This window comes from Ictalurus punctatus, chromosome 13 (assembly GCF_001660625.3).
Source record: "Ictalurus punctatus breed USDA103 chromosome 13, Coco_2.0, whole genome shotgun sequence".
NCBI lineage: Eukaryota > Metazoa > Chordata > Actinopteri > Siluriformes > Ictaluridae > Ictalurus > Ictalurus punctatus.
In genome coordinates this window covers 13,115,968-13,250,000 of record NC_030428.2, presented here as the reverse complement: position 1 = coordinate 13,250,000, position 134,033 = coordinate 13,115,968, and the positions used below count along the sequence as shown (strand labels likewise).

The 134,033-nt window shown below is 39.6% G+C and overlaps 8 protein-coding genes across 20 annotated transcripts; 5 read left to right on the top strand and 3 right to left on the bottom strand.

Moving 5' to 3' along the window:
• The first annotated feature begins 388 nt into the window (after positions 1 to 388).
• LOC128634446 (regulator of G-protein signaling 9) lies at positions 389 to 2,484 on the top strand. The gene is made up of 2 exons (XM_053684997.1): positions 389 to 821; positions 922 to 2,484. Exons 1-2 carry the CDS (start codon positions 448 to 450, stop codon positions 1,076 to 1,078), a joined length of 531 nt encoding a protein of 176 aa, XP_053540972.1. The 5' UTR covers positions 389 to 447; the 3' UTR covers positions 1,079 to 2,484.
• Positions 2,485 to 2,607: 123 nt separating this feature from the next.
• On the top strand, positions 2,608 to 29,127 carry mrtfab (myocardin related transcription factor Ab). Of its 6 annotated transcripts, XM_047159399.2 has the most exons (18): positions 2,608 to 2,745; positions 6,082 to 6,281; positions 20,379 to 20,444; positions 22,190 to 22,245; positions 22,388 to 22,463; positions 22,822 to 22,968; positions 23,110 to 23,270; positions 23,405 to 23,521; positions 23,651 to 23,904; positions 24,030 to 24,210; positions 24,288 to 24,653; positions 24,849 to 25,532; positions 26,027 to 26,230; positions 26,316 to 26,432; positions 26,620 to 26,763; positions 26,904 to 26,990; positions 27,124 to 27,184; positions 27,694 to 29,127. In XM_047159399.2, the coding sequence occupies exons 2-18, from the start codon at positions 6,158 to 6,160 to the stop codon at positions 28,224 to 28,226; spliced, it is 3,378 nt and encodes a 1,125-aa protein (XP_047015355.1). In that variant the 5' UTR covers positions 2,608 to 2,745; positions 6,082 to 6,157; the 3' UTR covers positions 28,227 to 29,127. The 6 variants fall into 6 exon arrangements, with proteins under 6 accessions (XP_047015355.1, XP_047015357.1, XP_047015358.1 ...); XM_047159401.2 differs by lacking the exons at positions 2,608 to 2,745; positions 6,082 to 6,281 and adding an exon at positions 7,298 to 7,483; XM_047159402.2 differs by lacking the exons at positions 2,608 to 2,745; positions 6,082 to 6,281 and adding an exon at positions 7,515 to 8,075.
• A 3,938-nt stretch (positions 29,128 to 33,065) lies between these two features.
• Positions 33,066 to 52,631, bottom strand: shisa8b (shisa family member 8b). The gene is made up of 4 exons (XM_017483741.3): positions 51,421 to 52,631; positions 44,039 to 44,160; positions 35,258 to 35,374; positions 33,066 to 33,877 (listed from the first exon to the last, which is right to left on the bottom strand). Exons 1-4 carry the CDS (start codon positions 51,972 to 51,974, stop codon positions 33,402 to 33,404), a joined length of 1,269 nt encoding a protein of 422 aa, XP_017339230.1. The 5' UTR covers positions 51,975 to 52,631; the 3' UTR covers positions 33,066 to 33,401.
• A 16,547-nt stretch (positions 52,632 to 69,178) lies between these two features.
• On the bottom strand, positions 69,179 to 73,767 carry desi1b (desumoylating isopeptidase 1b). The gene is made up of 6 exons (XM_017483744.3): positions 73,177 to 73,767; positions 73,041 to 73,062; positions 72,825 to 72,894; positions 72,572 to 72,681; positions 72,292 to 72,414; positions 69,179 to 72,127 (listed from the first exon to the last, which is right to left on the bottom strand). The coding sequence occupies exons 1-6, from the start codon at positions 73,259 to 73,261 to the stop codon at positions 72,034 to 72,036; spliced, it is 504 nt and encodes a 167-aa protein (XP_017339233.1). The 5' UTR covers positions 73,262 to 73,767; the 3' UTR covers positions 69,179 to 72,033.
• A 96-nt stretch (positions 73,768 to 73,863) lies between these two features.
• On the top strand, positions 73,864 to 80,514 carry xrcc6 (X-ray repair complementing defective repair in Chinese hamster cells 6). The gene is made up of 12 exons (XM_017483743.3): positions 73,864 to 74,060; positions 74,202 to 74,314; positions 74,414 to 74,555; positions 74,629 to 74,880; positions 74,968 to 75,154; positions 77,945 to 78,131; positions 78,230 to 78,398; positions 78,518 to 78,679; positions 78,808 to 78,937; positions 79,050 to 79,150; positions 79,833 to 79,949; positions 80,055 to 80,514. The coding sequence occupies exons 1-12, from the start codon at positions 73,991 to 73,993 to the stop codon at positions 80,252 to 80,254; spliced, it is 1,830 nt and encodes a 609-aa protein (XP_017339232.2). The 5' UTR covers positions 73,864 to 73,990; the 3' UTR covers positions 80,255 to 80,514.
• A 1,443-nt stretch (positions 80,515 to 81,957) lies between these two features.
• On the top strand, positions 81,958 to 87,178 carry josd1 (Josephin domain containing 1). 3 transcript variants are annotated; one of them, XM_017482560.3, is made up of 5 exons: positions 81,958 to 82,128; positions 83,847 to 84,530; positions 84,810 to 84,938; positions 85,029 to 85,223; positions 85,567 to 85,705. In XM_017482560.3, the coding sequence occupies exons 2-5, from the start codon at positions 84,244 to 84,246 to the stop codon at positions 85,583 to 85,585; spliced, it is 630 nt and encodes a 209-aa protein (XP_017338049.1). In that variant the 5' UTR covers positions 81,958 to 82,128; positions 83,847 to 84,243; the 3' UTR covers positions 85,586 to 85,705.
• A 3,905-nt stretch (positions 87,179 to 91,083) lies between these two features.
• Positions 91,084 to 99,724, top strand: cbx7b (chromobox homolog 7b). Its single transcript, XM_017483654.3, has 6 exons — positions 91,084 to 91,430; positions 92,220 to 92,263; positions 92,421 to 92,486; positions 92,600 to 92,666; positions 92,774 to 93,062; positions 93,768 to 99,724. Exons 1-6 carry the CDS (start codon positions 91,362 to 91,364, stop codon positions 93,965 to 93,967), a joined length of 735 nt encoding a protein of 244 aa, XP_017339143.1. The 5' UTR covers positions 91,084 to 91,361; the 3' UTR covers positions 93,968 to 99,724.
• A 340-nt stretch (positions 99,725 to 100,064) lies between these two features.
• Positions 100,065 to 129,755, bottom strand: ep300a (E1A binding protein p300 a). Of its 6 annotated transcripts, none has more exons than XM_017483647.3 (31): positions 129,313 to 129,755; positions 126,425 to 127,053; positions 125,596 to 125,772; positions 124,972 to 125,269; positions 120,158 to 120,277; positions 119,758 to 119,964; positions 119,487 to 119,592; positions 119,226 to 119,360; positions 118,791 to 118,908; positions 118,497 to 118,671; positions 118,243 to 118,332; positions 118,058 to 118,137; positions 116,826 to 116,978; positions 116,026 to 116,454; positions 115,653 to 115,874; positions 115,397 to 115,562; positions 115,102 to 115,220; positions 114,634 to 114,873; positions 113,862 to 113,950; positions 106,194 to 106,304; positions 105,931 to 105,987; positions 105,624 to 105,701; positions 105,459 to 105,526; positions 105,195 to 105,345; positions 104,829 to 104,975; positions 104,534 to 104,647; positions 104,251 to 104,416; positions 103,986 to 104,153; positions 103,749 to 103,910; positions 103,395 to 103,676; positions 100,065 to 103,210 (listed from the first exon to the last, which is right to left on the bottom strand). In XM_017483647.3, the coding sequence occupies exons 1-31, from the start codon at positions 129,404 to 129,406 to the stop codon at positions 100,418 to 100,420; spliced, it is 7,944 nt and encodes a 2,647-aa protein (XP_017339136.1). In that variant the 5' UTR covers positions 129,407 to 129,755; the 3' UTR covers positions 100,065 to 100,417. The 6 variants fall into 6 exon arrangements, with proteins under 6 accessions (XP_017339136.1, XP_017339141.1, XP_017339139.1 ...); XM_017483652.3 differs by having other exon boundaries at positions 106,194 to 106,274; XM_017483650.3 differs by having other exon boundaries at positions 118,243 to 118,320.
• Between the last annotated feature and the right edge of the window lie 4,278 nt (positions 129,756 to 134,033).

Here is a 134,033-nt window from a genome sequence, read left to right as displayed (position 1 = left end):
AATTGAAGTACCATTAAGAGTACTATCATAATAGTAATTATTATTATTAGATAATGTATCAAATAGGTAATAGGAGTTAAATTTTAATGTGTATTTATGTACATACCCATGCATATCTATCCATGTCCATATTTTATTAAATAAAACTGGGATTTTAGTATATTCAGGAAAGAGTAACATCATATTTCTTATGCCATTGAACATACAACATTTGATGGTAAATCAATAACTGGTCTATATGTATTGCTTCTCTTTTTTCAAAGTATGTTGTACTATATAAGGAGAAATACAAAACCAATTGTACAAAAGTGGCATATATTATGTATTTCGATTTGTTCTACAAGGTTTAACTATATTTGGCTTTGGCTATTTAAACTTTGTACCTTCTGTGCATTTCAGTTGTGTCGGTACACAGCACCTGTGCCACACTTGGCTGTGTATGCAGGCATGTGCGAGTCCCAGTCCACTGCCTCTCCAGGACTTATGACCCTGCCCAACAGTGCTGTGTGTCCTTCCCCAATAAGTGTGGCCATTGACAGCACCCCAGCCTCAGAGAGGAGATTTGATGGTGGGGCACCTGCCTCATCTCACTTCCCATCTATCACTGAAAGCACAGAGGCATCCGTGTCACAGGAGAGTCAGCCTCTTGCGTCCAAGTCTCGTGTAGCCCTGTCACTCAGCAGAATCCTTCGGCGAGGATGCAATGCCCCATCCATGTTCGCCAGTCTCTCACCAAAATGTGCTGTGACAGCAGGGGGAGGAAGAGTACAACCACTTGGAGTGGACCAACTTGCACAGCCCCAGCCGAAGAGGATTGCGAAGTTAGTAAGACCCAACAAATAAGACACACAGAATTCACATCTATGAAATAAGACATTTTGGCCTGGTAGTTAATCTTATCATCCCATGCCATTGGTACAGTTTTTTCCAGATCAAAGTTGACATCCCCCCTGAATGCCGCATCTACCCCATTGACTCAGAAGATGAGGAGGAGGAGAGCCCTGGTGCAGCACAAGGGGCAGTCAAAGAAATCATATGCCCTTGGGAAACTGTCACCAAACATGAAGGTGCAGGGTAGAGAGATACATACCACACAGAGGAAATGACAGACGTGCAGAAAGATGCGCATATGTAACACAGTGATCATCGTTTCCACCTAGGCATGCTCTGAAAGGAGGTGTTTGAAGTAACAACATGTCAAACATGTCTGTATTTCTGATAGCTTTTAGGTAGTGCCTACATGTTCTAGTAGCTGGTGGAAAAGTGCTTATAACATGGTTGTGGGATTTTATATTTGTATCTGCTTGTTCTGTTTGTTGGTATGACAAGTCGAGGCCTTATTTTAGAAGAGTTTTCTTTTAGCAAAATTGTCATCAAGTTGTTCAGTATTGCAAAGGTTTTGTACTTGTTTATTATTTTATATTTATCAAAGATGCATTCACATACACCGATTTAAGAAATTGTCAATATTTTCATAGTTTCACTTAGTATATCTAGGAAGACAGCACATAGGAAAGGTACTGTCTGAATGTATTACCTTTAAAGAGTTTACAGTTCACTACAGAATGTGAATGTGGTCATTGTTCATATTTAATTTGTGTAAGTGCCTAAATAAAATATTCCAAAAAAATGTAATTGTCTGCTGCAAATATGATTAAACTTGTACAAATGAGAAATTCAGTGCATGAACCAGGTGAGTCCATTTTGGATCCCATAAAATAACAAATATGTTCTGGAGTGGAGCCCTGCAATGGGATGGCACCTCATCCAGGGGTCCCCTGCCTTGTGCCCCGAGTCCCCTGGGATAGGCTTCAGGCTCCCCGTGACCCTGTGTAGGATAAGCCGTAAAGAAAATAGATGGATGGATGGCTGGATGGATGTTCTGAGTGGCGGCATAGTGTGTAACACTGCTGCTTCACAGTGTGAGTGTGTATAAATAAAGGTGTGTATCTTGCAAACGACTAGTGTCCCATCCAGGGTGTGTCCCCACCTCACACTCAGTGTCCCTGAGATAGGCTCCATATCCACTGAAACCCTGACCAGAATAAAGTGAAGAATAAAGGAAGTCAGAGCAGGGAAAACAGATGAAAAGGGAAAGCAGGGAAAACTAAAATGTATTTGATATAGGGTCCAGGCCCAGGTTTGGATAACGTGTTCCTTAAAATAACTGAAGGCCATGTCCTGCTCTTGTTGTTATTACAGTACCAGCAGATGGCGCACAAGGAGAAGATGAGAAGAACTGGGCGAGTCCACAAAACAGCTGTAAGAAGTCATGCAGCACCTCATTTAGTGTCTTAAGTTTGTTTTGTCAGTGTACCATACAAATAGGCTACATCTCATCACAGTTACATATTTGTTATGTAACTGGTATACTTTAGTACTGTTGCTTTTCCCCCTTGCTTTTTCCCCCAACCAAATCACAGCTAACGTCACAAATATAGATTAGCTCAAACATCTCCATGTGGATTCATAATACTGTCAGTTATATAATGCAAAACCTTAAGTGCGCTCATCATTTAAAAAAAAGAAGAAGAAAATGAATAATAATCTAAAAATACATTTGACGTAATTTCATACTGACTCGATTGTGGTCACCCGGAAGTAGTGGGAGTTCACACTGCGGAGGCGCTTTAGTCAGGGTCGCTGAGCAGCATAGCTTCATGCTAACCATGACGGCACAAGTTTGGGAATAAATGAAGCGTTTCAAAATCCAGCTAGTTACTTCGTTTAGATCCTCGCAACCCGGTAAGTTGTTTAGAAATAGCGGACAAAGTTACAGGCGTTACTTTGAACTGCAGGGGAAAGTATGCTGTTAGTTGAGTAATGAGTAGTTAGCAGTGAGCTAGCCCGCTGTGACTGGAGTAGTGCTGCGGTGTTTGCGGGTTGTTGTAGTGAAGTGCACGTCGCTTATTCGTTGCATTACAACGCTAGTCTAAGTGTTAGAACCAACTGTCCCAGCTTTAGCGTTGACCGTCATCTGTTTCGTGTGTATAATGTGCGAGTTGTGAATGTGTTGGCGTTGTTAAAAAGATGTTTATGTTCTTGCCATTTACACTTCCTGCCATTTCGCCGTGCAATTTCGACAATTATTGTAAGACGCTAGTTAACTCTGGTGTTACTATGCGTCAGTTCAAATGAATTCCCATTCTTACAGAGCACACATTTTCACATCCATACTGGTATCTGATTAGTTATACATCTGATAAAACGTAAGGTATTTGTGCCATTATATATTAGCACAGGACACACCTACTTACAACACATGCTCCAGCTTTCTGCCTGCTGTCTAGCTAGAGAGGAACATGAGAGAAATAATAAGTAGGACAACAACTACTGCACTACACAAATGCTGTGCAGTACAATTCTGACATGAAATTGGGTTTTCCCACATCAGATAAGATTATATGAGCAGATTCGGCTGTCTTTTGTCTTTTTATTTCCCGAGCCAGCATATTTCTCGTCCACATCCGGTTTCAGTCAGGAAGATGATTCAAGTAACATTATACTTCTTTCACCTGGTGCTTTCAGTGCTATTCATTTATGATGGTAATAAATTTGAACTTACTAGACAGTCACTATATTTATAATGCTGTGTGTGTTTGCAGTAGACATTACAGAGATGATTTATGAACAGATGGCCACATTTTCATCTGCTGCACATTTAAGAGCTTAAATTAATGGATAACTGGATATGGATAACATATTACATATTAAACATGACCGTCTCAAATAAACGACCATGTGAGCGGAACTGTTATCCTTAAAGTTTATAGATCTACCACATGGACATACTACTAATTAACACTAATTACAATCTTGGATACTAGTTGCACTGCTACCTATTTGACAGGTTAAGCTGGTACCTGATGTGCTCTCAGGGGAAGAAAAGAGACATATTTTGTTTCAGCAGCCTGCTAGGTGGAAGCATTTGTCCCAGGCTTCGTGGTTAGAGGTGAACTTTTCAGACAGGTATTGACTTGCACAATGAGGAATGTGTTCTTCCCCTTTATATTGTAATAGGAGTTCGTGCTACATGTCTAAACACTTCCTCCACATGAGGCTCATGTAAACTCCAGAAAGTGCATAGATGCAGCGCCTTGAATAGGTTTTAATAGATTTTTGCAATGATTTCGCAATTAAGTAACTCCTCTTATACATGAGCAAGAAAGAAACTCTGTAGGTGTACGCATTATAATCATGTTCATCGATGGTGTGCCAAGATGCATAAATAAATGTGTCGACAAGTCAAGCGACCAAATACAGACACAAACAGATTTCCGATTATTATTTCATTTTATTTCCACACAAATGTAAACAGTTTATAGCTACATTTTATGTGTGTACTCATGTTAGTAATATTTTACTGTGGTCTCGATTTGCCTGTTGTGTATGGAAGCAGATTTATATCGCTCAGTTCCACAAATAAGTCATACTGAATGCATTTGTCATTGCAAAGCTCATGATGGGTGGAAACATGTTGAGTAGGTCATGAAGAACATATCCTTGTAGTCACTATGATCTGGTTTATATAGGCTTAAAAAAACAACCAGATTCTGCATTTGGGTCAGCTATTAATTCAATCTGTGGTTGACTTCACAGAGAACATCAGTCTATACGACTTATATTTGGAAGCAGAACAGAACAGGGGAAATGTGTTTTTCTCTTTAAAGTGGATCAAGAATGAACACATTGCACAACATTGATAATTCACATAGAATTCTCAATAGACAAGGTAGCATTTTATATGCAAAGGCTGTAGTATGTGTTTATTAAAGTGTTGTTACAGATGGACAAGATTATGTGAGTATTTATCTGGGTAGTGTCATTCCATGCTGATGTCAGACTGTGAACTTTAGAGATCCTTCCAGCGTATTAAGGTTGTTTCCTGAACCTGTTTCAGGGTTATTTCTTAATTATGTTTTTAAATGTTTTGGGTTGATATATTTTTAAATGGTTGATGTGTTATTGAAACCACATTCTGACTTTTCAGCAACATTCAAACTTTTCAGCGTTTGATAAGAACTTGCTCAGGAATTAGTACAGACAATTTAGAAAGAATAGCCAGAGATATAGGTTTTTAAGATTAAAGAGTGTTTGTGTCTAATTTGGGAATGCTGTGTATGGAGGCATCTACCTGCTGTACTAGTTGAGATGTCGCATTCCTCTACATCAAGTTTAGGATGTGTGTGTGTGTGTGTGTGTGTGTGTGTGTGTGTGTGTGTGTGTGTGTGTGTGTAATTCAAAACATGGGGGAATAGCTAATGTATGACACACTTGAAGAAAGCCTTGCTATGATTTTGGTTTCTAAATGTGATTTCTGGTAGCAGTTGATTCTTTCTTGTTAAACTATTACCCGTAGGGCATTCGTTTGCTACGTTAAATTCTGTCATTGAGAGGTCTTTGAGAACGTTCTCAACATGTTGCCAGTTTACCATTTGAAGTGACACTTAAATATGTGGGGGTTTTTTTGTTTTACTGTAATTCCAAAGCATTGTTGGTTACACTAATTGTTTTTGGTTATGCTAGCCATTTTTTATCCTTCTCTGACCTTGTCAGCAGTGTAAACTGTGCACAGATTCTGTTCTGAGAATTACAATATAAATAAAAATCTGCATTTGTAGTTCTCAGATGTAGAGGTGATTGTTGAACAAGACAGTTTTTTTTTTTTCTTTTCTTTAAAAAACTGCTGGAGGACTCAAGTTTTCTAGCTGATGTTATTTGGGGTGTGCGTGTTCTTAAAGTTGTTATTAGTATTGCACAAGTAGGACTGCACACTTATGAGGCATGCCTGAGCCTGCCATATGTCTCCCTATTTCATTGTGAGTTTTCTGCAACAGTACAGTCCATCATAGTTATTGTTCATATTAATCCCTTTATATCATCTTAACTTGATTGATACACATGCTCTTTCATTTCATCCAAATGTGAAAACATATTTGCAGTATTTGGGTGTGAATTGCACTTTATACTGAAATTCTGCTGTTTCCATTAAAGTTTCCTTCAGCGCCATTTCAAAATGTTCTTAAAAACAGGTTAATTGAATCCCCAGTAATGATTATCCTCTGTTTACATTTTTTCAAGGTGTGTTTGTTGTCCCTTATCCATCACGCTGGCAGCGCAGGAGATCCGGGCTGGGAGGGAGCTGAGTGCCGGTAGGATGGTGTCTGCCTCAGCCTCAGGCACTACTCCCAGCCCTCAAAGCGAGGCCGTGACCAGTGAGCTGCAGGAGCTTACGCTTCAGACCGGCCCCACTCTACTGCCTTTGAGCGAGAGGAAGAATGGTGAGTCGATAGCACTCAGATAATGCTACTTTCAGTAAGTTTAGCTCTCTGTCTATTCTCATTTTTTCTGCAGAGTACTTATGATTATGTTTTCAAAACTGATTACTGTGTCCTTTATTATATTGTTTTTACAGTACTGCAGATGATAGTGAAGTTTACCTCTGGAGAAATGCATTTACTGATATTCTGTGTTGTTATCACCTTCTTCTGCAGCATTGTGGAAGTTGCAACGCTTCTGAGAATGAATTACAGTGACAGGGTTTTGCCTCCCGGTTTGGGGCATGTCCAATCTCACAGCTCCTGGCCTTTAGCCACCACTCCTTTTTCTTTCACACTTTTACCCTAGAGCTGTACTTCTACTGAGAGCTGTCTCATAGTTGGAGACATGTTATAGCAGGGCCCCTTTCATGTCTCTCACCCCAAAGACACTCTGGTATTAGACTTGCTAACTGGGGCTTTTGTCCATTATTATCTAAATGCTTTATAGAAGTAATTGCTACCTTTATCTTTCTCATGCAATACTTTGCATTGCTGCTGAATAAAGTATAAACAGGTATTGCAGTTAGCGTGTCTGAAAGATGCTCATGCAATCATGTATTAGCACATTGTAGAACTAAATCTGAATAGGAGCTCCAGGAAGTGTTGAAAGCATGGGGGCGTGGGTGTATGAGAGGACCAAAACAGGATATTTTTCCTAAGTACAAAATTGCGTAATCTTGTGCCAAGACACAAGCAGTCTGTGAGTCTGTGAGGAGGTAGCACTTTAGGGGTCATAGGTGGTCTGGAATACTATTATGTTTTGAGTCTGACACAAGGCAGAGGGCTAATGTCAACATTAGTCTAAAGTCCCTTCCCAAGAAATGGGGGAAAACTTTTCAGAGTTGCTAGTTTAAAAAAGAATCAGAAGGAATAAGGTAGCTAGTAAACTTGCACTGACACACACCCACTTGAGCTGGGCGTGCACACACATGCCAACTCACGAGAGACGGGATGCAGTCAAAGGGAAGGTGAGATGTATATAGATAGGTTCTACAAATTTTTGTAAAGCCACTGGATTTTATTTTTTCCAACACACGCCACGTTTTTTTGCTTCATTCATTCTTTATTTCATTCTTCATTTGTTTCATTGGTTATTTATTCTACTCAGCTGATCTACAGATGGATTGTTGAACTTGGCAAGTGATTTCATTTTCTATGTTCAGGTAACGTATTGCCATAAATGCAGGTACACTCCTTATTCATGTTGTGGAGTTGAGTTTACAGAAGGAGGCTGTAATTTATAACTTGACCGTTATTAAAGTGTTATTGTTGTCCAACAAGCATGCTGTTGTCCAGGCTTTATTGCCCTGTTTGTGTTGAGCTTTCCCAAGACTGCTCTGACTAGAAGCCATTTAAAGCATTTTGTTCAGAATGACAAAATCAGAATGCATGGAAAAACAACACAGTAGGGAAATGGAAATAATTAGATGTTAAACTACACTAAACAGAAGTGTGGTGATTATTTGTAGATCACATTAGATTATATGCATTCACCAAGTGGTCAGTTGTGCATAAATAAAATGTATGCATACTCGAAGAACTTTTTTAATCTGCTTGTTCATGATGCAGTCTGAGCACTCTAAATAAAACTGTATGATGCTGTACCCAAAGTCGTTCCAGCTGGAAGGGGCGGGGTGTGGAATAAGTCCTTCTCTGCTTCTCTCTCTCTCTAAACCAGCTGTCTGCTCTTGGGGGACTGGGAGTGGAGCTCAAAGCCGAGAGCAAAAAAAATCAGTGCATACACCCGTTATTAGAGTAAGTCTGACCTGTGGAAAAAAAGCACAAACATGCAAGGAGTTTTTGGCCTGATGTGTGAAATCAGCAGACACTGGCACTAAGCTTACATCAGAACTGTTTTGGTAATAGAGTTACCCTTGCAGGTCTCTCCTCCTGCATTTAACCGAAGTTAAATAATGCTTATTAATAATGCCTATGTTTGCAGATGTCTTCATAGGACTCGGAAAATCCAGTTTGTCACCCAGGATCAAATAATGTCGTGGTGTCATAAGGTTCATGGGAGCTTTCTCTAGCTTCAATTATATTTATCCAGAGTGCTCTTAAGCACTTCCCTCATAATATCAGTACCAGTAACTGGTGCCCATAACTGTCAGTTATTATGTTGCCCCAGTATTGATTTACAAATGCATTATAACAGAGATCAGACAGTTACTATATTATGAGTCCATCTAACATTTTAAGATGGCACTGTGGCTGGTGCAGCAGATAGTGTTCCTTCATCAGTGGATATGTTAGGAGAACATGACAGCTGGCATCACATACTTACACAGACAAGATTGAGCCTGTTACATCTAATAACTAGGACAGTATTCATCTTTTATGAGCAGTGTTGTTATTATAATTCACATTTATTGCTTTTTATTTCCATTTGAAATTAGAAGGCTTCACTTAGGAGGTGTTACTAATTTTATTGTTGTTTTTTTTTATATTAGTTTTGTTTTTATTTAGACTTAGAATGAATAAATACACATTATATGCACACGTTGACTTGTTCAGGGTGTCCTCACTGACAATATCTGCAGCATTTATCAGTACACCAAAATCAAAATTTTGTGTTGAAGGTTGCTGTTAACTTTTGGGAAGCTGGCACTTCTGGTGGGTAACGTTTCTTTTTCCTCATATAAAGTATCCGTGATATGAAACATTGCCATCTAATGGCACTAAATTAGTTAAATTTGTTAATTTTGAGCATTTGAGAAATGTTAAAAAAAAAAAAAAAAAAAAAAAATGTGATTGCAAAATTGCATTCAGATGTTTGTAATTGTTTAGTTATAGTTTTTAACCTACTTTTTTTTTCTCTTCATTTTTCTGCATAATTTGTATTTCATTTTCACATGTATACTATAGGGTCCCCAAAGGTTTCCATACATAGGGGAAATAAACACTTTTTACAGCAAATTGTCTTTCACAATCTTTCATACTTGGTTTATGTTATCTTATATTTAAAAACATCCAGTGATCAGGGCCGATTTTATCCTGTCAATCAAAAGAGGGCAGAAAAACACATCGATTTCGTGCTGTGTGTAAAGATGTCTCTTGTGTGGAATGATGACAAAACTCCAGTTTGTAATCTCTGCACCACTAACATTTTACACTGGACGCTGCAGCAGTGAGGCGGTGTCGAGTGCAGTTTAAGACACCCCCCCCCACCCCCCACCCCCCCGCTGCTTGTGCTGAATTAAAGCGCCAGTACACCGTTGAGAGATTTAAATGAAGATGAGTTGACAAAAAGGTAATATATATTGCACAGAAAAATATATTTGTAGAGTAGTATGTTTCATACGCAGTTAATTTAAATGAGTTAATATCATCACAAAAAAAATTTTTTATATTAGGCCTACATATCAGTTTGGTGTCAGTGATGAAGTAGAAATGCTTTTGTTTGTGGTGAGTGAATGTGAGACTAACAGGAGGTTTTTTAGAATTCAGTCAATGACTACGTTTACATGGACAGCAGTAATCTAATTATTGACCTTACTCTGAATAAGATAATGTGATTAAGGTGTTTACATGAGTCGCTTTTAGAATACTCCTATCATGTACTCGTTTTACGTTATAGAACATAGTTCGATTAACAGCACGTCATTACGCCACGCCGTCCGACGTCCCTCCATAATTTCACATATGGACATACAGTTTGTCTTCGTTATGGTACCGTATACAATTTTGGGTGTTTTATTGAATTTTTTTTATAAACGCTTCAAGTGCGGTTAATTATTTGTCCTGCTGTACGTGCAAATAGACAACTCCATGAATCCGTGGGCTGTGTCCCAAACCGCGTACTTACCGTCTATATAGTTGCCGAGATGCATGTATTTCTCCTACTACAGGCCTATAGTAGGAAAGTATGCGATTTGGGATGCAGTCGTGCTCTCTTTTTTTTTTTTTTTTTTTTTTGCCGTAAAATGGTTGAGCACTGCCGTGTGTGATCGTGTCCTGTCGCAAAATTCGGTGAAAACTCTCACACGACGTTAATAGTGTGATTAAGGTGTTTACATGTCTGTAATACATGTTGATAATGCGACTAAAACAGGAGTACTCCACATGTCTTAATTCGATTTGTGTTTACTTCGAGTATGACCTTAATCAGATTAAGGTAATTAAAAATTGCTGTTTACATGGTAGTTTCTTAATCAGAGTATTGTCTTAATCGGGTTAATAGGGGATTATTGTTGTCCATGTAAACACACTGACTGTTAATATGAATTAATAACATTCAGTAAGTTAAGAAATCTTGCTTTAATCTTCAGAATTTAGTTTGTGTTAGTGTTAATTTGAGTAATGTGTTTTCAGTTTTCTTTTACTGTGAAACAGCTTGTTGAAATGGAGAGATTTTATTTGCGTTTCCTTCAGAATTGTGGAATTAATTATTATTAATTTAAAAGAAGGCATATAAGGCAGAACTATTGCTATCGGCTGATATCACTCTGAATAATCAATTATCGGTATCGGCTGAGAAATTTAGTATCGGTGCATCTCTAATATTTATATTTTCATATATAAGATGCTTTAAGATGTCTTTTGACAAAAGAAGAGCGTATTGAAATCGTTCTCATGGTTGAATCGGGAAGCTGTGGCAGGGTTGCGTTGGACATGCAATTACATTCATAATACGAGGTGTGTTAACATGAGTTTATCATGAGTTGGAGAAATGGCAGTTGGTATTTTTGTAAATAAAGTTACATTTTGCTAAAACGTTTTAATTTTCACTATGTATGGAGACTTTGGGGACACCCTTGTGTATATATATGAACTTTAGATATTGTTTTTAAAAATGCAAACACCAGTGAGCCATGACGTTAAATCTGCTTACCAGTTGAAGTGAATAGCATTGATGATCTTGTTACAATGGCACATGTCAAGAGGTGAGATATATTAGGTGAACAGTCAGTTCTCAAAGTCAGGGTATTGAAAGCAGGAAAAATGGGCAAGCATAAGGATCTGAGCGACTATGACAAGGGCCAAATTGTGATGTTTAGACGACTGGGATAGAGCGTCTCCAAAATGGCAGGTCTTGTGGGGTGTTCCCAGTATGCAGTGGTTAGTACCTACTGGCGACAGGGTTATGGGCGTCCAAGGCTCAATGATGCACGTGGGGAGCAAAGGCTGACCTGTCTGGTCCCATCCCACAGAAGAGCTACTGTAGTGCAAATTCCTGAAAAAGTTAATACTGGTTAAGGTTTTTCTAGAAAGGTGTCGGAACACAGCTCTTTCTGTGTATGGGGTTTCACAGCCACAGACCGGTCAGAGTGCCCATGCTGACTCCTGTCTACTGCCTGCAACGGAAGAAGTAGGCCTGGTCTGAAGAATTTCATTTTCTTTTACATCATGTGGATGGCTGGGTACATGTGCATCGCTTACCTGGGGAAGAGATGGTGCCAGGATGCACTGTGGGAAAAAGGCAAGCTGGCGGAGGAGGTGTGATGTTCTGGGCAATGTTCTGCTGGGAAACCTTGGGTCCTGGCATTCATGTGGATGTTACTTTGGCACATACCCCCTACCTAAACATTGTTGCAGACCAAGTACTATACACCCCTTCATAGCAACAGTATTCCCTAATGGCAGTGGCCACTCTCAGCAGGATAATGCGCCCTGCCACACTGCAAAAAATGTTCAGGAATGGTTTGAGGTACATGACAGATTTCAAGGTGTTGAATTGTCCTCCAAATTCCCCAGATCTCAATCCCATCAAGCATTTGTGGGATGTGTCAGACAAACAAGTCTGATTCATGGAGGCCCCACCTCGCAACTTACAGGACTTAAAGGATTTGCTTTGTTATTGTGCCAGCTACCACAACACACTTTCTGACTTACGGAGTTCATGCCTCGATGGGTCTGAGCTGTACCGATGCACAATGGGACATACACAATATTAGGAAGGTGGTTTTAATGTAATATCCATGCCTCAATGGGTCTGAGCTGTTTTGGTGCACAAGGAGACATACACAATATTAGGCAGGTGTTAATGTTATGGCTGATTGGTGTATATATTATTTTATCATTTTGGTTAGCAGTTGCATATAGTAAGTTCAGATATAAGTTGAAGGATTATATCCAGGTGGCCATGAGTGCTCTGCTTTATTTTAAAACCATTTAGGTTGAAAGTTCAGAGGCAAATTTCCAAGAATCTCAGAGTATATGTTTCCAAGAATATACATGTCATCGATCTTAGTTGTATATGTAAAAATATTGGAATAAGTGCAATTCAGTTGTCCTTTTCCCCCCTCTTTTTCTCTGGAAACGGTACATTAATGAGGCATTACATTGTAAACACAGAGAACCATGAATGTGTGTCGTTTTGGGAGAGATTGTTGTAAGGAGATGGCAGCAGGCTGTCTGCACTTTTTCTGAGCTACTCTGTGGTTTTCTGTGTTATGTAACTCTGTGTGATGGACTCCAGCTCTGGCATGCTTACACAAACTCAAAATGGAGTGGGATGGATGGAGTGGGAAGGCGAGAGAGCAGAATGAAAGATAGCAGACCTTTCTTATCTATACTGACAAGATGAGACACATAAACGTGCATGAATGCAGTTCAGCCTCATCACACAATGTCTATCCAAAATGACATTGATTGTAAAATGATGCAAAATGGCTGAATGTCTTCCTGACCCAAAAAAAAAAAAATCATGCATATGTGTTGCATCATGGCATTGACTTGTTTGATTTCTATTTTGGTTTGGTGAACTGAAGCCAATGGAACAGTCATATCCCTCAGCTATAGAAAGGATTTTATTGCCCAGATCTCACGTTTTTCAACAAGTGCAGGAGTACAGACTGTGAAGCTGAGAAACTTTAACATTAACCGTGGTGATGCAAACAACTCTGAATATATTGGACTAGATAGATGTATTTAAAATTGATGAGTAATGCAGTTGTACTCTGATAGTGTCCTGGTTATCCCTAGTGTGTTGCCTTAGAGTTTAGACTCAGTTAAGCTGTATGTGCCTGCATATAGAAAGATGGAAAACTGCTCCTATATGTTGATTGGATCTTCTTTTTTCCCCCCATTTACCTAATGGCTAATTCAGCTTTGATTTATGTGCTAAAACAAAGTGCATTATGTATACTGAGCAGACTACCAAACCTGACCATTGTACTGGGATGTTGGAGACTGTTTATCAGTAGTAAACAATGAGAAGGGCAATCTGTTATGCAGTCATCGTCTACTTATTCAATGCTGATAAAGAATCTTGTATTGCTCTCCTCATGTATATGTGCCCAGCAGGGATTTCTGTCTTTAAACAAGCAGGTTTTTAAGAAAAGACTAGAACACAAAATTCTCTCTGTGCTGTGGACTATTTTGGTTTTGTAGCCCAGAAACCAAGACTCGCATTAAATTGCAAGTCAAGTGCACTGGGTTCAGATTAAAATATTTCATGTTGTTCTGTCTAAAATCGAGCCTCAATCTGAACTTTGTCTGAAAACCTAATTTTCTGAATACAACCAGCTCCTTACAGTGCCTCATATTACCCCTTGAATGCATGCCGATCATATTTCATTACCCTGCTTTTCTTTGTACCTTTCTTTGTCCTTCCACACTCCTAGTAAAGAAGGACACGTTTAATCTACACGTTTGTCATCTGTTCCCATTCTCTTTTGTTGTAAAGTGCTCCTTTATATAATTTGTGGTTTGTCAACTTTGTTATTAACATATTAATGCTCTAAACTGTGGAGCTCGAAACATTTAAGATCACTTCTAATGGTGGTGAAAATAAATAAGGGAAAATCATGAATATCTTCTAGTTCGGCATATTGTGAAGAACAGTTGTGTCTGGTTCAGAAATGCTATTCTCTCTTTAACAGTTTCAAACATTGCCGTTCTGCCCCCAGTCCATACAATACAAACGAATCTGCAGAGACAGCACATTTTTTATTTCTCATGGCTGTTGTGGTATTACTATGAACACATTTCAAAAACATAGCTAAATGTTGTGGTGTTCCTGGCTATGAGAATGGCAAATATATTTTTATATATGTTGCCAGATACTCCATCAGAAGGTATAGGGTGATGTTTGGATCATATTGTGGTTCAAACATCGATATGTTGATAAGATTCTATTTTTTCATCTTCCAGTGTTTTTCCACTGTACAAATTGAGCCAAATTGTAAGTGGCAGTGGAGTATAGCTTATTTCACATGTGGCCAGCCAATCAGAACAGCACGGGGGGGAAGATACCTTTTAATTGTAATGGATAGTGAGAGGTTGGAAAATGGTCATGTAAAAAAATGAATAACAACTCCATTTAGTACATAAAACCACAAAAACTTGACAAGTGGTTTTCTGGACAAAGAATATAAAAGAGGAAACTTGAACAATAGAGGCTCTTTAACAATAATGTGAATATTGAACAGAGAAGTTGAATAAGGGAGATGAGAATCAACACCCCAATAGCAGGAGTCATGGACTATGTAAACTATTTTCTTTCTAGGCCCTTTAACTGGTGAACTTTTGAAGCAACCGAGTTCAGGAAATTGTGTATTTGTAATGTGATGTGCGGTTAAAGCTCTGTGTTAGAGGGGTTGATGAACTCCCTTTCCTTCCTCAGTACAAGACAGCATGGCCAGGAAAATAGGGAGGAATGTTTAGAAGAATATACCGTGTAGAGTGGAAGTTACTGATTTATGTGTTCTGAGTTACATTCAACGTTCAATGCACTTAAATACCCAATCAAGACAGAGCAGAGTCTCCTCAGTACAGTACTGTTTAAACCCTGTTACAAAGCTCAAAACAAGGTTTGAGGTCACTAACACTTATTCAGCAGCTTTTCAGTATTAGTAATGTAGTGGCTGTTAAAGCTTTGGCCAATGTGCGAACATCCGTTTTGTGTTATTCTAAGAGCCATTGTCAAAGTGACATTAATGTCTGTCTGCTTACATATTAATATGCTACCACTGACTATTAAACTTGCAACGTTATAAAACAATATATCAGTAATGAGTCTTTCAGCCCAAATATTGCATTACTCATAATAAACAGTAAGGTTTTTTTTCTTTACTGTCTGTCTTTTCGTTGTTCTTTGGGTAGCTGTGAACCTGTGACACTAGTAGACTTTGTTTCCTACTTCTTGCTGTGTTTGTACAAGGTGGTGTGTCAGTGCTTGTGAGCAGCTGTGGGCTGGTGTGAGCTCATTCTCAACATCTTAAAGGATAGGCAGCATTTGAGTATGTGTCACTGTTCATTAGCATTGGGACAAACTGTAAACATATGTTCCAGATGTTCAGTAAAGCTGATCTAGAGTCAGGGCTGGTATGTATAAAGCTGCACAGAGTAAAAAAAAATGTTTTATATACAAACAAAATCTTAGAAATCAGGGTGCTAACTCCTATACTTAGGTAGTTTATACAAACATGTTAAGCCCTAAAAGTAGTCTCAAATTGGTAGGTATTTTGGGGTGCTTTAAAGAATCAGAAGCAAAAGGTGGCAGCATAGAGACAGAAAAGTCAGGTGCCTACAGTCTCCTGTGCATGAAAATATGTACTACAATTTATTGATGATGCAGAGCTTATAAAGTCATACTGGGTCACAATGTAACTACTTTTTTAACTGCATATTTGACTGGTAATCACATATCTCCAACAACATTGTAAGAAACAAGTCAGTGCTTTTCTGAGTTATGTCAACCATTTCAGATGCACATCATCTTGTTAGGCTGCTCTGTTCTTTTGGTCTGGGCTGTAATACAGCATTGTGCAGCATGTAGATTTCAAATATGGATTAACGTCCATTTCTTAGCTGATTACTCCCATTTACTCACACTAACCACATAACATTCAGTATCAGCCTTAAGCTATTTTATAAAACTTGTATGTATAACCCAATTTTACTTAAAGATTTAACTAAGAATCTTTTGGACTGAAGAGACTTTTATATAGTCTATTTTTATATAGTCTATAAATTAGACTATCTATTTACTATTTATTATAAGAACAATCCTCAGAAGGTTCACACGTACAGCTTCCAGTGCTCAAACTGGGAGTTGATAAACCAGTTGCTAAAACACTCCTTTGAGGAGGAAATCTACTGTGGAAGAGCCTGTTCAATAAAAATTTAACCCGGAAGTTGTGAGTTTTTTAAATGCATACTATCAGTGGAGTGATGCACTATGAATGCACTATGAAGGACTGCTTTTCATGAGACAGACGTTCTTAATTTCAGTTCAGCTTTGACTGGAAAGCTCCATTTTCTTGGAAAATGGTCTTCACAATATGAAGAAGTGCTACTGTATGATGATGAGAAATGAGTATCTACACTTTTAAATAAGTCTGCCATGTCTATCAGCTGTGTCTTTTGTGTATTTTTTATTTTTTTTTATTCTGCATATGTTGCATGTGTAAATGCATGTCAGCCTAATTGTGAGTGCCTTAGTGTAGGAATATCTGTAAGTAATTCTATCCAGTGGTTGCACAGGTGATACTAAGCTGAATATAGAGCCTTTTGGCCAGCTGGCCATACTATTTAAAACTGGGAGAGGACCCAAGGGGTGGGGGGTGAAATTTGCAGTAGCTACACAGAAGTTTGAGAATACACATGGATGCCCAGAAACTCCTGCACCTTGTCCCATGGCAAGAGTACAAAGGTCATAGGAGATTCCCATTCTCTCACCGACCTTATTCCTGTCATTCACTATCAATTTGTAATGAAACAAAGAGCTTCTATTTTACTGTACAGTGCAACATAATGAGAAAAGTTTGATCTCAGCCTGTGAGCACCTCTTGAAATATGAACTATGAACAGCCCATTAATATCTTGGTGTTGGAAGAGGACTGCTTGATCTTTTTTTAACCCCTTCTATAGGTTAGCAGAGGGTTTTTTTTTTTTTACCACTAATATAATAATATGCAGGATATGACTACATAAAGGCCATTACTAGTTTTGATAAAAGTCCTTGTTTTTGTGTGCATAATATACGAGTTGTGCATTTAGATTGGGTTGGTGTAATTTGATATCAGCAAGAGACTGCAAGTTGTAATGAGTGAACGAGTAGCAACAGCTGAGGTGGACAGTGCAGTCACTGACTCTCAGTAATCTCTTCCTCTGACTGTCTGTGTGTGTGTTGGGAGAGAGCAAATGGTGCACTGAGAGCAGGTTTTTCTTGCTGGTAGCATGTCCCTGTCCTCTTTGCTGCATCTCACTTTTTTTGCTTGGTTCTCTGGATGTACTTCATGGGTAGAGGCTCTGTGTTAGGTCTGGAGATTTGTCATTTGCCCCTGCTACAAGAAAAGAGGAAAATCAGAGGAGAAGGAGAAGCAGAGGCGAGTGGTCATTTTGACTAGACAGAAGTGGAACTTGTGTGCTATTCATAGTGTGAACTACTTAATCGTGGAGTTGAAAAAATAAATCTGCTCTTGTTTGGAACAAATATAGTTATTAAGGGGAACTTCCCTTCTGTAAGCCACTGCAAATGTGATTTTTCACACCTGAGGAAAACAGCTGTGATATTGGTTTCTGATTCCTGCTTTCTTAGTCTCCATTCTAAATTGAGACCATAGCAGGATCAGTATCGCCAATGCTGGATTCAGTCATGCTGGATACTCACCATTGCTTCCACTTTGATACAACCTCTTTTGAGGATGAACCATACAGAACTGATCAAGATGAACAGCCTCTGAGGCTGGACTATGACAGACATGCCTATCATAGCCTTAAAGAAGGTAGGCCCATTCTTTCACTTTTCATTTGAACATTAACATGCAGTAGAACTAGACAGGGGTTGTACAATTCTGTTTTCCATTTCGACACATTAAATAACTATTTTATTACATTAATGCCTATATATTGGTTTAGCAGATGAGGTCTAGTGTAAAATCTTAAAGTTGAGCTCAAGCCACTGATGTTCACTCTGAGTATGAAGCCAAGAGTTAGAGCTGGCTTGACCTAGGTGTTGTGCCTGTTCAGGTTGCCCTGTTTGGTGGTGAGAGCGTTGTTTAATTGAGCTCACCAAATGGCAGACTTAGTGATTAACCCAGTTGGCTGCTCAGGGTTTGGGCTCTTGAATATTTTCTTCTGTAGGCTCTTAAAGGCTCCTAAAGTTAGTTGCAGTTACATTTATATATCGATTTTCTTGACACTCAAAACGCTTTACATAGTATGTGGGGAATGTCCTCAACCACCACTAGTGTGTAGCATCCACCTGGATAATGCGATGGCAGCCATAGTGCGCCAGAACGCCCACCACACACCAGCTATTAGTGGAGAGGAAAGAGTGATGTAGCCAATTCAGAGATGGGGATTATTAGGGGGCCATGATAGAGAAGGGCCAATGTGGGAATTTCGCCAGGACATCGGGGTTAATGACCTCGGTTTAATGTCTCGTCCGAAAGACGGTGCTGTTTTTACAGTATAGTGTCCCTGTCACTAGGCCCCACACAGACCACAGGGTGAGCACCCCCTGCTGGCATCTCTAATACCACTTCCAGCAGCAACCTTAGTTTTCCCCTGGAGGTCTCCCATCCAGGTACTGACCAGGCTCAACCCTGCTTAGTTTCAGTGGGAAACAAAGCGAGAGCTGCAGGGAGATATGGTTCTGACCAGAGATATTGAAGCAGGGCACTGTCTGGTCACTGGTAACTCTATTCTTATCAATTCCCTCCTTTATTGTAAGAGAGAGAGCGGATGTAATAAGGTGTCTGATTCACAGTAACAGTCCCAGTGAGGTCTGGGCTGCTGGGGGTTGTGTTTCTTTAGTGGTGCAATTGGTATTGAAATAGTGGTGGTAGGAGGAGGGGTTTGGGTTTTCAAAGGCTGCTGTTAAAGTGAAAATGAGAAGAATTTAGATGACTCAAAATAGCATTGGAACGAACAAAAGCATTCACAAGGGAGAGTGGAAAATAGATGTGAGGGCACGATTTGTGTTTTGTGAGGGCAGTCAGTTGTGCTGCACGCTGTTTGGTGTGTTTTGGCCTTCAACCGTTGTGTGGCACAGGGGTGTACAGTTCAGAGAGTGAATGGCACTGTTGCTCAATAAAGCATTAAACCCCATGATACAGTGTCTATGAAGGTCAGAACAGCTGATCAGTAAACACAGCAACTGCATAACCATGATGATGTCATTGCATTGGGATGACAGGTGTGTCTGCCATATATTCCACCAATGATTTCAGCCTTTCCAGAAAAAGATGAAATTATTTGTTATTTAATTATTTGGCTATTTTATTTATTTATTTATTTATTGATTTATTTATTTATTGTATAACAAATTGAAAACAACAATCATTACATTCTAGATACATGAAGGTCAGTATAGGAGAATGTCTTACCACAGCTTTTAAGCACTGGCATAACTCAGTAAAAAAAAAATGTGATTTACTTTTGCTTTCTGTAAGGTTTTTTGGTATCCATGTACAAGCTGCTGCAACTGAGAAGTTGTGTTTGGAACACATAACCACAAACCTCTTCCCATCTGACAATTTATACATATTTAAAGCATGAAATGGGTGGAATGGGCAAGGAGAGTTGCACCTGCACAGATCGTTCTAGATCGAAAGGTCGATTGGCTCATTATCCGTTTTATTGGGGAGAAAAAGACTGCTGTTTTTGAGTGACGATAAATGCTTTACAAAATGTGTAAACGTCACTGGACATCGTGTCAATGTAATATCATGTAGAGATGATTAATATATCACACAAGCATAATTGTTAGTGTTCAAAACAGGGTAAGTGTCACAGGTCTTAATTCCTTCTTTGTACTTTTGTTGAGCAATTTTGCTCTCACTTGTTACAGTGCTCCATATGTTCCTGTTTTTGACCCTGATTCTCCTCTTTTGCACTGTATGGTACACTGTTTGAATCAAACAAAATTTGAGCATGTAGAAACAGGAAGTGTGTAACTGCAAACAGCCTACACTGTCGCGGTCCCTCCCCTCGGCATGTTACCGAAGACAGACCCAGCAGTGCGTATTTCAGACTATGTGTAGACGATCTCTAAGACGTTTAAATTTGAAGAAGACACTGAGAGGCGAAACATCATAACTTAACCAATCTGATGTGATTGTTAAGTGTATTTAAATTGTCTAACGCTGCTCTTTTGTCCTCATGCAGTCCTCCAAATCAAACTACAGCAGAGGAGGACACGAGAGGAGCTCGTCAGCCAAGGAATCATGCCGCGTAAGTCCTCTTTCTCAGCTCTCTGCCATTCAGCTGTAAACTTAAATTATATTTTTGCACATTATTGCGACAGATTCTGTTTGTTTTGCAAAAAATCCAGCCATGCAGCAGTGAGACGCTTTATGTTGAATGTTAACATACAAAGCATGCTAACAAGACTGTAAATACGTTTACATATTCATTGTCGTCACCTCAAATTTGAATGAGTACACGAATTATTGATGGCTGTATTCAAATACCTCAGCAAATGTATCAACCAAGGAAGGGTTTTACAGTTGCTTCAGATAAAAGCATGTTGCAAGACTTTAAGCAATGTCTGTGACTTCCACTGCTAGTGCTTAGACTTATAAATCAACATCCAAAATTTCAGCAGAAGCCAGGTGACCCCACTTTGCCAAGATTTAACATCTGGCCCTTTATTAACTAATTTAGAAAATCTGTTGGTAAAATGTCAGCTGTAAACTTCACTGTAACCTACATTTGAATAGCTGCGTGCAACAAGTCAATGTCAAAATAATTGTTTGGTTTTCATGGCCGATTTAGCAAATGGAGGTCTATGTTTATGTCTTTGACCTGCCTTACAAGTTTGTATGCTCAGTCATTGTGAAAAGGCCTGTGTGTGTTATCTGGTGGTCCTGCTTCCCCCTCGGCTTCCACTTCCGTATTCTGGGTTCTGCTCATCAGACTAGAAGAAGCACCCTTTTCACAGTGCTCTCTGTTCTGCCTATCTGTGTGAAGGAGGAAGTGCTGCTGCGGCAAGTGCAACTAAACACTGTAAGAGTGAAAGCCAAAAAATGGCTTCCATAACACACGCAGGCCGTAATGTTAAAATGTTTGTAGCTTCATAGAGGACCCATCTGCTATTTAACCCACACTGTGGTTAGTGAATTTGGAAAGACGTCACAAAATCCCAAACTCTTGATCTCAAATAAACAACCACGTGCTCAAAAGTAATTAAAGTAATTATTGAAAGAGAATTCAGAGACAAACAGCAGGTGTTGGGGGGGTTTGTTTCAGCTGTCATGTTATATTCATGTATCATCTCTGGTGCTAAAAAAAAAAAAAAAGAGAGAGAGCGAGACTTTTTGTACTAGTTTTATCTGGACCGCTCACACAGGGTTAATTGTGATTACATGTTTTGGGTCAGTGTCCAGCTCTCTCGGTGAGGAAATGTCATCAACTGTTACCCAATCAGTTCGGTTTCATCATCTAACTGAACGTCTAACTGCCACCCTATCATTTCTCATTGTTGTGTATAATATGTAGAATAATTAGAGGTCTTGTGGTCTTGAGAAATTGGGATTTTTCTATCTGCTAGATTTTCTATTTCACACATTTTCTTTGATGCAAACACTACTTTTTGCTCTTTGTATTTATGTTTCATCCACATATTATGATAACAGATAATAGTGTTATTACGTTTGAAATGTCTTGATACAGCTTCAATCCTGGGAAGCTCTCTGCACTTCAAGAATTTGTGTTTCCCCTCTAATAGTCTTCATCTCTGGAGTTAAAAAGTGTTTGATTTGGATTAGGTCATTAGGTGAACATGTCTGTTTCATCCTCAGGAGCCTGTTTTTACCCTATAAGTTGGTGTCTTTTAGCAATTCCCCTGTTAAAGGTTCCATTGTGTGTACAACTGATCTGATATTCTACAAAACTGACAGTTCTGCTTTTAGTGTGTTTCTTAATATCAAATATGACTGGTGCAGTCAAGCAGTAAGCACACCTTTTTCTGCCTACAGCACTGAAGAGTCCTGCTGCCTTTCATGAGCAGAGAAAAAGTCTTGAGAGAGCACGGGTGAGTAACTTCATAGACCCTTTGTTTTGGCTTTTGAGTGGAAATCTAAGATTTAAAATTAAGATTTACTACCTTGTAATAATTTTTAGGGTTTGTACATCACTTACAACAATTGTGTGTCTGTCTCTCCTTTTCTCTCTAGACTGAGGACTATCTGAAGAGAAAGATCAGGAGTCGGCCAGAGAGGTCAGAGCTGGTGAGGATGCACATACTAGAGGGTAAGTTAGGTCGGACAGTTCTCTCTAACTCAGAAAGTCATAGAACTGCAGGAAGATATGCTATCAGCTGGGGTTTTTGTGTGTGCAAATGTGCGAAGGAGAAATTTCTATATGTGCCATAATGGATATTACTTGCTTGCTTTGCTCTTAGTGCTGCTAAATTTCTGAGCTTGAACTGAAATAAAACTCAGAAATGCTTAGGATGAACAGAAACAATTTTTTTAAAATTTCAAAAACCTGAGATTGAATGCACTATAAATTGAATGAATTTTGTGAGATTATTGGTTTGGCTTTGCTGTTACTCTGCACATGCGGTCTGCTTGCAAGTTCTGTAAGTATGCCTCTGTCCTATCCACAGAGACGTCAGTGGAGCCCTCTCTGCAGGCCAAACAACTGAAACTAAAAAGGGCTCGCCTGGCTGATGACCTCAATGACAAAATCTCTCACCGGCCCGGCCCTATTGAGCTCATCCATAAGAACATCCTGCCTGTGCCTGCACTCTTAGGTAAGCATTACACCACAGAAATACACATCATAGCACAAGACTCTTCACTGTCAACATCAGTCAAAGTAGCATCATGCTGAAATTCTGTTAGCAGATTATTTATATTACAGATCTTCTATTACCCTCTCTACATTCTCATAGGTACAGGTTCTCCAAAAGGTGAGAATTCCTCATTGGATGAGGACAGCAGTGATGGCCTATCTCCTGAACAGCCGGGCAGTCAGGACTCTCCACTTGGCTCTGTCCCTCAACACTCCCCCTCTGATATGCTTAATCTGAACCGAAACCCCTCACCCACACAGGTACATTTCAGGTCTCCTCTTTACTCCTTTTTGTTTATAATACAAAAAAACAAATCAACATAGTAGAAGACATGAATATGAATGGCATGTATATAAGTAGCTGAAATAACTTGTATATAAATTCCAATTTCCAGTTCCTCACTCAGGCTGCGCCACCTCTGCTTAATGCTCCTGAGTCCTCTTCCCCACAAAATCTGACCAACGGACCTTCGATGGTTGCATGTGCCCGTCCTCCTACTGGATCCGCCAAAGTCAGTGACAGCTAGCGCTAACACGTTCTTGCAGATCTATCCCTTATTGATCAGTTGCTTACCTATCTCTTATTATTTTCCCCTTTGTCACCATTAACCTTTTTTCTTCATGTGTTATCGTTGCAACAGTCCCAGTTAAAGTCTAGTGTCGATCGTTCTGCTCAGCGGGCTAAGAAGCCTAAAGAGAACAAACCTAAGGTGAAGAAGCTGAAATATCACCAGTACATTCCTCCTGATCAGAAGAATGACCGTGAGCCCCCTCCCCAACTGGATTCATCTTATGCCAAGATCCTCCACCAACAGCAGCTCTTCCTCCAGCTCCAGATCATCAGCCAACAGCAGCAGCACTACAACTATCACACCATCCTACCTGCTCCACCCAAGTGAGTTCTTAATTTGAGAGATATATGGGCTTTTTATATTTTTTGATGCCAGTACAGATAAAGAACACTTGTGTAAATTTTCCACAGAAAGCAGGAAGGTAAATGTTCTGTCCCTATATTTCCAGACTTCCTTCTGAACAGCAGCCACAGCAGCAGCAACAGCCGGCCAATTCTGGCCCTTCCCCATCTCGATTGGTTTCCACATCTGCTGCCACATCCACTCAGAATGGAGCTAATCGTTCCAGCCAGCCAGTGGCAGGAGGGGCCAAGCCAGGAGCATTGCCTGCAAACTTGGATGAATTCAAAGTAAGCCAGCTTTCTAATGGGTCAGTTTTACAATGCGCTCTAAAGGTCAGTACATTATTAATGTACTTGTATTTCAGGTTGCAGAGCTTAAACAGGAGCTGAAACTGAGGGGTTTGACTGTGTCTGGCACTAAGAATGACCTCATAGAGAGACTGAAGAACTACCAGGAACAGAATGGTGGTGCAGCAGTAGGGTCTGGACCTATGAAAATGGTTCAAGTTCCACCTCAGGAAGTGGCAGTTCAGTCTAAAGATGCCGTCGGGAAGGGGGCAGCCTATGCTGTGGCAATGAGCAGTGGCATCCAAGCTGCAGCCCTGCCCCAAATCACACGCTTCAACAGTACAAGTTCCTCCCCTCCTGTATCTCCTTCACCATCTGAACGCTCAGTGGCTGGAATGAGTGCTGATGAGACCAGCTGTAATGGGGATGTATTTGGAGAAATGGTTGGTTCTGTTTTCCACTCAGGAAGTGTTTATAGATTTGTTTCATAATGTGGACCTTACAAGAAACTTCAGATGTTTCAGTTCATGTTTCATTTTATTGGTAAATGCTACTGCATATGCTACTGTCCCTTCTTAACAAGAAGATATATTGTTTTATTATATAATTATTTAATGTGAGCCTCTCTTCCTAAATAGGTTAGCTCACCTCTCACCCAGCTGAGTCTGCACCCCTCCTCAGAGCATCCATCCCCAGTTAAAGAGGAGCCTCTTGGGCAGTCAACATGCTGTATGTCCCACCCCATTGCTGCCCCTTCTTCAGCTACTCAGCCCCAGGAACATCCAATGGCAGCCCCACTGGCACCCTCAGCATCTCTGCTGGACAAAGACCAGATGCTGCAAGAGAAGGATAAGCAAATCGAGCAGCTGACCCGCATGCTAAGGCAGAAACAGCAACTTGTGGAGACTCTGCGCTCACAGCTTGAACAGGGCAAGCGTGGATCAACCGTAGAGGGAATGGACATAATAGTCAAGACTGAAGGCGTAGCCCTGGCCAACAGAGAGGGTGTGAAGGTAAAAGAGGAAGCAAAGGAGGACATGGAGACATCAGCAGAACCACAGCCTCAGAGAAAGATGCAAACACAATGTTCTCAGCAGACACTGCTCAAACTGCAGCAGATCCACCGACTGCAGGCGCAGCAGCAGCAGCAAATGCAGTCAGACCAGTCAAAACAGCAGCAGCCGCAGGCACTGCAACAACAGAAGCTGCAGCAGCTCATTATCCAGCAGAGCCAGCAGAAGCAGCTACAGGCCAATCAAAAGAAGCAGCAGAGGCCACAAAAACAACAGCAGCAAAAACAACAACCGTCACAGACGCAACAGGTCAGTCAGGTTATAGTGACTAATGAAGAATTAGTACAAAAGGTGTTTAATAATAGTCAGTAAGGCACCCCGTCTAAAATGTGATTTAATGCTTCTTGGATGGCTTATCTTTATTGTATATATTTAGTATTAGTGTTAAATTTGTTACAACATTAGTTAATTCAGGTAAATTCCACATTAAATAAAACCTAGTACTTCCAAAATGTTAGTTAGAAACATTTCATAATATTGGGCAAATTTTAGTAGCTGCCATTAAAGGTATCTCCTCTAATCTCAGTGGTGCACCAGAATCTATATGGGGGTGGGGTTAATAATATGGACAACCAGCATCTAAAAAATCAAGACAGACCTGTTAATCCAAAAAAATGCCCAGTTTCTTGTGCTTTCTTGTTTTTAAGAGAATGTTGAAAGGATCTGTATTTGTTTGAATTTTGTGTTCGCTCCAGTTACCGTCTGCCTTTGAATGTACTTTAATCCATGCCTTTTTTTCATAGGTCTCCCAAGTGTTTGTCAGCCAACAAACTGGCACTCAAGTGACCACATCGTTCCCACTGGATCTTCTCAAAGCTCATCCAGCACCCACTCTTGTCACCGATGGCAATGGCAACCATTACCTCATTGCACTTACCAATAACAGTGCGGACAACCGGAACAGTGAATCTCCACAAATGAAAACCAACGGACGCATCACCCTTCAGGTAATGTGTATAAATGCACTGACGTACAGAATTGTAGTTTTTGTGCTGTTGAATAGATTCACTTATGCTGCATGATTTATTTCAGAGGATGCAGTCCACACCTATCAGGCTTCCCAGCCAATCAGCTAACGAGGTTGCTCAACCTGTGAGCAAATCCCAACAGCCCCAACAAAATGCTCCTGCCAAACAGCCCACCTCAAAAGTATGTGAATGTGCACTTAACACTGATAGAGGAGTATGAATTGTTAAAAAAATGTTTCACTTGTTACAGCTCGTAAGTTGACTAAGAGTACAGACTGCTTTCTGTCATCTAACAAATTGAACTGAACATGCATTAAACCTAAAGTTATTGCAGCATATAATATAATGATCCTTAACTCCGTTTCCAGGTACAAAAAGCAGGACTGCACTTACAAACTCCTTTTGTTCAGGAGTCAAGTCAGTCAATGTCAGCCCCACCCAATCTTCATCCTTTTTTCCTCAATGAAGAGCCCCACCCTCTCACCGAGCCTAGCTCCCCTACTTCACTCAAGGTACAGTATTATCCAATCCAGCCAGCTTTGCAATTCATTATCTCATAACATCTTAACACTTCCTGTTTCACATCTCATTTCCCCTTTTTTGTATCCCTCCATTTTCCTTTTCCACCATGATCTATCTCCCTCTCTTGCAGGGAGATGTATGTCCAAGCTTTGACCGACACACTTTATTTACACCACCATCTCCAAAACCGGAATCCCATAACCCCCATCATGTCAAAGTATGACACTCTCTTTGCACTTTGTTCATCTCCATCTGCTTTGTCTGCTCCATTGCTATATTTTAATGATTCTTTCTTTTTTCCTGATGGTGAAGCAGAGCTATAGATTAAAATAATGTTCTTGCTCCCACAGGAGAATGGTTCCAGCAATCACCATATAGACGATTTGTTTGACATTCTTATTAAGAGTGGAGGTAAGAAAAAAAACGTAGTCAAATACATTTTGAAAATGATTATAAGGTACATTTACACTGCAAGAACCTTTTCATGAATACAGGAACTTAAAGCATGTTTTCTCTGGAGGAATTATGATCAACGCTGGCTCCATGGCCATAGTTAGATGAATTTTTTTTTTTAGTTCCTGTTCTTGACCATGCACTTTTCTGTGTATCAGGAATTGTTGAGGTGGAGCTTGTGATAATGAATGCTGATTTGATCAAATATCATCTCTTATTTTTTGGCTTGATTCCAAACTTGATTAGTTTGCATCACTTTTTATTTTACATGCATGTTTCTGGTCTCTGCAGTGCTGAGGAACTCGTGTAGTTTTCATGTAGCTTCAGAATATTTTAGTTCCTGAAAAGATTCCAGCATCTGTGTTAACGTGCCTGTAGTTAATGAAGGAACATATATTCATAAATAATTAAGGATTTCATGCTTCTTATTGTCTGCTGTCTTCTGCCTCTTCCTGCACCTGAACCAGAAATCTCAGCGGGATTCAAGGCCAATCCAGACCCTTCTCTCTCAGAGCTGCACTCCAACCCCCCCTCTCCCCCATCCTCCCCGCTTCATCTCTCCCCCCCCATTACTCCACATGACTCCACCCCTTCCCATCAGCCTCCTGACACACAGCATCGGTCCTACTCAGGAAGCGGCTGTCTGGAGGACTTCCTGAAGAGCACCACGGGGTCACCACTGCTTGGTGTGGAACCTGATGGTCCAATGACGCTGATTGACGACTTCCACAACCAAATGCTGAGCACTTCTAGTATTCTTGATCATCCCCATTCCCCAATGGACACTAGTGAACTGAGTTTCTCCCCCCATCCCACCAGCCTGGACTTTGAAGACCCTGTGCTTGATGGCATGGACTGGCTAGACTTATCCATGGGAGGAGGGAGCAGCACAGGCGGGACAATCCTAGTTCCTCTGAGTTCACACACACCTCCCAGTGTTTTCTCAGCAGACTTTTTGGACAGTTCAGACCTGCAGCTCCACTGGGACCCTTGTTTGTAGCTTTGGTCTTAATTGCTTAGCAGATAAAATGCAACCTAGCACCTTTGCTCATATACAGTGTACAGCTTTTACACATGCGCACACACACTCCAACATACATGCTGTTTCAAATGCTAAAACCATTTAAACTGGTGTATGATATTTAAGCATTCACTAGTTTAATAAGTCTACTAAAGCACTGAGTATTACCCCTTACTCCCTCAACCAAACATAAACATGGTACAGTGCACTGTGCACTAATGTATTAACCTCACCCTCCAACCTCCAAAAAACCCTCATTATATTTCTCAAGAATTTTGACCTCCAAATAAAATGGATACACCAGCTGTTTGGGTGGCTATGTAATGGGGATTTACGCTCATACAGCTGGTTGCTCATCATCATGAATAAATAGTATTTGAATCTAGGCAGTTTCTAAATGTCAGGATTTTCTGGAGTTATCCAGAAAGTCAGTGTTTAACTATGTGGGTTACCTCCCTCATGCCATATTGCTGTCACTCCACCATACTTTCCCTGCTGACACTGAGAGACATGGGCACATGATGGGAAGAAGAATTAAGCAGAGAGATGGTCTTCACCTAATTTCTGAGACTGACTTTGGAATAGCTTCCAAAATGCCAGTGCTTTCAACTTTGCACTTATGCTGACCTGACCAGTGTTCTGGTCTAAGGAAACCTCCAAACGAACAATCTCTGCTGGGAACTGGGTTTGGTGATGTTCACCTTACTCTATGCATTGCTGTATTTGAGGTACATGTTCTTGACTAAAGCCTTTCTCTTTGCATAACTGAGCTACTGGACATCAGGTTTGGGATTCAGACTTCAGAATATTTGAAAATTGCTATTTTTTAAAAAGAAAAGAAAAAACAAAAACAAAAAAAATAAATAAAATACGAAAATGAGTTTTGGTTTTGCATTATTTTGTGCCAATCTTGCATTCCCTCAGTTGAAAAAAAAAAAAAAGAAGAAGGAAAAAAAGTATGAAATGTTATAGGTTAATTCTTTTTCTGCATTATCTGAACTAACCAGCAGAGGGAGTCCACACAATTTGTAGCGCTACATGTGAGGAGGTGTTTTGCCACAGTTTGTAAACAGGCTGCTTTGCTGAAGGACAGGTAAGATGAGAGGAAATGTTTGAACTTTTTACCTGCTAAAACAACAGAAAGGACTGGGAAATGTGTGTTTTGTAATGGGGACATATAAATCTGTGCACTAGCACAATCTCAGAACTATATACTGCCACGCAGAATATTTAAAATAATAATAAAGCAATTCTGTTCCCACATACTGTTTAGTACAGCAGTGTGTGGTGGTGTATGTTTTTGAAAGAAGAATTTCAGAGGTATTGAGAAATTTGAAACTGTTAGAATTGTTTTATTCTCAAAATGACCGTGTAGTGCAATGTACAAATAAGTGACTAAGAATTTTTTTTGCCATATTTTGCTGTATACACTTCTATAACCATGATTAGCATATTTGTTATACAGATATTTTTGAGTTCATATTCTGCACAGAAATAATCAGACTGCTATAGTCTACACTATGAGTAACTGTCTGTAATATCCAAACCGATATTTAGGCATTGGTAGCGGAATTAGGCAGAGATCTGACCTTTTAAGAGCAAAATTGATTTTGTTACACGATTCACTGCACTGTGTGGTGCCCTTCTTTTGATATTTTCAGACCAATTACTAAACTTTACCACAAAACCCCCTTCCATTCTGTCTGTTTTTGTGGCATTACAAACATTTTCAGCTTCTATAATTTCTAAATTGTCATGTCAACACTGTCTTCTAAGAATTCAGTGCAAATATTGTACCTTTAGATATTAGATATTATACTTTGGCAAATAGGGTCACATACAGATTTTTACTCTTAATTTCTTCTGAAAAGCCCTTTTAAATGAATAGATAATTAGTATAGTAATGGTATATACATAACAGATACATTTACACTCTTGGGGGGGGGGGAGATTGGTTCTTCAAAGTTTCTTTTAGGGGTCACTGGATGATAATTAAGGGGTTTTATCTTCTAAAAAGGGGTTCTACTTGGAAAACATTCTGACAGGGAAACACTCCGTTGTAAGATTCTAGATACAAACTTTTAAGGGTTCCCCCAAATGGACAAGCAAAGAACTTTTAAAAGTTCTAAATTTAAAGGTATACAGTGGAACACAATATATTAGTACATGTACATACATCTCTTACAAAGTTGCTTTACAAATGTAGTTCAAATGCTCTCCACACAAATACAAATATTCATGTGTAGAATAATGAAATGTAAATTTAAGATTACAAAAGTGCACAAATGTTCACAGAGATAGGAGATCTGAGCAAATGCTAATACTGGATAATATTGGAAGCACTTTATAATTTATATATTCTGAAAACTACAAACATTATAAATTGTGTGTGTGTGTGTAATATTTATTTGTTTATATATATATATATATATATATATATATATATATATATATATATATATATATATATATATATATATATATATATATATATATACACACAATATAATATAAAAATCAGGCTTTGTTGTAGATAAAATGTGCTTGAAATGCAGAAATCTATGAGCAATCTTAAACTTAAAAATCTTCAACACTGCTAAAACTCACCAATTCACCTTTGCATAAGTTGTATTTAATAATGGAGCAGCAAGATTCATCATCTGTCTTGGTAAATCGAAATGTCACAGTTGTCGTAGGTCTGGAGAGATCTCTGTGCTAAAGTGTCATAAGCATATGGGAAAGATTTCACAGTTCCAGATTATTGCTCTGGATCATATGCTGAACAAATGGGAATTGTAACTTGAGATGTCTTCCCTTGCTGAGAGCTGGATGTGTAAGAACAGTTCAGGAAAATGTGATTCAGCATCACAGTGGGGTCACAATTGCTTCAGATTACCATAAGGTGGAGCTGAGATAAGACTAGGAAAACAGGAATGAAGAAGTTACTGACTTTTTTTTTCCATTTATGGTATGTACATGATGTCATGTGCGTGATCTGTAATACTATAACCTGCAGACTGTTTCAGCACTGTCTTTTAATGACCACATGACCCAATAAAACAAGGAGATCTCTCATAATAAGCCCCTCAGAAAAAGTGTCCCTCTAGCGATCCCCGGTTTCACGTCCCAGGCCTCTTACATACAGTGCATCCGGAAAGTATTCACAGCGCTTCACTTTTTCCACATTTTGTTATGTTACAGCCTTATTCCAAAATGGATTAAAATCCATTATTTTCCTCAAAATTCTACAAACAATACCCCATAATGACAATATGAAAGAAGTTTGTTTGAAACCTTTTAAGCAAATTTATTAAAAATAAAAAACAAAAAAGCACATGTACATAAATATTCACAGCCTTTGCCCTGACACTCAAAATTGAGCTCAGGTGCATCCTGTTTCCACTGATCATCCTTGAGATGTTTCTACAACTTGATTGGAGTCCACCTGTGGTAAATTCAGTTGATTGGATATGATTTGGAAAGTCACACACCTATATAAGCTCCCACAGTTAAAAATGCATGTCAGAGCACAAACCAAGCCATGAAGTCCAAGGAACTGTCTGTAGACCTCCAAGACAGGATTGTATCGAGGCACAGATCTGGGGAAGGGTACAAGAACATTTCTGCAGCATTGAAGGTCCCAATGAGCACAGTGGACTTCATCAACCATAAATGGACTCTTCCAGGACTCTTCCTAGAGCTGGCCAAACTGAGCGATCAGGGGAGAAGGGCCTTAGTCAGGGAGGTGACCAAAAACCCGATGGTCACTCTGACCGAGCTCTAGCGTGTCTCTGTGGAGAGAGGAGAACCTTCCATAAGAACAACCATCTCTGCAGCACTCTACATATCAGGCCTGTATGGTAGAGTGGCCAGACGGAAGCCACTCCTCAGTAAAAGGCATTTGATAGCCCGCCTGGAGTTTGACAAAAGACACCTGAAGGACTCTCAGACCAAGACCAAGACAAAGATTGAACTCTTTGGCCTGAATGGCAAGCGTCATCTCTGGTGGAAACCAGACACCACTCATCACCTGGCCAATACCATCCCTACAGTGAGTGATGGTGGTGGCAGCATCATGCTGTGGGGATGTTTTTCAGCGGCAGGAACTGGGAGACTAGTCAGGATCACAGGAAAGATGAATGCAGCAATGTACAGAGACATCCTTGATGAAAACCTGCTCCAGAGCGCTCTGAACCTCAGACTGGGGCCGAAGGTTTATCTTCCAACAGGACAATGACCCTAAGCACACAGCCAAGATAACAAAGGAGTGGCTACAGGACAACTCTGTGAATGTCCTTGAGTGACCCAGCCAGAGCCCAGACTTGAACCCGATTGAACATCTCTGGAGAGATCTGAAAATGGCTGTGCACCGACGCTCTCCATCCAACCTGATGGAGCTTGAGAGGTCCTGCAACGAAGAATGGGAGAAACTGCCCAAAAATAGGTGTGCCAAGCTTGTAGCATCATACTCAAAAAGACTTGAGGCTGTAATTGGTGCCAAAGGTGCTTTAACAAAGTATTGAGCAAAGGCTGTGAATACTTATGTACATGTGCTTTTGTTTTTGTTTTAAAGAAATTTGCAAAGATTTCAAACAAACTTCTTTCACATTGTCATTATGGGGTATTGTTTGTAGAATTTTGAGGAAAATAATGAATTTAATCCATTTTGGAATAAGGCTGTAACATAACAAAATGTGGAAAAAGTGAAGCACTGTGAATACTTTCCAGATGCACTGTATGTCTTTGAAAGACTCTTGATCAAGACCTACTCAAGTTGAGTGTTGCCTTCTGCCTGAGGTTAGCTGATGAAATAAATTGTATCACTATGTGTAGCTTTTCTCAATAATGAATCCCCAAAATGATGATCAACTCATACTGTTGTATGTAGCTCAGAGGTAGCTCTAGAGCTGATGTGATGATGGCATTATCCTTGAAGAGCTACTGTAGTCCTCGGGACCAATCCAGTGTTCCATGTTGCACACTTACCTCCCAGCTCTGTGTTTTTGGGACAGTGTGCTGTAGCAGAGACATAAGGACCAGAGGACAGAGACTGAACTATTGAGGCTGGAGAAACCAGATGGAAAGCTAAGCATCAGTGGTAAGAAAGTCTTATCATTGGTGTGTCCGTGAATAAAATGAAACCGCTGAGGACTCTTAGACAGTCACTTCTGTTTTGCTGTTGGTTTGAAAGCTCTTGTGTTTGTGAGGGTAGGATGAAGGTCCTTCATAGGACATGGGCTGTGAGAAAAGCTCAGGAAGCATCTCTATGCTGTATTGCCTTCTGCTGGCGTAGGTCTGCCTACGACTAGGGTGTCCAGGGTGTGAGGTCTGCCGATGGACATGCCGGGATGCAGAGTCGCATACTGTGAAGCTTGAGCTTAGGTGTAAGGGATGAGCGCTGGTTTTTCGAATGCAGCTCCTCTCAAGTTGGCTGGTGGGGATGGAAATGGAAAGAGCAGAGTGGATGTCGTGAGAAGGAAGAGCTTGGTGCATGTAGGGCTTGTCTTGATGGGAATAGGACTTCTCTTTTTGGTGCACTGGGATAGGTTGAAATGGCGGAGGAAGAGTTTGGTATTGAGAGAAATCCATGAGTGGATAGCTCTTATAGTAACCTCTGCTGGCCGTGTCTGCTAAGAGAGAGAGGGAAAGAGGGGGAGAGGTGTTTGAAGTGAAGTGGCCACACTAATAATTGAGCAAATGTTCCTTGAAGTTTGAAATAAAATAATTATACTCATAAATATCCAACTGAGCCCCTATGTTTAGGTGTAATATGGGCTTGACCCTCCCGAGCTACAAATAAAAAATGTATTATTCCTGAGTGCAGTGAACATACATAAACGCATGGAGCAGTGGTGTCATTTCAGATTAGTGCATCAGCGCATTAAGGTCATTCCTTAGACATGAGTTACCTCTCTCTCTGAAGAGTTGACCTGGAAGCTGCACTCTGTCTCTACTCTTTATGTTCTCTTTATGGCAATAGATTGACTGATGTTAGAGTGAACAATGAATAGTCGTACTGACACTTGTTAGAACTTCCTGTAATGGCATTGTGCTGTGATGTCTGAAGCTACTGTAAAAATGAATAAATAAAATGCTTTCTTATTGGTAAAACAGTCTCCATTTTCACCGCCTGCAATTTGTGCTAGACATTGCTTGTTTATTATTGGCCCCTTAGTATCCTAATTTAGACATTCAGTAGTGGTGTGTTACAATAACATTTCAAAAATTATCACCATTATCAAAGGTTTATCACAATTTTGTGTCAGCTGAACAATTAGTTAAAACTGGCCCTTAGGTTTTAAATTTAGTTACCTTAAAATTAAGTTTGCAGTTTCTAGAAAACAAATAATACACTAATCTTAGCGCAACTTATTTCTACTGTCTTACATACAGGACGCAACATGTACTACTCACATGCTTTCCTTATTAGTGTCAATTGAAAAATCTAAAGTGTTTACAGGGTATGACATAGTATTGTATAGTAATATATGTGTGGAATCCATGCCATGAAGAATTGAGGCTGTTTTAAGAGCAAAGGGAGGTCCTACCCTGTATTAATATAGTGTTCCTAATAAAGTGTTCAGTGAGTGTCGCTCTCTGGTTCTTTTTGGTTTCAGGATGTAGTACTCATTTGATGACAGTTATCAGCATTATCATATATGCAAATATTGAGCGGGATATAATGAATGCATCTCTGCGTCAGGTGTCATGAGATGTGTTCTAAGTCTGTTTTTATAAATTGGTTCCTGTAACCAGTTGCTGAATAGCCCCAAGTTTTGGTGACACCCCTGACACAAATGCTGCATGAAGTTAAAAAAATAAATAAAAATCTATGAAAGGGTTTATATAATTCTGTGTTGCCTCTGAATGTTAAATCAAATGAATAAAAGATAATTGAACCGCATGATAACCATCAAAAGGAATTTGATTAAAATGTAAATAGCTCAGTAGAGATAGGAGGGTTTCTAGTATTCCCATGGCTGACAGACCATCTTTATTCAATCTCTTACCAACAGCCTTCAGTGAAGAGTACTTGCTGTGTGTGAGGCCAGACAGACTGTTGTTGCTTTGGGGATGAGAGACTCCAACTGTTGGACTGAATGCTGTGTTGCTGAGGTGATACTGCTCTGGAATAGGAGAAAGCAAGAACAAGTAAGCAACTTTAAAAAGAGGTTATATAACTAATTAATCTGTGGTTTGTGAAATTCATTATTTGTTCAATTAATGTTGCAGACTTTTCCTACAGTAGACATTTTTGTGCTCCAGCAAACCCATCTTCAACTTATGTTTCACTGCAGTTTGTTTTTTTTGCAGTAAGACTGATAAAATGATCAAAGCTGTTTTATTTCAACCCTCCTAATGGGGTGAAGTAAATGCCAGGGGCAGTGAGAACCACCTGGACACCTTCTTGCGTGCGTGTGCAGACCTTCCAACAAAGTCATGAAATGACCATAATATATAGTATTTGATTTTTAATAGTTCTTTGCGACTGTTGCTTGTCAGACTGTACGAACATGATCCCGGCTGTAAGCCATGTCACACTGTAGTATCTTAGTTGTCATTAATGTCAGACTGTACGACAGTCAAGACCCGAATAACGGACGCACGTAAGAAGAGTCGTATGGAGTAGGAGAAGCCACACTACAGGACAAATCTGATCTGACACTGACAAAATCAAATCTGCTGGCACTGACAAAATTTAATCGGAGGAAAAATTTGATCACAACTGCAGTTAATCTGCTGTCGGGGAACGTGTCAAACTAGCAATCAAATACTACAGATTTTGGCCTAGGATTATAGGAATCGTTTAGGATTCTCAAAATTTGTCTGAGATGACCAAATCATGGCTAAATTCGTACAGTGTGAACTGTTTTTTTTGGGTTTTTTTTAAATGACTTCTTTATTATTGGGTAAAAATTAAAAAACATTTTAGATTCCCAAACATTACATTTCTAATGAAAATGTTACAGTTACAGAATCTTACAGAAAATGTTGTGTTACAGAAAAGTGTCTGTATGTCAGTAAAGAAAGTAATATATTACATAATACTTTTTAATAATACACTTATATACACTTAATATATTACATAATACTTTTTTAATAATATAAATAATACACTTTTCAGACAGAAAAAATAATAATGCTGGCTCAGGGATTAGCTGCAAAAACACATGCAAGTGAGACAAAGTCTTGAAGAAGAACTGTGGCAGGTTCTCCAAGATTCTCTAAGATTCTGCTTAGAAAAATCTCCAGCAAATTTCCTTATAAAACTGTGTACCTGAGATTATAAGAGGGTTGTTGCACCTAATATTGACTTTGTTTAGTGCTGTATACTCATCTTTGTAGTATATATTTTTATGTAGAATCGTTTAATTTAATTATTTTGGATTACATCTTTGCTTTACAGCATTTAAAGAAATGTGTCTAAGACTTTTGCACAGTATGTATGTCAGACCTCACGTACACTGTGGAACTACAGTATCTGCAGAACAGTTTGTGACTGTGCTCAGAGTTACAGGTACCCTGTCATCCATGCAATAGACTCAAATCATCTTTCACAGCTACGTTAAGTGTAATTTTCTTTCTGAATTCTATGGCTGCTAACTTGACTGCATTGTCAACAATCACCCTAATCTGCAGCTATCAATCCCTCTATGATGGAGTTGATAAAGACTTCAAGCCTGCCAGTGGGATACCTAGGCCAGAACATGGGGTTGATTTCTGGTTTATAAATGGCACCCTGTGTGGCACAGTCTGTGGTACTGGAAATCAACCTTGTGTAACGTACTCTGTGTGCTAGGGTTGCAGAGAAACCCTAGAAACAAGAGAGCAAGTTTCGGAAGCTAGAAACCATCACAGCCATATAGACTGGACATGTGGCTCCCTCAAATCACCACAGCGTGGCTTGTCATTTCAATGACCACACAAAATTTGAGCCTGAGAAGCTTGCATGAGAAGCTTGCATGAGAAGCTTGCAAAAAGCCAAAAACACTGGTTCTGAGTCACGGGTTCTCAGGTCCCTAGCAGGCACCAAAGCATACCCCATTTACCCATTATAAACAAGTTCATTCCGATTAAAGGTTTGACCACCACAGGTGTCCTTGAGGTGTATTCAGATGGTCTGCGGTATAAAAATTAGCACCTATAAAAGTTAGCGCCTTGCAAGACAGCTCTGCTACCATTGGTGTGTGAGTGTGTGTGTGTGAATGGGTGAATGAGACACAGTGTAAAGCGCTTTTGATAAAAGCACTATATAAGTGCGCCATTTACCATTTAAAAATACTGCCATATTTGGACAATAGTTCGGTAATTGCTATTGCGAGTTTTCCAGTACTAATACTGCAGAAGCCTGCAATACACCAATGAGCTTTATTATGAACCATTTTTTAAATATACACATTCTGTCTAAATTCAGAAGGCATAATTTTCAATCAAGGCATTATGTGATGTTTTTTTTTTTTTTTTTTTTTTTTTTTTTTTTTTTTTAAAGCAAGTTTTGCTCTGATTAATGCAGGACAATCTTTACCCACATTGTTTTATTATTTATACCAAGTGTACTTACAAAAAATGTGTAGCAATATATCACAATGTTTTGTGTCCAGCTCTACTAGACAGTATAGCTTGACTTCACTCTAGTTTATTAAGTAGACCTACCTTCTACAGTATTTTGCCATTTAATTAGATACACCTGCCATACTACCATGTCAGTGTCACAGCTCTGCTAAGAATGGTCCATCACCCCAATAATATTTAGTCAGAGGTGGTTCTATGGTGGCCCCTTTTGTCTAATGGGAAAAGTGGACAAATTGTACTTAGCAAAAGATGGGACACAGACAGCACTTTCATACCTACAAAGTGATTCATATAGAAGTCATATCTAATACAAGTAGGTTTATGATGACCAGGACAAAATGAATTTTTATACTTGTCTTCCATTATGGGGTTATAAAACTCCATAATTAAGTGCGGTGATAGACCAGCTTGACAGAGCATAATTTATTTTCATCCCTCTGTAATTTATTTTTTAATTTAGATTATGCCCCTTTTTCTCCTTTTATGGGTTTGAATGTATGCACAGATCTGGGTTGTGATAAAGTGCTCTGTTGGGGAGGTTTGTAGTTCAGCAGCATCTCTGAATGAGGACACAACAGCCTTACAGACCATAAAAAACATAACTTAGGAGAACGCTGAACCATCTAAATCTTCTGAATAAACAAATGTGTACTGAGACTTCCACTGCTATTTGTTTGTCTGTGTATGATATGCTCAGCAAAATAATCAAATAGAGTAGATTATAATTTTGTGCTACTTTTTACAAGGTGATACTCTAAAAACAGCACAAACACCGGGGACAGATTTAAATTTGGTGCCTTTGCTGGTTTGAGGCACAATAGTGCTGTTTTGCTCTGCTTGCCTGCCATGTCATATATTGACACACAAATGTGGCACAGGCCACACTGAGAGCCCTGCCCCAGTCTGAATGGCCTACTTCCACACTTGTCTGGTAATGTGGACAGGCCACTGATTCAATTAGTGAATGTTGACTCTTTTTCCTTCATGTTTTCCATTGATCATTAGTCATGTCTCATTAAACATAGCACAGTGTGTTGAGCTATGATCAATGTGCACAGGGCTTTTTCAGGGTTAAACAGCATCATATATTCAGAGAATTATGCTACCGCTTCCTGTTAAAGAAGAGCTTATTTAGTCTTCTATAGGAAGGTTTACTAAAACCACAAGCGCATTCTTCAGTGCATGACTGTATTATATACTCATTACTGAATTATGAAAACAGCACAGCAAAATTGTCTCACAAGTGTCCATTTAGATATCTGAATTTTATGCTTTTAGCATTAACATTATTTTAAGACTAAAAAACAGCTAGAGCTACAGCCGTTCTAGGCTTATGTTAATTTCTCATTAGCTGCACACATGACAAGTTTAATGTTTCTATGATTTTATTATTCTATTTGTGTATTTTTAGTTTTCTCGTTTCATAAACTGCAAAACACCCTCTGGACAGAGTGGTAGTAGAAATCCATGCTTGAGCTCAATAGCTGTAGCACTACCACTGCCATCCACTTTTGCCATTGCCTCTCTGTGCCAGCCCCCTCCAGTGTTGGATAATGATGCAGGGTAAAAGTATGGGCTAATGAGGGGGCTGTCAGACCAAAGCATGTCTCAGGAGCCGAGCCTTTTTCAACCCTAGTAACTTCCATCAGAATGCATCTAAGTAAATTTATGATTGTGCTATACAAAAAAATAAAATTGTCCTCCATAAGTATTACTACTTATCATTTATTCTATGATTTTAATATTTCTATTAAAATCATAGAAAGTTTACTGATTCGAAACCCTTTTCATAAGTCCTGGTGGGTTAATATGGTCATGTCTCCCATACAAAATTTACTTCTGAATCTCCAGAATACAAAATACTGTTGTTGTGTTTTTGTTTTTTTTTTGTTGTTTTTTTTAAGTAACACACTGTGATTCTAAAAAACATGTAGCTACTGAGTCAGGGGTAAAACCACACAGTCACCGCATGCAAGAACATACAGGATTAACTGCTTATAAGATCATAAGGCAAATATCCATCCAGTATTTTTTAGGATTTGAATGTAAACTGAGTGGGACATTGTATGTATGTGTGCAGTAGAGATTTGGAACTGAGAGGTGTGTGTATGTGTGTGAGAGAATGTGAGTGCGCACACTGCTACTCACCGTCCTCTGCATAATGCCACCATCTTACACTAGAACCAACTATTGTGCATGATCACAGCCCTGAAGCTCTCAGACCCATTTGACATGGTCGTAATGGTACACTATCCAGCTTTCAGTGCAGGAAAGACAGATATGTGACTGAGGTGATCTGCAGATGGGCACATGTGCATATACAGTACTGTGCAAACGTTTTAGGCACATACAAAGAAATGCTGTAGAGCAAAGATGCCTTCAGAATAATGAAATTAAATGTTTCTACAATTAAAAAAAATACAGTAAAGAGTAGTAAACTGAAGTAAATGAAACAAAGTCAATATTTGGTTAAAAAAAATAAATAAATAGTAGTCTCCAGGGCAATTGGTGCAGTTTTATAACGAAATGAGCTGTAAGTTTTTTTTGAGCATCTTGCAGAAACAGTCACAGTTCTTATGGAGACTTTGACTGTTGCACTTGTCTCTTATTTCTATAGCAAAACCCAGCAGCCTTCATTGTGTTTTTGGTCTTAAAAGTGGTCTCTTACGTAATACGCTGCTTTCTTTACAGACATACAAACATTTTTCTGTAACATTTCAATTTGTGCTAGAAAACTAATGTTTGGGAATCTAAAATGTTTTTGTATCGGCTTGATCATGTAGAAGTCATAAAATAAAAAATGTATAATAAAGTTTGTACAAAAAAAAAATAGGGTGCCTAAAACCTGTACTCGTATAGTACCGTGTGTGTACGTGTACATCCGGTTACCATACATGTATGGATCATGGATGGATGGATCCCACACATATTTGCACACTTGAACTCAAGCTCTCATTTTACACACTCATTCTGTCTCATTTTACAAAATGCTATTGATAAACAGAATATGGCTTATTCAAAATGTTAAATAATTTATACAGTTAGGCAGACTGTCTCAAGGATTTCAAGAGCATTCAAGCCTAGATCATTTTCAGGGCAAATTCTATCTGTGTAGTGATCACTGCATCAGTCCAAACTGAGCGCACATATCAACTGCTAATGAAAATGAGTGAGAGAATAAAGCTTATATATTCATTGACATGTACACATTTAGTATGCATTTTATTTAGTTAATTTATACAGTTCAGTCTGGCAAAAAAATTAGCATTTTCCACATCGCCCAATTACATATCCACAAATGTGGCCTGTTGGATGTAGACATTTAAAAAAAAAAAAAATTCCTTAGATTTATATAGCACCTTTGTAGGCATTCAAAGCGCTTTACATTGTATGGGTGGGGGGTCTCCTTACTCCTTACTCCTTACTCCTTAACCACCACCTGTGTGTAGCATCCACCTGGATGATGCGATGGCAGCCATTGTGTGCCAGAAAGCCCACCACACACCAGCTATTAGTGGAGAGGAGAGGAGCATGACACATTTGTACAGGATGTCTTTGTATGCTGTAGCATTACAATTTTTCTTCACTGGCACTAAGGGGCCCAAACATATTCCAGCATGACAATGCCCCTGTGCACAAAAAGAGGTTTATAAAGACATGGTTTGCCAAGGTTGGAATGGAAGTAGTCGAGTGGCCTGTACAGAGCCTTGACCTCAACCCCATTGAACATCTTTGGGTTGAATTGGAATGCCAACTGCATGTCAGGCCTCTTCACCCAAAATTAGTGCCTGACCTCACTAATGCTCTTTTGGCTGAATGAGCAAATCCCCATAGCCATTCTCCAAAATCTAGTGGAAAGCCTTCCCAAAAGAGTGGAGGTTATTATAACAGTAAAAGAGTGTTAACTCTGGAATGGGATGTTCAAAAAGTACATATGGGTGTGATGGTCACATGTCCACAGACTTTTGGCCATATAGTGTAACTACTGACACAAGTTATTTTATTTAATCTTTTACCATTTTTGTTCTGGTTAATGTTTCGTAGGTTACGCACAAAATATAACATGAAGGGGAGACCAAATCTGGAATGATGTTTCCATTTACATGATTCCACTCGAATCCTGGTATGTGGTGTTTAGGTTTTTTTTTTCATGCTGCAGGAAGTGATAGGGGAGAAAGAGATGTACTGTAACTAAGCTTTGAGATACTTGCTTATTTTCTGTGGGGAGCTTGGTAGAGGCAGGCGGGGGGATGGTGAGGAAGGAGCACAGAAAAGAAGAACATGGCTAAAGTAGAACATTTGGGGATGAAAGAAAGTTTACCTGACAGGGAAGATGAAATGGGGGCAGAGCAGAAAGGGGCTCCTGAAACAGTGTAACTTCTTAAATAATATGATATTGGCAGATATTGCAGCTATTTCTGATTATTATTTCTCATTTCAAGAAACAAAAAATTACATATAATTTCAGTTACTGAGCAGATTTTTTGTAATCGTCACATATTTTATCCTTTGTTGCAAATAGATCCTAACCTACACTGCCACAAAATGCATGTAGTGTCAGTTTATGGCCAGAACACAGTCACAATTGAAAGCGGATACAATTTTATAGCAATAATGACATTATCATTGTATTTTTTGTGATTTTGTGACAGGCTTGTCATTTAATTTGGCCTATTATTGTGAGCAGGAACAGGAACTTTGAGGCTAAATCATCACTAAAGATGATGTCAGCTCTTCTTTCCAGTGAAAAAACAGCATTGTCATTGGGGCCACCTTACCAGGTCATGTCTCTTTATAAACAACTAGACATTATTTAACATGCAGGGCCTCTTCACATGTCCAGAGCATATGAGGCAGTGTAACACCCTGTTATTTCCATAATCTCTCTTCTTTAACCCTCGCAGATCAAAGCCTTCATGGAGAGATTTCAAGCTTCTTGAACCCTCCTGTTACATGTCAAATTCCCTGAGTAAGCTTTCTAAAATCCATGTGACAACAGCAGTACTGCTTCTTGATCTTAATGCCATTACTGGAGAAAACTAGAGGATATGCAGGAGGTGTGTACAGTCAGACACACATTAAACCTCTGAGCACTGGCGAGCCAAGCTTAAATCCTTGTCATAACGAGGGGAGAATAATGTGCATCTTAAGCACAGTGCACAGAATAAATCCCACATCAGCTGTTGGTCTGAAGTCTTCCCGTTTGCAATTCCACAAAGTGGCACTTTCAGTAGCTCTGTTGGACTTGACTTTATATGCAGATGAGTAAGAAAGGGGGGTTTATTTAGGTTAGTCGGAGGAAGGTAGACAATAATGAAATGGGAATAAAAAAAGGGTAAGGTGTGAAAATTTGAGGCATGAAAGAGGGAATAGGAGGAGTGCAAAGGCTGAAATCAAACCTCTATAGAACACTCCCCATATATGCAGGACATTCATATGGGTGAAGAGCACATGCTTCTTGCAGCATAGAAATAGGGACCAATCAGCATCGTAATGTGAACTCTTATCATACAGTCATTGTATCAGAACATATTTCTCTCAGTTCTTCCTTCTTGCCCTTAATTTATATATTTTTATCTTCTTTACAATTGAACTAATGGACCTTAGCAAGCCATCCAATTGAAGTTTACCTCATAAAACTTACTATACCTCTGTTACAGTACTAATTACAAACCAAAGCACAGATGTTATTAATGGTTTATTCAAGAACACCAATGATTTAATACAACATTCAGTAAAAGCATTGGTATTTTGTGGAAGATTAACCAAGGTTGGTGCAAAAAACCTTTGCATCATTTAAGTGATGCCTGCACTGGGGTGGGTGCACAGTTAAACAGAGGCCACTGGTGGCCTGCATTTGATTTAGTGCTATATGTCTCCAGTGAGGTCCTAATGTGAGATTAACAGAAGTAGCATCGCCAACTAGCAGAAAAACCAAGACCTTAATTTCTACACTTGACTTTTTCCTTCCCATCTTCACTGCTTAAAGCCCTACACCTAATCCTGAATACCCACATGATTTATAGCCCACACCACATACATCTGCATCTATGTTCAGTCAGGATTACTGATGAAAAGGTCACATGTAGAGATGCACTAAAGTATACATCCATTTGTGCACAAGAAGTCAAAAATATGCTTTTAGACTTTTGGGACTTTTGGGACCATGTTGGCATGCACACATTGAATTTGGGGACAGAAAGGCCTCAGTGTCTTACCGCTGCGGCTGCGCAACATCCGAGCTGGAATGCCATTGGCTCCAATGGTGGTGCTACTGCTAATGGTTCCATCTACAGGGCTCACATCCCCTCCTGGCTGTTTCAGCAGCTCCTGCAGAGTCCTGCACAGTAAAAATGGAAACATTAGTATACTCTTTTTTAAAAAAAAAAATGCATTCTTGAATGGTTCTTTAATGGTTTGTTGGATATTTACAGGTTCTTAGTGTCCAAAATAACTTTTGTGATAGGGAAACTTCTATGGTACCATATATTAGCAACTTAAGGATTACCCCAGTGGTACAACCATATAACCATATAAGGGTTCTAGCAGATCTGTGTCATTTGACATTGGTCATTGAAAGGAAATTCTCTATATCATGTACTCTCTTATATTATGAACTGCTATCAAATACCTATGATGAATGTAATCATTTAATTACCTTGTATTCATTTAATTACCTCTTTAAATACGCTGATCAACTGCTATCCTTGATTATAGCTATATACTTGAAATACACATGTATTTCTGTTTCAACATGACACAGGACTTATTTTGTATTATGACTATGTGTTTTGTTTCAATCTGTCTGGCATCTGACATCCACGCACTGCTGTTATCAGTGTATAAATACTTTTGGTTTGCATGGATAAAGTGGGATGTCTTTATGAGCATGCAAGAAGTCAGTGTGTGTTCATTTTAGACCCCCCAGGCCTGAACGCTCCACGCTAAACCACACTTTCTAAATGTTAATAGAAGTTAATGGTAAAACAGGCTGGAAGGCATGACGGATGATCTGACAGGCATAAAGCATAACCTGAGATTCCTGAGATATGTGAAATCTAACAGTCATACTGTATGAGAGAGAGAGTGAGAATTAAAAAACAGTATACAGTGCAAGCTAAAACGTTTCCTTAGTTTAAAAACTACAGTCCTCCAGATTTTCTAAAACATTCATCATAACTAATAACTTATCTGCATATATTTTCTTAAAGGGCTAGCTTGTTAGGAGCAGAATATACTTCCAATAAATGTGTGAACAACTTTTTCTATATGTGGGTTTAATCTGTAAACCTTTTAATCTGTAAGCCATTAAAAAGTTACAAAAAATCAAGAGGAACATATAAACAATATACAGTCCCCTCCAAACATATTGGATGATCAAGGACAATTCTTTTGTTTTTGCTGTCCACTGAAGATATTTGGGTTTGAGTATGAATATGAGACAGTAGATCATAATTTCAGCTATCCTTTCCTGATATTTACATCTAGATGTGTTAAACAACTTAGAACATGGCACCTTTTGTGGCGGACCCCCCAAATTTTTTAGGTGTGCAAAAGTATAGGAACAAATACTAACACTTCATATTTAGTTGCATATTGCTTGCTTACAATAACTGCATCAAACCTGTGACCCACTGACATCACCAAACTGTTGCATTCTTCTTTTTGATGCTTTTACAGGCTTTCAATGCAATATCTTTCAGTTGTTGTTTATTTTGGGGTTTCTCCCTTCAAGAAACACCAGTCAGTCACATGTTCCAATATTTTGATCACTTGAAAAATGGGTGGGTTCAAACAAATTGTACCTTGTTCTAAATGGTTTAACACATCTAGGTGTAACTATTAGGAAATGAAAGCTGAAATTCTGATCTATCATCTCATGTTTATCTTTTGATCTCAAACCCAAATGTCTTCAGCATATAGCAAAAACAATAGAACTGGCTTTGTCATTCCAATAATTTTGGAAAGCACTATGTATGCTCTATCAAACATAGAAATACAACAACAATGGCACATATCTAAGACCTTTCTCTGAGTAAGACAAAAGCAATCCTGGGTCTAAAACGTAGTCCTACAATATGTAATAATAATGTATACTATTTCCTCTGGCACTGCTACATACACGTGCATTCCAAGTGAGTGCCCAGACATGTACATGTACAGCCTTCTGGCTGATATAAGACCATGATGAGATCTAATGTGATTGCAGAACAAAAGTGTGCTCCCCTACGCCAGAAACTGCCAATGGCAGTAGACCACTGAGGCAAAAAATAAGGACAACAACACATCAGAGAGGCAGGAGAGGACGATGATGCACAGCAATCATCTCACTTAAATGATGAAGCAAATTTCAGAAATGACCGAGAGGGCAGAAAAGAGAAAAGTATGGTGAGATGGTATGCTCAGGTCAACCAGTGTGTTAATCTTGTAAGCTGTCACAATTTCAGCAAATCCTTCTGTTATAAACAGGAATGCTGAGACATAATGACGCACATTATCTGTCGCAGATACCATTGGGAAGCTGAGACTAATGTTACCCTAGGCAGTGGGAATGCAAGGTTACTTACAGAGTTTAAAGACTGGGATCACTACTGGGTTCAGTGTGTGGCATACTTAAAATAGCAATGGTCAAAGGAAAATGTTTTCTCCATAATCATGATTTATGCAAATACAAATAAATTTTGAGGCTTAACTTCCACCACTGCATAGTGTATAGGGTTTTTACTTACTTTACTTTATTTACTGTTTGTCAAACTAGGAGAAGTTGAAAATTTTTTAGTGGATCAGTCAAAAAAATTCTATGTATAATAATTTATTTTGTTTTCAAGGTTTAATTGGATCATTTGAAGTTTCTGCTCCACTCTTATTTTTAAAATGCTCAGATCAGTAATTTCTGTATCTCTGGAGGAAAGCTTTAGTGAGTGAGATGCTTGGCTATATAAATTAGAGATGTCTAAATGATTATAAATTGTGCATAGCATTTCTTTCTATGGGTTTTTGTTTATTTGCCATTCTCTGGTTATCACCTTTAACTATGAGAAAATCCTCTGTCTAATTCACAATTTCTAAAAGTTTTTAGTTGCTCATGTGAATTACAGCTTCTGTGGAATCTTCTTTGCAGAAAACATTACTGTCAGCCTTCATAGTTGATTCAAATCAACACTACTTAAAGTATTAATTACAAATTATTGGCTGTAAATAAAATCAAGATGATATTTTTTTCAATGTTTCTTTTCCCCCTGAGCCTTGGGGAATGTGCATGCAACATTCAGCTGTTCTCTCCAGAGGAATTTGTACACACATTTTACAGTTAATTGCATGATTACATATTTCACTAGAAACAATAGCAGCTTAATTAAGGTTTCTTGCTTGTGTAAATGTTCTGATTGATACACATTTGAACATGATACTAATTGGTACTAATTATAGTAGCGAGCAGGAGCAGCAATTACAATCCGAATTTAGCTTCTCATCTGGGTGAGCAATTTTAGTTGAATTTAAAAATTAATCAAATGAATCATGTATCAAAGTAAGGAATATACTTACTCTGTTTTTTAAAAAATGTGTTGTATAAATCAACCTTCCATATATTTGCTTAGACGATTTAAGTGTTAACATAGTTCGTGTGGTTTGCTTTGACTCTCTATTTATCTATTAAACTCTCAAATCCCCCAATACCCCTCTCTCTCGCGCGCGCTCTCTAATCTGTCCAGCAGAGCATGAGTGTAGCTGAAATATCCTTTACCACCATCCATTACACCTCCTTGTACGTAACAGCACTATCAAAAATGTCACCCTCCTTTGCACTCTCCCAGACTAATATTCATACTCATAATGTGAATAATCTAGACCAGTCACCCTCATTGAAATCCATCTCATGTCCATTAAAATAAAAAAATATTCTTATTATTCTGTGACATGGCAATTGTCTCATTAAGTTTCAATGACCCTCAAATCTGTAAGGTCGGTCTTAGAACTACAGACTGTGAAGTGCTTTGCATATTCAGTACCGCCCCCTATTCCACAGTTTGTAGTGTCACAACCTGGAAATTAAATAGACTTAATTGACATTACATATTTACAAATTAAAAAATGTAAAATTTGTAATTTCTTAAGAAGCTAAATTAGGATTGTAATTGCAGCTCCTGCTATTAGTTAGTACCAATTAGTATCATGTTCAATCAGTATTCACCCCCATCACTGTGAAATCCACAAAATCCACACAGAAATGACACAGGAGCTATCAAAACAAGTCCGAGACACAGTTCTGGAAAAGTATCAGTCAGACTTTGAACATTCTGCAGCGCAATATTAAATCCATTACTAAACAACAGAAAGAATATAGCACAACCACGACTCCACAGGCTGTCCACAGAAAAGCCGGAGACTGGGTACGGAGGGCAGAGAAGCAACCAAAAGAAAAATGGTAAGTGTGATGGACCTGGATAGATCCACAACTCAGGGAGTAAAAGCTGTACATAGAACACAACAGCTCACACACTGAAAAAAGGTCATATGAAATCTCATTTGCAGTTTGTTCAAAGCATGTTTGAGACACAGTATACATGATGAGACAAAATGCACAAAGTGAATGCTGATGATGCTCATCACTGGAAAGCCAACACTGCTTATCACCTTGAGAACACCATGAACACCATGAGGTATCTCCACAACATGATGCCCCCCACCACCATGCTTTACTGTGGGGATACTTTTTATCAGCAGGGAATGGGAAACTGGTCAGGGTTGAGGGCAAGATGGATGGAACCAAATACAGGGCAACTCTAGAAGAAACCTGTTTCGGTCTGCAAGAGACTTGAGACTGGGTCAGAGGTTCACCTTGCAACAGGACAATACATAATGCCAAAACTGGAGTGGTTTCAAACCAAGAATTGGAGTATGTTAGAATGGCCCGGTCAAACCCAGACCTCAGTCTGTGGCAAGACTTGAAAATTTGCTGTTCACTAATGGTCTCAATATGACTGAGCTGTAGCAATTTTCCCAAGAATAATGGACAAAAGTATCAGGATTCAGATATGCAAAGCTAAAACACATCCCCAAAGACTTGCAGTTGTAATTGCAATCAAAGGTGGTTCTATACAGTATTGGCCCAGGGGTGTGTATACTTATGCAACCAACATTTGCTTACTGTTGTTTGTTTTTTTTAACCTTTGTGTCATAAAAATAATTTTCTTCAAATGTATGAACACAAAGTGTGTGTGTGTGTGTGTGTGTGTGTGAATATTTATGCACTGTATAACAGAATAATTCCAAGACTGTGTGTACGTCCTTTGAATCGGTAGAGTTAATGTGCACTGTGTTCATTAATCATGATCATTAGAGTAGACATTACTGTGTCTGCTTCCGGGCTCCCTTAGGCTACACTGCAGAGACAGGTCAGGTGTGAAGCCATGAGGAGTTTAACGGTATAAAAAATCTAAAATAGCATTGTGCTGATGTGCAAGGTTTTGTCAGTGAGCGTGGACCCTCTCATTGCCACCAGACTACTCAGGGCGCCTGGAGAGGATGGGAAAGAAGCATGGGTAGGCAGGGGGCCAGAAGGATGAAAATGTCAACGCTCCCCCACCATGACTTATCCAAGCAGGAGATGATAGACTTTCCAAATCAGAGAGACAGAAACACCTCCAAACACCTGAAACCTCAGTCACAAATACACATTGTAGCTCTGAGCCAGCCACGTCTATCCATACATGTTAAATGTATGTGGGCAGTTCTGAACAACCAGTTATTAGAAGGGACTCTAGGTGACATACGAACACTGGGAATACAAGAAGAAAACAGAGGACATTTTCTAATTTTCTCAACAAACATTTCCCCATGGTTTACATGCAGAGGGACTCTCATAATATGAAGTTCTACTATAAGCAGAATGTATGAAGTGATGTTATTCAGAGTGGGAATGTGAACAGACACACTCTCTGCTTCTCACACACCATTCAGAAGGGTTGTATTTATTTATTTATTTGTTTGTTTAATTATTTCATTTCTTCTTATTCTTTTTTAAACAGAAAATCCTATATTATGTAAAGTTATATCTCATATACCTGCTTATACATCATAAAAAGCAAGACTGGCTTTGATTTGCCAATTACCTCCATTCTGTTTCTTATTATACATTACACAGTAATGTCCCTGGCTCTAGTACTTCCTTTATTCTGTTATGTGAACCATGCACTTGCTAGTCTTAAATGTCTCTACTGTAGTACATGATGTAGACTGAATAATGACTCAATAACTGGGAACCATCCACATTAGTAGCTAAAGGTTTATATTATTCTATACCACATCAACTGATGCTAAAAGTCCCTCAAACTGCCATAACGTCACAGAAGGAAGGTGATATTTACATGGTAGGTAGTTGATGTGGAGTTACCACAGGTATTCTGGTTTGTTGAATGTATTAAACATATAACAAAAATGTAACAAAATACTTAAGTAGGTAACAAACAAAAAATCCCTGTATACAATGCTGACTTGTTGTGTAGAAGCACTAAGAGGCAGAGTGAGGATTTGTGACAAAACATGCACAAAGAGTGGCAAAAGAGCAAAAGAAGAAGAGTTAATCTCAGGAGCAGTGATCAGAATGTCAGTAATGCTCTGTTTTAGAGAGATATTAACTTAAAGAAATTTTCCTAAAATGTGGTACTTTTACTCACCACAAAATGTCACCTACTTTTAAAGGGCTTTTACATAATTAGCGCAGCCTCAGTCTGAGATGTGAGCATTGGGAAGGCGAGGGAAGAGCTTGGCACACTTGTGAATTACTTTTTGCTTTATGATTCCCGACAGGTCATTTGATATTCAGAGAGTGTTCTTGAATATTCAAAATAAGGACAAAAATGTTTTGATTTTATCAGAGAATGGATGAGAGATACTTAGTAGGAGCTGCAGTGGCCGAGAGTGTGTAAGACAATTAAGTAAACAATTCAGAGGAAAGATCTTATAATCTAGTACTAATTGTAAGCACTCGATATCTACAAAATTCCCCCTACAAATTTTATCTTCTTTTTCTTGCAAATACCGGCACAGTACAAAAATCTGAATCATTTATAGTATATGAACTTTTCTGCTTCAATTTACTAAAAGGTGGGTGCCATCTTTCAAAATCTTCATCAGCCATAACATTTTATGGTGAGTTCATGTGCAAGACAGATTGAGCTATTAGAGCTTATAAGAGGGGAAATAATACTACAGAATGCCTCCAATATTTTTACTAATAGAAGTTTCAGTGTATTATTCTGAAATGTAGTTTATACATTTATTCTGACATTAGTTAATTTATGACTGTCATTTATTACTTTAAATTTAGGAATAAAACAAACATTCTAATCCCATCAAGTAAGTATAATTATATCCATTAATTATATGTATATGGATAATTATATGTATATAATTATCAAACACTGCAAGTAAGTATATGACAAATCAGGGGGGGGGTTTTGTTTGTTTTTTTCCCTCCATTTCAGAGACACTGTGACAGTCTGGCAGTGGTGAAACCTGGGGTAAACGTTATGCATTGTAGAATATGGTCATAAAATATGTTAATAAGCACTTTCACTCGTGGAGCTTTTATACTCACCTTGAGTTGTTGACCTCATTTTGTCCACCTCGGCTCCTTTCCAAACCCAGCTTGGTGAAGATGCCTACCAGGACCATGATGGCCACCACACCACAAATTATATAGACAATAATTTGCGTGCGATCCCTCTCATGCTCTGACTGCACCTCAGTGATAGTGGCCCCAGGTTTTCCTGTGTTGGCCCAAAGTGGTGTATCATAGTTTGAGCATGAGGTCTGGTCTAGACGTTGCTGACGGAACTGGCAGCAGAACCGGTAAAAGCAGGTGCCACAGCAGTATAGGAAGACACCTGCATTGCAATTAAATGGTGGGTCCCACTGACCCATGACATCATAATAACCCTGGCAGCGGGTACCTGTGGGTGGGACTGTTTCCTCCACTATTTCTCCTGCAGGTGAGTTCAGTATTAGCGCTCCCTCTGATGTCATGGTGGGATCTGCTGTCCGATTGGACAGCTGCATGTCCATCTCTGTGATAACCTCATCCTGGGCCTGTGAGGCACACCCAAGTAAAGCAGCCAGGACAACGTGGAGTAGAAAAGACGGGCTAACCATGGTGCCCTAAATACTTAAATACTTAGAGATAAGACTGCTCCAATTTGATAGCAAGTGTTAATCATGCAAGCTTGAAATTTTAATGGATAATTATTTAACTAACAAATTATTAAGGTAGATAATTATTTAGCTAGCTAACTAACTAACTAATTTACTATTTATACCTATGACAAATACCAGTTTAAGACATGCCAATAATTTACAAGTTAATACTGCAGAACATTGTAAAATTGTAAACTAGATGTTAGAAGAAATGTTCACTAATTATCTAAATCAGACCAACAGAAATAATATTTTACCTCAGTCTTAAATAAGAAAAATATTAAATACAGGTCTTTGGAGATTTTCTGCTTTCCCTTACTCCTGCATATCAGTAAACAGTTTCCAGCATTGCACTAGGTAGTCTGGTCAACAGAGCTGACCTGTACATCCAAGCAGTTTCATTTCAGTTTTTGCTACTACAAATGAGTAATTAATGGTTCCTTGATGAAGAGCTTTATGAAGAGTTCCTCCTCTTCTGCCTGATGTAAGGAGTCCTAAAGAGTTCACAGCAGGTGTTTTTATAGCAATCCAACATACTCCACTCAGAGTCCAGACTTAAAGTCCCATGGAAAGCAACAGTTCAGGACGGAAATGAAATCCTTCCTCCCTGCCCGAACCCCTCTCTCAACTCTGAAAGAGAGCGAGAGAGAGAGAGAGAGAGAGAGAGAGAGAAGTAGGGAGTAGGGAGTAGGGGGAGGGGATTATATTATCTACCCAGCTGCAGCTCAGTAAAAAGGCTAAGGAATGGATATTGTATTATATTATATTTAAGGACATTGCAATTTTAAAAATAGCTTTATGAAGCAAAAACCTATTTCTATTTTTAACGGCAACCTAATTGTTCATATTTGCACAAAGTGCCTCCAAGTGTGTGTAAGTTGGGGAAGGGAAAGAAAGGGTGAATTACTTCAACAGCCAGCACAGGTTGCATGCTATAGTGTAGCATATAGTGAATATTCTTCTTCCCAAGCCTGTCACTGTAAACTGTCCTAAAGGTGCAGGATGGAGATAAACACATGGCATTATAAATGTATGTGTGTGACTGCACGATAAAATCCAAGGTTTCAATTGTCAAATCCACTTCATGCATTTGCAAAATCCAAACCTGTCCAAGCCCATTATGGCTGCCAAGACTCCCCCACCTACTGTCCATTAACATTCTTAAAGATTCATAAACATTCTGCAGGTTGAAGATGCAAAAAGGATTAAAACGAGGAGGCTTGTGATTAAAGGTCTCTCATTTAGTTCATAATGCCTTTGGGAATAAACTAAGGCTATCACACAGCAGGCAAAAGTGGCCCAAATCCGATTTTTTTCTTCAAATGTGACACAGATATGTTACTTTCATGGCTGTGTGAACAGCAACAAACACCCTGAATCTGATATTTTCAATTCCAATTTGGGCCATTTTCATATGTGGTACTGAAATCCCAATACATATCTGATAAGTGGCAATGTGACCTCTGTCTGAGAAGGCAGATCTGAATTCATGTGAGTTTTACATCAATCCAGCTCACCATTCATCATAATTTCATGCTGAAAGATAATCTCATGGAAGGAAAGATGGAGGATAACAATGAATGAGGATTTCAGTAGCAACATAATGACAACGGACACTAAATATGTCGGGTGATGTTGCTGTACAAACAAAATTAGATATCACAACCACTCTGTGATTGAAGAGATCTCAAAAGAAATGGGTGAACATGGGCAAAGAGAACCTGCAGTGCTGCAGTGCCAAAGGAAAGTTAAAAGTTTAAAAGCAAAATTGAAAGAAACCAAGGATGTGAATCAAAGAATTGGCCATGGCTGAATAACATGGCTGTTTTACAGCAAGACTGAAAGCATTATGTAACGGGTCAGTTTAGGAGCGTGATCTGATCAGACTAATGTCAGATATAGGCTGCAGTGAAACGCCTAAGAAGAAACATCGGATTTGGTCAGTAAGTCAGATTTGGGCCACTTATGCCTGTTGTGTGAGTGTAGCCAAAATGTTTTATTGATTGCTTTACCAATACACAATCTACTGGTTGTAATCTATTTCTCACAACCTCCCTTTTTCCTCTTGGTACTGCACCTTACTGCCGAGATCTCTTTTATCTACACACAAACACTGTCTCTGCCTTTCTCTCTTACTCTCCCCAAAAACTCTCTTGAGAGAGCAGAGCATACATACATGCGCCTTTAATTTCCAAATCTTTTAATGTCAAACATTGTGATTTAGAGATCATCTAGCTACAAAAAATCAGCTATGTAAAAAATCTAACTATGTAAAAAAAAAAAAAAAAAAATCCAATAGATAGAAGTGTCTAACACCTATGACTCTTCTGTCATCATACATTCCTCTTTTCTGTTCCCTCTCATATCTTTTCCTCTTTGATTGTTGGATGTGCAGAGGTGATACAGAGAAGCTGTCAGGTGACATGAAGCAGAGCGCTATTCTCTGTCAAGGCATACAAGTGAGCAAGAATGATACTGTGCACTATATAAACAAAAACTAGAGGAAAGAATGATCAGGAATACCCAGTCAGAGACAATAAATAAAATAAAAGAGAAATTTGAGAAGGTTCTGTAGTGAAAAAGATTATTATTAACCCTGTGTGTCTGCGGTTGTGTGCCTGCAAACATTTGAAGAATAATTTTCAGATTTTATGGACTTCTGAGGCACTTATTTTCTATAAATGTGTCAAGCATCATAATACATTCATAGCTGGGGGAAAGAGGCTCCTGAGTTCATCATCTTTTCATTGACGTTAGCTTTTATTTGCATCACATTTAAATCTCATAAGCAAACTGTCCGTTTCACCTTTGTTACTTTCCCTTTCTTTCTGTACACCCTTCCCAAAAGGAAGGGGTGAAGGATATATACTTTAAAAATACACGTTATAAAGTATGTAAATTTAAATATATAAAAAAGAAACTATAAATTAATTTCAATTCAAAATGTATGTATTTGAGTATTTCAGAGGAACATGACCTCAATAGACCTCATGACTTCAAGTATTATTCAGAATCCATGCTGCTGGTATGCACTAAATCATGAAGGGTTAATAAATTATTACAATTACTATTGTACTGTTGTACCTCAAATATTAACCTGCTGTCCTCTTTTGTCATCTTCAGGCTGAAAGCCAACTATGTTGTGTCCCTGACCTTTATACAAGTGTCCAATTGCACCAAGCCTGGCTTCACAGACAGATGCACACATGTCCAGTGCTGAGGAACCTCAACATGCTCTTATTACTCGACAGCAATTCAACCTTGACTTTCACACAACTGTCCACAGGAGATCATGTTGCCAGGGTTATGTTTTCTTACTCCAAACTGGCCTAGTTCTGGAACAAGGTTGCAGGTAAAAAAATTAAATTATACAGAAATAGTTTGCAGCTGCCAAGATTTTGTTTTATACCAAATCACAATAAATTCAATTTCCAGAAACATACGCAAAGGATAAGTGTAATTGCAAACAGTGTGTCTATGATGTACAGAACCATTTCTGTTGTAAGATATATTGAAAAGATTGGGAAAGGAAAATTTGATGTAGTGAATAATGACTGGACCAGGCAATCATAAAAAGGTGTATTGTAGCTACTGCCCATCAGAAATACATGTGCATCACAGTGAACTTCTTTCCCATGCAAAAGACTGTGAAAAAGAAGCATAATGTGTCTCCCATTTCAAATATCGGACCTTTTTGGGGTAGTTCCAAGTCTTTTGCGTTGTTTTTGCGATTGAATTGGGCTGGAAATTTAATTGACATTTAATTGGGCTGGAGACATGGCAACCCTCATAGGAGTATACATACATACATAGATTAGTCTCCATCAAGCATGACTGTCATAGAAAAGTCAAGCAATTTTTCTATCAACCTAAACTTGCCTACTTAACTAGTAAATTCAAGCTACCCACCTAACTTTGTCACATTGTTCACTGCATTACTGGGCTGACAAGACTAGCTGTCTGCCTATCTGGCTAAAACAAGCTAAGGAAGCTACTGCTCGTGTGGGATGTGTGAGCAGGCATGATACTTGATAAAAACAAATATATATGAGGTGGAAATGCACACTTTGTGTGTTGCTACACGTGCAGTATTCATTTAGACTTGTAGGTCAGTTGCGTTTATAAAATGGAAGAAAAAAAATTGCACAGAATGCAGCATAATTGCATGTGAAAATAGGCACAAATGCCATTGGGTTATGGGCCGGAATGGTCGTAGCAAGTGAAAAGGACAGAACAGAAACAGGAGAAACTCCAGCAAGAAAGAAAGGGTAATTGGGCAGTCACCTGGGTAATTTACTGGATCCAGTGGTTCAGGGAGAATCCATTCCCTGCAAAATTTATACTATGTTGATTCAGCCTGTTAAACATCTTTCTCACAGATTTCATTTACACTAAATTTTCAAGTCCAACAGCAAGGACAGGAGAATGTGACAATCAAACATCAAACAATCCATGGACAGAACTGTACTTCTTGTAAAAAAAAAAATTAAATAAAATAATAATAAATAAAAAATACATTAAAAAAAAAGTAAGATGGGAGTTTAAGGTTATATTTGGCCTAAGGACACCATAATTACAGTGGTGCAGGAACGTTTGTGAACCCTTTAGAATTTTCTATATATCTGTATAAATGTGACCTAAAACTATCATATTTTCATACAAGTCCTAAAAGTAGACAAAGAACAAAGAGAACCTAATTAAACAAATGAGAGAAAAATATTATACTTGGTAATTTATTTATTGAGGAACATGATCCAATATTACACAGTGAGTGGCAAAAGTATGTGAACCTCTAGGATTAACGTTTAATTTGAAGTTGAAATTAGAGTCAGGTGTTTTCAATCAATAGGATGACTGTCAGGTGTGAGTGCACACCCTGTTTTATTTAAAGAACAGGGATCTATCAAAGTCTGATCTTCACAACATGTCTGTGGAAATGTATCATGGCATGAAAAAAGGAGTTTTCTGAGGACCTCAGAAAAAGAGTTGTTGATGATAATCCGGCTGGAAAAGGCTATAAAACCATCTCTAAAGAGTTTGCTCTCCACCAATCCACAATCAGATGGATTGTGTAAAAATGGAGGAAATTCAAGACCATTGTTACCCTCCCCAGGAGTAATCGTCCAACAAAGATCACTCCAAGAGCAAGACATGTAATAGTCTGTAAGGTCACAAAGGAACCCAGGGTGATTTCTAAGCAACTAAAGCCTCTCTCACATCGGTTAGTGTTAATGTTAATGAGTCTACCATCAGGAGAATACTGAACAACAATGTGCATGGCAGGGTTGCAAGGAGAAAGCCACTGTTCTCCAAAAAGAACACTGATGCCTGTCAGAGGTTTCCTAAAGATCATGTGTACAAGCCAGACTATTGGAAAAATGTTTTGTGGATGCATGAGAACAAAATAATTTAAAAAAAATAATAAATGAGAAGGGTTATGTTTGGAGAAAGGAAAACACTGCATTCCAGCATAAGAACCTTATCTCATCTGTGAAACATGCTGGTGGTAGTATCATGGTTTGGGCCCGTTTTTCTGCATCTGGGCCAGCACAGCTTCCCATGATTGAAGGAAAATGCCAGGATATCTGTCCATGAACTGAATCTCAAGAGAATGTGGGTCATGCAGCATGACAATGACTCTAAACACACAAGTCATTCTACCAATGAAAGGTTACAGAAGAATAAATTAATTTTTTCGTTCGCCTCAGACCTCCAGCGTCTGGGGTTCGAGTCCCGCCGGGGCCATGTGTGTGCGGAGTTTGCATGTTCTCCCTGTGCTGCGGGGGTTTCCTCTGGGTACTCCGGTTTCCTCCCCCAGTCCAAAGACATGCATGATAGGCTGATTGGCGTGTCTAAAGTGTCCGTAATGTATGAAAGGGTTCGTGAGTGTGTATGTGATTGTGCCCTGTGATGGATTGGCACCCTGTCCAGGGTGTACCCCGCCTTGTGCCCGATGCTTCCTGGGATACGCTCCAGGTTCCCCGTGACCCTGAAGAAGGAGTAAGTGGTAGAAGATGGATGGATGGATGGATATTGACCAGGGAGACTGAGAGAAAGAGATTTTTACCTGCATAGACTATACATGTTAAACATGCTATTTGAACAGCCAAATGCCAAAAAATCTTTGAGAAATGAAAATTGTATCTTATAATTGACCCATCCCTAGTCCTTCTAAGAGATATGATAGCCGCAGAGCAACATAAGCACCACACATATCAAGAGCAGGCACATCACTGAACAGAAGGTTGAGCACCTCTGAGGCATCTAAGAATGATGACAACAAAAAGAGCAAATTGAGAGTAAAAGTCGTAGAGCAGAGCAAACTAACTTGCCATCAAAAGCAACAGATACACTGAACGTATACTGTGTAATCAGGTACTGCCATGCAAAAAAATAATTCATTAATAAAATAACACAACAAAATAAAATACAGATGAAAAAAATCTGGAAACAGAAACATATGAGGTCCTTTTCCAAAACCTTCAAACTGACTATCCATCAATGGTGGAATGAACTTGTAACGTCAATCCAGATAACAAAATCCATCACTATGTTAAAAAACAGCCCAGGTCTTCTGTGAACACTTAAGTAACCTCTAACTTGTCCCCACTCAAAAAAACAAAACAAAACAAAAAACCCTGCACTTACTGTATACTACTTCTTACACCTCTCATCTGTGCACTTTGCTCCTCTAGCACTCAATTAAAAATCTTGTATGGTAGGACCACTTTTATTGTTCTCTGCTTGATATATTGCTTTGCTTGTATTTCCTCATGTGTAAGTCACTTTGGATAAAAGCATCTGCTAAAGAAATAAATGTAAATCTAAACACACACAAGTTGCATTATTTAAACTGACTGTCAATGCATCTCATTGGCATGAATCATTACAATTGTCTGGCCAAAAGCAAACAGGTGTCCTGATTGTTTGATCATACAATTAATCTAGGAAGCCATCTGAATGACAAAATATGGCAGCTTAATGAGCCTCATGGCTTTTTTCCCTGAGCTGTAAGCTCATGTGGATTGTGATGGAGCTTATGAGGATTGTGATGGAGATCATGTAGTCACGATGTACCAACATTTCACTACATGAAATCTCTAGGATGTGAGATTGCATGGATAGTGCAAGTCTGAGTATTTTACAGACACAAATTGTAAACCTTACTAGGCTAAAACTTTGGACCCTAGCTATTTAATATCTGCAGATTGATATTCAAGAATAATTTTATCTTATCTTCCTCCATTTTAGGTAGATATTTATGATTAATTACACTTCCATCACTGTATTATTACTATAAGATTAATACCTGGTAGTTTTAGTTTGGGAACAAAGATTAAAAAATAATAGGACTTATGTGCAGAGAGTTAATAGCACTTGTGTGCCCTTTTCTTTTCATGGTTCACAGAATTAAAGTTTACTGTGCTAAAATTAACAGCTCACAACTGACTTGCTCTGCATATTTCTGAGATTGCAGTTAGTCTGTGCCCTTTTCCCCATTCAACCTCTAATTATACAGTCCCCTACAAAAGTATTGTAACAACAAGGCCAATTCTTTATTTTTTGCTATATGCTGAATACATTTGTGTTTGAGATCAAAAGATGAATATGAAACCATAGATCATATTTTCAGCTTTCATTTACATCTATATGTGTTAAACAACTTAGAGCATGCCACCTTTGGTGGCAGATCAACCAATTTTTTTAGTGAGCAAAAGTATAGGAACAGATAGTGATGAAGTAAATTAAAGTAATAAGACTTAATGTTTAGCTGCATATTCCTAGTTTGCAATCACTGCATCAAGCTGGTGACACACCAAACTGTTACATTCTTCTTTTGTGATACTTTTCCACAGCTTCTTTCAGTTGTTGTTTGTTTCGGGGGTTTCTCCCTTCATTCTCCTCTTCAGGAGGGGAAATACATGCTAAATTGGGTTAAGGTCTGGTCTGGGGTTTGACTTGGCCAGTCTAAAACCTTCCACTTTTTCCCCCCTGAATAATGCTTTGTTGAGTTGGCAGTGTGTTTTGGGTCATTGTCTTGCTGCATGATGAAGTTCCTCCCAATTAGTTTGGTTGCATTTCCCTGTAAACTGGCGGACAGAATGTTTCTGTAGACTTCTGAATTCATTCTGCTGCTACCATCATGAGTTACATCATCATTAAAGATTAGTGAGCCCTTTCCAGAAGCAGCCATGCAAGCCCAAGCCATGATACTACCTCCACCATGCTTGACTAATGAGCTCTTTTGTGGCTCATCTGTGTATTTCTCTGCAAATATAAATCTGGCCTTCCAATGCTTACTGATGATGAGTTGTTTGCGTTTGTGGTATGCCCCCTATATGCTTTTGAAGTCTTCTTCAAATGGTGGATTGTGATAACTTCACCCCTGCCCTGTGGAGGTTGTTGGCGATGTCACTGACTGCTATTATTTTTTTCCCTCACAGCTTTCACAATGTTTCTGTCATCAACTGCTTTTGTTTTCCTTGGCTGACCTGTTCCATGTCTGGTTGTTAGTATACCAGTGGTTTCTTTCTTTTTCAAGACATTTCAGATTGTTGCACTGGCTATGCTTGTGTAATAGCTCTGATTAATTTCCCCTCTTTTATTTGCTTCAAAATGGTTTGCTTTTCTTCCATAGACAGTGCTGTGGTCTTCATGTTGGTTTATCCTTTTTAACAACAAATGCAGTCTTCACAGGCGAAACCCATGGCTCAAACCAAGAGTAGACATTCAGAGGAATTAATATTTAAACAATCACTCTAACAGGGCACACCTGCACAACAAGTAACACCAGTCAATCACATGTTCCAATATATTTGGAAAAATGGGTAAGTTAAAACCAAAGGTACCATGTTCTAAGTTGTTTAACACATCTAGATGTAACTATCAGGAAATGAAAGCTGAAATTCTGATCTATCGTCTCACATTTATCTTTTGATCTCAAACCCATATGTCTTCAATGTGAGGCATAAAAAATTGGCCTTGCTGTTCCAATACTTTCACAGGGGACTGTATATAACAATGAGTCTTTATTGGTCACATATACATATGCACAGTGAAATTCTTTTCTTCGCATACCCCAGCATGTTAAGAAGTTGGGGTCAGAGCACAGGGTCAGCCATGATACAGCGCCCCTGGAGCAGAATACATTCAAATATCAGGGTATATACAGTCCCCTGTATGTTGCAAAAGTATTGTGATCCAAATTACATGAAAAAATTTCTACAGTCATCGATTTGTTTTTTAAACATGTATTTCAAATACAGGCATCAGGAATACTGGCCATTCCTGACCTTCCATCTTCTGGTATTCTTACCATTAGTATGCTTTTTCCCAGAGTTAGATGCTCTACTCCCACCATTTACATATTTGTTCTACACTTATTCCATTTTCCCATGATTTTTCCTTTTTTTCTCCTGTACTTTTCTATTTCTTTTTACTCCTTATTTCCTTCATCTATCCTGATAACAGACAACCCATTCTGCATTACTTTGCTGCTCTGTGATGAACCCACTGTAGCATGAAATATGGCCATCTTGAGACGGTAACAGACAGAGAGCAGTGGATTTACTGATAAGGTTGAGAAAGTAAAGCATGAGAGATGGAGGAGGAGGTTACAATGAAATGAAAGGAATAAGCAAATTGCCTATTAGACTGAGGGGGTGGAAATATCATGCCTCAACTTACATTTCAAATAGTGGTGGGGGGATTGGAGATTCAGTAAAAGAATTAGTGATGCATGGCTGTGGGGCAAAGTGCTTTCCGCAAGTCATATGTAATGTGGCTATAAGGTTCTTTTTGGGCATCATGGGCATGTGGATATAATAAAATGAACATTTGATCTGATGGATGTGATAAATGATCATATCTTTAAAACATTAAGAGGTGAGTTACTTTATTAATCACTAAAATAAATATAAAGTGATGAAAATAAACCTGTTAACATGCTGAGCTCAGACAAACATCTATATTCTGAAGATACTGTGGAAGGCAGTTAGACACATCATTCCTGCCTAAATTTCTGTTAAAAGGTCAAACTGAATGTTAATCAATGGTGTTGAAGTTGTTTTGTCAGAATGATGAAGGGAAGATTTCCTCTGGTTAAAATGTCGGTAGATGATGAGATCAAACCCACAGTGCATTCCTTTTCTTGTTTTCAAACAGAAACCAAAATTGAAAGAGAAAAGTCAGAGCTGACAATAATGAATAATTTCATTTAAAAAGAGTGCTGTTTCCAATAGTTGGTTTTAAGGCATATTAGGAAAGGCTGGCATCAATGTATATAGCTTCTAGCACAAATTGACAGAGTACCATAATATCCACAGTACAGCAATTACTATTAATTAGAATTGCAGTGTTTTGTATCTGATTGCTTGCTACATGCTACTTACAGATATAGTGGATATAAAAGTCTGCACACCCCTGTTAAAATGACAGGTTTTTGTGATGTAAAAATAAGGTCATAAATCATTTTCACTTGAATCTTGTTGGTTGCAATATCGCATTAAAGGTGGAAAAAGTTTATCTTGGATTAATTTATTGTACATCACAAAAATAAAAAAAAATTAAAAAATAATTTTAACAGGGGTGTGTAGACTTTTTATATCCACTATACAATCTCTCCCACCTTATTTACATGATCATTACAAAGCATGTTCCTCAATGCACAAAGGCATGTATAAAAAAACAACTATGTATAAATTAATATAGGAGAAGAGAGCATAAACCTATGACATACGATTATATTTTTTATTTGATTTTGACCACATAAGCACTAATTTGTGTTTGCCAGAGACACACAATTAACTGAATTATTACCCACAATATGAATAAATACCAGCAGATACTGAGTGCCATTGAGTGTGAGTGTGTGTACTAATTCAAAGCAATTATGTTATTAATTTTGATTTAAAATTCATCAGTATCTTTCAGTTGATAACTGATGTCAGATCGTTGTACAAGAAGATATTACTACAGAAGTGCATGCAGGTTATAGAGAACCTTCCATTCACAGAAGACAAGAGGAGTGGTGAAAAATGACACTTAACTTTAACTAAAATATTATAAAGAGTAAAAAGAAGGCAACAAAATGAAGAGAAGAGAGGAAGTGACTGCACATACAGTGAGGGAAAGAAGTATTTGATCCCCTGCTGATTTTGTACGTTTGCCCACTGACAAAGAAATGATCAGCCTATAATTTTAATGGTAGATTTATTTGAACAGTGAGAGACAGAATAACAACAAAAAAATCCAGAAAAACGCATGTCAAAAATGTTATAAATTGATTTGCATTTTAATGAGGGAAATAAGTATTTGACCCCTCTGCAAAACATGACTTAGTATTTGGTGGCAAAACCCTTGTTGGCAATCACAGAGGTCAGACGTTTCTTGTAGTTGGCCACCAGGTTTGCACACATCTCAGGAGGGATTTTGTCCCACTCCTCTTTGCAGATCTTCTCCAAGTCATTAATTTTTCGAAGCTGATGTTTGGCAACTCGAAGCTTCAGCTCCCTCCACAGATTTTCTATGGGATTAAGGTCTGGAGACTGGCTAGGCCACTCCAGGACCTTAATGTGCTTCTTCTTGAGCCACTCCTTTGTTGCCTTGGCCGTGTGTTTTGGGTCATTGTCATGCTGGAATACCCATCCACGACCCATTTTCAATGCCCTGGCTGAGGGAAGGAGGTTCTCACCCAAGATTTGACGGTACATGGCCCCGTCCATCGTCCCTTTGATGCGGTGGAGTTGTCCTGTCCCCTTAGCAGAAAAACACCCCCAAAGCATAATGTTTCCACCTCCATGTTTGACGGTGAGGATGGTGTTCTTGGGGTCATCGACAGCATTCCTCCTCCTCCAAAGACGGTGAGTTGAGTTGATGCCAAAGAGCTCCATTTTGGTCTCATCTGACCACAACACTTTCACCCAGTTGTCCTCTGAATCATTCAGATTTTCATTGGCAAACTTCAGACGGGCATGTATATGTGCTTTCTTGAGCAGGGAGACCTTGCGGGCGCTGCAGGATTTCAGTCCTTCACGGCGTACTGTGTTACCAATTGTTTTCTTGGTGACTATGGTCCCAGCTGCCTTGAGACCATTGACAAGATCCTCCCATGTAGTTCTGGGCTGATTCCTCACTGTTCTCATGATCACTGCAACTCCACGAGGTGAGATCTTGCATGGAGCCCCAGGCCGAGGGAGATTGACAGTTCTTTTGTGTTTCTTCAATTTGCGAATAATCACACCAACTGTTGTCACCTTCTCACCAAGCTGCTTGGCAATGGTCTTGTAGCCCATTCCAGACTTGTGTAGGTCTACAGTCTTGTCCCTGACATCCTTGGAGAGCTCTTTGGTGTTGGCCATGGTGGAGAGTTTGGAATCGGATTGATAGATTGCTTCTGTGGACAGGTGTCTTTTATACAGATAACAAGCTGAGATTAGGAGCACTCCCTTTAAGAGTGTGCTCCTAATCTCAGCTCGTTACCTGTATAAAAGACACCTGGGAGCCAGAAATCTTTCTGATTGAGAGGGGGTCAAATACTTATTTCCCTCATTAAAATGCAAATCAATTCATAACATTTTTGACATGCGTTTTTCTGGATTTTCTTCTTGTTATTCTGTCTCTCACTGTTCAAATAAATCTACCATTAAAATTATAGACTGATCATTTCTTTGTCAGTGGGCAAACGTACAAAATCAGCAGGGGATCAAATACTTCTTTCCCTCACTGTATTCAGCAAGGGATATATCTGTACAGAAAGGAAGAAGCAAATTTAAGATGAAAGGAAGGAAGTGACTACTCAGCGCAACATCCTTTGATGGTACTCTAAAATACTCCGGTGAGCTGCATGTACTCCTATAGCAGTATCACAAACAGAAAAGTCGGTCTGATACCTGAGGGGCCTCTCTGTCAAACGTGACCTTTACAGACTGAAAAGACATGCAAATGTGTGGACACTCACTGTATTGATTTCATTATTATTGTGAGCTGGTCTGGAAATTCATTGATCCACTGAGAAAACCCATGGCTTTCCATCTTTTTTTAATCACTCATCCTCCAATCAAAATAGGACCCATAATATTGACTGGTCCCACTAACAGAAGTCCTCAGGGAAAAGGCTTGTTTAGGCTCCAGCCTGAGAATTGGTCTGTTTCAATGTGGCTGGTATTACTGTATGATTATTTCAAATAGTTATGCCTGCCACATTGCTTCAAACTTTTACCTAGGGGTAGGCAATGTGATGATAAATTACAAAATGATGTTTAAAGAGTCTAACAGGTGAAGAGTACAGTAACAAACTGCATTATTATTAATAGCACAAGTGAGCTTTTTTATTTGTGCAGTCAGACAGTAATGTAAAACTTAGTCATGTAAGCAATGTTGCACCTTTTTAGCTCACATGCTGTTTATTCTACATGGCTTTGGCTTTGCTCTGCTCATGGCCACACACACACACAAACACACACAAGCTCATTGAGAGGAAGGGTGGAGACAGACAGACAGACAGGCATTAGCTATTACCCCTCTAACCCAGACACCTCCCTCCCAGTGCAGACCCATGCTCAAACTATTGTTGTTTACATTTGTTAATGATTTATCATGGTGGTGGAGGGCATATCATAGGATAAACATCATCAGTCAGAATAATTGTGTATTGAACTGCAGTGAATGGGATTAAAATGGGATTTGTAACCTGTATTCACCAAGATGTGAGATGGTATATTCCTTGAGATAACCATTCAGCTAACAGGAGAAACAACAAAAGGAAAATTCTAAATTACAAATATTATATTACCATCTTCCAAGTTTTCTCTTAAGTTTTTCTGTCATCCTCCATGTTTTATAATACACTATATGGGCATACGTTTGTGGACACCTGACCATCACACACATATGTGGTACTTCCTCAAACTATTGCCACAATGTTGGATGCACACATTTGTATAGGATGTCTTTATATGCTGTAGCATTACAGTTTTCCTTCACTGGAACTAATTGGTCCAAACCTGTTCCAGCATGACAATGCCCCTGTTCACAAAACGACGTTTATAAAGACATGGTTTGCCAAACTTAGTGTAGAAGAACTCGAGTTGCCTGTACAGAGCCTTGGCATCAACCCCATTGAACACCTTTGGGATGATCTGGAATGCCGAATGTGCACCAGGCCTCCTCTTCAAACATCAGTGCCTGACTTCACTAATGTTCTTGCGACTGAATGAGCAAATCCTCACAGCCACACCCCAAAATCTAATGAAAAGCCTTCCCAGAAGAGTGGAGGTTATTATAACAGTAAAAGAGGGACTAAATCTGGAATGGAATGTTCAACAAGGGTGTGATGGTCAGGTGTCCACAAACTTTTGGCCATATTGTGTATGCAGTAACAGTGTTTATTTTTGCCATCTTTGTTCTGGTTAATGTTTCTTAGGCTATATACAAAACATAACATAAACACCATCCTTTTTCTTTTCTTATTGTGATGTGACTAGGATATTCAGAATAACAAGAATTGAATACATAGCATTGCATTACTACTTCAAATGTGTGTGTGTGTGTGCTACAAAAAGTACTAGTAATGTGCATGAGGAAGCTGAGAGATGACTGTTGTTTTGTATTTTTAAGAAGCTCAACAGTGTAGCTAAGCTTAGGATCCAACTACTACTGATGAGGACCTGTATATGTGGACTAATAGAGGAAGTACAGCTTGATTCTTGAGCTATGGGATCTGACAGTTGAAATTCCACACAGAAGGAGGTTTAGGAAGAGAGAGATTACAGTTCAACTCCACTTCTGAGGAGGAGAAAAACACTCAGAGAGGATTTAAATGGAACTAATAATAGTAGTGAGTATATGAAGCATGTCTTGCTGTTTCCTTCTAGTACCTATAAAACATAAAACCATTTTTAAACATTTAAAAAAATTTCACCAGTGATTTAACAGTTCCTAGGGTGGGATCCAGTTTTTTAAAATTGTTTAACAGTCAACTTTGTGACATTTCAGCACTATGCTCAAGATTCTGCTTTGCCCCCCCTTTTAATCCTTCGGGTTATATACTTCATGCGTAAAGAGCATTTTATGCACAGCTAGGTATTAGTGGTTGTAACAGATTTTTCCTCCTGTTTTTAACACTGTAAAATTACTAATGTATTAAACCTGGGGTGTCAAACTCAATTACTTATATTATTTTTCATTTCATAAATTGACAAAAAAAAATTTAGTCATTCATACCACAAAGCCTTTACTGTAGCAATAAAGAAGAAATTATATGGGTTTATCTTAACTATTAGAAAATAACACCTAACTTCACTAAGAACATAACACTTCAACATTTTTCTTAGGTCACTACACTGATTTTAACTAATCAAATACTTATTGGATTTTTTGTTTTTTAGAGCCTTGAACACAAGTGTAAACCCAAACAGCGAACATATACTAAATCTATCATTTTTTTGTACATGGTCACATTAATCTGCACAACAGTGGGTTCCAAAAATATTCCATATGATATTATTTATTGTTATAGATTAAATTTTAAATGGTTTCAATTGACATTGTCGCCATTGATTAACACAGAATAGTCCTATGATGACAAAAATGTGCTTTAGAAATCTTTGCAAATTTATTAAAAATCTATACATGACTAGCAGTTCTAGAGACATCTCAAGACAATCAAAGCCCACAGGATGTACCTGAGCTCAATTTGGAATCTGAATACTTATCTAAATGAGATATTTCAGTTGATTTATTTTTTTTATATTTGGAAAATTTTCTAAAAATCTGTTTTGCTTTGTCATTATGGATTATGTGCAGATTAATTGCCAAAAAACGGACATTTAATACATTTTAAATTACATTTATAACACAATAAACTATGCAAAAACCGAAGAGGTCTGAATACTTTCCGAACCCACTATATATGTTCACTAGGTGCATGCACTCACACTGAATTTGAGTGACGAAATAATACTGTTATGTTAGCTGTACACAGCCTCCTAATTTAATTCCTCTGTGGCCAGGAGTCATAATTTTCCTCCTCACTGAGCAACTGCTTCATCCACATGGTCTTTGCTAGATGAATGTCCACATATTTGACATGCTCCATCCATACTCCTCTACAGCACAAAATGCAGATGACCATAAGCTTACATAACTAAGACCTCTGAGAAATTATACTCTCAATGGCATACCTTGCATAACTCGTCAGTGTCAACACCTAAGCTACTGAATTTTTTTTATACACCCAACGTAAATCAAATAACACAGTTTCACAATGTGGTCTATGTTTGTGGTCTATGTTTACAGAGAAGCACAGTATCTCAGACAGTTTAGACACAAAATCACAAGGTTGTGAGCTCAAATCCCAGCACTACCAAGCTGTTAGTGCTGGGCCTGTGAGCAAGGTCCACAACACTCACCAGCTCAGTTGTATACATGAGATAAATGTAAGTCGCTCTGAATCAGGGCATCTACCAAATGCTACTAGCACTTTTAGATAAAAAAAAAAGACAGGACTGACTTCAAAATAGAGTATATACATGATTCCCAATTACAATTGTATTTACTTTCCATGTTTTCCCACATGACATGACTTATGAAAGGTCATGTCATGAGTGAAAGTAAGAGAACCTCTCACCTGCTTAAAACAGGACGCGCCTGTAAGTACAGGAAAAACCTGTAAGTAACTGCTGGCATGGCCCTCATTATCAAGTACAAGGTTTTCTACATGAAGATCACTGCACAAAAGGATATATATGGGTAAATGATTTACAAAATTACTTAAAAAGTAATTTTTAATTACGTTTTAACTGTACATAAAAAGTACGTAATTGGCCCACCATGAGCTGCCAGAACTGCTTCAACACAACTTGACACGGAATATACAAGTCCCTGGAACTGTACTGGAGGGAAAAACACACTCTCCCATTACGTGTCCAATTGGGTTGAGATCATGTGGCTGTGAAGGCCACAGCATATGATTTACATGATTACTCATCAAACTAGTCACTAAGCCCTTGTGCATTGTGGATGAGCGTGTGTCATCCTGGAAGAGACTACTCTCATCAGGATCTAAAGGTTACATCATAGGATAAAGGTGATCAGTCAGAATAACTTTGTAATGATTTGCATTGGCCCTTCCATCCAAGAGGACAAGTGACAACAAAACAGTATGACAGAGCCACCATTTTATTTCCATTGTCATCCATCTGAACATTATGACAATGTTTATAGGAAACGAGTAAGAGCAGATATGTTTATTGCAGGTTATAGAAGATATTATACATTTACATTATAATAACAATATTCAATACAGTGGAAATGTATATGTAAAAATTCTAAATATGAATGCTGATGTCTGTTTGGCTTGGTTTACCTCAGAACTGTGTAGTACTTCTGCCACTTAGTGGCCACTTTCATTGCTACACTACAATTATCAAAGTCTTTTAAGCGGACAAACAGCATCACAATCAGAGGTATCTTACACCTCATCCCATTCCCTTTTGTTCAAGGAAGATCCCTGTGTTAAACTGAAACAAAGTTGCATTACAGAAAAATAACATTTTGTTTCCCATTAGTTAATAAAGATAAAAAATATACAGTTATGCTTTAGTATTTGAGATACAAAATAATTACACCAATTTGACAAGCGATGTAACCAATAAATCAGTTAATATTAGGTCAACCAAAGCATATTCAAGTCTATAATAAATAAAGAAATCAATAAGTCACTGTCAAAGTATACACATAGACATACTGACTTCAACATGGAGAAAACATCTGAAGTTAAAAGATTCTCTGTATTCTGTCATTATGTAGCTTTTTGCTCCTCAAAGTTATTAAAATTATATATATATTAGCTTAACCTATACTGTTTGATTTGTCTGAAGCACAATCTTATAATCCAAATTTCAGTGCTGACAGACAGAACTTGTAAAAATTTTAAAATAAGTTATAAAACTGAGTTCATCAACAAAGAAATCTAATTTTGACAGATTGTAAAGGTAGAAATGATTCCATGACAAATAATGACAAAAAAGAAGGTGAAAAGGGTACAATAAATCAACTCATCAGCACATGTGCCATACAACAACGGAGACAAATGGATGAGATATGAATGGAAGTTGCCAAGAGAAATTTTAAGAAAGTAGTGTCTCTACGACACAACAATCCTATGCTTTACCACAAAATCATAAACAATGTACATTCCCATTTGTATCTTGTGACATTTGGTATCAGTATAAATGTAGTCCCACCTTGCATATAGCATGTTTGTATTAATATGTTATACATTTCCTGAAATTTTTTAAATATTTTATTAGCTACATGTATTTTTGTTATTTTGTGTTTTTTGTTTTAGTAACTGATGAGCCAAACATTTTTTTTAAATAAAAACAGCACAACGTGCCTGGAAGACCAGAATATCTTGCAATATATTACTCCGCATTATATTAGTCAATATATTATTCTGAAGCTTCATTACTAAGAATTTAGTTTCATTTTACCAATCAAGTTCTCATTAATGTCTTTTACCACTACTGTAATGCTGCAATTTCCTTTGGATCAATAAAGTTTCTATCTATGATTTATCTATCTATCTTATCTATATGTACACACACACAGACATATATAACCCTAACCCTAATACATATATATATATATATATATATATATATATATATATATATATATATATATATATATATATATATATATATATATATGTGTGTGTGTGTGTGTGTGTGTGTGTGTGTATATATATATATATATATATATATATATATATATATATAATCTATCTATCTATCTATCTATCTATCTATCTATCTATCTTAAACCAATGTATTATAGTGATAGATGGGAGAAAATTGTAATTCCCCTATTGTAGTTGAGCCAACACATATTTGGCATCTAAACTAGAGATATCAGACTAATGTTGCCCACAGGTAAGGGAAGCTTAGAGCCTCCAATTCAGCATCATACAAACGTGCATGTTAATCATCACACACTCAACTCAAATAGCGTCAAGATATTAAGTACTAGTAAATAGTCTCTCTTTTTGGTTTCAGACACTGCAAGGCCCTGTCATACAGTACAGTAAAGTGTCATACAGTAGAGTAAAAAAGTAAACACATGTGCTGCAGGGTATAAAACAGCAATAGCAGCCATAAGCCAGAATCACTGCCTCAGCATGTATTTTGGTATCGCTTTGTGCAAACTTGTGTGACTTTCAGATGTTACTGAAGATCAAAAAAATCAAGTCAACACAAAAGCATACTATGAGATCCAGGAGGAATCCATTATTTGTCAAGAATGAGCCCCAGCGTTAACATATAAAATAGCGGATGATTTATTATATAACTATTATTTATATAAACAGTATAGTAAAATTGAACATTATAAAATAAACTTACATAATAATCATTTATTATAATATTTCAATGAAATGTGATCACTGCAGTGAAAGATTTTTCCACACTGCTTTATTACGGTTTCAATTGCAAGCTAATAGTTCATCACTATGGGCCAGTGTCTGCAAAAATCAAGATCCTGAGGAGAGCGTTTTACTTTGTTTTTAACTCAGAATGCAACATAATTTAACCTCATAAACCTCTTAGGTTTATCTATACATAGCATATGATGCATTACAGCGAACTATTTATTACTCAGGTAACTTAGCCTAATTAGATACTGTGTTTAACAGGCCTTAAAAATTCATTTGGTCATGTTTATGTGTTATATAACAAACTTGAGATGTTGGTTTATGAAACTATTCTTTTTTTAATGCATTTTGAAACAAATGTGTGATGATGGAGACATCAGTTAGGCTGGCAGCTATAAGCTTCCCTCATTTGTGAGCTACATTTGCCTGTAGTGCCAGAAAACACACACACAAACATACATACACACACATACATACACAATCTGTATATAATGGCTGATATTGACCTTTGTGAAACCTTCATTTTTTATTGGACGTAATTTTTGCCTGAACCATTTAACATGGCACTGGTCTTTACAACACAGTCTACCTTTGTCCATAGTGTCCATTGAAAGAGTTGTCTGTAGGTGGGGCAATGCTGACAGACTCAATAAGAGGACGCAGTGTTTGTCCAAAAGGCCTGTGGAGAGCATACAAATTCATGTTAAATGTAGAGTTTCAGGATGGCAGAATTTCTGGCATACATAATAAGAAAATGTTTAGTGTTAATACTGCTATCAGGTAATTGGTTTGAACTATTCCTATTCATTTTTTCGACACTCATGGTCTGTATGAGAGACTTACGTGGAAAGCACGTCGGATGGCAGGTCAGTAATATACGATGGGATTTTTCTTCCTGTTAAAAACTGGGCCATCTCACTACTGAAAGTGTTACAGTTGTGTTCAAAAAGGCGGTACGTCTCTGGTCTGTATAGAGAAATGAAGAAGAAAAAAATGCTCTAATATGTTACTATACATATGTAATTTGCTTCTGATTTTTGCATACTGAAGCTTTGTTGAAACATAAGCACATCATCTGAAACATGATCAAATCTGTAAAAGCAGGAAAAAATTATGAATTTGCCTATATGTAGACTCTTGCAGGGATGAAACATATTCTGTAAATATGTCCTTAGGAACTTCTGTGTTTCCCAAATCCACTATGGCATCGGGCTGTCCCAAAAGTGTAGCAGCCTGAAACAATGAACAATGCATGACTCAGCTCTTTTGGTGTGCTGTTGTATTACAGCTGTGTTCCTTATCTGAGAACTAACTTCTTTATATTTCTTTATGAACAACTAAGAAATAACACTGAAGACTATTTTAATATGTCTTACCGGTGGGCAGTGTGTTATACCCTGTCCCCCAAAGAAATACTCTGCTCCGTGGATTACTATTGCTGTGTGCCTAGGTTCAAATAACACAGGTTTTTAACTCAAGGCGTATAAACTTCTGGCATGTTATGCCACAACAAACATTCTTCGATGAGAAGCACCATCATAGAAGGACCAGACGGAAGAATGCAGAGATATGCATGGCTTTTAAATACTTACCAAACTCCTTCGAGTTGTTTTCCTGTCAATCAGAAAGCAAATGTTAATATGATAAATGGCTTTACAAGTAAAGACTATTTGCTTACCCTGGCAACTAATTGACTTTAGCTAGGATCTTGCTAGCCAAGTTACTCACCTAACAGAATAGGACTCAGCTGGCGAGCAAGTCCCTTTGACAGGTCATAAATATAGAGCTTCACATTGTAGGTCTGATCCTCCATCACTCCGCGCAGTTTTTAATTTACCTCCTACCTAAAATTTAATTAACGCTACAGGGATGTGTTCCGCCGGATTTTGCTTACCTGCTAAGGTTAACCACTAATTTAAAAGTTTAAGAAGACGCTAGCTAAACGAAAAGACAGTCACGCTACCTTAGTGACATAAAGCAAAAGACTAGGACGACTACAACACAGAAGATGACGGCGCTATTCACATCAGGAAACAGAAACTGCCTCGTTCATACTCCACAGCAATAGGTGGCGATATAAAAACAATAGTTAGTAAACAGGACATTTCGTGCAGTGTTCTTACATATCGACGTTTCTAACAGAATTGTAAAAAAAAAAAAAAAAAAAAAAAGGTATTATTTTCCAGCTGGTACAAGTTTTAAAAGTTCAGTCTAATCTAAGGTAAATACTTCTGCGGTAGTTTGGTTACATTTCTTTTCTGTTTTCTGTTTATTCGTCGGTCCGTGCCCAAACACTTCCGCCTTCACAGACCACGCTCTTCTACACTTTAATTGGTGTAAGTGATTCCATCTTCTGTCGTTGATTGGACTGTTGCGCTGTCACTCAAATTGTAGACTTTGGCCCACCCATCCCGCGCGGGATTTTGTGTTTTTGCTGCGAGACATCGCTTCCTCGTTGTAGACCATACGTTACTATCAAAAAGTAAAGTCTGGGGTTTATTTAAGGTTAAGGTGTAAAAAAAAAAAAAAAAGAAAAGAAAGAATGGCTGATTGGTCAGACTACCGTAACGAGGATGACGAAGTTGAGCAAGAAGAAGGAGAAGAATTTGCAGGTTTGCACCTCTTTCCTTTCACGTCGTTAAAAAGGCTTCAAGTTAACATCCAAGTGTAACCAACGTGGATTAAATGTAGTTATGAACCATGTTAATTATTAATTAATTAATATGCAATATGTTCTATTGACATTGTAATAGGAGAATACAAGAGCAGTGGGCGTGACAGCTTGGTGTTCTTAGTGGATGCATCTAAAGAAATGTTCATTACGGGAGAAGATGGAGAACCCTCTAACTTTGACATGACAATGCAGGTATGCACTCATATACTGCCTGAAATCCAAGCAGTCCTGCTTCTGAGCAAATTATGGTCAGTTTTACAACACCCATTTGTATCCGTCTTTTTCTTCTAGTGTGTGCGCAGTGTGTACACCAGTAAAATCATAAGTAGTGACCGAGACCTGGTTGCATTGGTGTTTTATGGGACTGAGCAGAGCAAGAACCCCAGAAACTCTTTCAAACATGTCTACGTTTACCATGATCTGGATTCTCCTGGTAAGCAAAAGATTTTGTGGTTGTATACTGTTGTCAGAGTTGTCAGTTTATAACCAGCCGATTCTTCTCTCAGGTGCTCGGCGTGTACAGGAAATCGATAACCTGAGAGGTGATAAAGGGGCTCAGCTGGCTGCAGAGAGCATGGGCAGTGGAGAGACATCACTCGGAGATGCTCTGTGGTGCTGTTCAAACTTGTATAGTGACATTAAGCTACGGCTGTCTCACAAACGTCTCATGATTTTCACCTGCAGAGATAACCCTCACGAAGGAGACAGAAATCGAGACAGACAGGCTTGTACTAAGGCTGATGATCTTAAAGAGACAGGTGAAAATACAAAATGTTAAACTTTTGGAAGCTTATATATCTGTTGTTGAATCTGACCTTGATATGAGTATTTCTCTCTTTCAACAGGAGTGGTTATAGACTTGATGCACCTTACCAAGTCGGGAGGGTTTGATGTTTCTCTGTTCTTCTGTGACATTGTAAGCCCACCTGAAGATGAGAGCGAGCTTGGGGTGCAGGGCGAACCTTGTGGGAAACTTGAGGAACTACAGAAGAGGGTCAGGGCCCGAGAGATGCAAAAGAGAGCTCAGAGAAGGTAAGTGAAAAGACTGTGTAATGTGTATGTGCAGTTGGAAAGTATGGATACAAAACCTAAAATGTATGTAGTAAACATTGTTTACATTGTAGGTAGTTTAAAAATTGTTTATAGACCATTTTACTCCATTGTTACTTGTTTCCAAGTGCCAAGAACTATAATAAAGGCATTTTCTTCCATATAGACAAAGGTAGCTAGCTGTCTTTCTAAAATTCTGGGCTTCATCAACCTCAATTGATGGGCTCCAAATTGCACAACTGGAACAAGTTACTGCAAAAACAGAAGATCTGTCTAGGCTGTCCCAGCAGAATATTAATGCACAATTTTATGTATCACACAAGAACTGTATAGTCTCATATTTGATTGGATATCACAAACAGATCAACCAAAAATGCTGGTTACAAGACTAGTCTAATTCGCATTATCTATTTGAGGATTCCTCTGTGTGTGTGTGTGTGTGTGTGTGTGTGAAGAGAATATGAAATTTGGAGGATGGTTATGAGAGTCAAGCTGGCCCTTACTCAAGGTTGCTACAAAGTCTTAAATACCATGCATATAGGAAACTTTGCCTACCAGGAAAAAAAGCCCATTCTATTATTTTTACTATATATTGAAGACATTACAGTTTGAGATCAAAAGATGAATAAGAGATGATATCAGAATTTCAGCTTTCATTTTCTGTTATTTACATCTAGATATGTTAAGCAGCTTAAAACATGGAATCTTTGGTGGCAGACCAACAAATTTGTTGGTGAGCAGAAGTATAGAACAGATTAAAATAGCTAACATTCAATATTTGATTGCATATCCCTTGCTTCCAATAACTGCATCAAGCCAGTGACCCACTGACATCAACAGACTGTTGCATTTTTCTTTTATGTTGCTTTTCCAGGCTTGTACTGCCGCTTCTTTCAGTTGTTTGTTTTGGGGGGGTGTTTCTCCCTTCAACCTCCTCTTCAGGAGATGAAATGCAACTGGGTTAAGGTCTGATGATTGACCTGGCCAGTCTAAAACCTTCCACTTTTTCCACCTGAATAATGCTTGTTGTGTGTGGGGTCATTGTCTTGCTGCATGATGAAGTTCCTCACAATTAGATGGGATGCATTTCTCTGTAAACTGGCAGACAAAATGTTTCTGTAGACTTCTGAATTCATTCCACTAATCTCCAATAAAGATTAGTGAGCCCGTTCCAGAAGCAACCATGCAAGCCCAAGACATGACACTAGGGATGTCATGAGAACCGATACTTCGGTACCAAGTCGGTACCAACATTCATAAAACGTGACGGTACTTGTTCTTATGGAGCAGCGTTGGAACCGATTCCAATGGTGGTAACGAGGTTGCAGTTCTTCCGGACCTGAAGGGGGCAGCAAATACACGCAAGTGTTTGTCGGTCCTCAAGTGGTGAAGAAGAAGAACAACGCCTACAAGCACACGGGAAACACTACAGAAGTTTAGCTCCACCATGACTCGTTGAGAGTAAAGGTGGTATGGAATATAGAAATACTTCACATTCGAGGCGGTTGACAACGAACATATAATTGATGCTGTGAAGCCGCTGTGTAACCGATGCTATCGTTCATTTCAAACACAGCGAGGAAGCACCTGGAATTTGGTGAAGCACCTGAAAGACGGTCCCTATATTATGTTTGTTTGTTTGAGGCAGCTGGCATTGTGGCCATGAAACCAGCTAACGTTGTGCTCCATGTAATGTTTGCGGTAACCAGTTATCTGTTAACAACGCTAACGCATTGCAGTGTTATAAACTACCTCCGAATGGGCCATCATGCATCACCATTCAGCCCGTGTCCTGTCAGCTAAATGTAACCTAACGTCACTAATAATTATTCACATGTTCATGCTTTTAATAAATCTTTCTGTCCTGCCACCATATCAGTGAATTTAAACTAATGCTTGCATTCAGAGTATAAGGTGTGTGTGCGCGCGCGCGCGCATTTAGGACTGCACCTCCACTCGTTGTCAGATAGTGTTTGATAACTAAAGCACATAAAATTCTGGTATGGCCTCTATATTTCTGCACATGAAGTCTTCTTTGAATGGTAGATTGTGATACCTTCAAGCTTGCCCTGTGAAGGTAGTTGGTAATTTCACTAACTGTTTTGGGGCTTTTCCTCACAGCTCTCACAATGTTTTTGTCATCAACTGCTGCTGTTTTCCTTGGCTGACCTGTTCCATGTCTGTTTGTTAGTACACCAGTGGTTTCTTTATTTTTCAAGACTTTCCAATTTGTTGTACTGGCTATGCCCATTGCTTGTGCAACAGTTCTGAGAGATTTCCCCTTTTTCTCCACTTCATAATGGCTTGCTTTTCTCCCACAGACAGCTCTCAAGTTGGTTTATCCTTTTAACAACAAATTCAGTCTTCACAGGCAAAACCTAGGCCTCAAACCAAGAGTAGACATTCAGAGCTGTTAATTCTTTAAACAGTCCATTTTAAAGGGCACGCCTGGGTAGCAAGAAACAGTTATCAGTCACAATTTTGATCACTTGTATGACAAGCAAAAGGTTCTAAGTGGTTTAACATATCTAGATGTAAATATGAGGAAATGAAAGCTGAAATTATGATCTGTTGTCTCGTAATCATCTTTTGACCTTAAATGCAAATGTCTTCAGTGTATAGTGAAAACAAGAGAATTGGCCTTGCTGTTAAAATACTTTCAGTGGGGATTGTAAATAAGCCCATTGCAAATAAAATATCACAACCCACATATGCCCCTTTTATATAATTGCCCCTGTAATGATATGTCTTATACCAACTTTTTTTTCTAAGAATTACTTTTTCTCTGGGAGATGATATGAATGTGGCAGTGGGTATCTACGTGTTGGCCAGAACAGCGAGAAAACCTTCTGCTGTCAAGTTGTACAGAGATACCAATGAGCCAGTTCGCACTAAGACTCGTCTCTTCCACGCCCAAAATGGAAGCCTGCTTCTGCCTAGTGATACCAAGAAAGCCCAGGTAACTGCTCAAATTGCATTTTTAAAGAATCATCTGTTATGCATAAGCCTATGGTAACAAGATTTAGCATGTACATGTTCTCTTTTTGATTAATAAAGGTTTATGGAAACAAGCAGATTGTTATGGAGAAGGACGAAGTGGATGAGATCAAAAAGTTTGATGATCCAGGTCTGGTTCTGATGGGGTTTAAGCCAATGGATCGTTTGAAATTGCACCATCATATACGACCTTCATTGTTCGTATATCCCGAGGAGGAGCAAGTCACAGGCAAGGCTTTGTTTGTTGCTTTTTCTGTACAGATTTGATTTAAACCGAAATGCTTGTTATTGTTTTCTGGCATAATAGTACCTCTTTCACTTCTCAAAACACATTCAACACTCTTCCAGGGAGTTCCTGTGTTTTCACCGCTCTGCTGCAAAGATGTAGTGAAAGAAACCTGTTTGCATTGTGCAAATTAACATCACGACGTAACACTCCACCTCGCTTTGTGGCCTTGGTACCCCAGACAGAAGTTGTGGACAACAGTCAGGTTCAAGTTGCACCACCAGGTACCACCTGTCATTTTATAGCAAAATATTATTCACCATAATGAATATGTGCAGTAATTATACGTTACTGTAGATCTGTCATCCTGTAAAGATATGAACACTAAACACTGTTTGCTTTCATGATACAGGCTTTCATGCTATTTTCCTACCCTATGCGGATGATATACGCACTCTGGATGTGCACGAGTGTCCTACAGCCTCTGATGAACAAGTTAACAAAATGAAAGAGATCGTGCACAAACTCCGCTTCAAATATAGGTATTGTTTTCATTTTTGCCATGTTATTTAAAAGGGAATTGCTGTAGTGTGTCCTAATAAAAACAGTAATGAACAAATAAGCCAATTTCATTTGTGAATTGTATGCCTATAGGAGTGATGCATTTGAAAATCCAGTTCTGCAACAGCATTATAGGAATCTGGAGGCCCTAGCTCTGGATATGATGGCACCTGAAGCTATTGAAGACTTTACAAGTAAGAGCTTTCCTTATCTGAATTAGCCATGTTTTTAATCTGTGATGTCAAATCATGAATCACATGTATCCTCATATGCAGTACTGTATATGGCCAAAAGTTTGGTGACACCTGCACATCACACCCATGTGTTTTTGAACATCCTATTCCAGATTTGGTCCCCTAATTGATATTATAATAACCTTATGGGAAGGCTTTCCACTAGATTTTGAGTGTGACCGTGAGGTCAGGCACTGGTGTTGGGTGAGGAGGCCTGGGTTGCAGTCTGTGTTCCAGTTCATCCCAAAGGTGTTCAGTGAAGTTGAGGTCAGGGCCCTGTGCAGGCCTCTCAAATTATTCTACTCTAAACTTGGCAAATCATATCTTCGTAGACCTTGCTTTGTGAACATTGCCATTGTCATACTAGAACAGGTTTGGGCCTCTTAGTTCCAGTGAATGGAAATTGTAATGTTACAGCATACAAAGACTTCCTATACAACTCTGTCCTTCCAGCTTTGTGGCAACAGTTTGGGGAAGGCACATATATGTGTGTGATGGTCAGGTGTCGACAAACTTTATATAGTGTGTGTGTGTGTGTATGTATGTATGTATGTATGTATGTATGTATGTATGTATGTATGTATGTATATATATATATATATATTAGTGTTATTGTTAAATTTCATATTTTTGTCCATCTCAGTGCCCAAGGTGAAAATGATGGATGATCGACTTGGTCCTCTAGTTCAGGAATTCAAAGATTTGGTCTATCCAGCGGACTACAACCCTGAAGGCAAGCCATCAGCCAAACGTAAACCAGGTGAGGGATCATGGATTTTAGAAACGACCTAGGTAAAGGTGACATATTTTCATTAGCAGTGTCAGTCACTATTAATGCTGCTGAAAACATTCCTTTGTTTAACAGCTGAGGCTGGGGGAGGTGTTGACAAGAAACCAAAAGTTGAGATTTCAGAAGATGAGCTGCGAGCCCATGTGGCTAACGGAACTTTGGGCAAGCTGACGGTACCTGTGCTTAAAGATGCCTGCAAACAATTTGGAGTACGAACCACAGGAACCAAGAAACAGGAACTCATAGATGCTCTGACTGCACAGCTCTCTAAATAAATTGTGACAGTAGACAGCTGAAGATTTTGCCTGAGTTTATCTGATACAGTGCCTGATGCTGACACTTGATATGAACAGTTAAGATGTGTTAAATAAGGAGTAGTTTTGCTGTTTTAGTAGGTGAAGGAAGTGTTTCCATACTGCAAATGCTGTTACAGCATTTTAATCTTCACTTACTGTTGTTACACATTGTTTTAAGGATTTGTAAAACAGAAAACAAAAACCTTTAAACACTAATTAAAACTTTTTGTACTGTTTGATTTCCAGAAAGAACGAGCGTCTCTGTTGTAAATACATTGTACGTACCAGTACAAAATAACTACAAAATACAACATTCAAAAGAAACAGAAGATATTTAAATGGTTGATTTATGATTCTTTATTTTTACTAGGAAACAGTATTACATGGGAGATTATTCTCTTTGTAATAACATTTCTGTTCAGTAGTTTTTGTCTCAGTGGTGTCACAACTCCAATCCAATTGGAGCTCCAGAGCTCCAAATTCCCTGGTCCGATCCTTTCTTCCAGGTTCATTTGTTTCTTTTCATTGGCCAAAAACATTCCAGTAGGAAGATTGGCTATGATAAATTTGAATGAGTGTGGAATGTTAAAATGCCACTCTGCAATTGAGTGGCGTCCCATCCTGGGTGCATTATCCCACCTTGCACCCAGTGTTGCTAGGGTTGGTTCCAGATTTTCCATGACCCAGACCAGTAAAAGTGATTGCTAACGATGAATGAATGAATTTTTTTTTTCTCATTATCTGTCCAACATGCCTGCCTCTTAATGCCATTTTTTTATATTGAAAACCAGGAAGGTGTGATCATGACTTCAGGCAGCAGTACTGCTCTCCTGACGACATTAAGAAACGTTCAATTCCAATAACAGGGTTGCTTGACACTTCAGATTGCTTTGCAGATTTATATAATTCAATGGCCAGATTAAAGTGATGTGCTCACATAACTTTTTTGGGGGTAAAAATTATCGTTCAGTAAAAAAAAAAGTTTTTGTACAGATTATAAATATACTGGACAAAAATATATAGCATTTACATTTTTATTCAGTGTATTTGTGAAAGTAGAAAATTCCATTGAAATTTCACCTTGTTAACACCTATTACTATTCAATTATGAGTCTAAAATTTTTAAACTTTGATATATATACAATATGTTCACAATAATGTTTTATAGATTACAGTATTTAACGTTCATTACAAACCTTTTGAAGCACGTCATAAAAATGTATGTGTATATATATATATATATATATATATATATATATATATATATATATATATATATATATATATATATATATATATAAAAATAATAAATGTGGTAAAACCACAAAGCCGTTTTAGTAACTGGTTCTTATTCCTGAGCATGAAATTGATCATTAGAACAATTACATGTAACCTGATGGAAATTTGAGCCATAGTTGTCTAAAATGTATTAAAACCAATAAATGATTGTTATTCTTCTGGATTTAGACCCTGAACAAAAAAACACGTTCATGCACAGTTGAGGTCATAGCTGAATGGACATGTAGTGCACTGTAAAGTATATATGAAGTATTTTCTATACCATGGTGCTCTATGTACATCATATGTTGAAAATAGAGACATTTAGGTTTAAAAGCCAAACTTTGCAGTCGCATGGGCGGAGCTACATTTCGCAAGGTGCTGATGACGTCGCCAGAGCAGGCAGCAGAAAGCCAATGACGTCTCGCGCATGCTCAGGTTGGAATACAGCGCTATAAGGAAAAAGTGCGAGAAACAAAGAAATAAACAACCTCAGGAAAAGAGATAAAAACGTCAATTTGACAGCAGAGGAACAGCTCGGAGTCTACAGCATTGTGTACTGATTGCAGTGCGCGGTGAGGAGGTTTAATTCTATGGTTTCCTTTTAGCCGTATTTTGTAGTAAATAATATCAGACGGGTAGCATGTAGCTAGCTGAGTAACGTTATGGCAAAATTATTAGAGAAGGGTGGATGTACTGGACAGAGTAACCCTAATTCATGTTTAATATCCGGCAATAACTAGTTCTTAAATGCTGTCTGAAGTTTTAAAAAGCTTTTCTTCCCATTTCTTCTCACAGCTGTGTACTAGTCAGCAGGAAGTTTATGGGCCACTCTGTCCAAAGTAGATAACGTTACCTGGAACCAGACGTTAGCGTTATAAATCTAGCTTTAGAGAGAACAGTATTTACATTGCTCTTATTCGAATAGTTACAGTAGGGAAGCAGAAATGCGATTAAGGATTATTATTATTGTTATTATTATTGTATTAATATAGATATGTAACAGTATGAAAATTTCATATCGCAGTTATCGTGACCAAAACTATCACAGTTATCAGTATTATCACTGTATTGTGAAAATGTTCAAAAAGTACTGATGCACACTGAAATCATTTATACAGGTTTTATATTTGTGTTTGGTCGCACACTGATCACATCACAGCGGCTCCGCCCCCACTGCTTTTTTATAGTAATAAAATCATTTAGTTCAGTTAGAGGACATGCGGGAGACGGTGACAGAGCTGAGGAGAATTCCCAACTTTCCAAGAGGACCAAATTCAAAGTGTGGCCATATTTTGGATTTTATAAAAATGCTGAAGGAGACTTAATAGAACATTGTAACCCTGTCTGCAGGCCATGGGCATTTCACTTTCACTTTTGATTGTTTGAAGGGTGTCTTCATTATTATTCTTATGAAAAACACAACAACAACAACAAAACAGTACAATGACAAACTTGCTTAATTTAAACCAAATCTTCCACCATCGTCTTGTCAGTCTCTTCGCCTCACTCTTCCTGTCACTCTCTTCGCCTCACTCTTCCTGTCACTCTCTTCGCCTCACTCTTCCTGTCACTCTCTTCGCCTCACTCTTCCTGTCACTCTCTTCGCCTCACTCTTCCTGTCACTCTCTCCGCCTCACTCTTCCTGTCACTCTCTTCGCCTCACTCTTCCTGTCACTCTCTTCGCCTCACTCTTCCTGTCACTCTCTTCGCCTCACTCTTCCTGTCACTCTCTTCGCCTCACTCTTCCTGTCACTCGCTTCGCCTCACTCTTCCTGTCACTCGCTTCGCCTCACTCCTCCCGTCAGTCGGCTCGGCTCGCCTCACTCCTCCCGTCAGTCGGCTCGGCTCGCCTCACTCCTCTTGTCAGTCTGCTTGCCTCACTTTCATCACGCGATAAGTCAAATCTGATTCCTGCTGATCTATGCTGCGACTCTGACTCATTCAGCTCATGCTGAATTGAGCAGGAGCGTTCAGTTTTTAATTGTAGCGTTTGTTTTCACGCTCAAAAAACAATGTTGCATGCTGCCATTGAGTCAGACTCATGCTGGGTGTGTGTGAACAGCATTTACCGTGAGTTTTACTATGACGATAATCACGCACAGTTTTAATGATAATTAAATGTGACACGGTAATCCTCACCATCAATGAATTTTATCATGGTTTATCATGAAACCGCTAACCGTTTCATCCCTATATTAATATAATATTACATGTTTCCTTTTGTTATGTTGTAGATTGTAAGTAGAAATTATTTCAACTAATGCTTAATCTTTATTTCTTTTTCTTTAAGTTTTGCGTGGTGTGAATTCTTCATGACTGCCACAAGTTCAGGAGTTTCACTTGGTCACCTGTGTGTGTTTTTCCTGGATGTCTTGCAACATCTGATCTGAGCCAAAATGGAAAGAACTGCTTTGTGTTAGAGACCACTTTGGTCTTCAACAGGTCCACATGCGAGAACCGTATGTAGAACACAGAAAGGAGATGCCAATGCTGATTCCAAGAACATTTCGCCGTTTTGTCATCTGCTGATATTTTCTTTATCGTCACTCATACACTCTCAGTGGATACATTGAACTGGCTTCAGTTTTCTCATTGTAGCTACCTTCCCCTCCCCTTGCCATACACACCAAGCATCTGACTGGTTGTTGTGGAGATGACAGCGGTGACAGAGTAGCAGAGTATCCGGGATGGGGAGTACACCATGTTCTGGTAAGGGGAGGGGGGTCGGTAGTTTTCAGGAGCTGGGCTGTATGCCATGGAAGGTCAGCAAACAGAAAAGTGAGGCTGCTGGAGGTGGATGTGCCCCTGAATCGTATGAAGCTTTAAATGCCAGAGTCGTCCCTCCTCCTCAACAACCTCCTGCCATCTACCATGAGAAGCAACACAGAGAGTTATGTGCTCTGCATGCACTAAATAATGTCTTCCAGGACGGTGCTGCCTTCAGTAGAGAGGCACTTCAAGAAATCTACCAGAGGTTTGTAAATTTTGCATGTTGCACAAATTTACAGTATTTAATCTAGGCCAGCACCTTTCAGTGCCTTGCTTTTGGCACTTACAATCAACTTATACTTAAGATACTGTACCTGTTATGAGACCACTGTTTAATACACCACCAAACAGGAACAGGAATAGTTTATAGTCCGTAAACAAACAGTCAGCATCATAAACAAGAACTTGAAACATGAAAATATAGTTAACCATAGGTCTGATACAGATTGTTTTCATCTTGATAGTTCTCTGTCCTGCCTTACAGGCTCTCCCCTAGCACATTGGTAACCCCTCACAAGAAGAGCATGCTGGGTAATGGCAACTATGATGTAAATGTCATTATGGCTGCATTACAGACACGTGGGTATGAAGCTGTTTGGTGGGACAAAAGAAGGTACTTGCTCCGTCACAGATAAGATTTAATATTCAGTAAACTTATTGTCTGCATCTTTAAGTCATTATGTCGAATTTTTGTTCATCTTAGAGATGTGAGCAGTATTGCACTGCCAAACGTGACGGGCTTCATTTTGAATGTGCCGTCCAATCTGCGTTGGGGGCCTCTGCGCCTGCCACTAAAACGGCAGCATTGGATTGGAGTGAGGGAGGTGGGTGGAGTCTACTATAACTTGGACTCAAAACTGCGTAATCCCCATCCCATCGGAACAGCTGATGAACTCAGGTATTTTGAAACTACCCATACCACAAGTGTTTGTGATTAAATGAAACTTATCTGATATATTTCTAGGAGTCTAGGTTGCAAGTATTGCTTCTGTTGCAACATCGTGACAAAACCACACCAATAGATGATATGAAGTACATGTTTAATTATGAAGTGAAAGCAAATAACTCTGTTAAATCACTGTTTTATTTGGCCATGTAAATGTTCACAAGTCTGTTTTATTTAACACCGCCAAATAAAATAGTGGTATAACTGAAGTCAGGAACAACACATCATAGTTAAGCGCATGTTCCCCACTATTTTTGTAGGTTTTGTAACAGTTCAGTTTGTTTTGTTTTTTTAGCACCACAGCTAAAAAATAGGATTGTCAGCTTATGAGTCCAACTGCCTGGAAATCATGTTGCAACATTATTTTTGATGATGTTGCAGGAAGTTCTTGCGTCACCAGCTTCGAGGGAAGAACTGTGAACTGCTGTTGGTTGTACCAGAGGAGGTGGAGGTCCATCAGACCTGGAGGACTGATAATGTTTGATAGTTTTCTTGGATTGTCCAGCTCATGCTCAGGAGGGAATGTAAGGTTCAATCAGGGAACCATATAAGAGCAAATGGAGTTGCACTCAACAAGTCACAAAAGCACACAGGCAAGACTTTTTTGTTTACACACACAAAAAAAAAACACACACAAAATGCTGGACACAGGCTAAAGCAGCAAAAGACATTAACACACAGGGATATTGCAAAAAAAAAAAAAAACACTATACTGTTCTATAAAACTTTCAACAGTTGGAATTTGGCAAAGCATTTTTCTATGTCTGCCGTTTCTTTTTTCGTTTCATACTGTTTTAGATTCAAAATATGACATTTGAAATTCAGTCATGCATTCTCTGTATATGTTACACATAGTCACTTCTTTGCTCTTCATGTGATTTCCCCTTATGTCCACATGATAGTGTATATTACACCTCAGCCTCTACTGTGGCAGTGGAGGTTTTTGATGGCCAGCTTACAAAAGGAACCTGAAGCACCTTCACCTGATCGTATTCAGTGTATGGTTTGTTGCGGGGTGTAATGGATAAGAAATAATTAAGCAGCACAGTGTGGCAAAGTAATAACTGGATTTCTCATGTCAATCTTTTGTAGGAGTCTTAGGAAAACTGCTACTTTTCTGTCTTGCACTACAGCCATGGTTATTTCCTTCACACAGATACAGTTAAAACCATTGATGAACACCTTACAAGGATTATTTTACATGGATAGTTAAATATAATCTTCATGCCCCATTGCCAAACTGTTTGTGCTGTATTTTGAATGGATGTTATGAATTTGTTTGTTCATGACAAAAGGTTGTTGAGAAGGAAAACAGATTTAGTTCTTTAAATAAGTGCTGGAGTTAAGAATAGTTTTGTGAGAGAGACTTAAAAGGATGAGATTGTTGTTTTGTTGTTGGTTGTCTTTTGTGTTGGTTGAGTAATTAAGCCAATTATGCAGTATATCTGTAAAAGTTTGTTCAAGTCTGTGTATACTGTTCATTGTTGGGGGGGGGGGTCTAAATGAACTCGAAAAGGAATTATTTGAAAGGGAAATCTAAATGTACACCTCAGGTTTTCTCAAAACTGCACACTCTCATTTGATTTAGTTAACATCTAGATTTAGATGAAAGAAACCTCTAGCATTCTGGAAACCTTGCTAGGCCAAATCCATAAGTATATTAATGAATATTACTGTTGTACAAAAAGGGACATTCCACATTTACATACACAGGGTGCTTTGTTAAACTGTAGAAGTGTTTTGATTTCTTTGCCATGACAATCCTGTTCCCTCATGTCCCTTTTTAGGGAAGATGTAGTCACAACGTGATCATGCCATTGTTTTCCATGCAAATGCTTGTAATGGCACTTTATGTATAATCAAAGATGTGTTGTGACATCAATAAAATGTCTTTGTATGTAAATGGATTGGTGGTCCAGTATCTGCTAATGTGCTGTGTGCAACGAAATAACGGGCCTGCACATCCATTTGATACTGACAGGAAATTTAAACTTAGATTGACCTACTAGTGTATGTCCTGGAAGCATACAGACCAGTTCTGAGATATGGAAGGCCAATAGATTTACAAAACATTTAGTGTATATGTAGGCCTGTCAACTTTTTGCATCTTTTCATGTCTGAAAAGTGGGCAGGTATTTTTTGTATTTAGAGATGACAAAAAAATCTACAACTATGAATTTGCATGTGCCAGATTTTAGTTCAAGCCTGCAATATAGTACCTAATAATGTAGTATACTTTTAACAAGTTACATAGGCTAATATCTCAGAGTTTATATTCATACTCTTCAATTCAATTTTATTTGTATAGTGCTTTTTACAATAGACATTGTCTCAAAGCAGCTTTACAGAAATATCAACATGGTATACAGATATTAAAGTTGTGAATTTATTCCAACTGAGCAAGCCACTGACTGGCGATAGTGGCAAGGAAAAACTCCCTAAGATGTTTTAAGAGGAAGAAACCTTGAGAGGAACCAGACTCAGAAGGGAACCCATCCTCATCTGGGTAACAACAGATATTGTGAAAAAGTTCATTATTGACTTATATGAAGTCTGTTTGGCCTTAGAAGCAGCCGTAGTCCCAGCAGTATGGAATTGGAATAGATTAGAGCTCCATCCAGAGGCAGGACATCCAAAACAGATCAGGCATGGATACGCTAGATGTCAGAAGGGCACAGTGGCTTGGTGCCTTAGTGGTTAGCATGTTTGCCTCACACTTCTGTTTGAACCCCGCCTCTGCCCTGTGTGCATGGAGTTTGCATGTTCTTCCCATGCTTTGGCGGTTTCCTCCGGGTACTCCATATTCCTCTCCCAGTCCAAAGACGTGTGTTGTAGGTTGATTGCCATTTCCAAATTGTCCGTAGTGTGTGAATGTGTATGCGATTGTGCTCTGCGATGGGTTGGCACCCCATGGAGGGTGTCCCCTGCCTTGTGCCCCAAGTTCCCTGGGATAGGTTCCAGGGAACTTCTCATTTCAGTCATTCTTTCACATTAGTCATGTAATTGATTTTAGAGTGTGTTGATGTAAGCTTGTAGAGTGCTTAAACAAGTCATTTATATTTGCAAAATATGGCCGTATGTATACAGTTTTGGTTAAATTACCCATGTTGGTGTAACAATTTAAGACTGGTAAGGATCACTAAAATTACAACTTTTGTCACCTTAGTCCTCACATAAGTGAGGCATAAAGTGTGTCCAATGAATTAAAATGTATAAAACAGTGGAGGCTGGTGACTTTCAAAATAGGTGAAGCACACAAGACCAGCAGTACATCACTACCAGTCATCCAGTTAAATATACTGTACCAAGAGAGCTAACAGGACCTGTTTTCACTCACTGACTTTGGAATTAAAACAATCTTGGGTGTTCTCAGTCTTTCCTCATAATTAAGAGCAACAGCAGTGTCTAGTTAGCTAAGCTAGCTCAATTTCACTGAAGAAGGGAGTGAAAACTAGCTAGCTAGACTTATAAATAAACAACAAATTTCCAAACAGAAATAATAAAACAGAACTTGCAATTTATTTACAATATTTACAAATTACAAAGTTAAAATAGCAAGCTATACTAGTTGCATAAAACTGTAATGTATTCCGCTACTCAACTGCCTGACTACTGCAACGAGCCCACTGCGAGTATCAGTCCAATTGAGAGGTCTTCCAATCTTCATATGAAGAAGCCGTGTGTCCAGGCAGGACAAAAATGCATTAATGATATGTGTATTGTCAAGTAAACATTGAGATATTTTTACCTATGCAAAACACATCTATGATGCACTCATTGACTCTCAGTGAATCTGTCGTGGGATCTCTCTGAAGCCATTCATCCATGGAGTTCTATCAGTAGTGTGCCTACTGCCTTCTATGGACATTTTCACACATGCTGCATTGTCCACTGAAAAGAGTTTGCATTAAATGAGCACAATATTGGAGTGAGATATTAGATGTTTGATATTTTGATTCACTAAAATCAAATTTCTTAGACTGATAATTGTGCAGACACATTGGTAAACATTACATTGCCAGATTTTAATGAAATGTTAGGGGAGGCCATGCTTCTAATGTAGTCTATCACCTTTGGTATAGAAGTGTGTAAAAATGTGATTAATCAAATATTTGCAGTAGTCTATTATAAAAGTATGATTTTTTTTAAAAATGCACGAAATTAAAATTACACATGAATAATTGTTTGTTATCTTTTGAAGTCAAACATGTCAATGCAGTATACACACTTTTTTTTTCAAACACTATAAGCCATGATTTTTTACATAAATAATATATTACTCATTCACTCACTTTTAATAACTGCTTTATCCATGGTCACTGTGGTTCCAGAGCCTATCCCGGGAACACTGGGTGCAAAGTGGGAAAACACCATGAATGGGACCCCAGTTTATTGCTGGGCACCATGCACACACACACACAGGCAATTTATCTTAGCCCATCCACCTCCTGGCATGTTTTGAGGAAACTGGAAAACCTGAAAGAAACCCATACAGACAGAGAAAATATGCACAAAAATTCCACACAGACGGTAACCAATGCTCAGGACCAAACTGGGAACCTTGGAGCTGTGAGGCAGCAACACTACTCCCTATCCTAACAATACATCAATACAACCATACTAAAACACTCCAAAATGCACATGAACAGGGGAAAACAAATTTTTAAAAAAAAATCATAATCGGTGAGAATTGCTAAAAAAAAAAATTGCTGCTAAAATGTAGTAAAAAATACTTTTATAGAACTTCATCTATGCATGATTTTAATATAATTTTTTATATGCACCCCCGGCAACTAATACATGCACACACATGCCATAATCTCTGATAATATCTGGTCAATTCAGTGATAATTTCCCCATCCTTAGAACTGTTGTTGGTGACCTGACTTTTTTCAGCATGAGTGGTGCACAGTAGGTAGAGCTGCTGCTTCACAGCTTCAGGGTCCAGGTGCACAGGAAGATGTTTTAAGTAGGGGACTTCCCAGTAGCCATTAAGTGGATTGGCTACTACAAGTTGCACCTAGGTGTCAATGTGTGTGTGTGTGTGTGTGTGTGTGTGTGTGTGTGTGTGTGTGTGTGTGAATGGTGCTCTGCAATTGACTGGTGAATAATCCACATTGCATTTGCTTGTGCAGTGTGCACTGATTTTAATAGGGTATCTAATGTTTCATTTTAACATTCAAATCATTTTCATAATGATACATTTTGTAAATGAATTTATTCTGTAGCCACTAGGGACCTATGACTAATGTAGTAATGTAGCAATGTGTTATCCAATAGCAGCAAAGAAGGGGAACTTGTGTGCACACTTTCATTAGTTTAAAGGAAAACAATCCTTTAAATAACAATAATAATAATAATAAAAAGTTGGGTTGTGAGTGTTCAAAATAACCAGAGAGCAGTTTTGTGTGTTTAATCATTGCAGACAATTCCAACATGGTGGTGCAGCAGATAATTTGGCTCCCTCACAATGCCAGGGTCCCTGGTTCAATCCTGAGCTAGGGTTACTGTCTGTGCTAAATTTGGCATATTCTCCTTCTGTGCATGTGGGTTTCCCACAGGTTCTCTGTTTTTCTGTCTCGCAGGTTGACTATGACTATGCTAAATTGTCACTAGGTGTGAATGCGCGTGTGTGAATGTGTGTAGGCTATAGACCGCTGGACTGGCATCCCATCCCAGAGTGTATTCAGACCTCGTGCCCAGTGTTCCCGGATTGGCTCTCGGTCCACAAATTTAGGTTACTAAAGGTAAACGAACGAATGAATGAACGTTTTTGACACTTTTGGCTTCCCAAACTGTTAGCGCAAGGCTGTGCGCGTGGGGGCGCGCTGAGCCATGCAGATGTGTCGCAGATTTTAAAAGTCACTGTTCGCACAGAAAGATCTAGTACGAGGAAATGGGACGTTGAAAAGCTTTCAAACTGAAGCCAAATCAAAAAACTGCGAAGAAAACAGTAGGAGAGAAGGAGTGGGACACCACTGATTCGTCTCGTTTGCACTCATTTTGACGAGCTAAAGCGCACTTCTAAATAGCTACATTACACAGCTCTGGTGTTATTTATTCAAATAAATTACAATCGCAAATAATCCCATGGAACTGTCAGCTATCGGAGAACAAGTGTTTGCTGTGGAATCGATCATAAAGAAAAGAGTGAGGAAGGTAAGGGAGCCACGCTGCGAGCTGCAGTGAATGTTGTTGGTTTTGCTGTTTTGCAGAAGTGCTGAGGATTTTAAGCAGCTCAGTGTTTACATCATTAACATGACACCATGCTTAAGGAGGAGGGCGGGGAGCAAAGCGATCGCTTCATCAACGTACTTTAATGGATCCTAGAAGGGAGAGAAACCAATGTGTATAGCATGTTATGAAACCAGTAGGTGATCCGATCCAAATCTTTCCTCCGCCGTGTTTCCTCCAGAGTGACACAAAGTGCTACGCAGTATCCTTCAAACAGCGATCACATGGGCTGAAGTTAAATGACACGCTGCTGTCGGATTACTCATATACTCATAAGTATTCCTATTGCGGTGGCCTACTTTTTATTTTACCTTATTATATATATTTTGATATTTTGATGTTATGCTGCGCAGACAGTCTTAGTGGCAATGACGGAGCTCGAGCTGTGATGCGCGTGCAGTCTCTCAGCCTGATAGCGGGACTTAAAACGTTTAAGTCAGAAAAAATATTTCATTTCAAAATGTCAAATGCAGCCAGTCCGAGTCTCTGTAAAAGCGCACCTCTTTGCCAGTCTCTCTGCACATTCACTCTCAATCTGCCTGCAGCTCACAGTATGTGCGTCACTGTGTTTTCACTACAATGTAATTAAACGGGAGCTTTTGGGGTCGACCCTTCAGCGTTTCCTCATACGTCATGCGTCATTACGTCATGCCATCTGAAGACCATGACAGACTGTTAGCTGAAAGCGTGAACTCTTCTCTTATAATGTTTCAGGGGAATGTGGAATATTTACTGAAGTGGAAGGGGTGGCCCCCAAAGTAAGTATGCTCTCCCAAGTCTGTAAATGATTCACAGCATGTGTTAAAAAAAAAACAAACAAAAAAAAACAATAATCTCGTCATTTTATTTCTATCTATTTTTATAACCACTATCGAATTCTAAAGATAGATACATAAATAAATGCTTAATTTGCAGGTATAGCACTTGGGAACCTGAGGAGCATATCCTGGATCCCCGGCTTGTTCTAGCATATGAGGAGAAGTGAGCTTTGTTCAAATTCAGGAATCAATATACTAACTAATAAAAAATAAAATTACACTCTCTTGTTTAAGCCATTAGTTCAATTACGTTTCTCAAATTCCATTTTGCAATAGAGAGCACAAGGACAGAGCAGTGGGCTGGCGTAAGAGAGGACCTAAGCCTAAAAGACTTCTTGTGCAGGTAATGTCTAGCATGTCGTACCATTACATTTCTTCTTATTGACTGTACCATCCTGGCATCATGCGATTTTGCTGTACAGTTTCTTACTTCTAATCTCTATCCAAAAGGGCATTTACTCAATGGATCTCCGCAGTGCACACAAAGCTGCAGAGAAGTCTCCAGGACATCTGCACCTGTCCCTTACACACCCCCTCAATCCACAGGCTGGACATACAGCGCAGAAATTCTGCTCCAAAGAAAGTGATGTATATCGTCAACTAGTTCATCACAAGAGAAAGAAGAGAAACCTCAAAGGTTATTCAGTTGAGGACTGGGAGGAGTTGGAGAAGGATGACAACTATGAAGAGGAGGTTATAAGACAGGAAGAGACAGAGACTGGCAGGGCCACTCTAAACAGTGAGTATGTTAGTCAGAGAATAGGGATAAACGCTATGTTGACCTAAATCAGTATTGTCATCCTTCAGTAAAATAGCTACATAAGCCCAAGTAACAAAATGCCAAAAATAAAACATTTCAAACTGGGCAGACATGTTTGTGTAGTGGGCATTTTCCAGATTAGATAAAAAAAAAATTGTAGTGGAACTATTTCATTTTTGTGAAAATGGAAAGCTTTCTTTTGCTACAGAAAGTGGAAGCATCAGCAACAACCTGTAGAACAGCCTTAATGGTTTATTTTTTCCCCATTAGACTGATTTCATTTTCACTGTATTCTATCTGCATATTTTATCACAGTCATCTGTTGAGATTTTCATGATGTATATCTGTGTGAGGCTACATGTGAGCTGTCCCCCGCCCCTTGTATGAATGTGCCACCTTGCAAAACATCTCTGCCCACCAATGTAAAAAAATTCCCTGTAAAACATTCCATATCCCCAGTAGAGGTGGGATTGTTCGTGTGCATGCTCCTTGTCCTTGCTAGCCATGTATTTTAATGGAAAGTTTTGTCCCATACTATCCATACAAACACTTGTTCAATGTTTATCTTACAGAATTGCTATATACAGAACTGTAACTCTCTCTCTCTCTCTCTCTCTCTCTCACACACACACACACACACACACACACACACACACACACACACACACACACACACACAATCAGGTAATGTGGAGACAGAGCGTTGGAGTCCAATAACTGGATCAGAGGAAATGACAGTGTCTCCAGTGTGTGAGGAATGGAGGCCGGTTATGGGTTTGGAGGAGGTAACTGTGACAGATGTCACCATCAATTCACTGACAGTTACTTTTAGAGAGGCTTTGGTTGCAAAAGGCTTCTTTAGAAGCTGGGAACTGGAGCTGTAATACTGTACAGGAATATGATAAAGTATGAAGATGTCACGTGACACAGAAGGAGGGAGAAGTGAAATGTGAGACTTTCATCAAAAGCACTACATGCATTGACATTTTACATAATTCTTTCTACTGAGAGACTTTTTTGTTTGTTTGTTTGTTTGTTTGTTTGTTTTATATTTTAAGGTACATTTATGAGTAGTAGAGCAAACATCCTCAGCATGGGAGGTCTTCTCTTCCTGCTATATATATATGCTCTGTTGTTGTCAATGCAGCAGAAGCAATTTCAAAATACAGTTTTATATTTGAAGCCTGTGATCTAATAGAAAAGAGACTGAAACTATACTCACATAGTACTGCAACTTGAGGGTGTGTTTATTTGAGTACATTTAAAAGTACTCTTTAGCTGTACATAGCCTAATTTTTAACTTGCAGTCAGTAAATAAAATTGCCTATGAGACATCGTCAAAGAAGAGGCACTTGTGTGCACACTTTTATTAAAAGTAAAAATAAAGTAAAATACAAATTTTGGTTGTGAATTGTCAAGATGATCATTTTTAGGGAACTGGAAAATTATTTTTAATATGAAATGATTAGTATTAACAGGACTGATATCACAGCAACAGGACATAACTGTTGAGGAATCGGGGACCTCTCAGACAGAAATATGTCAATGCAAACAAGTCATGGAAGAATATAAGAATATAACAACACAGTTGTGCTGTGCACCCCCTTCTCTTAAACATTGCGCATGACAAACCAAGCATATTTATTTAGTATTTAAGTATTCAAAACTTGAAATACCTTTGGATGATGCAGTTATCTGTTGTCCCTATCATAATCTCCTCAGTATTACAAAAGTCTTACTATAATACATACATATTCTAACAGTTTATTTTCACTCAGCGTTGTTTTACCACCAAAAATAAGAGCAGAAACAAAAGATAGGTGAGAAGTGGCAGCACAGCATGCTCGTTGCCAGAATTGAAAGTGAGAAAATATAAAACATTATGGTCAGTGGATTTCCGTAATTGCTGTAGCTGGGCATGCAACCACTTATATCTGACACCACCATGCTGTACTGCCACCAGGTACCTGTACCACCACACCACACAGCCCACTACATCACCTGTCTACTACGAAGGCCTCAAAAGCCCAAACCCCTTGCAGCAGAGCCTCAGAGCTGCATAGAGTCAGCACAAAATTACAGACCAGTGGAGCATATATAGCTGACAATACAAATCAAAATACACATGCCAAAACTAACCAGGTACAATATGTTTAAGTTGGTTAATAATTAGCAAACAATTAGAACAACTTAATTGTTCAGAGAGGATTAAATTCACTATAATTCCCTTAATATTTGAGGCTGTTGCCACCTCAGAAAGCCAGCAACCTTGATTTTTTTTTATCAAGCCCTACTGCTGCTCCTTTTTTTATTTCCCGCATTCGAGTTTTTTTGTTTGATTGTTGTTTTTTTGCTTTTTTTCTTTACCACTAATGTTAACCTCATGACCCTCGTAATGCCTCTAATTAATCTCTGACTTCACAGCATTGTAATTAACAGTAGCTTCCTTCACACATAAGGTTTTGGTGGGATAATCTATGGCCTTCGAGTCCAAAACTCATGCCAAATCTGACCAACCTTGTTTGTTTGGTAAAAAAGAGATGTACTGCAGATTTGAACATGAAGTTCATGCCCAATAAATTATTACTTAAATAAAGTAGTGAAGTAGCTCATGAAACAATTTGATCCAATGTTATTCAAGAAAAACTAGTCAATTAAAAAAAATTAAAAAATCAGATTTGGCATTTCCTAATACATGAGTACAGGACTGTTGTACATGTAACACTGGCAGTTATGGAATAAATGGTCATTTATGAAACGTTAGGTCATATAACTTTTCCACAGATTTATTCTATTTCAGAGTTTACTCTGTGAAATTTGATCTAGATGTCCATAAGTGTTTGTTCATGTTTTTCCTGTTGACCTGTTAACTTTCTTTCTTTCTTTCTTTCTTTTTTATCCAATCTTTTCAGGTTCAACCATGTAGTGAATAGGGAAACTGGCCAGATTTAAAACAGCACCCATATGTTCCATATTGTGACTAGTTATAGCCTAATACTCTGATCAGTATAATTTCACTGATCAGTATAATGGTGTCCTTCCACTTTCATCATAACCATCACACTATTTAGGTAGTAAAAATTGCAGCATAGCAAACAGAATTCCTAACTGCCATGTTTCACTCTAAATGTGTACATCGCCCAGCTTTATTTTGATAGAAAATGTAATCAGATGTTGTGTAGTGTGAGCACTGTTACGATCCAATATATGTGTAAATGCCTGTTGCCTATTTTGAGTAGGAAGCAGTTTGCTTAAAGTTGACCTGTGACATGTTTTACCAGCAGTGTAGGATAGTTGCTCAGTATTCATACTGTAGTGCTGCAGGCTGTGTGAGTGATTGGCTTCACTGTGTCCGACAGTATGTGAGCTGTCACTGAAAGACCCCATTTCCACCTGGCCATTTGATGTGTAGTGTATAAGGATTGTATCCTTGCTCACACAGCTTTTTTACTTCGTAGCAAATAAACAAATCATAGATATGACACAAAACAATTTTTGTTTAATAGATGAACATTCTGGCTATGTGAAATATACCTCAAACAAATGAAATTAAATTGTTTTATTAATGGCAAATATTTTTCCCAGATCAAATTGAGGAAAAAATTATGGAATCAACAACAACAAAAAATCACAATTAGTACTTTGTTGCTCCTCCTCTGGCTTTTATAACGGCCTGAATTCTTTGAGGCACAGACTTCACTAATGAGAAACAATATTCTCAATCAAGCTGGTTCCAACCTTCTTGAGTAGCAGGTGACAGATCAGCTTTGCAGGATGGAGGCTGGTCATGGACCAATTGTAAAATTTTATTTCCACCAAAAACGTTCAATCGGAGTGAGATCCGGACTGTTTGATGGCCATGTCTTTGAGTTAATTTGCCTTTCCTGAAGAAAAGCTTGAACACACACTGTTCTGTGGCAAGATGCGACATTATCATCCTGAAAAATGACTATCACAAAAAAATATTTTCTATATTATGTAAAAAATGTTTATCAGACTACACTTTCAAAAAGTGCATAATGCCTATGCACATGAAGTGACCGAGTGTAAATGGGGTCAAGAGTATACACTGTATTGTCCATGTTTCCTCAAGCAGAATCACTTCTCTGTCCAGTTGTTCCATGTTTCCTTTTAAGTTTTAAAGTTAAGTTTCGCACATAGAATTTCACACACCATTAGAGCTGTGTGCGTTCTGGTTGTCAACATTTTCTCCAGCCTGCGATGTCATGCCATTTCTGTCGTTGTGAACATACATCGTCATACAGTATGAGATGTAATATGCTCACTCATGGTACAGCCTGGTTTAAGCAATGCAGCATTTAACTCAATAGAATCAATAGCTTACAAATTTCCATAAACCATCAGTACACAAAAGTGTTGTTTTTCCATGCAAGTAAAAAAAAACATTGCAATTAACTGATTCTACTGAATATGTATCAAAAATAAATAAGTTCATTTTCCCCTTTTAATATTTTATTACTTTATAAGTAATTAGAGATCAAGACAATATGGTAGCCTTCCCCCTCCACCCTTTGCAGAAGACATCTGCATACCTGCCTGATATAATTTTACTACCTCTAAATTTACTTAAATGTCATTTCTATCGCAGCACTTTGTAGCATCAGTTGTTCCACTTTTAGCCAGTCATTGCAAGACTTGTCTGCTTGTGTGTACTTTTTGATATTCTCTTGCTATTCACCATGTGATGTATATTTATACCAAAAGGTAAGTGCATCAACCTACACTGTATTTTTCTATGATTACATATTAAATGTTTAATTGAGCATAGTGTTAAGAAAATGTTTTGTACTTTTCTTATAATTAGTGGTAACAAGGTACTCTAATCGCATAAATATTAAACATACAACCAAGATATCTGTAATCACTGAAAATCTGCACTTTACACAACAGATACCCTGGTGTTGTGATGCCAGTATACATGTATACTGTATACATAACATATGTATAAACAAAAGTGCTTTTATATTGTAATAAAGCAAAGTGTGAGAAACCAATGATTCTTCCCCCATTGGATCTTCAAGCATCATAATGTTCATGGCTTTGATATTTTATCGATTCGAGAAACAGCATAGTGAAAGTGCCACGAGAGTACTTCGACAGTCTGTGGAAGTCAAAATTCTAGACAAAGCAAAACCACCAAATGAGTTTTCCATTAGTACAAACATACTTTAATGTACAATTAAATAATTGAAAAAAATCTGACCACAAAAATAACTTAAAAAAAATTACTGAAACCAGAGCATCAAATATTTTTGCTCCTCCCAGCAAGCACCAAAAAGTGTTAGCAAGAGAAAAGTGGTCAAAACCTTAACAAATCACATGGTATTTGTCCAGTCCACATCTCCCCCCAAAAAAAACAAAACAAAACAAAACAAAACAACCCCCCCCCCCCCACACACACAAAAAAAAAAAAAAAAAAAAAACCCAGAACAAAATTTCTCAGTTACTATGGTTTGTACAGTGGATCATTATGTATATATTTATATAGACATGTATATATAAGACATTTAATCAAAACATTTCTCAGCAGTCCCCAAGAGGGATGTATAAGGTATGACAGTGTCATTTCGCATTACATCTCTTAAAAATTGTAATTTATCAGCTCCTTTTACTTCAAGTTTTTTTTTTTTCAAAAATTAAATAAAATATCTATCTATGTGTGTATATAATTTTATATATGACAAGTATTTTTCTTATTTTATAAAATAAGTCTCACGCCATATTGCCACTGTTCAGGTCATGTCATGCTAACTTTACCAGTTAAACATGTGAAGGAGTGGGGAAATTAAAACAGAAAATTAGAACAGAATTGCTTTTCATATTATTTCATTTTCACCTGTCTTTTTCTATCTGAAATGGACAGCAGATGCCCTCCACAGTGTTTGTGTGCAACATAAAGACAGAGAGAACCAGCAGTGCCTTGTTACTACACACCAATCATTTTCTTTTTATAAAAAAAAACAAACAAACAAAAAAACAAACAAACAAAAAACCCACAACTCAATTTTAGTATACATATAAACCTGCTTGTGTTGGTCTGAAACATCCCACCCATGAAAACTCCCTTGAGTTTAAATCAGAAGGAAACAAATAGAAAATTCTATGACTTGACTGTCCAGTTCAATTTATTTCAATTTTATTTAATAAAAAAAAATTATAATGATAAAAAAAAAGGATTTAAGTCCAGAATATCTTTACACAGTAGGAAAAAGATGATTGAAATCCCAAAGTTCTGAGCATCAAAAGAAGTCAGGAAAACAGTTCCTTCCTGGACAGAGAGGAGAGAGGACAGAGTCCATGAGATGGCAAAAAAAACAAAAACATTAAGATTGCTTCCTTGAGAACTCAAAAATTCCCTCATCAGCGTTTAAACTTCATGGTAGAAATTACTGCACTGTGTCCAATGATTATATTATATGTAGTGTCAGCAGTTCTAGTACCATTCCAATTATAAAAAGACAGAATGAAAGATTGAAGTACACATTCAAAGGACAGGGACTACAGTAGTGAGAAAATCGTGACATGCATAGGACAGTATGCAAGCAAGCATCCCATGCAATCTGCCATCAGAGGGGGGGAGAAAAGGAAATGAAGAAAAAAAAGAAGAAAAAAAAAAGGGGGATACACTCTGGTTTTTACTCGAAAAATAAACCCCAAAATCCCTCCCTCACAAGACCATAAAAAAAATAAAAATAAAAATAAATTTTAAAAAATGTATCCATTTCTTGCTTGGTTCTGCGAACAAAAATACATACGTTACAAACTGCAGTCACTTTAAAGAAAATACGCCAATAGTTGTCCAGTAGGGGCCTCTGTAGGGATTCAATCTGTCTCAAGAATGAAGGTAATAAATAACAATAAGAATTGTTACATTTTAATCACTAACTGCTGATGGTAATTAACACTTTTAAAAATGGGCACAATATTGAATGTGTATGGAGGAAAAACAACAAAGATCTATTGTGTTAACACATTTTTCTCTTTAATTTTATGCATTTAAAATCTTAAAAAAATATTTATAAAAAGGCAGTCATCCCCAAAAATAGTACATCAAATACCAAGGAGAATATTCCCATCCTTTCACCCAGAACCCTTTGAACACAATTGGCTAAAAATATATGTGCATATATTAACAGCAATAATTTACCATTCATTTAATTTATTAATATTTGCTCATTTAATGTAGTATCTCCCATAGGAAGGTGTAGTCTTTTCATTTACTTCAAAAATATTAAATAATAACACTAATGAGAGCAACAGTAAATTTTTAAAATTGCAACCCATTCCTGTTAAGTGTTTTGAGGACTGTAATGCTACATTAAATTTAATGAGCTGTGATTTGTCCCCATGTCTTGGTTGCTGCCAGCCATCATGTCATTAGCTCCTTGCCCATGCAGGGGCCCCATTCCACCAAGCTGTGAAAGCATGGCATTCTGGTCTGACCCAAATGGGGCTTGGTCCAAAGCATTAGCCTGTTGTTGCTGTTGAGATGGTTGTTGTGGAAGTGGAGGTGCTACCATGCCAGTGTGATGTGGGGGAAGATGACCAGGATGTGGAGAGCCTGTTTGGGTTTGGGGGGAGATGCGGTGTGGAGAAGGCTGGGGTTGCATGCGAGGAGATGGACTAGAGTTTGGTGGCAGAGACTGGGGTCGTGGCGATGGCTGGGGTGACCTCACTTGGTTGCTAAGAGAAGTGGAAAGTTGGTGGCCCTGTAAATGCGGAGACTGGGACATTGGCTGTTGAGGGCTCATGGGATTATTATGCTGAGCAGGAGACCCACCACCTAGATGATGCTGATGCTGCTGCTGCTGCTGCTGGAGGAGCCTTTGGTGCAGTGCTTGCTGGATAATGGCCTGGGAAGGCTGAGGCTGAGAACCACCTTGAGGGGGCTGTAGTTGCTGCTGTTGAAGTGAACTACCACCATCACTCCCTTGGAGTCCACTCATAGCATTCTGTTGCTGCTGCTGCTGCAATCTCTGTTGTAAGGCTGCTGCCACCTGTGGAGACATGGATCCTGAATAATTCTGTTGAAGAACAGCCTGTGGTCCTCCTTGCTGCTGCGGCAGTCCACCAGCTTGAGCTTGACCTGGCTGCTGAGACGGCATCCCGGCCTGGGCAAGATAACCTTGCTGCTGTTGTGATTGCGGATGCTGAAACTGACCAAGGTTTCCCATCTGCTGCTGCTGCTGCAAATGTTTCCTCATGAATTCTTTGAACTGGGGTGACATACTGGTCATGTTTGAGCCTTGACCAGGCATAACACCATGTTGCTGTTGCAAAGCCATTTGCTGCTGCTGCTGCATATTCACACCCATAAGGGAACGCTGTTGAAGTTGTTGTTGCTGCTGCTGAAGTGGGTTCGTAGGGGGCATGCCGGTCCCTTGACCCATGTGCATACCTGGTTGAGTGCCCCCTGTATTTACATTTAGCTGCTGGCTTTCCATGGTTGCTGGGCCTGCACCTCCAGCACCAGGCCCACCTCTTCCAAGGTATTTCGGCACACGCTGCTTGACAAATGTTGCCATAAGCTGAGGATTTGAGCGCAATATTTTCAGGACCTGTTGCTGTTGAAGGGGGGAACTGGGGGAACGCAGAGCTCCAAGAAGGTCTTGCAAGGCACTCTGAAGGAGACCTCCACTGCCAATTCCTGGGTTTGAAGCTACACCTGGGCCAGCCATCATACCCATCACTCTTGGTTGCCCCTGTTGTGGAAGCTGCTGCTGCACCATCTGTGGTGGTTGTTGCCCAGCAACCATTCCTGCATGACCCATTTGACTCAACATTCCTGGTCTCTGCTGAGGGGGTATGCTAGGGGTTCCCCACTGCTGCTGTGGAGGTTGGAGCTGAGGTCCGCCCTGTGGAGCTTGTGGCATTTGCACCTGAGGAGGAAGTTGGTTTTGAGGCCCTCCTTGTTGCTGTATGCCAGCTCCTACCACACACTGCTGTTGCTCCATTTGAGCCCTGGCTACAGTGGATTGTGTCTGGGTTTGTAATCCCTGGGGCCCCACCATCCCTGCTCCAGGATGGTTCAGGCCCATTGGGTTTTGAGCCTGAGGGCTCTGGTGCAGAGTGTGTGGGGCCATCATCCCTGGTCCTTGATTCATCTGCAGGCTTTTTTGTTTAGCCATTTGCCTTTGAGTCTCTGCCACTCGCTGAATCTTCAAAGCCATTTCCAGGGCTGCAGGAGGAGGACCAGAGGGCTGCTGTGAGGGAAATGTTGACTGACCTGGGTTTGATTGTTGTTGCTGGGGTAGACTAGCTGGGCCCATACCAGGTTTCCCCATAGACTGAGAAAGTGGAGAGGAACCTGGAGGTCTTTGCACATATGGAGGAAGGCTGTTGGGATGCTGAAGCTGCTGTATGGACGGTGTCTGTGGTGGTGGTTGTTGTTGAGCCATCTGTTGCTGTGGAGAGTTCATCATCCCTCCACCGGCAGGTAGCTGCTGGAATTGAGGATGCTGCACCATTCCTGCAAGTTGCTGCTGCTGCTGTGGACCTCCTGCAACTCCAGGCTGGGGGACAGGAGTTGGACATTGCTGAGTGGGTGGCTGTAGGGCAGGAGATGGAGTACTTTGTGTGGGTGTCCCAGGTCCAGTAGTACCATTATTGCTGGGTGATGGCAACCCCTCATTTCCACCAATTAGTGGCTGGCCTGTTCTTTGCATACTAGCCACCCTTCTCCGAAGCATCTGGGCCTGCTGAACCCGGTGCTGGAGCTGCTGTTGACGCAGTTTCTGCTTGATGTTTAGGCAGAAAGGCACAGGACACTTGTTCTCTTGGCAGTGTTTAGCATGGTAACAGCAAAGTGCAATAAGCTGCTTGCAGATAGGACAACCACCATTGGTTTTACGCTTGCAGCCCTTGGTATGCTGGACCACTCTTTTCATCTTTTGACAGGATGGAAGTGAGCAGTTGGCATTGCGGCACTGGCAAGCATGTACCAGAGACTGAATGCAGCGCTGAATGCTAAGACGGCGTGAGTCACCAGGACTCTGCATGGAGGTTGCAGCTTGGCTGTTGCTCTCATCATCCAGACCCAAGCCCAGCTTCTCCATCTTGTGCTCATGACCCTTTGTATTGTAGCAAGTGATGCAAAGGTCATAATCCTGTGATGAGACAATATAAGAATAAATACTTCAGCGGACCACAGGCTAACGGTACCATAGTTTAATGGAGACTGCATTAAATGAAGACATAAATAAGCCAACATATATACAGATGACATTTTACACCTCATCTCAGTTTCTGCCCCAGATGCAGAAAACTTTAAGCCAACTTAATATTACTTACCTCACATACAGTGCAGTGGAAGCGTGTCTCAACATGGTGTTTGCATTCATTACAGGTATAGACGAATCGATCTTGGCTCTGGTTGTGCAGCTCTACCAGCATACACATGGAACTCCATTTGGACCGCCTTAACGAGGAAAACTCCAGGTGTTTGTCCCGTGCCAGTGTAAGGAAAGCATCTCGTCCATCCATCAGGTCACATGCCATTAACGGATCGGGGTCCATGATTGGTGGAAGAGCATTAGAAATGGGCCCAGCAATCAGCCGGATGACAAAGAACACCTTAAAGAAAGAAAAATTAGAATACCAAGTCTTCCCCCTCCAATTAAAATGGTGAATATGTCTCTGTCCTACCTCTTTATGCTTCTCCATGGTGGCATAAAGTTTTTGTGACAGGTCATTCGACACGTTTGGCATCCCTGGCTTCTTTTTGTTTGCTCGGCTCAGACTGCTCTTGTTCTTGCTCGTCTTTTTATTGTTCTTTTTCTTGGCGTTCTTGCTGTCACCCTTTGTAGCCTAGAGGAGGTGGTATACAAATCAAATTGACTCAAGGGTTTAATGTAACTATAGTGAACGGATTTTCCAACTTACATCTACACTTTCACAGGAAGTACTGTTCTCCTCCCGTTTTCTCTCCTCCTCCTCCTGCTCCAGCTCCTTAATGCTCTCTTCAAGCACATTGGGCCAGAAGTCACCCTCAAAATAAGGCAGCTCTTTGGCACTAGTGAGACGATCCTCAGTCGCCTGCTTGAAGATGTCCTGCAAAGGAATAAAATGGTTTCTTGAATCTGTCTGTGACTTTATAAATACACATGCCATACAAAGCACCATTTGACCCAAAATAATAATCATGTACCTTATAGTCATGTACAATGCGCTCTGCCACAGCTTTATCCAGCATCTTCTTGTACCACTCCTGTAGTCGCTTAGGCTTGGGTATCTTTTGGTCTGCAGGGTGACAGTGGAAGATATAGTCATCTCCCTCACTGGGAGGGCAGGCCCAAATGTGGCCTGTAGTAAACCTGAAAGTAGAATCACAAAATCAAGGTTGGGTAGGGGGCAAGTGGCAAAGATGCAGGCATAAATTAGATAATTTAACATTTCTTACTCAATCATGACATCCAATGGAAACATCTTACCCTAATTTTTTGACATACTCCAGATACCCAATAAGAATCTCATGGTATACTGCTGTTCTCAAACAACGTGGCTGAAAAAAGTGCACACTGTCCAAGTAGGATATGTATACTCGTCTGTTAGGGAAGAGGAACAGCATTATCAGACTATACAAAAGGTGCAGTCCAATAACTTGTATTTAAAAACTGACAGAGTGTAAGAAAACATGGTTATATTTGTTAGATGAATGACAAGGGCAATATTATTTCTGTTTAATAACATGTTTGTTCAAGATCATCTAATAAGGATATGCCCTACCTTTGATTAGGGTGTGGACAATCTGAGCTGTATTCCTGCACATGCATGCCAAAAAAGCAGACATCAGCACCATCAATGTCCTCAAAGGCAAACAGAGCTTTTGATTTATATGGGAAGGACTCTGGCATCTCTCCACTGTCCACAAATCTGAGAAAAAGGGGAAAATAACAAATCAACAGGCAACATGGGTCACAGGCTGCAGTATTAATAAACTTTATAAAAAATAAATAAAAATAAAATCTCCCTGTCTGCTTCTTTTATCTTATGACCATATTCCTAGCCAAAACATAACAAACAACAGTAATGGCAATGTTCTTAAAACTAATGTCAGCCTTACATATCTAATCAGATCCCAGCATCTCTCACCTGGATTTCATTCCTGGTTTGACTTCTACAACCTTCTCAGAGACATGGACAACACGAATAGTGACATCACCAGATTCTGGGTGGTTTTGGCGCTTCAGAAATTCGTTAACACGAGTTTCTAAGTAGTTGCCCAGTTTAGTCTGGGGCAGCCCTAAATGAGCAAAAGAACATTTACTGTGATATAAATTATACGTTATCAATAACGTTATTATTGACTACCCCATTGTTTAATAAGTATTCTTTAAAACGTGTAGCATAACATACTTTTAGCAGAATATTTATTTTCTTTGCGGTTCTTGTTGGACTTTTTCAGACACTCGTTACAAACAAAGCTGAAAGAGTGAGAGAGGAGATATTGGTAAGATGGGAGTTCCTTGAAATACAACAAAAATGAGTTAAATCAGGACTCCCAGCATCACAAAGACTCACCCTATAGGCCAAATAGTGTCATTGTGCAGAACACAGATCTGATGCATTTTACGCCCACAGTCCATACATTCCACAAATCTACAAAGAGAACATGTCAAATCAAGTCATAAATGGTATAAATTATATTGTCCAAAAGACTGCATTATAGCATATAGTATTACTATCTGCAATACTCAAAAAAAAATAAAAATAAATAATAATAATGTGGAGATTTTTTTCCTTTGTAGTTACTAAGACCAATACATTATTTAAGAAAACACACTCTTAAGGGCAAAATATCAGCACCAACAATGATGATGAAACTCACAACTCGGGGTCAAGTGTGTCATTCTTCTTCTTTTCAAACTGGTCCTTGTTGATTGACCTGGAACATGAACAAGCAGCTTTTAACACACTGAAGTAGGACAACAGCTAGAAAACTTTCCTTTTCTCTATGACAATCTCTTCAAATTCTATCTGGGCAAGAACACTGAAGAGAGTGAGGTGACATACAATTAACCTAGAATTGTTTTTTAAAAAAGATATCCTTCATGAGGCTAGAAAAGAGAAAGCCTTGATGGAAGAACTCACGTCTGCGGCTGGGATGGGTCATCCCCTAACGACACGCTTTCACCCTGGATCTCGTTGAAACACTTCTCACAGAAGTGGTACCTGTCAGCAAGAAGTCCATATTTTGGTGAACTACACCATTCACCAGCACCACAGCCATTCACAGAAAGGCCATGACGAAGCAGACACCAAGCAGTGCAGCGCAAGGCAGGGCAGGCGAAGTGGGAAGCAGGCACAGATGAGGAGCGCAGAACAGGGTCGTCGCCAGAGGAGTCAATCATGATGCAGGGTTTTTGAGCAGGGATTTTATGGAGGAAGGGATATGATGGAGATGAAAGATGACATGAAAGCAGGCAATGGCAGACAAGTGTTGAATTACAGAAAGGGAAGTGTCAAAAAAGGAGAAAATAAAAACACGGGACATTAGATAAAAAGGTAGGAATGGACAAAGACAGGGAAACGACAGACAAGACAAGCAGAAAGCCAAAGCAAAGCACAGATTAGCGTTTGCATGTGTAATGAGTAAACCATCACAGCTAAACAAGAGCATAATCAACTGCAGGGGAGGCGGGGGTGAGGGGGGGGGGGGGGGGGGGGGGAGTATTTACAGACACATGAGCACATTAAACATATACACACGCTGCAGAAAAAAAGTGTCAGCCTAAGATTATTTTAAGGCTGTCTCTTCTCATAGGAGGCACAAATATGCATGTGAATTACACCTTCAGACCAGCTCTGTTAGGGAATCGTTTCTTCTGTTAATAAATACAATACCCTTCAGAATTATTGGAACTACTTACAACTCAGACGAATTACAGGTGCATCTCAAAAAATTTGAATATTGTGGAAAAGTAAATTTTTTTCCCCACAATTGAATTCAAAAAGTGGAACTTAAATATATTCTAGATTCATTACACAAAGTGAAATTTCAAGCCTTTTTTTTTATTATTATTTTGTAAGGTTTAGGGTTAGGGTAATCATCCATAATCTGGATGATTATGGCTTATAGCTCATGGATCTCAAAAATACAGTATCTCAAAATATTAGAATAAAGAATTTATAATACAGAAACGCTGACCTTCTGAAAAGCATATTAATTTATGCACTTGGTCGGGGCTCCTTTTGCACAAATTACTGCATCAATGCATCATATATAGCTATAGCATTTTCTCTGAAAAACATGTGCCAAAATTGACACCAATAAGGAATATTTTTAAATAAATACAATCAAACCATCCTTCTTTTAAAATTTATTTTTCATTTGCTCTCAGTCCCCAGAAGGGATGTCACAAGAACCGATACTTCAGTACCAACATTCTTAAAAGTGACGGTACTTGTTTTTCTGCAGTAGCGTGGGTACCGTTGGTAATGAAGGTACTGAGGTTGCAATTCTTTCAAACCTGATGCGGGCAGCAAATCCACACAAGTGTTTTAGTCAGTCCACAAGTGGTAAAGAAGAAGAAGAACGCCTAAAAGCACACAGGAAAAACTACAGAAAACGGCGACAAGTTTAGCTCCGCCCTGACTTGTTGAAAGGCAGAGAGAGGAAAGCTCACTGAGAGGAAAGGTAGCATTGGTTGCCAGTGTGCAACCAATGCCATCGTTCATTTCAAACAAAGCGAGGAAACACCTCAAATTTGGCAGCGCACCTAAAAGACAGGCCCTACATTATGTCTGTTTGAGGCAGCTGGCATCGTGGCCGTGAAACCAGCTAACATAGTGCTCCATGTAATGTTCACTATAGCCAGTTATTTTTTTAACGACACTAATGCATTGCAATGTTATAAACTACCTCCTAATGGGCCACCATGCATCGCCATTCAGCCCGTGTCCTGTCAGCAAAATGTAGGATAATGTCCCAAATAATTATTGAAATGTTAATGGTTGTAATAAATCTTTTTGGCCTGCCACCATATCAGTGAATTTAAACTAATGCTTGCATTCAGAGTATAAGGGGTGTGTTTGTGTGCATTTAGGAGTGCACCTTAGCCCTTTTTTATTAGTCACTGTCAGACAGTGTTTGATAAAATATCCCTCTCTCTCTCTTTTTGCCAGTATTAGCCAGAGGATGATTTCCTCCAGGAGCGTTTAATTTTGTACAATTTTTTTAATGTATTTAATTATTAATTTTTTTAAACCACACCGTGGTATCAAATATGACGTTCTTTTGGTGGTATCGGTACCGACTACTAGATTTTTGGTATTGTGACATCCCTAGTCCCCAGGAACTCTGCCATTGCCTTTAACCATGTCGTGTTTCTGGGGAATGAAAATATAAATATATATATATATATATATATATATATATATATATATATATATATATATATATATATATATGGTTTACATTTTAAATAAATATATATATATTGTTGCGACCGGCAGAGTGCCGGCGCACACAAGAAGGAAATCGCTCCTTCTCCAACTGCCGCACCGGCACGACGTGGGCAGCTTCCTGCCGAACATTCCGCCAGCCGGAAGGACCGCCGCGGCAGGGCGGGACTGACGCGACTCCGGCCAGCGATTGGCGGATCCAACGGGGAAGTTCCACCACTCAGGCGACGGCGGAGGAGGATAAAAGGGCACGCTTCCGGCCGGGAAGGGGGAGAGAATATCGTAGCGTCAAGACGGACTCCGTGCGTGTTTGCAGCGATGCGCAATCTCCGATCACGACGGTAACTTCACGCCCCACGCTAAATCTCTCTCTCTCTCTCCCTCTCTCCAGGAGGCACAAGCGCGGACGAGACCGCCGGATAGTGAGAGTCGCACACACGGAGGACGCCGGCCCGGGAAAACCCCCGCCCCGCCTCGGGAATCCCGCCTCCGCCACGAGTAGACTCCGCCGGCCGTCACGCCTCCACAAAACCCCGCGCTCATCCACTTATAACCCATTCACCTCACCCTAGCCACAATAAACCACCGCTTGCAACCATCCTTCTGTCTCCTGTGGGTCTGTACGCCGCCCTTCCCCGGGCTAATCCCTCACAACTGGTGGAGGATGCAGGCATAGTACAGACCCGCCTACCACACACAAAAAAAAAAAAAAAAAAAAAAAAAAAAAAAATTTTTTATAAATAAACCCGCGAGAGAGGGAAAAAAAAAGGAACCCCCCCAAAATGGACCGCACCCTGCAATACCTGCTGGAGACCAGCCTCCAGCAGCACGCTGTGACACAGCAGCTCGCCGAGACCCTTCAGGTCGCCGTACAGACACTGATCGCCATGAGGACTGAGGCCCCCGCCGCCTCCGTGCCTCTCCCCGACGCAAGCAGTGAGATCCGCCGCCTACTACCCCCCCTCGGCCCCGAAGAGGACCTCGAGGCGTACTTCGAAGCCTTCGAGAGTATCGCCCGCCGGGAGGGGTGGGACCGTGAAGATTGGCCACGCGCCCTTGGCCCACTACTCACGGGAGAGGCCCGAACAGCCTACTATGCCCTCGAGCCGGAGGAGGCTGCAGACTACCTGGCGATGAAGGAGAGAGTCCTGGCATGGTGTGGCCGAACCCCTGGCCAGGCAGCTACTGAATTCCATTGCTGGGTTTATCGACCAGGTGCCCGACCACGGTGCCAGATGAGCGCCCTCATCCGGATCACCAAACGATGGCTCCGGCCGGATCGGCATACCGCCTCGGAGGTGGCAGAGAAAGTGGCGGTCGACCGTTTCCTGAGGGCGCTACCCCGGGCAGAGAGACAGGCTGTGGGGGCACACGCCACAACTACGCCCCAGGAACTCCTGACTGTCCTGGAGCGAACCTTGGCCACCCTGGAGCTCGACCCCGGGGAGCAGCAGCACCTCGATCGGCCCCTCGGTGCCCAGGGCCCCCGGTCCGACCGCCAGACCCGGCCCTGCACCTGGAGGAACCCCCAGAGGGCGCCCACTTGTGAACACCCCCGAGATGAGTCCATGCCTACAGAGCCGGAGAGGGAAGCCGCCCGGCTGCTGACAAAACCATGGCTCGCAGGCTGCGCCCTCCATCAGCAGCAACCGCCGGAGGCGCCCTCCTTGACGGTGTGGGTCGAAGGGAGACCGGTAACCGCCCTACTGGACACCGGGAGCACGGTGACCCTCGCCCAGTCCTCCATCCTGCCTGACGGACGCCGCCCAAGCGGGACGCTCACCATGACCTGCGTCCATGGGGACACCTCGGAAGTCCCCGCAGCCGAGGTCCAGATCCGGGGCGAAGCCGGCACCTGGCCCCTTCAGGTCGGAATCATCCCCAAACTCCCCGTGCCCCTCCTCCTGGGACGAGACTGGCCCGGATTCCGGGTGGTACCGAGAGCCGAGCCCCGGAGATCGCGGCGACGTGTGAAGGGGCAAGCAAGGATTGACAGGGTGGGCCCCATCGTCCGGGAGGCTGGCCTGACAGCGAACCCAAAGAAATGCCACCTAGGGCTGACGGAAGCCCAGTACCTGGGATACCGCATCGGACGGGGAATGCTGAAGCCCCAACTAAAGAAGATCGAGGCTGTGAAGGACTATCCGCGTCTGACATTGAAAAACCAGGTACGTGCCTTCTTGGGATTGGCGGGCTACTACCGCAGGTTCGTGCCTAACTTTTCTGCTGTAGCCTCTCCCCTCTCAGGCCTTACAAAGAAGGGCCAGCCAGACCAGGTGAGGTGGACAGCCGATGCAGAAAAGGCCTTCCAGGCCCTAAAAGGAGCCCTCACCGACACCCTCTGGGCCCACCACCGAGCGGCAGTAGGCTCGGAGCTGAGGGGGGGGGTACTGTCGCGACCGGCAGAGTGCCGGCGCACACAAGAAGGAAATCGCTCCTTCTCCAACTGCCGCACCGGCACGACGTGGGCAGCTTCCTGCCGAACATTCCGCCAGCCGGAAGGACCGCCGCGGCAGGGCGGGACTGACGCGACTCCGGCCAGCGATTGGCGGATCCAACGGGGAAGTTCCACCACTCAGGCGACGGCGGAGGAGGATAAAAGGGCGCGCTTCCGGCCGGGAAGGGGGAGAGAATATCGTAGCGTCAAGACGGACTCCGTGCGTGTTTGCAGCGATGTGCAATCTCCGATCACGACGGTAACTTCACGCCCCACGCTAAATCTCTCTCTCTCTCCCTCTCTCCAGAAGGCACAAGCGCGGACGAGACCGCCGGATAGTGAGAGTCGCACACACGGAGGACGCCGGCCCGGGAAAACCCCCGCCCCACCTCGGGAATCCCGCCTCCGCCACGAGTAGACTCCGCCGGCCGTCACGCCTCCACAAAACCCCGCGCTCATCCACTTATAACCCATTCACCTCACCCTAGCCACAATAAACCACCGCTTGCAACCATCCTTCTGTCTCCTGTGGGTCTGTACGCCGCCCTTCCCCGGGCTAATCCCTCACAAAAAAGGTACACATCTATACTATACTCTTTTACCATCCATTTCAATGCCCCCCCACACACACACCCCAAAGAACACAAGAGAGACAAATTATCAGGTAATGCATATAAAATAAGATTGCAAAGGAGTGGGAAAAAGCCTGAAGTCCACATTTGCAGAAATGTATTGTTTATACTTGTGGATGTCAATTTTCATGCATCAATGATCCCCCTCCATATTTTCCAATGCGTTTTAGAGCTGTTTTTCATGGGGAAATACTCAGGAAGAGACTCTCCAGGTCCCCAGGTCTATTCTCCCCAGGTCAAGACTCAAACTATTTAGTTGTAAGGGCACGGATAATTTCAAAGAAAGGGCTTTGTACAAAAAATAAAAAAAGAAGTTTACCAGGTAGTTTTACTGAAACATTATTTTCCCTCCCCAAAACACAATGTGCCTGCTGTGCGAGTTCAAAATACCACTTAATGAATGTTATTCTTTTTGTATATTACAATGTTTACTCAGTTTCATGGCTGGGTGCCAATAATTCTGCAGGGAAGTGTATGTACACCAACAAAAAACCACTACAGGCAGCATCTACATACACCACTGGGTAAACCAAACCATAGTTTGACCATCAAATCTTAGGACATATTTTGGTCAATAAATACTGTGTCCTAACTAAAAGAGCTGTAGCAACACAGTATACTGTTTCACTTGATATGAGGCTCTCGATTAAATACATCAGCGCATCGAACAGAATACATGTAACAGACTGCATAATTAAGTAGGCTATTAGTCATAAAAGTGTTTATACTACTTGTAGATGTAAATTTACTACTGTAAAACATTTAGCCAAATCAATCCCACACTCCCTCCCCTATTTATATTTTAAAAAAACAAACCACCTCCTCTGTATCTAATTAGAAGATACACACATGCAGTATCTCACAAAAGTGAGTACACCCCTCACATTTTTGTAAATATTTGATTATATCTTTTCATGTGACAACACTGAAGAAATGACACTTTGCTACAATGTAAAGTAGTGAGTGTACAGCTTGTGTAAATTTGCTGTCCCCTCAAAATAACTCAACACACAGCCATTAATGTCTAAACCACTGGCAACAAAAGTGAGTACACCCCTAAGTGAAAATGTCCAAATTGGGCCCAATTAGACATTTTCCCTCCTTGGTGTCATGTGACTTGTTAGTGTTACAAGGTCTCAGATGTGAATGGGGAGCAGGTGTGTTAAATTGTCGTCACCCATCTGTGTCTGTAAAACTAGACGAAAACACAAATGCTGCAGCAATTGCGCTGCATAGACACCACCCCAAATAACACCACCACTGAAAGTTTAGCCATGATTAAATTTGTTCTACTTTAATCAGCCCATGCAGGATTTCACAGAGCTTTTTTTTGTGACCGTTGCAGCCAAAAATGCTTGATTTTTCTGTGGCTTTTTTCCAAATTTTTGCAATGTAATTTGTGACGTTTTTTTCTGCTTTGTTTTTTTGAATTTGCGAACTTGCAATTGCACAGAATTGTTTCTCACCATCTTTCATGCTTAAATTTGTTGGTATATGAGACCACCTTGCTGAAAACAAAACAAAACAAAACAAACAAAAAAAACACACACACACACACACACACACACACACACACACACACCACTAGAAAACCTCATAGAATTTGTAATGGTTAGAATGGGAATTGTATTGGTTTTACTGTTAATTTGCTTCCTTCTATTGGTGGCATGTTATGTCTAGTGGATACCATATTATGGACCAGAAATGGTAATGGTTTCAATTGTTAGCTGATTATTTGTAATGGAAAACGTTAGAATCTATGTGATGGTTTCTGTTGTTTACTTTTTTACGCAGTCATGTGCCACGCACATGAATCGAAGAGGGCTTTGGCTGAATGCGTGTTGTGATACATCTTGGCCCAAATCAGAGTTTGCTTGATTTCAGAGTTTGCTTTATTGCATTAATTGTTGTGTTCGCAAAATGCTGGAGGGACTGCTGTTTAATGCATGGTTTTTCTTTTGTTGTATGCTGCCAAGAATCTGAATGAATCACAAACACTGTAATTATTAAGTTTCAATTATTGTGCTTTTATAATGCTGAATGTTTTAATACAATAGAAAATGGAAGCCTAAGGCACACGTTATGTCCATGCTCACTTTTGCTGCATTGAAAACTTATTGTATCAAAACATCACCATATCGAAATAGCAAAACTGAATTTTGTGCAACATTACACACCTACTAACTAGGTTTGACGGTTTTTGATCATGATAGTGTTATAATATAAATATGAAACACCATATTATATTTGTGTATGTATGGCAGCTATCCAGTCTATGTCCCTTACCTGTTCTGGTAGCTAAAGTAAGCAGCATCTCGAGGTATAGTGCAAAGCTGCTTGCCGTAGCAGCACAGAGTTTGAGGGGAGAATTCCCGCTATGACAGAAAAAGATGAAGGACAAAAGCATAGAACCATTACAACAAGCAAATTATGTATGGCAAGTAAGCTGTAGTTAAAACAAATGCAAAATTTTGTGGTGTCTGAAGTCAAGCTGGGTGATATGGTCAAAAATATTAAAATAAACTTTTCTATGTTGACCCATTTTGATATTTAATCACAATGTGTTGGACTGTAACACGTCATGATTTATAAAGAAAATCCTCCTAAATGAATGCAGAATTAATTTAGTCTTAGAACACAAAATACATGCAGACAGTATATAAAATTAGACTTACAACACTTGAAACCAGTTTTACACTCTCTGTTGGAGTGGGCAAATCAGAAATTCATTACCTGGTCCACTGGGCAAGTCACTACGCCAGTACGCTTGCTTAGTCCCATGCTTTGGTTGCCCAGAAACCAAACGGATTAAGCTCAAATGTGAGAGCTGATTTATTGTAACAAATTATGTTGAGCTTTTTAGCTAGTCAGGTACATTAATACAGACTAAATGCCCATTCACATTAACCACATACAAATCAAGATCCCTTTATCGCCCATCACTACTGTGAAGTGCATCATGAAACTAAGTAGGGTTATACTTCAGTAAGAAAAAATTAAAATAAAAAAACCTGTCTATTGCCTCAGTTTATGAGCCTACCTCTGAGCATACATTTACCTTTCTCCCACAGCAATAACCAAGGCTCTGCATGACAGGGTCTATCTCTTGCTCGAACACCTCGGCCAGTTTGGAGCAGTACTTGTATACACGTGAAGTCTTGCGATTGTACAGCCAGGCATTGTTGAACATGAGGCAGATGTCATCCACATATTGCCACGGCTCCTGATACTGGCCCGTGTCAAGTTTGCGTTTTATAGTAGACAAGTCCATAGGATTCTTTACAATGTCAAAATAATCCTGAGGAATGAAAAATAATACAATAAAATGCACAAATTACACATTCATTACTTACAATATTACTCTTGGGCTCACAGGTTTTATAGATAAATAAATACATGAATTTGTTAGTATAGCAGTCATATCACAAATTCATAACTGCACAAATAATCACATTAATAAGCCATGTCTAAATCATTTAGGACAAAAACACTTATCTGGTGTTCATTAGTGGTAAAGGACACATACAGGTATTCCCAGGAGTGATGGATCCACAGGCTGGCGGAAGGGGAGAGACTCCGGGTCCTGGCGATAGAGACACTCCAGTGTGGGCATTAGGGCCTGTCTCAACTCCTCAGGTTTGAAGACTAGTCCAACAAAAGGGGGTTTAGTACAAATTGAAATGTTTTAATGGATTTCATGCAAAATGTTTATGCAATCAGAAAATATACTATTCAGAGTGGTTGCATCAAGCCATGAAATTCTACATCAAAGCATTTGGGTATATCTTGTATGTTAATTTCCTTCTGGAAAATGTTCTCACGTTTCTTTTTATTAGGTGTTCCAGCTGGAGTGCCAGGGGTTCCTAAACCAATATCACCTTCTTTAGGCTCAGTTTTCAGTTCAGGCTTTTTGTCCTCCCCTGCTGCCATAGATGTTTCCATGGGAATACTTTTACATCCATCACTTGAAGGCTCCTCCTTCTTTATCTAAGAAAAGAGCAAATAACCTCTTATACTAGCTGCATGGGAAGGATGAATTTAAGTGCCTGGTGCATTAAGCTAGTCTCTTTGTGTTACCTCAGGCATTTCCTCAGCCTTTATATCTCCTTTCTTGCCAGTTCTGCCTCCCATCATTGAGGATTCCTCATCTGCCTCTTCTTCTTCATCCTCATGCTCAGTCTTAGGCTCAAGAATGCCAGTAACATCGGAGGGTGCCTGCTGGGAGGATGCCTCAGCACTGCTTACAGAAGCAGGAGTAGCAGCCTGGCCATCTACTGGCAGAGAGCCCTTCTGAGACAACTGATATGTAAAAGAAGATACAGAATAAGATGTTGGTCATTATAAATGCAGAACTGACAACACCGTGGCCAAAAAGCTGCAATTAATAAGTGTCCTTCACTGATGTCAGCTAGTAACAAATACTGTCACATGGCAGGATAGAAACACTCACTGGAGTGGGAGGATGCTGAGATGCAAGAGCAGCATTTGGTGTTGAGGGAGCCCCTCCTACTGGCTGCTGTAGTTGCATGGCTTTGTCAGTGTTAGCAGGCTGAGGTAGCTGCTGCTGACCAGCACCCAGGTTTAAGTGGGGCAAACTGGGGGTGTGAGGCTGTGGAGTCTGTGAACCTGGTAGGCTTGGAGGCGGTGTGAGGTGTGGAGTTGGTGTGCGGCTGCGTGCTGGAGAGGGAGAGCTCTGCCGGACAGCTGGACAGTGTGAAAGGCTGATGGACTGAGAGGGGGAGGATGACGGAGTCACTCCGACCCCATTGTTGGTGCCTAGAGAGCCCACTGATGCCCCGCTTCCCACTCCCCCAACCGAGGCAGGCTGGGCTAAAGGACTACTGGCTGGCAGCAACGGCGGTGTCGGAATTGGAGCATGCTAAAACACACACACACACACACACACACACACACACACACACACACACACACACACACAAACAGCATTCATAATGAAGAGGTGAATAAATGCAATACTTTTCAAAAAATGCCCAGACACAGAGAAGGAGCCTTACTGTCTGCATGCATGAGTATAGCTGCATGTCTGTGCTAAATTATTAAATGAAGCATAGCACTGGGTACTTGAGTTGATCAGTAATATAGGTTGTGAGAATGTCCGATGCAGATTTGATAAAAACTCTACATGCAGGTCCACAATTCAGTGCAAATTCATGTTGTGGCTATTCTAGCTCATAATACTGCAGTGCGGGGGTTTGACAAACAGTGCTAGATGGGAATTTCCCCTCTTACCTGGGCCATGCCACCCTGAGGGCCAGGTTGTGCCATACCAACTGGCCCAGTACCATGCATTGGGCTTGAACCCTGAAACTGGCCGGATGGTAGATACTGATTCTGCATTTGTGCAACATTAGGTGTTGCCATCCTTGAAGGCCCCATAGGCATCTGAAATATTGAAAAATAAACAATATATTTACGGCATTTGGCAGACACCCTTATCCAGAGCGACTTCTCATTTATATAACTGAGCAATTGAGGGTTAAGGGCCTTGCCCAAGGGCCCAACAGTGGTAGCTTGGCAGTGATGGGGCTTGAACTCCTGACCTTCTGATGAGTAACCCAGAGCCTTTAATCACTGAGCCACCACTCCCCCTCTAACATCATGCACAAGTTTGTGAACATATCTTAGGCTGGCAAGGAGACAGTGCCCATGTAATTAAATATTACACCTTAAAGTTCAAAGGATAGAACGTCCAACTTGTCAGGGCTATGTTTGTAAAGGATTACTGGCAAAAGCACATTTTACAACAGTCTCCAAAACTGCAGATACAATTTTTTGAGCCACACCCAATGACAGTTTGATTTCTAAACATAAATCCTTAAGCCACCACACTGTTTGAAATAAACAAAATTAATAAATAAAAAGTAAATTAAATAAATGTTTTAAAAAAGGGAAAATGTGTTAACCAATATATCCAAATGTTTTTTTTCCTGGTTTATTTGTTTGTTGGCATGATGGTGGGTGGTTTCCAACAATTTGTGGAGTCCATGCCATGAAGAATTGAGGCTGTTTTGAAAGCAATGGGAGGCCCTACTCAGTATTAGTATTTAGTGTTCCCAATAAAGTGAACTGAGAGTGCATACAACATACTAGGTAATAATTCTCCCACCCCTAAACAACCTTTGGTTCCCTACCCTCACCCAAGCACTGCTGGTGATTCACTTATAACTGACCACATTCCATAGGATATGACAATCATCTGATAAAGAATTTAGTCCATAGTATGATCAGCAGAGGCTACTATAACCTCTCTCAATCACTCAAATTCCTAAGCATTTCTTTGGTCCTTCTTACTCATTGATCTTGGACATTCACTTCTTTGCATTACTTTAGGGCTTTCATGGACAATTCCTACTGCCATGTACATTAAGCACAGATCTGGAACAGGCCTGATCTGTGTCTTGAATCCTATCTGTAATTTTAAGATGGCAAGTACAGGCAGTTGGGTCCATCACTTTACTTACCTGGTTGAGGGGTGTACTAAGTGGAAGTGGAGGAGTGGATCTCTGACCCATGGGCTGTATTTGATTAAATGGATTCATTCCTATCACAAACAGAAGCATTTAAATGAGTGAATTTGTATTTATAGTTCTAATATTTAGAACTGAAAAGGAAAACTGTGGCAACACTTAGCATCTAATGCACAGACCAGCAGGGTTCTGCATCCTGTTAACCATCTGATTTGGTCCAGTGGGCCGCACCATGGATGGATCGGATAGAGGGCCATCTACAGAGAGAACTAAAAATTGATTAGGCAGGATCGTGACAATACAGAAGTGTAAACTAATGAAATCTCTGCATAGGAACCTTATTGTTCTCAAACTCAGTGTATGTAATGCAAAACTGCAAACCATGTGTGCATTTTGCATTCTGAAAACAAGCACTGGTGACTAGCCTACTCACTTGGGGGAAGTCCTGGTGGTGGTCCTTGCTGCCCCATGCCAGGGGGTCCCTGCTGCATCCCAGCAGGAAGCATTCCAGGCATCATACCCTGTTTCTGCAACCTCATCCGCCGCTTCTCTTCCAGTTCCTTCTGTATCTTGTAGATCTTCTCTGCTAGCAAGTGGTAGTACTCAGCCTACAGGGTGGATTAAAGCAAAACATTTTCAAGATAAGCCCAAGACTTACTAAGAAAAATAACTAAATAAATAAAAATACAGACAACACAGTTGACATGGCAGATGGAAGAATTGTTACCCTGCTGTTTGCAGATTCGTACATGTCCCCCTCTACTTTACGAGCATAAGCCACTAGATTCTCCATGCGCCGGTCCTTCAGTGCAGCTGGATCTGGGGTAGGGAAGATGGCCTGGACACTGTTTCAAGAGAAGAAGAAACAACTTGCTGACTCTTTGTCAAGTGCACAAACACAGTGATCTACATCAGAAACTTTTATAGTAGAGGACAAGTGAACATATAAAGTCATCTTTGTTCGAGGAATTTCTATATTTGTTAATTTCCCTTAACCTGGATTACTGCACTTATGCAACTAACACTCTTGCCATACATTATCACTTTATGTGAGTACTAGCCCAGTCACTTTCACTTGTCTGGTGGGCTAGCTAAATAATTAATGATTTGTCCACCCCAGTATCTGTTAACAACGCTTGAATAATTATGAAGAAATGCATACAGTTTGTGGACGAGATGGTTGCGCAGATCCTGGGTGATGTCCTCATGCCAGTTCTTTCTCATGCCAGGACCAGCAGCTGGAGTGGCCACAGGCAGTGAGCCCATATTGCCCACACTACTACCATCACTTAAGAGACTAAAAGAAAGAGGAATGGGACAATGCCTTTACACATGTATGTCAAAATATTTAGTAGAATGTTATGGAATATCAAGCCTCAGGTTTCCAGAATTATGAGATTGAGAACCTCCTTGCTTTGCTTACTTTTGAGCATTCATGTTGACATGCAACATAGGATCTTGAAGAAGGTTAGATGGTTGACTCTGTGGTTGTACACCAACAGCCCCATTCACACCCATTGGGTTGCTACCTGTTAAAGCAATTGCAACATATGATTCACTTCACATACAATGAATTTAGCCATTAGCAAGCCAAAATATCTTCACAACAGTCATTCTATAAGATTTTAATATTCTGTAAGATTTCAAATTTTAAAAGAAGCAGTCAACTTGCAGTCTTAGTTAGGTACACTTACCCATATTGTTGAGTGGCCTAGGTGTTTGTTGGGCAGGCTGAGAGGATACCTGGTTACTCTGGTACGTGAGTCCCAGAGCAGCATAGGCTCTCTCAATGGAGCTGGGGTCTATCTGACCTGGAGTGTTAAGATTGGGAGCACTGTGTGGGCCACCTGATGCTGTACCCAAAGCAGTGCCTAAGCCCACATTAGCAGTGCTTAGTAGGGCTGTGGTTTGGGAAGATAGGGGTAGATGTTTGATTCAAGTGCATGGAAGAAATTGTAGTAGAAATATTTGATCTCCCATATAGAACATTATGCATACCCACATTTTAAGCAAATTCCAATCAAGTAACGTGGTATAGGACTAATGTCCAAAACAACGTACATCATACCAGTCACCTGGTGAAATGATACACACACTCACACTGTTGATTCCTCTTATCTCCTGCATTCTTCAGTGGCAAACACACAGGGCAGTCATGCCTCGTACAGTTCTTCCAATGGGAGATGATCTGTCGTGATGAGGCACAGTGTGCCACTGGAAATTAAAGTGACAAATATTTGGTTTAATTATAGTGAAAAGGTATTTTGCCCCATCCTGATTTCTTCTGATTTTGTGTATATCTCAGACAAAATTGCTTCAGAAATTAAAACAAATTCTTAGACAAAGGCAACCGGAGTAAACACAAAATACAGTTTCAAAATGAAAATGTTATTTACTGAAGCAAAAAAGTTATACAATACAGGGCCTGTGTGAAAATGTATTTGCTCCTGTAGTTATTAATTCCCCAAAACTATGAAACTGCATTCATAATGAGATTCAGCTGGACTAGACTCAACCAGGTCTGATTACTGTAAACCCTGTTCAAGCAAATCAACACTTAAACAGAACTTTTTCCAACAGCATGTTTGTTAAAAAGGTCTTACCCAGTAACACACTATGCCAAAACTGAAAGAAATTCCAGAAAGGAAGAGGAATGTGATTGAAATACATCAGTCTGGGAAGGGTTACAAAGCTATTTCAATGGCTCTGGGACACCAAAGAACCACAGCGAAAGCCATTATCTCCAAATGGAAAAACTCGACACAGTAGTGAACCTTCCTAGAAGTGTCCGACCTTCCAAAATTCCTCCAAGAATACAGCAACGACTCTTCCAGGAAGTCACAAAAGAGCCAAGGACATCATCAAAGGTCCTTTTGCATCAATAAAAATCACTGCTTATGACTCCACGATCGGAAAGACACTAGGCAAAAATGGCATCCGTGGAGCAGTGACTAGGTGAAAACCACTGCTAACCCAGAAGAATGTTAAGGCTCATCTGAATTTTGCCAAAACACACTTTGATGATCCTCAAAGGAGTCGAAAGTGGAACTGTTTGGAAGACAGGGGTCCCGTTACATCTGGTGTAACACAGAATTTCACAAAATGAACATCATACCTACAGTCAAGCATGGTGGTGGAAGTGTGATGGTGTGGGGATGCTTTTCTGCTTCAGGGACTGGGCAACTTGCAATAATTGAGAGAAACATGAATTCTGGTATAGAGCAGAAAAGCCTAAAGGAGAATGTCCAGTCTTCAATCCGAGAGTTGAAACTCAAGCACAACTGGATTATGCAGCAAGACAACTATCCAATGCATAGGAGTAAGTCCTAGAAGTAAGTGAAAGACTGATCTCCGGTTATCAGAAGCATTTGGTTGCAGTTATTGCTGCTAAAAGGTGGCACGACCAGATTTTACATTTAAGGGGGCAATTAGGTTATTGTTTTTTTTTTTGTTTTTTTTATACATTGATGAAGTGTTGGGTCACTTTTTTGCTTCAATAAAAAAAAAAAAAAAACTCTATTGTGCATCTACTCAGGTTGCCTTTGTTTTATGTTGCATTTTATCTGAACATTTAAAACTATTTAATAAGGGACATAATAGGAGACAAAAAAAAACAGAATAAATCAGGATTGGGGCAAATATTTTTTTCACAGTAAAAAGGGAGAAACTATAGGACAACTTCTCCACATTTGCAACAACTAAAGGAATTATTAGTCACTGAATATAATAAGTTGTGAACACATTACATATTCAGTGCCCTCCACTAATATTGGCAGACTTAGTAAATATGAGCAAAGAAGGCTGTGAAGAATTGTCTTTATTGTTTAACCTTTTGTTCGAGAAAGTCATGAATTCACATGAGAAAAATATATTTCAAGATTATTCCCATTGATATTTTAAATTTTATTTAGTACACCTGGGTACTAAAAACAATTTCCTGACCAGGAACAGGAAATTGTTCAACCATGACTTTCACAGGGGTATAAATACAAGGTAACACATGAATGACTAAGGGAATTTGGCATATAACAAATGGGTAAGACCAAGGAATATAGCAGTGATGTGCAGCAAAAGGTTGTTGAACTTCACAAAATGGGAAGTGGCTGTAAGAAAATGGCACAAGCATTGAACATGCCCATTTCCACCATCAGGACAATAATTAAGAAGTTCCAGTCAACTGGAACCATTATGAATCAACCTGGAAATGGACGTGTGTCTATATCGTCTCAACAAACTAAGAGGATGGTTCAAGTGGCCAAAAAAAATCTCCAAGGATCACAGCTTGAGAAGTGCAGAAGTTGCGTCTTGTGGTCAGAAAAAGTCTCCAAAACTACAATCTAAAGTCACCTACATCACCACAAGTTGTTTGGAAGGGTTTCAAGAAAAAGCCTCTACTCTCATCGAAAAACAAACTCAAGCGTCTTCAGTTTGCCAGACACGACTGGAACTTCAAATGGGATCAGGTTCTATGGTCAAATGAAACCAAAATAGAGCTTTTTGGCAATAAACACCAGAGGTGGTTTTGACGCACACAGAGAGGTAGCCATATGGAAAAGTACCTCATGCCCACGGTTAAATACGGTGGTGGCTCTTTAATGTTTTTGGCCTGTTTTTCTTCCAGAGAACCTGGAAATTTTGTTAGGATAAATGGCATAATGGACTATAAAAAAATCAACAGATATTAAATGAAAACCTGACAGTCTCTGCCAGAAAGCTTAAAATGGGCCATGGTTGGCTCTTCCAGCAGGCAATGATCCAAAACATGCATCAAAATCAACAAAAAATGGCTTACTGACCACAAAATCAAGATCCTGCCATGGCCATCCCAGTCCCCTGACTTGAAACCCATAGAAAACCTGTGGGGTGAACTGAAGAGGAGAGTCCACCAGCGTGGACCTCGATATTTGAAGGATCTGCAGAGATTCTGTATGGAATAATGGTCTCAGATCTCTCGCCATGTATTCTCCAACCTCATCAGGCATTATAGGAGAAGACTCAGAGCTGTTATTTTGGCAAAGGGAGGTAACAAACTGTCAAATATAGGTGTGCAACAATAATTGGCACCCTTTGTCAATAATTTTTTTTGGTAAACACATGTTTTGTCTGCAAATGTTTGAGATCCATGAGAGCAGAGTGTTTTTGTGTTTTGGGCAATTAAAAAAATCTATATGAATCCAGCTGGATTTAGGCCCAATTATCAGGTTAATCACATCTCATTATTTGACAGCTGAGCATGTGCACTTGGAAGGAAAAAGTGTATCCACCAGCAAGTCACGCACGCTCCAACCAGTCAAAAATAAACTGAAAATGATGGATGAAAAATATAATGCCCATGATAAGAAAAAAATTATGTGGTGTTTAGCATTACTCCACTACTTAATAAAATAGTTCAACTACTTGATAGATACTCCATTTCAAAACTATAAAACTTCAACAAAATAAATTATGGGTAGGTAGCAATGCTATGCTTTTCCTGTGACCCAACCCCTGGCACCACGCTCACTACAGAACCCACAGTGTCATTCACAGTCATTCTAGACCAAGCACCAATCTGCTTGAATGGGGAGAGACGCATACCATATACCACAAGTTCTTTTAAAGAATTACTGTAATTTGATTTGCTAGGGTTTAATTACATTGTGCAGACTGATTAAATTACCATTATATTGAGAGCCAACATCTCCCAACATCCCCATGGAAATATAATAATAAAGGAGTTTTTATTATTATTATTATTATTATTATTTACACGGCACTTTAGATGTCTTTATAACCCAGTCTTTTTACTTTAGTTATTTCATTAAAGTGCAGTACTTTGACTTTGCATGACGTTCTCGCTGCTCTACCCATCTCTGGGCAAATCCATCACTGCCACTAAAATAAAATAAAATAAGATTGAATGACTGGTTTCCCTTTATCAGATAACTGAAGTGCTTGTAAACATGTTGATTGGATTATTGACAAAAGAGTTCTTGCATTTGCAAGAATTACTGTGTGCTATGCTTGTGCAATAACAATTTTATTGTCCCAACACGATATTACACTGCCACAATACCCAGTTTACTCTGATTAAATTACCAGACCAGTACAAGTTACCACTCAAAACTATACTAAAAGAGCAATAATTTTCTCCTTCATAAAATAGGAGTGCTTTGTGTAGGTGTTTTGAACAGTCCGATATTAATCAACACCATCTGGAAACCCTACCACCTTCCCCTAATCTCACATGTTTACTACTGAACTTGTAAGAATGCTCTTGCTTTCTGTCAAGTTGAATGCATCACTGTATGTTTGACTTGGCAAAAATTAGACAAGTATATATTTAACACCACTTAACTAAATATAATAGGAATTGCACTTTCACTTTGCAGCTAACAAGCACCAAAAAATAATAAATAATTAAATAAATAAATGGAAATTGAGCTCAAAAGATAAAATAGGCCTACATCAAAATGTCAGAAATAACATAATTAACAATGTTAATGGTAGTGGTTAAGGGACAACTATAAAGAATTATATTGGAAATGTACTGTTTTTTTTGTTGTTGTTTAACTGTTGTTTACTGCAGAATCCATAATCCAGCTGAATTTTATTCACCACTGCCAGCCAAAGGTTCTACTTGCATAACTGATAATATTAATACTCCATCTCTCTTTATAAACCTAAAATGTATTTTTTTTCTGGAAATGCTTGTTCTTCTGTCTTAATACTCCATCTCTCCTTATAAACATAAAATGTTTTTTTCTGGAAATTGGAAATGCTTGTTCTTCTGTCTTCTTTAAGCCATTTGCTCTGGGCAATTAAATTGTGGAATATTGATTTTTATTTCCCCAAACCTACTTTGTACATACAACTTACACATACAACATACACACTCTAAATTCACGAGTAGCCCTCGTTCAACCTACCCTGGCAGGATTTGCCAGCCTGGCAGTGAGTCATGTGGTTGAGGACGTTCTTCATAGTGCGGCAGTGGGGCAGGTTGCACTGGCGTATCTCCCCATTAGCCTGCTCCCGCCGCTGGCATTTGTGGGCATGGAGCAGGAGAACCAGCTGCTGTTGTATGAGTTTGCGTTTTTCTGGGTCAGCGGTAGGAGGAACTCCTGCTCCTACTGATGCAGCTGATGATGGACCAAGCCCTCCCTGGGCATTAGGTACAATCCCTGCTGCCCCTCCAGCACTACCAGCTGTTGACTGCTGGGAAGCCTGGGAGAGGGAGACAGCAGGAAAGAAATATGCTTGGAGATGTGTTTTTTTAATGTACCTATTAAAGTGTTGTACTCATGTCCATATGTTGCAAGACAGATGCAAAGACACCATCAGTCATACTCTTATGCACTGATGTTTCATTAAAAAAAAATTTATGATGACAAAGAACAAGGCCAGTTGTGCGCCAAGTAGAAGATATGAGGTCAGTTTTCCTAGCTCATGTAATATTTATATGGAAGGTGAGATGTATGAAATATAACTCCTTGATTATAAAATAAAAATCAGTGGAAGCCCTTTAAACTTCATGAAATCTAGCTACTCACCATGGACGGCATGCTTGACATAGGCTGGGGTTTTTTGTCCATGTTGAATTGGGCTAAGCTGTTGGTTAAACCTGGTTTGTTCATGAGCTGCGGTGCAAGCCCTCCACCACTCAGACTCTGACCTGCATTTGGATTATAGGGGCCTCCATAGGTGCCTGCACCTCCCATCATCCCCATCTGGAGCCACATGGGAAAGAATGGAAACATAAGAATATAAAAGAAAGGAGGCAAGACAGAGACGCGGATTATAATATGTAATAAATTATTAAAATGTACACAACCCTAGCTTAAAGAATACATTTGCCTTAACATCGCTCAATAGCTAGAGAACCAGACAAATATTTAGGAGATGCCAATAACCTAGACTGGATTCATCCCATTTTAATAAACCTATTGCACACCCATCAGTGACAACACTTTATACATTTAACACACATCCCCTACACTTAGTCATACTTAATACATTTCATTTTGTACAATTAATACAACAAAACGGTCAAGAAATTTGGTTCAGGAAATTAAGTACTAAACAGGTCCACACCAAAGAAAGCACATCTCTTTCCCAGAAAGTTACTGTAGCATATAATTATTAAATATATTCAGCATTCACCAGTGTGTACAAACTGGTTGCTCTGCTTTTACTTCTGTGTGACATACATAGTATGTATGTCACACACTGCAGAAAAGAAACTTGTCGCAAAACACACCAACAAATGTAACAAGGAAGTGAAGTGAAACAAAAAAAAAGGGGGTGGAAACAACAACAAACAGTAAAAAAAGACTCCTGGAAAAGGTAAACCGTACTGTTGTAACTCCAGGAGTACCCCACCTTGTTTAATACTCCAGGCTGCGGTGCTCTTAGTCCACTTTGGCCTCCTGCTGCCTGCTGCTGTAGGGTCTCAGCCAGCAGGTTACTGTTACTGCCCATGCCTGGATTGGGGTAGCCCATTCTAGGTGTTCCATTCATCATCTGTCCTCCCATCATGCCTTGCTGCTGAGGTGTAGGGGCCCCTTGTTGCTGCTGACCACTACCTTTCTGAGGTACAAGCATAGTTCTGTTTATGCCACCCATCATTCCTGCCATCTGTTGCTGTTGAAGTAGGTTGGCCTGCTGAGGGGAGAGGTGCTGCTGCCCCTGAGGCATCATGTTCTGGGGTCCTGGAGATGCCTTCATGCTCCCAATAAGCCCCATAGATGCCCCAGCTGGACTGCCTCCTTGCTGCTGTTGCGCTGCTACAGGCGGTGCTCCCGATCGGAGCAGCTCAGAGAGTTGTTTGTGCTTGGCAGCTGCATCCTGGCCAGCAGTGCCAACCCCTCCAAGCCCACCGATTGCTACACCGCCTCCACCTAAACTGGTGTGGAGCTGCCCTAGGTCCCCTCCATTCGCCACAGCTAGGTCAGAGGAGCTGATGAGCTCATCTGGCAGGTCATGCTCCAGGTCAAAGAGTGAGCTAAAGTCTTTTATATAAAAAAAAAAAAAAAAAAAAAAAAAAAAAAAAAAGGAGAGAGAGAGGAACACAACTGTTACTGTTTTTGTCATAAGGTCAAAGCATGAAGATGGAGGCACATAACTGCTAAGAGGAAAAGATTCTTACAGTCTACCCATCAACCCAATTTGAGAATTCAACACACTGGCTGCCACTGTGATCTGTGATTTACTACAAGTAACATTTAGCCAGTTCTGCATTTTATCATGAGGGGTTCTCAAAGTATTTTTCTGCTGCGAATTACCTACCTACCTCCTGCAAATAAACTACCTTAACGAACTGCTTAATGAGAACACCACCACACTGATTTTATTTTTAAAAATACAGTTGTGTGTTTGGAGAGAGTGAACATGATTAATGATTTATTTTTACATGTGCTACTGGTTTAACACATCTTCAGGTCTTCTGCACATTAACAAGAACCAAAATCGGTTTATAAAAATGAATAAGATCATGTCAGAGGGGCTTTTGACAGCAACAGACAATTTGTTCAGAAATACAGGCTCTGTGTGTGTTTAGTTGCACATTGACTGAGTCCTCGAAATGTTTTCAATATACAAAAATGTATACAATGTTATTCCACAAGATCATCGTAAATAATACACGGGCTGTTAAGAAATCATTCCTCATAAGGAGGTGTCCAAAATATACAAAATTACAGGAAAAACACCTGAATGAGTTCAGCAGCTGCCACATTAGGATACAACGTTGTAACCACTTTGTGTGCAAGATCTAAACTTAAAGAAGATATTTAAGTTCCCACCAACCCCCAAACAGACCGGTGTATATGCAATACTAAAATTTCGTGCCCCTTCTTAAGTCCACAGGTCCATTAGTAGCGTTAGGGCTGAACAATAGAAACACATGCAGATGGGAAAGAGAAAAAAATGACCCAACATAACCGCGTATTTGTAACAACTAGCTAGCTGGACTGGCTTCGCTGGTCAGTCAAACTGGGATCATAGCCAGTGTGACTGATATCGGTTTATGTCAAACATTATTAATAGTCGCCAAGTGTGTTTATTTTCTACTTAACGTGTTAATAAACCGAAGTCTGTCGTGTTTCCCAAGACGACGCCAAAGCAAGTTAGCCAACTAGCTAACAATGCCAGAGGGAGTCGGAGTTCTAACAACTGGGCCTGGAGCTGCGGCATTTACAGCTATTCACGGTGTTCACACCAGCTAGCTGACCAGCTAACAATATTAAATCACATCCCTGCATCGCAAAGCGAACAAAATACCAAAAGACAATCCCAGAAGTTGTTTGTTAAACAAGTACTAGGATCCTAAACTGAGAGTTGCGTCTTCAAACCGACTTCGGTTTAACTTTATAGCTCTAAGTTTTTACGTTGTTTGGAAAACAAACTAGCCAGCGTTAGCTAACCAGGCTAATGAGGGTTGATCTTGGTCGATTGTTAGCCAGCAAGAGATGAGTTTTGACGTAGCAAGTTAGCTCGTTCAAATATCAAACCTCACAACAAAAATCAGGCAATGTTTCGATATATACTATTCAGCCAGACAACTGAACGTTATAATCAAGACAAATATCTGTGGACGTAGCTTAGAGCTAATTGTTTCATTAAGTCGACACATCTTAGCCGAACTAAGTATTGTCACTGACAAACTAAGAGAACGTAATTAAAGTCACTGTGAGTGTGTTTGACTGGAGCTAGGGGAAGTGTTATCCTCTCTAAACTAGATCATCACGCTTGCTGTTTTGTTGTTTAGTTTGGCACCTTACAAAAAAAATAAACCCATCAGCCACCAAACTACATCTTTGGCATCTGGCTACAATGTTGTGATCAGTACGTGCAAAATCTGTGAAACAGCACTCCCCAGCTTAACTACGAGCCAAGCCGCATGCTAATGTTGTTGATGTAAGCTAATGTTGTTGCTAACTAACTAACAAGTTAGCCGCCTTAGCACCCAACGGGCACAATTCATAAACCTGGAATGACAAGCTAGGCTAACGCTAAGCTAGTCCTGTATGGTTCTACGTCGTTAGCTTGAAAACTAGCTGCGTTTGCTAGCTACGGCAAAAACATATACACACACACACACACACACAGAGAGAGAGAGAGAGAGAGAGCGAGAGAGAGAGAAAACCCATCACACGCTTCTGCCCAACATGACAAGTCACGCACGGGCAAAAACGGGCGACAGAAGGGTTAAACATCGTAAATAATTCTGTCTTTAGTTATTTGCAAGATAAAATAAAAAGCATATTTACCGTTTCCATCGCTGGCGGAGGCAGAAAGTGCCGGAGAAGATAGTTTAGGCCTCTTGGCTGAAGGCGGGCCAGACTCCAGAACGTTCTCAGCCATATTTTTACGAATAAAAAAATATATATATCCACAAAAATAGGCGTCGTCGCCCAGTAGCAAGCCTCGTCTTTTTTGTCGCCTTCAAAATTCGACTTTTCCCCCTCCTTTTTAGGGACGAAGGAGGGGAAAGTCCCGTGTACAAAATACTCCTCTTTCCTGGGTTCGCCTCTCGGTTTCAGCTTCAGCGGATCAACCCCCTCCCCAGCGCGATTTTTGTTCTTTATAAATTTGTGCGAGCGGAGGAGGAGGAAGAGGAGGAAGAGAAGGGGGAGTCGGCCTCAGACCATCAAAAGACTCACGTACTAACCCCCTGACCCACTCGTAAACATACAACACACCCGTTTCCCCGTTTTGCTCGTATTTCTTATTAGACGGCAGCGTTGAGACAAGCAAATCTGACAGCGCGCGACGCTAATATAACCTGCACTTTACTTAACTGTTAGATTAAAATATTGGTGCAATGTTACGGTTGTATTTCTGAATTATTATTGTTGGTATGTTTTTGTTTGTATTTAAAATGTTTTATCCTTTTTTGATAACATGGCGCTCTGGTCAATTTGTTGGTTGTCTGTAAATCAAGAAAATGTCTTGAAACCCAAAAATAAATATTGTGTTTTCATGCAGGATTAAATGTCAAGCTTGACTTTTAGGGAAGTGGTTCTCGAAGTTGGGTCTGGTACTCTCAGGAGTCAGTGATTTTTTTAAATTGTTTGTTTGTTTGTTTGTTTGTTTTATTTTGTTACAGCAGTGGAAATCACAACCCATTATTACCAAAGTTATAAGATATTTATTATTGAGTTCTTATAGTTAGTAGCCTGTATGACTTGTCACCTCAGTGGAATGAGTTTAAACCAAACCTCAATAAATGTAACATGTTCTGTATGTGGAAAGTTAAGGAATCAAAAGATCTTTGGGTGCAATAAATAGCAAAAAAAGAAGTATTTTTACAGATGCATCTCAAAAAATTCGAATACTATGAAAAAGTTAGTTTTTTCCCGTAATTTAATTCAAAAAGTGGAACTTTCATATATTCTAGATTCATTACATAAAGTGAAATATTTCAAGTCTTTTTTTTTAGTTTAATCTTCATGATTATGGCTTACAGCTCATGGAAATCCAATATCTAGTATCTCAAAATATTAGAATAAAGAATTTGTAATACAGAAATGTCGACCTGAGAAGAGATCTGACCAACTAATGAACTCAAAACACCTGCAAAAGTTTCCTGAGCCTTTAATCTCTCAGTCTGGTTCGGTACACAACCACTATCATGGGGAAAATGAAAGTAAATTTTGCATTTCATTTGGAAATCAAGGTCCCAGAGTCTGGAGGAAGAGTGGAGAGACACAGAATCCAAGTTGCTTGAAGTCCAGTGTGACGTTTCCACAGTCAGTGATGATTTGGGGTGCCACGTCATCTGCTGGTGTTGGTCCACTGTGTTTTCTCAAATCGAGAGTCAATGCAGCATCTACCAGGAGATTTTAGAGCAATTCATGCTTCCATCTGTTGACAAGCTTTATGGAGATGTTGATTTCCTTTTCCAGCAGGACTTGGCACCTGCCCATGGTGCCAAAACTACTAGTAACTGATTTACTGACCATGGTATTACTGTGCTTGATTGGCCAGCCAACTCACCTGACCTGAACCCCACAGAGAATCTATGAGAGACAACAGACCCAACAATACAGATGAGCTGAAGGCCGCTATCAAAGCAACCTGGGCTTCCAGAACACCTCAGCAGTGCCACAGGCTGATTGCCTCCACTGATGCAGTAATTCATGCAAAAGGAATCCCAACCAAGTACTGAGTGCATAAATTAACATACTTTTCAGAAGGTCGACATTTCTGTCCATCACCTACACAATGATACCAGGAGTAAGGATGGTGGGTTTTTCAGCCACTGATTAATTTACCCATCTCTGGAGCGTGTTTATGAGAACAAGTAAATGCTTAGTGATCCACACACATGTTGAGACAGTTAGCAACTATGCACTGTTGCACTGCTAAACAGTAATGCACAATTCCGTAACAAGAAATCATTCACTGGCATCACATATTTGCATTGCTATTGAGTAACAGTAGAATAACCTACTGCTGTAATTGGTGAAACAAACCAACTTTAGTATTTGACTGCACAAACTATATACTGAACAAATGGCCTGATAGAAATTTTGAAAATATTAAAAATAAATACATAGTTTTGTTTTAAAGCAAATATCCAGTCTTAATCCCTCAAATAATTACCATTTAATGTAATGTTTAAATAGTTAAATAAATTAACATGTTTATATGTGTTATGTAATTATATTATCAATGCACTTACTTTTATGGATCCTGGTGATGTGAACTACTGTCCCCTCCGAAAGTGTTGGAATGGCAAGCCAATTAATTTATTTGTGCTTTACACCAAAGACCAAAGGGTTTGAGATCAAAATATGTATATGAGATGAGAGTTTAGGATTTCAGCTTTAATTTCCTTGTATTTATATCTAGATCTGTTAAACAACATAAAAAATTGAACCTTTTTTTATCAGACCACCCACTTTTTAGCTGAGCAAAAGTATAGGAACAGAACAGTCTTAAAGTAAATAACACTTAATATTTGGTTGCATATCCTTAGCTTACTGCATCAAGCTTATGACTTAGTGACATCACCAAATTCTTGGTTTCTTCTTTTGTGATGCTTTTCCAGACTTGTATCATAGCCTCTTTCAGTTGTTGTTTGTTTTGGGGTGTCTCTCCTTTCAGTCTCCTCTTCAGGAGGTGAAATGCATGCTTGATTAGGTTAAGGTCTGGTGATTTACTTGGCCAGTCTAAAACCTTTCACTTTTTCCCCATGATAAAGTCCTTTTTTGAGTTGGCAGTGTATTTGAGGTCATTGCCTTGCTGCATGATAAAGTTCCTCCTAATTAATTTGGATGAATTTCTCTGTAAATTGGCAGACAGAATGTTTCTGTAGACTTCTGAATTCATTCCGCTGCTAACATCATGAGTTACATCATTAATAAAGATTAGTGAGCCCATTCCAGAAGCAGCCATGCAAGCCCAAGTCATGACACTACCTCCACCATGTTTCACGGTTGAGTTTGTATGTTTTGGGTCATGAGCAGATCCTTTCTTTCTCCACACTTTGGCCTTTCCATCACTTTGGTAAAAGTTAATCTTGGTTCCAGAAATTGTGTCGCTCATCTCTGTATTTCTTTGCGAATTCCAATCTGGCTTTCTGATTCTTATTGCTGATGAGTGGTTTGCATCTTGTGGTACGGCCGCTATATTTCTGCTCTTGAAGTCTTCTTCAAACAGTGGATTGTGATGCCTTCACCCCTGTCCTGTGGAGGTAGGTGATGTCACTCACTGTTGTTTTTGGGTTTTTCTTCACAGCTCTCACAATGTTTTTGTCATAAGCTGTTGTTGTTTTCACTGGCTGACCCAATCGGTGTCTGTCGCTCAGTGCACCAGTGGTTTCTTTCTTTTTCAGATCATTCTAAATTGTTATATTGGCTATGCCCAATGTTTGTCCAGTGCCTCTGATTGATTTTCCCTCTTTTCTCAGCTTCAAAATGGCTTGCTTTTCTCCCATAGACAGTTCTCTGATCTTCAACCCACAAAATGCAGTGCCTGAACGTCATCAAGAATCATTAGAACTACAGCTGAAATTGTGTGTTATGGTCAGTTGAGAACACAATCAATCTTTTTGTCTGTTCACACCATCACCATGTTTGGTGAAGAATGGGGACTGCATAGTAGCTTGAAATATCACTAATTGCATGCGATATTCCTTTTATACAGTCACTGAGCACTTTATTAGGAACACCTGTACACTTACACATTCATGCAATGTTCATGCTCAACAGTGTCTAGAGTTGACTCAGAATGGTGCAATAAAGAAAAAACATCTAGTGAGTGTCAGCTCTGCAGATGGAAAGGCTTTGTTGATGGGATAGGTCAACAGAGAATGCCCAGACTGGTTGGAGCTAACAGAAAGCTACAGAAACTAACATAACCACTCTGTACAATTGTGGTGAGCAGAAAAGCATCGAAGAATGCACAACAATTCCAACTTTGAGGCGGATGCACTACAACAGCAGAAGACCATATTGGGTTCCACTTCTGCCAGCCAAGAACAGAAAGCTGAGGCTGCAGTGGACATAGGTTACCCAAAATTGGACAGCTGAAGACTGGAAAAACGTAGCCTAGTCTGATGAATCTCAATTTCTTCTGAGAAACACACATGGTAGGGTCAGAATTTGGCACCAACATCATGAATCCACTGACCCAACCTGTCTTTTGTAAACAGCCCAGACTGGCATAAGTGGTGTAATGATGTGGGGAATGTTTTCTTGGTATATTTTGGGCCTGTTAATAGTAATCAATCATCACTTGAATGCCACAGCCTATTTGAGTATTGTTGCTGATTCTGTGCATCCCTTCAGGGCCACAATTTACCATCTTCTAATGGCTAACAGCATGACAATGCATCATGTCACAAAGCAAATGTGATATCACAACAAACCATTGACTACATTTCCCACCCTGTACTGCGGTTTACAAACATGGCTGCCATAGCCTGCAATTCCCAGAACACTCGCCTTCATTCTAATCACACACACCTGCATCCAATCTCCCA

Coding starts and splice junctions, on each gene's coding strand:
- cbx7b (XM_017483654.3), top strand. CDS start 91,362: ATGGAACTGTCAGCTATCGGAGAACAAGTGTTTGCTGTGGAATCGATC. Junction 91,431..92,219: donor TAAAGAAAAGAGTGAGGAAG/GTAAGGGAGCCA, acceptor ATAATGTTTCAG/GGGAATGTGGAATATTTACT. Junction 92,487..92,599: donor GTTCTAGCATATGAGGAGAA/GTGAGCTTTGTT, acceptor ATTTTGCAATAG/AGAGCACAAGGACAGAGCAG.
- desi1b (XM_017483744.3), bottom strand. CDS start 73,261: ATGGAGGATCAGACCTACAATGTGAAGCTCTATATTTATGACCTGTCA. Junction 73,063..73,176: donor GCTGAGTCCTATTCTGTTAG/GTGAGTAACTTG, acceptor TCTGATTGACAG/GAAAACAACTCGAAGGAGTT. Junction 72,895..73,040: donor AAACAACTCGAAGGAGTTTG/GTAAGTATTTAA, acceptor ATTTGAACCTAG/GCACACAGCAATAGTAATCC.
- josd1 (XM_017482559.3), top strand. CDS start 84,244: ATGGGGAGTACACCATGTTCTGGTAAGGGGAGGGGGGTCGGTAGTTTT. Junction 84,531..84,809: donor CTTCAAGAAATCTACCAGAG/GTTTGTAAATTT, acceptor CCTGCCTTACAG/GCTCTCCCCTAGCACATTGG. Junction 85,224..85,652: donor GGAACAGCTGATGAACTCAG/GTATTTTGAAAC, acceptor ATGATGTTGCAG/GAAGTTCTTGCGTCACCAGC.
- LOC128634446 (XM_053684997.1), top strand. CDS start 448: ATGTGCGAGTCCCAGTCCACTGCCTCTCCAGGACTTATGACCCTGCCC. Junction 822..921: donor CAGCCGAAGAGGATTGCGAA/GTTAGTAAGACC, acceptor CCATTGGTACAG/TTTTTTCCAGATCAAAGTTG.
- shisa8b (XM_017483741.3), bottom strand. CDS start 51,974: ATGGTTAGCCCGTCTTTTCTACTCCACGTTGTCCTGGCTGCTTTACTT. Junction 35,375..44,038: donor GATGTTGCGCAGCCGCAGCG/GTAAGACACTGA, acceptor CTCCTATTCCAG/AGCAGTATCACCTCAGCAAC. Junction 33,878..35,257: donor CTCTTCACTGAAGGCTGTTG/GTAAGAGATTGA, acceptor TCTCTCTCTTAG/CAGACACGGCCAGCAGAGGT.
- xrcc6 (XM_017483743.3), top strand. CDS start 73,991: ATGGCTGATTGGTCAGACTACCGTAACGAGGATGACGAAGTTGAGCAA. Junction 78,938..79,049: donor AAACTCCGCTTCAAATATAG/GTATTGTTTTCA, acceptor GTATGCCTATAG/GAGTGATGCATTTGAAAATC. Junction 79,950..80,054: donor ATCAGCCAAACGTAAACCAG/GTGAGGGATCAT, acceptor TTTGTTTAACAG/CTGAGGCTGGGGGAGGTGTT.
- ep300a (XM_017483647.3), bottom strand. CDS start 129,406: ATGGCTGAGAACGTTCTGGAGTCTGGCCCGCCTTCAGCCAAGAGGCCT. Junction 120,278..124,971: donor GGCTGGCAAATCCTGCCAGG/GTAGGTTGAACG, acceptor TTTAATTTCCAG/TGGCACACTGTGCCTCATCA. Junction 119,361..119,486: donor GTCAACATGAATGCTCAAAA/GTAAGCAAAGCA, acceptor TCTTTCTTTTAG/TCTCTTAAGTGATGGTAGTA.
- mrtfab (XM_047159398.2), top strand. CDS start 17,848: ATGCTGGATTCAGTCATGCTGGATACTCACCATTGCTTCCACTTTGAT. Junction 24,654..24,848: donor GGGATGTATTTGGAGAAATG/GTTGGTTCTGTT, acceptor CTTCCTAAATAG/GTTAGCTCACCTCTCACCCA. Junction 25,533..26,026: donor AACCGTCACAGACGCAACAG/GTCAGTCAGGTT, acceptor TTTTTTTCATAG/GTCTCCCAAGTGTTTGTCAG.